General features: G+C 40.4%; 2 protein-coding genes across 11 annotated transcripts in view; both read right to left on the bottom strand.

Annotated features, from left to right (window-relative positions):
- Window positions 1–12,673, bottom strand: part of LOC134594591 (nucleoside hydrolase-like) — a 22,185-nt gene extending 9,512 nt beyond the window's left edge. For 2 of the 3 annotated variants that reach the window (XM_063444653.1, XM_063444651.1), the window contains exon 1: window positions 12,583–12,673. The gene's annotated coding sequence lies outside the window, so the exon portion shown is untranslated. Of the gene's footprint in view, window positions 1–976; window positions 1,154–12,582 lie in introns of those variants that run through there. The other variant, XM_063444652.1, reaches the window with a different exon arrangement.
- Window positions 12,674–29,638: 16,965 nt separating this feature from the next.
- INPP4A (inositol polyphosphate-4-phosphatase type I A) lies at window positions 29,639–128,633 on the bottom strand. 8 transcript variants are annotated; one of them, XM_063459003.1, is made up of 26 exons: window positions 128,528–128,633; window positions 100,764–100,834; window positions 89,178–89,340; window positions 88,055–88,099; window positions 86,618–86,736; window positions 85,071–85,187; window positions 84,083–84,162; window positions 82,379–82,490; window positions 81,299–81,389; window positions 79,846–79,993; window positions 79,175–79,305; window positions 77,546–77,650; window positions 72,439–72,547; window positions 69,562–69,579; window positions 68,797–68,980; window positions 68,161–68,379; window positions 66,950–67,208; window positions 63,457–63,489; window positions 61,461–61,633; window positions 60,392–60,515; window positions 59,801–59,927; window positions 58,470–58,610; window positions 56,239–56,336; window positions 47,107–47,219; window positions 46,590–46,744; window positions 29,639–32,002 (listed from the first exon to the last, which is right to left on the bottom strand). In XM_063459003.1, exons 3-26 carry the CDS (start codon window positions 89,269–89,271, stop codon window positions 31,870–31,872), a joined length of 2,928 nt encoding a protein of 975 aa, XP_063315073.1. In that variant the 5' UTR covers window positions 89,272–89,340; window positions 100,764–100,834; window positions 128,528–128,633; the 3' UTR covers window positions 29,639–31,869. The 8 variants fall into 8 exon arrangements, with proteins under 8 accessions (XP_063315073.1, XP_063315121.1, XP_063315103.1 ...); XM_063458985.1 differs by lacking the exon at window positions 29,639–32,002 and adding an exon at window positions 43,272–43,963; XM_063459014.1 differs by lacking the exon at window positions 29,639–32,002 and adding an exon at window positions 43,272–43,963 and having other exon boundaries at window positions 67,070–67,208.
- Between the last annotated feature and the right edge of the window lie 666 nt (window positions 128,634–129,299).

Raw genomic sequence — 129,299 nt, 5'->3', positions numbered from 1 at the left:
ACACTCAGACCTCGTGAGAGGACCCTGCGGAGCTGCGGGATAGAGCTCCGCCAGTCCTCTCCTCCCTCCCACACTCCTCAGCCGGCGGCCGCCTGTAACTGCCTCTGGGCCGGTGAGGGAGATCTTTGATCTCCCCACCGGCCCATGGAGGCACACAGCGGGGCCGGCGCTCGGATAGTGCCGGCCCTGCAGGGGCCGGCCGGGGAGATCCTGTAATCTCCCCTGCCGGCCTCGGCCCCACGGCCATCACGGCCCACCGGGCTTTTGCCCGGTATGCCCGATGGCCAGTCCGGGCCTGCTCATGACAAATGGTGGACCACAATTAACTGAAAGGAGGGGCAGGGTCTGACCACCAAGTCGATCAGACGTGTCTTAACTGAGTTTTGAGAAAAACATTGCGAATTCGTCATTTAATATGTTTATTTCTCACATCTATTACCTTACACGAGTTGCTGAGACCTTGTACAGCTCTGCTACTTTTTAAAATTAAGTTTGGTGATTCTAACCCATGGCGGACCTGTGGCCTAATTGACAAGGTGTGGAGAAGGCAGCCAATCCCTTTGCACTGGATTCTCTGATCCGCAGTACCTCCAACCCCCCAGCTGGTGAAGGTTATCCTGGCACTTGCCTCTCGTACCATCATGCTACAGGAGTGATGCATTTGTGCAATGGCAGACGTCAGCTATTCACTTGGCACTAGAGACCAAGCATCTCCCACTCTGGCCAAACTGGCCCAATTGTTTGCTGACTTTTGGTCCAAGCTCCAACGGCAACAGCATCCCCCAGTGACCAACAAATCCAGTGTTACACCTTGTCTGTGAACCAGACACCAGAGACCCCTCTCATGCTTCCTTGGAGCCTGTCTATGTAAGGTTGAGTGTTTCTACATCTCCACGGGGGTTAAGACATCACTGAAACATGGCATGACCCGGCCCCCAGCCACACAAAAACCTGTGGCGATTTAAACATGTCTTACCGGCGATCTTCAGGAGATCCTATGGCTGCCGTCCACGATCCCAAAGAGAGGTGCCTACTGCCTAAATGATGGATGGAGTTCCTCCAGTACAGCTGATGACCCTGCTATCCTGGAAGCACCCTGATCGTCCCACAAGCACCTCCCCGTTTAAACTGCTGGCTCTCTGGCTGCTGGACTTACCAATTATGTCTCGCATAGCAAGGGTTGATAAGGACTCTGAACTCAGGCCTGTCTACATAGTAATTAATGTTCAGCCATTGGTTATTATTTAATTTTTCTTGTCAGTCATTCTTTTATTGAGGCAATGATTAATACGGTACAGAAAAAAAGAAAGGAGTTATAGTAAATGATCATATTTCAAGAATACAGATGGTCACAATAATCTCATGTGTGCCATCCTCCTTTAAAAAATTAATAATAAATAATAAATAAATAAACTGGCTTTACAAACATGTCTATGCAGAAAATGACATTATACTGTGAGATATATTAGATAGACCAGACATGTGGGAGAGTAGATTAGTGAGCATATTCAGATGCTTTATTATAAGGGAACATACTCAAGACATGCATAAAACAGGCTATTCATAAATCTACAGCTGTCATAGAGAAGACTACGAAAAAGGCTCATGCATTTAGATGCAAACAGAGGTAAGAGTACTGGCTCCTAAAACGTATAGCAGATGAGAACTAATAGCTATATTACCATGAACAGGGCCGGACTGGGAATTTAAAGCAGCACTGGGAAAAAAAAAAAAAAAAGTATGCCAGCCCCATAAGTTCTTGTGCCACGTAATGTGTATGTGTACACTGGCATACATAGAGCGGTCGCAGGGGTTGCAGCTGTGACCAGGCCCGTCACTCCAGGTGGCCCGGCCGCCCTGCAGAACCCTGCGACCAGATGCCCGCCATCATTATTTGCGGCCCCAACCTGCTTGGCAAACCGCTGCGGCTGTATTTTAAGGTGCCCATCGGGTGGCCCATGCTGTCAGGGCCACCCGATGGGTATGGATTTTCAGGGGGCACGGTCAGCATCGTTTCTAGATCATCACACGCTGGGAGGAAGTGACTCCCCGTCACTCATCCCAGCTATCACCGAGAGCCCGCGCGGGAGGAAGTAGAGGGAGTCAGAGTAGAAACTCTGACTCCCATCAACCTGAGCCACCACTGGATCCCAGGGAAAGTCACCCTCCTGCACTTAAAAAGGTAGGAAACAGGAGGGTGACTTAAATATTATGTGTGTGTTGTTATGTGTTATGTGTGTCGATAGACTGTGCCCAGAGGTGGCTCTCTAATTAGGCGGTTTAGGCGGCCGCCTAAGGCCTCGCGCTAGAAGGGGCCTCGCGGCCGCCTAAACCGTGTAATTAGAGAGCCGCTGCAGGGCTTTCTTTCCCAGTAAAAGCATAAATATTATTAAATACTTTAATGCCGGCCGCATCAAGATTGCCGCGGCGCCGGCGCTATTACTAGATGAAACCCTCTCACATGGGTTTCCCCGTGCAGGAGTGAGTCCCCTCCCCTCCTCCTGCACACTTCCTGGTAATCGGCCAATCCGTGATGCCGATGACGTCACGACGCGACGACGTCACAACGTAACCCCTCCATGCCTTCCCCCGCCTGCGGTACCAAGAAGAAGAGAGAAGAGTAGCTGCTGCTGAAGAAAAGAGAGCAGAGGAGAAGAGAGAAAACAGAGATAACGGAAGGACTCAGGAGAGCAGAGGAGAAGAGAGAAAAAGGTAAGGAGAGCAAAGGAAAATAAATTAAAGGGGAAGGGAAGGAGAGCAAAGGAAAATAAATTGAAGGGGAAGGGAAGGAGAAAAAAGGAAAATAAATTAAAGGGGAAGAGAAGGAGAGCAAAGGAAAATAAATTTAAAGGGGAAGGGAAAGAGCACATGGGAAATAAATTGAAGGGAAAGAGAGCAGAGGAAAATAAATTAAAGGGGAAGGGAAGGAGAGCAAAGTAAAATAAAGAAAAGGGAAGGAGAGCAGAAGAGAGAAAAAAAGCAGGAGAGCTGTACCCCCCCCCCCCATCTTTCCACAGAATAATGGTGGTATATCATGACAATATTACTTAACAATATTAAATATTATTAATAATATAATAATTATATTATTTGCTATAATTATAATATATTATCATAATTATTATATTCATTATTATAATTAAAGGAAAACTCCAGTGAAAGGAAAACAATCAGTTTTCCTGGCACTGGAGGTACCCTCTCCCTCCCACCCCCCAATACCCGGTTACTGAAGGGGTGAAAACCCCTTCAGTCACTTACCTGAGGCAGTGACGATGTCCCTCGTCGCTGTCTCCTCCTCCGCGCGCTCCTCCTACTGTCTCCATCGGCCGGTGGGCGAGACTGATCCCGCCCACCGGCAGAGGAGACCTAATGCGCATGCGCGGCAATGCCACGCATGCGCATTAGTGCTCCCCATAGGAAAGCATAGATTTTCAATGCTTTCCTATCAGGAAATGAGCGACGCTGAAGGTCCTCACACAGCGTGAGGACGTCCAGCAACGCTCTAGCACAGATAATCTGTGCTATAATCCAGGAAGTGCCCTCTAGTGGCTGTCTAGTAGACAGCCACTAGAGGTGGAGTTAACCCTGCAAGGTAATTATTGCAGTTTATAAAAAACTGCAATAATTACACTTGCAGGGTTAAGAGTAGTGGGAGTTGGCACCCAGACCACTCCAATGGGCAGAAGTGGTCTGGGTGCCTGGAGTGTTCCTCTAATAATATATTAATTGTTAATATGTTAATATTAACAATAATATTATGATAATATGTAATATGTTATAATTACAGTATAGTATTATAGTATAGTATTGACTCCTTGGCTGACATAAAAATTAAAGATCTCAGCCAATCCGATGCTTTCCTATGGGAAAGCATTGTGATTGACTGAGACCATCAGTTTAGATTATGTTAGCCAATTGGGCGGATCCGGCGCTGGCGGACTTGTGCAGCTCTAGAAATTAGGTACGTTTTTACTACATTGAGGGGGGTGGAGGCTAAATAGTTAAACACGATAGGGTCAGGAATACACATTTGTGCTCCTGATACTGTAGTGTTCTTTTAATACACTGTTGACAACTTTATTTCAGTTTTAGGAGACATCAACAAGAATAACTAAGTAGTCAGACACAAACCTTTTATTTATACCCAATGTTTGTGTATTGATATTTTGTAGAATAATTTAATAACAAAAATAAGTTTGTGAATAGTGAGATTATGAGGTTTATTAATGTTTGCCTTAAAATATGCAATTTATACAGTTTAATATCGGCTGCTTATTTTTAGCGCGCGTGGCGCTTTGATTTTCGCCTAAGGCCTCAATAAGTCTAGAGCCGCCTCTGACTGTGCCAACAAACAGTGAAGAGACACCACAATTCTATGTTTTATAGAACATAGTCCTCTGAAATTAGCCGATGCCCCTCTTAGAGACTCAGAGTGCAGGCCTGTGATAGAAGTCAGGGAGCATCCTCAGTTACACTCCAATACTCTGCTCTACACTCCTGTGGCACACACCACTATCACTGCCAACCGCTGGTGAAGTCAAGCCAGAAATTGCTCCCAAGCATGCACCGTGAAATCAGTTTTCTTTATATGTGGAGGCCTGGCCGCGTGGATATGCCCAGCCTCCTACAGGGCTTAGTTGCAACACCTCTGGGATTTCCGCAGTGTTGGCTCGAGACAAGGTGCGGAAATGCAGTGAAGATTTCTCCTCACTGGTCTCTGCCTTCTGCCTCTCCTGCAGGTGGTTTCAGAATGCACCACACACTTGATTAAAGTGGGCCAAGAAACTGCAAGGAGATTGCACGTGTTCGCGTTGCCACCAGGAGCCATCGGCCGCCATGCTAAGTGCGTGGCTGGGGTTCAGATGCCCAAGTATCAGGGCCCTGGCGTGTAGAGCCAAGCACTAATCAGTGCTGTAGAGGACCAAAATGACCCACAACTGTCCACAGGAGAGTGGGGAGGAGCAGGTAAAAGGTGGGAGATCAGCATCGTCTCTCACCCAGGAGCATACAGCAGGAAGACTCGGGGCTCGCGGAGCACCCGTAAAAATAAGGAAAGGTGTTTAAAAAGTTCCACAGCTCAATCATAGTTGATTATATTTCCTACCTGTTCTGTGTTAAATGTATATGTGTATTTAACTCCTCCCCGACCTCGGACGTATAAGGTACGTCCGACAAAAAACGGTCCTTAAGGACCGCTGACGTACCTGACATGTCCGCGGGGAATTAGAGCACTGGAGGGGTCGAGCCACTCAGTGAAGAAATAAATACATGAAAATGTTTTAATTTTTTTAAAATTAACCCCTGGCCGTCCCCCTGCTGGTGAAAAAAAAATAGAAAAAAATAAAAATAAAAGTTAATAAAAAAAAAAATAATATATATATATATTTATACACACACACACACACACACACATCTTAAATCTTATATATGTCGTACCAAGTATTTTTTTATTAATATAAAAATACACAGAGTACAATTATATATTTATATAACTATATACACCTTATATTGTAAAAAAAAAATTTAAAGATAAAAAAAATTATATGTAATTTTATTCTAACTGTATTTTGATATTAATATATATTGATATAAAAAAAACCACTTAGAATGAAATTATATATATACATTTATGTATATTTATGCATATTCAGGTGAGTGCAGCCAGGCTCCCCTTGTTTTATAAATATATATATATATATATATATATATATATATATATATATACACACACATATATATATATATATATACACATATATATATATACATATATATATATATATATATATATATATATATATATATATATACATACATACATACATACACACACACACACACATACATTATTATACATACAAATAATACGAAATATACATGTCCATATACATAATTACATAAATAATTTCATAAATATACACGTAGACTTTAAATTCTGCGTGTATATTTATTTAATATTACATAATTAAGTGATATTATTAATTACAATTTGCGGAAACCTGCCTGATAACCCAGGCAGAAAGTGCAGAGAATTTAATTTGCAAGCACTATATTTAACCCTCTAACTTTCCAAGACACCCTAAAACCTGTACACGGGGTGGGGGGGGGACTGTTTTACTCGGTAGACTAATGTTCAGTCTTTTTTGTAGCCACTTAGTCACAAACACTGGCCAAAGTTCCCAGTCAGAGTCCTGACCTCAACCTGATTGAGATGCTGTGGCATGACCTCAAGAAAGCTATTCACACCAGACATCCCAAGAATATTGCTGAACTGAAACAGTTCTGTAAAGAGGAATGGTCAAGAATTACTCCTGACCGTTGTGCACGTCTGATCTGCAACTACAGGAAACGTTTGGTTGAAGTTATTGCTGCCAAAGGAGGTTCAACCAGTTATTAAATCCAAGGGTTCACATACTTTTTCCACCTGCACGGTGAATGTTTACATGGTGTGTTCAATAAAAACATGGCAACATTTCATTCTTTGTGCGTTATTAGTTTAACCCCTTAAGACCGCAGCCAAATGTACAAGTTGTGATCCAAAAAAACGTAAACAAAACCTGGCATTTGCGCTATATGTCTGTCCAACCATAATTCACCTCTTTCATATTAAATGCACCCCCCATTATTATATATCATTTTATTCAGGGGAAACGGGGCTTTCGTTTAACATCAAATATTTAGGTATGGAACATAATTTAATATGAAAAAAATATTAAAAAAATGGGAGAAAATAAGAATTTTTAAAAATTTTTTAGTTCTACGTGACATTCTAACTGTGAATGTCATAATACTGTTTGCTTTTACTGCAATACAATACACATATTTGTATTCAGCGATGTCTCGCGTGTAAAACAGTACCCCCTATGTACAGGTTTTATGGTGTTTTGGGAAGTTACAGGGTCAAATATAGCGTGTTACATATTTCAGTTTTTTTACATTGAAATTCGCCAGATTGGTTACGTTGCCTTTGAGACCATATGGTAGCCCAGAAATAAGAATTACCCCCATGATGGCATACCATTTGCAAAAGTATACAACCTAAGGTATTGCAAATTGAGTATGTCCAGTCTTTTTTAGTAGCCACTTGGTCACAAACACTGGCCAAAGTTAGTGTTAATATTTGAAAATGCAAAAAACTAATTTGAACGCAAATTTTGGCCAGTGTTTGTGACTAAGTGGCTACTAAAAAAACTGAACATACCCTATTTGCAATACCCTGGGTTGTCTACTATTGCAAATGGTATGCCATCATGGGGATAATTTTCATTCCTGGGCTACCATACGGTCTCAAAGGCAACCTGGCGAATTTTAATGTGAAAAAACTGAAACGCAAACCTTATATTTGACTCTGTAACTTTTGAAAACACCATAAAACCTGTACATGAGGGGTACTGTTATACTCAGGAGACTTCGCTGAACACAAATATTAGTGTTTCAAAACAGTAAAACGTATCACAACAATTATATCGTCAGTGTAAGTGCCATTTGTGTGTGAAAAATGCAAAAAATGTCACTGTCACTGACGATATCGTCGTTGTAATATATTTTACTGTTTTGAAACACTAATATTTGTGTTCAGCGAAGTCTTCCGAGTAAAACAGTACCCCCCATGTACAGGTTTCATGGTGTCTTGGAAAGTTACAGAGTTAAATATAGTGCTAGACAATGTAATTCCCTGAACTTTTGGCCTGGGTTGGCAGGCAGGTCCTGCAAATTGTAATTAATAAAATGACCTAATTATGTAAAATTATTACATAAATATATGCGTAGAATTATTATATATATATATGTGTGTATATATATATATGTATATAATTTTTTTAAATTATTTTTATTTATATATAGGTATATACATAGTGATATATACGTATATACTTATGTATATAGATATATATATTTTTTCGTTCTACATGTATTTTGATATCAATATATATATATATATATTAATTTTAAAATACAGTTAGAACGAAATTACGCATTTTTATAGATTTTTTATCTATTTTTTTTTCATTATTTTTTTATTATTTTTTTATTTATTTTTTTAACGTATTTATATATTTATTTATTTTTATTATATATAAATATATATATAATGAAAATTATATATATATTTAATCAATATCATTGTACGTGTATTTTGATATTAATATATATATATATAATTATGTATATATTAATATTAAAATACACGTAGACAGTGTATGCATATTTATGTGTATGTGTGTATATGTGTGTATATATATACTTAGATCATATATATAATAAATATATATATGATCTAAGTATATATAATTTATTTTTACACTGTTTTAACATTTTTTATTTTTTTTTCAGACAGCAGGGGGAGTACCTGTCATTACAGGCACTCCCCCTGCTGGCAATGCCTTGGACGGCTATGCCGTCCATGTGATCGCGGGGTCCTCGCAAGGACCTCGCGATCACATGGCCCTGGGCGGCTGAAGAGGACGCAGGGGGACTCCCTGGGCTCCCAGGTAAGTCCCCCATACCGCGATCGCCGGCGTGGGATCGCCGGCGTGGGATCGCCGGCGACCGGGTAAGTACATAAGATCGCAGGACGTACTATGCCGTCCTGCGGCTTTTAGAGCCACCAAAATAAGGACGGCATAGTACGTCCTGCGGTCTTAAGGGGTTAAGCAGACTGTGATTGTCTATTGTTGTGACTTAGATGATGATCAGATCACATTTTATGACCAATTTGTGCAGAAATCCATATAATTCCAAAGGGTTCACATACTTTTTCTTGCAACTCTATATCACAGAATTAAAGGCTCAAATTCAGCCGCTTGCTCCAGGTGGATGCAACTACTCTGCTTGGCGGTCAAGCTCCGCCCCCCCCCCTTTACTTTTTCTTTTTAACCTTATGCAGTAGCCTATAGTAACAACACAATGTGTGTGGTCCCAGGACATACTTGAAAACTAGAGAAATCTCAATGTATCCTTCCTGGTAAAAATATTTTATAAATAAATAAATAATATCTACAATGCTTTGTTTTATATAAATATATTATACTAAAAATAATGCAGTCATTTAGACATGCATAATGACTGCTTGTTGATATTATATAATGCTATGCCTTGAAAAGCCTTTGTTCTTCTGTGATATCTAAAATGCACTATAAAAACAAAAAAAATTTAAGAAAATAAATAAAATAACTGAAAGAAATATTACCACAAACTTTAAAAGAATTTGGAGAAAAATGGATCCAAAATATGCCTCTACCTATACCACATGAGACACCTTGTTGGGGTATATATTAACCCCTTCCCGACCGCGGACGGAAAATTTCCATCAACCCTGTCCTTCAGTTAAGGACAATTGACGGAAAATTTCCGTCATTTACTAAAGTTAACCCCAAATCGCCGCAATTGCGGGGTTAACAGTGCTCCGGTCTGCCTCTGTATTAGAGGCAGACCGGGAGCACCCGATCTCGCTGCCCCAGCACCGTTGCTCGCTCTGACAGCATGTCAGAGCGAGCACATGTGTTCAATGTACTTACCTTCCCGCCTCCCTGCACTTCTGGGTTCTGTGTGAAGTGCAGGGAGACGGATCAGTGCTGCTGATCTTCTCGCTGTGTGTTTAAAAAAAAATAATAAAAATTAAATTAACCCCTTCCCTGCCAATTAATCACGGACTACAGTGATCAATTGGCAGGGTATACATTTTAATGTCATCTGATTTTTTGAATTATTTTTTTTTTAAACCTCAGGGGTTAAATTTATTTTATTAATTTATTTAAATATTTAAAAATGATATATTTAGCTAGCTGGGATGGGTGGAAGTTAGTGGGGAATTGGGCGTTAGGCTAACTAGGGGTTAACGTTAAAAAAAGGTTTAAAATAAGCTTTAAAAAGGTAAAACAATTTGTTTTAAATGTTTTAGTAACGTTTAAGTAAAAAAAAAAAATAATACCACCCCCCTTTACCCAGTCTAAATGAAAATTAACCCCTTCCCTGCCAGTTGATCACTGCCTACAATTATCAAAATACAGATCACAGTATTATACTGTGATCTAATTTTTTTTTTAAACCCCTGAGGATTAACTTTTATTTTTTTTTTTAACCCTCAGGGGTTCAATTTATTTAAATCATTAATTAAAATATTGTATAATTAAATATTTTGCTAGCTGGGGTGGGTGGGAGTTATGGGAAAATGGGGAATTTACGGTTAGTGCTGCTTACTGCTAGTTAGGGGTTAACGGTAAAAGAAAAGTTTAGAAAAAAAAATTAAATGTGTAAAAAAAGTTAAGAAAGTGTAATACAAAGTAAAAAAATACATTAAAAAAATGCTCATTACCACTACACTTGGTACAAGCTAGCGGAAAAATAGTACATACTGGGGTATTGCTGTACTCAGCCGACATAGCTGAGTAACATATGAAGTAGTTAGTATACAGTCGTAGTACACATAAGGTTTGCAAAATATACTGCGCAAACTCACTTTGTGTGTCAAAAAGGCAGAAAAAATGCTTATTACCACTACACTTGGTACAAGCTAGCGGAAAAATTATCCAATGCCAAGGTTCAAAATTTGCCTTTTGAATTGCCCTGGGATGTGTTCTTTAAGAAGTGGTATGCCTTTATAGTGTAGTTGTAATATGTAGCCTGCTCAAGTTCTCCAAAGTGGGACACGGACGCATCAAAAACCTCCATGAAAATTCACACTTAAAAACCTTAACTTGTTACGTCTCTTTTACAGCAGTGTAACTTCACAAAATAATGTCTAGGTCATACATTGGGCGTATTGTTTTACTCAGAAGACTTAGCTGAGCATAATTTGGGGGGTTTGAACTTAGTGGCACATATGAAATATACAAAATGCCCAGCAAAAATGTAATCCGTATGTAAAAAATGCCCAAAATTATTTTTTACCACATACTTTGGCATATATTGGTGAAAAAATGGGGGCATGTTAAGGCACAATATGCACGATATGAGATACCCTGGAGTGTCTACTTTTACAAATGGTAGGCCTTTGTGGGGTTTTTTTGAACAGTCAAACTGCTATAATACCCCAAATTGAAGCATAGGCCCATTACATCCACCTCTCAAAATTCTACTGTAAATGTTGAAACTGACAGGTCTCCTATATGACACTGTAGCTTCACAAAATAGTGCCAAAGACATACAATGGGGGTAACGTTGTACTCAGCAGAAGTAACTGAACACAAAATAATACTTTGTACAGGAATAGCACACACCAACTTTACAAAATACACATGAGAAGTTTCTTTGTTATAAGTTTGTGTGCCAAAAAAACCCAAAAACTAAATTTTACTCCAATATTTAGAAGAGATTGGCGGTGAAATGGCTACGTAGAAAGTGTCAAAACAACCTTAGGTAAATAACCTGTGGTGTCTACTTTATATAAATATATACTTTTATGTGGCAATTTTGTTTTCTTTTATGGCTATTAAGCTTACAAGACAAACATACTAAATTCTAAAATCGCTCCATATTAAAAGTTTATTTTACTCCTTGTGCTTTGTGACCTGTAACTACCAAAAAAAACCTGAAAATCCCAGACACATTATATATTCTGTAAATCAGAACAACTAAATGAATTTATTTTTAATTACTTTCCTTATCCTGCACTAATTGTGGACACATTATTATTGCAAAAACTGTCCAAAAACACAAAATTTCTATTTTTTTGTGTGCATTTTTCTGTATTTTTTAAATAATAAATAAGCATTTATATATATATATATATATATATATATATATATATATATATATATATATATATATATTAAATTAAAGCCCTTTCTGTCCTCTAAAAAACAGTATAGAATATGTGTTGTTTCAATAAATGAGAGAGATGCAAATTGAAGTTGAACGCATACAGCAAGAAAATGCAAAAATTGCTTGTCATTAAGCGTAAGACAAGCTTCTGAAGCTGTGTCCTTAAGGGGTTAATGGAGTGATTTTAATTTGTGAGGTACTGTAATGTCTAAAAATGAAACATAGGTCAAGCAGATCAATCAAGCAACATTTGAAATCCAAAAACTTAGATGGTCAGTTTTTTAAATGTCCCCGTAACTTCATAAAACACTGGTAAAAGTATATGAGGTGTGCTCAGTTGATGTAGCTAAACACAGCTGTTGGCTTAGTACAGTAACACCGTTTACAAAATAATAAGATACAACTTGATCAAAAAAAGTTTTCAACAAAAAACAAACTATGAACAATGTATAGCTATGAAACCTTCACATCCTAAACGAAACGTTCCCTCCATAACCAGACACTTACACAAGAGTTAAAGCGCTGTGGAATAAGCTGGTGCTATTATAAATACCACTAATAATAATGAGCTAATTCATAACATGTACTATGGCTAGCTAGCTAAGAAGTAATATTAAATATGGAATGTGCTGCTGGTAATAGTCATTCATTACATTCCACTCCAGGAAATGAAAACATGCTGACACGTAGCACTGGTATTTCTACGCAGCAGTACTGCAACCCACCACTAGATGGCAGTACTACATGTAGAGCAACGCAGGCAATGCGGTCTGGAAAGGTAATAGAGCTATTACTGGAGGGATCGATGGAAACCGTTACCTGAGGTAGATGATACGTTTTCTCACGAGCTCTCGTTCCAGGCTCCGCCCACCGCAGATATAGCTCCCGAACTGTCCGCTCTCTGTATAAAGCAGGCAGGCAGGTGGGCGGGCTCTGTGTAGGGAAGCAAGCCCCGCCCCCCGCTGACAGGAAGCCCCTCCCACTATAGATAACGGAGCACTTTTCAGTGGATCACGTGAGCCCAGAGCTGAGCTTTCTTCCGGGCTGAGTGCGAGGGTTCACGGCTAGTTATTAACCTAACAGGATCCGGGTATTAATGTGCTCTAATACGGAAGTAGGTAGAAAGTATGGCATCAGCAGGAGTACTAATACTGGGATAGCAGACACCATGTTTACTAATCACACAGTATTGGGGACTGTGCCTCTCAGAGCCATGAGAGAAACTGTCAATATCACATGATGGCGACTGTCCATATCACATGATAGCGACTATCCATATCACATGATAGCAACTGTCAATATCACATGATGGCGACTGTCCATATCCCATGATGGCGACTATCCATATCACATGATGGCGACTGACCATATCCCATGATGGCGACTGACCATATCCCATGATGGCGACTGACCATATCACATGATGGCGACTGTCCATGAGAGCGACTGTCCATAGTACATGATGGCGACTGTCTATTATAGCAACTGTCCATATCACATGATAGCGACTGTCCATATCACATAATGGCGACTGTCCATATCACATGATAGCAACCATAGGCGTGCGCAGCCTATTGCATTAGGGTGTGCACCCTAAAGCACAAGCATACGCCGCGTATATATATGTATGTATGTATATATATGTGTATATATACATATACACATATATATACACACACACACACACACACACACACTGCTGTGTGTGTGTGTGCTGTTAGTGTGATGTGTGTGTGAGGGTGCTGGTAGTGTACTATGTGGGTGAGGGTGTTTGTGTGTGCGCGCTTGTGAGGGTGCTGTTAATGTACTGTGTGTGAGGGTGCTGTTTGTGTGTGTGCACTTGTGAGGGTGCTGTTAATGTACTGTGTGTGAGGGTACTGGTAGTGTGCTGTGTGTGTTTGTGAGGGTACTGTTTGTGTGCTGTGTGTTAGGGTGCTGTTTGTGTAATGTGTGTAAGGGTGCTGTGTGTTTTTGTAAGGGTGCTGTATGTGTGGGTGCTGTATGTGTGTAGGTGCTGTGTATGTAAGTGCTGTGTATGTCTGTGGGTGCTGTATGTCTGTAGGTGCTGTATGTCTGTGGGTGCTGTGTATGTCTGTGCTGTGTATGTCTGTGGGTGCTGTATGTGTGTTGGTGCTGTGTATGGGTGATGTGTATGTGTGTAGGTGCTGTGTATGTGTGGGTGCTGTATATGTGTAGGTGCTGTGTATGTGTGGGTGCTGTATATGTGTAGGTGCTGTGTATGTCTGTGGGTGCTGTATGTGTGTAAGTGCTGTATGTCTGTGGGTGCTGTGTATGTCTGTGGGTGCTGTGTATGTCTGTGGGTGCTGTATGTGTGTATGTGCTGTGTATGTCTGTGGGTGCTGTATGTCTGTTGGTGCTGTGTATGGGTGATGTGTATGTGTGTAGGTGCTGTGTATGTGTGGGTGCTGTATATGTGTAGGTGCTGTGTATGTCTGTGGGTGCTGTATGTGTGTGGGTACTGTATGTGTGTGGGTGCTGTGTATGTGTGTGGGTGCTGTATGTGTGTGCTGTATGTGTGTAGGTGCTGTGTATGTGTGTATGTGCTGTGTATGTGTGTATGTGTGTATGTATGTGGGTGCTGTATGTGTGTGGGTGATTGTGGGGGGTGGAGGTGGGGGTACATTACTCAATATCCCCCCTCCCTTCTTACTTTATGTGGGGAGGGGGGATTCTTGTTCCTTGTCCCTGGTGGTCCAGTGGAGGTGGGGGCAGATCAGTTAATATCCCCCCTCCCTTGTTACCTTATGCCTGGGAGGGGGGGGATCCTTGTTCTGCCATCCTTCCCTGGTGGTCCAGTGGTGAGTGAACTCTAGCCTGCGGGGCTAGAGTTCACTCTCGCGAGATCTGAGCGTTGCCGCGGCAACGCTGAGATCTCGCGAGAGGAACCCGGCGGAGCTGCTGGCAAGAGCTCCGCCGGTCCTCTCCTGCCTCCCTCACTGCCTGTGGGTCGGTGGGGAGGGAGGCTGAGAGCAGAGCCGGCGTTTGGATAGCGCCGGCTCTGCATGAGCCGACAGGGGGGATCCTGAGATCTCCCCTGCCGGTCTCAATACATAGGCGTGCCGCGGGGATTAGGGTGTGCCCAGGCACACCCGGCACACCCCGGGCGCACGCCTATGATAGCAACTGTCCATATCACATGACAGCTACTGTCCATATCGCATGATGGCGACTGTCCATGATAGCGACTGTCCATATCACATAATGGCGACTGTCCATGATAGCGACTGTCCATATCACATGATAGCAACTGTCCATATCACATGATGGCGACTGTCCATATCACATGATGGCGACTGTCAGGGCCGGCGCCACCTGTAAGGCGTCCTAGGCAGTCGCCTAGGGCGCACCTTAGCAGGGGGCGCCGGAACCCTGTGTCCGGAGTCCCCACTGTGGCTCCTCATGCTGCGCCGCCTGAGCGCTTTGGCTAGCCTCAGGCGGCGCAGCACTGCTGTATGGAGGGCGGGCCGGGTTTGCGTGACCGGCAGGAGGGAGGCGCAGATCGCTCCTTCCTGCCGGTCTCTCAATGTAGCGTGGCCGGGCGGCGCGGAACGCGGGACAGGAACCTCTGTTTCCTGTACCCAGCCGCCGGCGGAATGACAGGAAGTGCTCACTCAGTGTGCACTTCCCTTCAGTCCGCCGGCGGCCGGGTACAGGAAACAGAAGTTCCTGTCCCGCGTTCCGCGCCGCCTGGCCACGCTACATAGGATCATTGGGGGGGGGGGGGGGGGGGCAAGAACCATTAGGGGAGGGTAGGGGGGGGAGCAAGGACCATTAGGGGAGGGGGGGAGAGCAAGGACCATTAGGGGAGGGGTGGGGAAGCAAGGACCATTAGGGGAGGGGGGGAGAGCAAGGACCATTAGGGGAGGAGGGGAGAGCAAGGACCATTAGGGGAGGGGGGGGAGCAAGGACAATTAGGGGAGGGGAGGAGAGCAAGGACCATTAGGGGAGGGGGGAGAGCAAGGACCATTAGGGGAGGAGAGGGGGCAGAGTAAGGACCATTAGGGGAGGAGAGGGGGGGGGGAATAAGGACCATTAGGGGGGGCAAGTACCATTAGGGGAGGGGAGGTGAGGTAAGGACCACTAGGGGAGGGGGAGAGTGAGAGTAAGGACCACTAGGGGAGGGGGGGGAGTAAGGACCACTATGGGAGGGGGTAAGGACCACTAGGGGAGGGGGTAAGGACCACAAGGGGAGGGGGGGGAGTAAGGACCACTGGGGGAGGTGGGGGGGAGTAAGGACCACTAAGGGGTTTGGGAGAGGGAGGACCACTGAGGGGGGGGAAGGACCACCAAAGGGGGTAAGGAGGGAGGACCACTAAGGAGAGGGGAGGAGGGTAAGGACCACTAAGAGGGGGTGGGGTGGGGGAAGAGGGTAATGACCACTGGGGGGAGGGGGGAGATTACCACTAAGGGGTTTGGGGGAGGGAGGGGAAGGTTTACTAAGGGGTTTGGGGGAGGGAGGACCACTAAGGGGAGGGATGGAGGACCACTAAGGGGGAGAGGGGGGAGTGAGAAGACCACCAAGGGGGGACTGCAGAGGGACAGGGGGCCAAGGGAGAGCACTAAGGGACAGAAGGGGAGAACACGGAGGGACAGGAGGGAAGGGGACATCAATAATTGACAGGAGGGGAGAGCATTATGAAAATGTTTTCAAAAAAATAAAGAGCTGCTCCCCTCTCAGTCCCTATCCTACCCCTCAAACACTACACACACACACACAGAAACATACAATGCATTCCTACTCACACAGACACACCCGAAACACACAATGCATCCCTTATGTTCACACACACTCATTCTCTTACACATAGAAACAAAATGCATCTCTTACACAATCAATGCACCCCTTACATACACACACTGCATTCAATTACATACACAGAAACACATCTTGCACCCCTTACACACACACACACACACAGAGAAACATGTGCTTGCTTACAAATCTCTACACAATGCTGCTCTGACCTACTTATCCTCACTAATACACAAATATGTCCCATCTAGGCCCCTACGTTCTGCCGGAGACCTACATCTAACCTCTGTTCATAGAAACATAGAATGTGACGGCAGATAAGAACCATTCGGCCCATCTAGTCTGCCCAATTACGTACTCCTACCTCTGATGCTCACCTTAAAGACTTCTCTAGGGCTGCCCCATTCCTATGGAACGCCCTTCCCCTCTCTGTTAGACTTTCACCAAGTATCCACTCCTTCAAGAAATCTTTGAAAACTTACTTCTTTAGGAAAGCATATCAATTAAACTGTGAACAGCTTTCCCTCCTCGCACCCTGATTCCTCTCCTGAAACTGTCATCAAGATAGAACAATAAGCCCCCAATGAACACTATCCTAGCAGCCAGGGCCGGTGCTTGGATTTTTAGGTACATAGGCGAAGATGCATTTTTCTCTCCCTCCCCCCCCCCCCCAAAAAAACATCTTCACCTATGTGCCTCTTAACCAGCCCCTCTCCCTTCCCCGACCTTTAGTGGTCCCTTCCCTGTCCCTTAGTGTTCTTCTCCCCTCTTTTCCCTGTCTCTTGGTGTTTCTCTCCCATTCCCTCCCTGTCCCTTGGTGCACCCCTCAGCCCTTTAGTGATCACACTCTCCTTCCTGGTGTGCCTCCTACCTCTATTGTTGCATTGCCAAGCGGAGCAGATCCCCTAAAGGAGCTTCAGTTATCTGTACCCGGCCGGACTGACAAGGAGTGCTCTCTCTGTGAGCACCTCCTGTCAGTCTGGCCAGGTACAGGAAACAGAAGCTCCTGTACCGCGCTCCGCTCCGCTACACTCTGTACACACTGACAGTCACACACTCAATGACAAACACACAGAGGTCACTGACAGACACAGACTCATTGATCTGACACACACTCATTCATTGACAATGACAGACCCACACTGATAGTCACACACAGACTCAATGACAAACATACTCTGACTGATTTGACAGACACACACTCATACACTGACAAACACACTCATCATACACTGACAGACACACTCATACACTCACATGCACACACACTCATACACACACACACACACACACACACACAGTCACTCACACACACACACACTTGCTGTCACTCAGACACACACACTGTCACTCACAGACACGCTCAGTCAATCAGACACACACACACACACTCTGTCACTCACAGACACACACACTGTCACTCACAGACACACATCACATACATTCACTAATTATTTTATAAAGACACATTTTCCACCCAGCCTCCCTACCTGGAGAGCTGGTGTGGATGATGGATCGGTCCCTGGGGCTGCTGGGCGGCGTGAGGCAGTGCTGTGATCAGACGCGGCGATGGAGCTCTAATCTCCACGCTCTGCTCCCTCGTGGGCTGTCTACTGATGCCGCTGGACCCGGAATCTGACATCATATTCCAGCTGCCGCGGCATCAGCAGACAGCACGTGAGGGAGCAGAGCAGAGAGGTTAGAGCTCCCTCGCCGCGTCTGATCACAGCACTGCCGCGCCGGGGGTCGAGATGGTGGCCGGGCAGGAGGGAGCGCTTCCCTCCTGCTGGTCACTGAAATATTGCGCCCCCAGAGCCCGTGCGCCCTAAGGCGGCCGCATGTGCCGCCTTATGGACGCGCCGGCCCTGCTAGCAGCCTACTTTTCTACCATTACCTTTTGTGTCACTATACCCCACTCCCTCTAGCATGTAAGCTTACTGAGCAGGGCCCTCAACCCCTCTGTTCTTGTGCATCCAACTTGTCCGGATACAAATACGTGTTAGTCCACCCATTGTACAGCGCTACGGAACTTGTTGGGCTTTATAAATAATAATATGAAAAACAACGCGGTTTTGTGTTCCACAAATGTATCTACAAAAACACATCACACAAATTCAGCTTACCAACCCACACCTCTTATTCTTTGCAATGACTGGCCAGACTTTTATTATTTTATCTTTTATTGCCAAATAAAAAGCTGTTTTAAGTTTACCCACCTTTTGGAATCCTGGTTGGTTCATGGCCCACAGTGGTAACTACCAAATTAAGAATTGGTAACTACCTTGGGGAGGGACCCTTGGAGTGCTTTAAATTTTACAAATCGATCAGTTTGTGCTTTTTTTTTTTATCGAATTGTATTGCACAATTATTTGTTTATTTACTTCTTTTTAGATAATACCAACAGTATCCCAGTTGTGTTTTGTATATTCCCATTCTGACAATGTAGTGCTCTCCCAAGTAACATACCTGGAAGGTATTGTCTTAATGTGCCACGTTGCAGCTCACCATTTATACACAGTGCTTGGGTTCTCTGCGTGTGATGAGATAGCAGTGGATATTAAGTCACTTCCCTATCCCTGCCTTTCGTCCACCACTGCTCTGGTGTACTGAGGCTCCAGGTGCTTTGCACCCCAGTTTGTGCACCTCTTGGCATTAATGTCTTGGCCTGGCACTGTCAAGCAAATTATCATTTGGGCATTTTATCAAGAATATTCTGTGCGAAGACAATGCAGGTCACCCCAGACTGCCAGCTGTTTCCCCAATATCATAATCCAGACTGCCTGCTGTTTGTCCAATGCCATAGGTTTACCGTCAGTGTCTTTCCACTAATGACATTTGAACTGTGATACTAAATACAGAAGATATGTGTAAATGATATTAACCCCTTTGTGACGTTTTTCTAAGATTCCATGGGTTTGTGATTGAGGACACTTTTGCTATGTGCTTATTCAACCCATAGGCCATTGCCAGAGCATATTTCATTAGAGCGTGCCCCTGCAAAATATTTCCCTTTGTGTTATATTTAAATTTCATATAAAGTGAATAATTATTACAGACCTCCATAATCAGTACAGCCCGCATTAATGGTTATAGTACCAAGAGTGCCTTGGAGTTGCATCCAGAGTAAGGAAGGGTTGACAACTTACCTGCGTCCCGCCTCTCCTGGTCCTGGAGCTTCCGTCAGCTCCACTGAGCTATATTCTACTCTGTGGGGCCAGCTTATTGGTTGACAGGTACCTGCTCTCTGCCAATGAGCGCAGTCCTACACAACGGTCTAACTTGGTGAAAAAAAAACCTTGTGACAGCAGGGGAGGTGCCAGCAAGTGGCTCTCGCGATAGTTATTAGAAAAGAAGAGTAGAGGAAGTGTGCTGGGCCCCCTCTGCGGTAACAGGGAGCCGGGGGCCCCACCATGCCACCGGACCACCAGGGAATGGAATCTCCCCCCTCCCTGGACACCGGCAAGAAGCAGGGAGGGGGGAATAACATTTAATTACTTTAATATAAAATAAATGTGAAAATGCCCCTTCCTCCCCCCTCAGATTGCACATTTACACACTCTGCATACACTAACACAACACAACACACACACACTGCATACACTAACACAACCCATACACTAACACAACACACAATTTGCATACACTACCCAGACACATACTCTGCATACACTACCCTGACACACACTCTGTATACACTATACTAACACACTCTCTGCATTCACTACACACTAACACACTCACTGCATTCACTACACATTAACACACACTCTGCATTCACTACCCACTAACACACTCACTGCATCCACTACACTGACACACACTATGCATTGGCTACACATTAACACACTCTCTGCATTCACTACACATTTACACACACGCAGCATTCACTGAACATTTACACACACTCTGCATTCACTACACACTAACACACACACACTACATTCATTACACACTAACACACACACACACACACACTACATGCATTACACTGACACACTCTGCATTCACTACACACTAACACACACTCTGCATTCACTATACTGACACACACTCTGCATTTACTATACTGACACACACTCTGCATTTACTATACTGACACACACTCTGCATTTACTATACTGACACACACTCTGCATTCACTACACTAACATACACTCTGCATTAACTGTACACACAGCGTCCACTACACAAACATCCTGTATTCACAGTACACACACTACATCCACCACAAATTGAAACACTCTGCATTCACTATACACAGACACTGCGTCTAATACACACACTACATCCACTACAGACACTGCATCCACTAAACACATTTCATCTAGTACACACAAACACTACACCCACTACACAAACACACACTACATCACTGTATACACACACTACATCCACTACTCAACACACTCTGCGTTCACTATACACACTGCATCTGCTACACAAACACTGCATTCACTTCACAAACAGTATCTAATACACACAAACACTACATCCATTACACACATTCTAATTCACTTCCACTATACACACCACATTCAGTCCTGCATCATTGTCATCAGACTAGGTAGGGCGTGGGTGGGCCCAGGGGGGAGGAAGGCCCAGACCTTGTGCTTTGTCAGGGGCCCCAAAATTTCTGATGGCGGCCCTGCTGGTAGGGCACCAAGGGACACCTGGCACTATAACCACTACAACAGGCTGTGGTAATTTGGGTGCTTGGAGTGTTCCTTTATAAAGCAGTGTGTAGAAGAAGTAGAAGTAAGGTGGCTGTATGTGGCTTACTGCATATGTGTTTATATGTGTGTGGGGTAACTGTGTGCTTCTTCCTGCCCTTCCACACAGGACTGGCCATAAACATTTAGGTACCCTGTGTGTAAAATGTACACAGTGCCCACTCCCTGTTTCCTGCTAATGTTTAGTACCAGTGTGTTTGTAGTGTCAGTGTGTGTGAGTTCTGAGTAATATGTCTTAGTAGCACAATTGTGTTTGTACATGTTTAAAAGTAGGTGAGTATGTCAGTCTCTATACGTGTTGTGATAAAGCGAAGGCAGAGAGGCCATTTAACCCCAGGTGTAGTATGTGTAGTTTGTGTTGTGAGCAACACAAAGCTATGTTTAGTTATGGGCCCCTGGGGTGGAGCATTTGGAGAGAAGGGTGGGCCAATGCTCCACTCCACAGTTTTGTGGTTTTCTTGGGAGACCTAGATCCAGGCCAGGTTTTTTTGGACTGTCTCCAACCCACTGCTCAACTGCAGATAATCAGCTGTAGCAGTGGGAATAAACCCTTCCCTGCTAGGCAGGTAAAGGGGGATTGCTGGCTTCCTCCCAGGAAGCAGGTAGGAGAGAGGCTGTTCTCTCCAGTGAGAGAGTCAAGGAGACTGGGCACTGGGAGTGCAGAAAGGAAAGCAGTCAAGGCTGGCAGTTTGGTCTCTCCATTAACTACCTGACACTTCCCCCACATCATCATCCATTACACGGTCTCATAATCCCTTTTTCATCACACTGTACTTTCCTCCCAACCAGAGTGACCCATTACCATTTACTTACTATTTTTTGTGCAGTTTGTGCTGGACAGAAGGGATAGGTATTAATCTTCCTGTGCCCTCCCTCGCAGAGCTCCTCAGTGGCAGGGTGACATTCTCTGTGTGGGAGTAGAAATACAGACCATAACTCCACCTCCCATGTTACACGCTGCTTCTGCTCCAGGAAATTCCTGCAAGGAGTGGGCAGTCAGAACTCAACACACCAGGTTTGTTTACCACTGTGCACTTACAGTCCTAGACTCTAGCAGAAGGCAAGATACTGCAGGGAGCACTCAGCTGGGCCTGCATCTCCGAGATGAGAGTAGCCTCATCGCACCTCCCAATCCCCCTTAGTCAAAGGGGTCAAATACTTATTTCACTCATTGACATGCAAATCAATTTATAACTTTTTTGACATGCATTTTTCTGGATTTTTATGTTTTTTTATTCTCTCTCATTGTTAAAATACACCTACCATTAAAATTATAGACTGATTATTTCTTTGTCAGTTCAAAATCAGCAGGGGATCAAAGTATCGCAAGTATTTGTTTTACCTCACTCTAGTAAATATCCGCCTCACTAGCAGCTCATGGGGCACTGCCGCGTCCAGCCCAGCCATTTTTTTTAGCAAAACCATAAGTTTGTTTGTTCAGCCATTTGTATAGTAACGCAAATTCAGCCTATTTCAAATCGTACATAGCATGCCTCATTCTGCAGGCTGTATTTGGCAGCGATGCCTCATTCTGCTTACTGTATTTGGCGCACACTAGGCCATATCGACTTTTATCAGATGCATTTTAGTTACCGTATATACTCGAGTATAAGCCGAGTTTTTCAGCACATTTTTTGTGCTGAAAAAACCCAACTCGGCTTATACTCGAGTCAATTGTCTGTATTATGGCAATTTGCATTGCCATAATACAGACTGGGGCTGTGGGGGCTGCAGAGAGATGTTACTTACCTTTCCTGCAGCTCCTGTCAGCTCTCTCCTCCTCCGCCGGTCCGTTCAGCTCTTCTGTCAGCTCACAGTGTAAATCTCGCGAGAGCCGCGGCTCTCGCGAGATTTACACTGGGAGCTGACCGAGGTGCTGAACGGACCGGCGGAGGAGGAGAGAGCTGACAGGAGCTGCAGGAAAGGTAAGTAACATCTCTCTGCAGCCCCCACAGCCCCCTCCTACACAGTGCCCATCCACTGGACCACCAGGGAAGGAGAGCCCCCCTCCCTGGCCAGCTAGCAAGCAGGGAGGGAGGGGGGACGAAAAAATGTGTATATATATTAATAATAATAAAAAAAATAAAAAAATAAAATCAAAATAATAATAACAATTATAATAAAATAAAAAAATAATAATAAAAAAACGTAATAAAACAAAACAAAAAAAAAATAATAATTAAAAAATAAAAATGCCCACCCCCCCACCAAGGCTCTGCATCACACTCTGCATTACACACACATGCACACACTGCATTCATACACACACACTGCATTCATACACACACACACACTGCATTCATACACACACTGCATTCTCATACACACACACTGCACTCATACACACTGCACTCATACACACACACAGCATTCATACACACACACTGCACTCATACACACACACTGCACTCATACACAGCATTCTCATACACACACACAGCATTCTCATACACACAGCATTCATACACACACAGCATTCATACACACACAGCACTCATACACACACTGCACTCATACACACACTGCACTCACACACACTGCACTCATACACACACTGCACTCATACACACACTGCACTCATACACACACTGCACTCATACACACACTGCACTCATACACACACTGCACTCATACACACACTGCACTCATACACAGCATTCTCATACACACACTGCACTCATACACAGCATTCTCATACACACACTGCACTCATACACAGCATTCTCATACACACACACTGCACACATACACACAGCATTCTCATACACACACACTGCACACATACACACAGCATTCTCATACACACACACTGCACACATACACACAGCATTCTCATACACACACACTGCACACATACACACAGCATTCTCATACACACACACTGCACACATACACACAGCATTCTCATACACACACACTGCACACATACACACAGCATTCTCATACACACACACTGCACACATACACACAGCATTCTCATACACACACACTGCACACATACACACAGCATTCTCATACACACACACTGCACACATACACACAGCATTCTCATACACACACACTGCACACATACACACAGCATTCTCATACACACACACAGCACACATACACACAGCATTCTCATACACACACACACAGCATTCTCATACACACACACTGCATTCATATACACACACTACATTCATATACACACTGCACTCATATACACACTGTAAATAAATATTCAATTAATATAATTTTTTAAGGATCTAATTTTATTTAGAAATTTACCAGCAGCTGCTGCATTTCCCACCCTAGTCTTATACTCGAGTCAATAAGTTTTCCCAGTTTTTTGGGGTAAAATTAGGGGCCTCGGCTTATATTCGGGTCGGCTTATACTCGAGTATATACGGTAGTTACTCTGCAATTTAATGTTTCACTCTACATTTTAGTTTCCTTTGTCTGTACTGGGTATTCATGCACTTTTTGAGCCTTCATTGTTTAGTAGTTATGTTGCTAGGTCTTGCAACTGACTGTCTAAATTTATGTCAGGCGCAAGCTTGGGCCTATACATGTGGTAAAGGAAATAAAATATAAACTTGTATGTAGATTCTCTGTACACATAAATGTAAAATTCCTTATATTCTCTAAAGGGAAATATCTTCTAAATGTCTTAAATCTTCTTACTAAATGACCTCAAATTCATAAAACTGTATCATATGCATTTCAGAAAGTCATCCGACATTTTAATGTTTGTCTAACCTCTGTGTATTCAGGTACTCATTGGGTCAACATGGTTTGGGAATTCGCTGTTTAGTAGATATGCCCCAAAGGACAGCTTGCATGCATTTAATTATGTAATTTTCATTGGGGTATAATCTAAAACAACTAGCTAAACCTGCAGTTCTCTTGTTTGCTACTTTTGCATTCCCTGCCTTTCTACCACCACCCAGACTTTCAATTACTGCCTCAATCCAGCATGGCATGGAAGCTATCAACCTGTGGCACTGCTAAGGTGTTATGGAAGACCAGGATGCTTCAATAGCGGCCTTCAGCTCTTCTGCATTGTTCGGTCTCATGTCTCATCTTTCTCTTGGCAATGCCCCATAGATTCTCTATGGGGTCCAGGTCAGGCAAGTTTGCTGGCCAATCAAGCACAGTAATCCCACGGTCATTGAACCAGGCTATGGTGCTTTTGGCAGTGTGGGCAGGTGCCAAGTCCTGCTGGAAAATGAAGTCAGCAACCCCATAAAGCTCGTCTGCGGAAGGAAGCATGAAGTGCTCCAAAATCTCCTGGTAGATGGTTGCATTGACCCTGGACTTAATGAAGCACAGTGGACCAACACCAGCAGATGACATGGCTCCCCAAATCAACACAGACTGTGGAAACTTCACACTGGACTTCAAGCATCTTGCAGTGTGTGCCTCTCCATTCTTCCTCCAGACTCTGGGTCCTTGGTTTCCAAATGAGATGCAAAAGTTGCTCTCATCAGAAAAGAGGACTTTGGACCACTGAGCAACAAACCAGGTCTGTTTTTCTTTAGCCAGGTAAGACGCATCTGACGTTGTTTGTTGTTCAGAAGCGGCTTGACAAGAGGAATACGACATCTGAAGCCCATGTCCAGGATCCATCTGTGTGTGTGGTGGCTCTTGATGCACTGACTCCAGCCTCAGTCCACTCCTTGTGAGAGTCCCCAACACTTTTGCCCCAACCTCATTTGCCGGGGCCCTCCAGAAGAGGATCGCGGCGGAAGTGAGTACTGCGGACCTCCAGGGGCTCAAAGCTGTTACGGCGTTCTATGTGGCTTCAAAGCCCACTTAATGCGGGACGGCATAGAACGCCGTAACGGCGTTAACGGGTTAATGCTATGAATTTATGGTTGATGTCATATGCTGGTATTTTCATATTCATGCCACCTGGTTTAGTCTAAGTTGCTCGTGTTACCTTCAATTATTTGCAAGGTATGTATTGGTTGTCACTTACATGTTTACAACAATTTCATTAGCCGTGGTTGAGCTCACGTGTCTGGCAGATTCCTTCTCCCTCAAAATGTTATGTGCATTTAAAAGACAGCATGATGTTACATTAACTAATTCTTTTCATATTTGAAACTTGCATGATTTGTTTTTTTTTTTAAATAGCCTCTTCATCATCATGCTTAGAGGGTCCCTCTAATAAACAAAATAGTTGATATTTCCAGCATTATTCCTTACAGTTCTGGACTTGGGACACCATGACGATTTCTGGGTCCTGTCCTGTGTTATTTTTGGTCTCCTGGTGACACTAGGAACAGCCTCCAGCAAGTGTATCATTAGCAGCGCTTGCTCTGTGCTGGACTTTAGCAGTTGGTCCAGCCTGGGAGTCAGTCTGGCAACCATTCACTTCCTGGCCTGCTCACTCCAGTCCCAGATTAGCTCCTGACAAAGTTAGGAAATATGACATATCCTTAAACAGTACATTTCTTTTCCAAAATGTTTCCAAAGAAGAAATACAACTGATCGGTTTATTTTAGCACAGGTTAGAGTGCAAAAAATAATAAGAATAATAGTCTTGAGGCAAAGAAATAGAGATACAGGTTATAGAGCATCTGTCAGTTATTTATTTCATCCAAGAAGACTAGCACATTTACAGCATTACATGGGACATTTAAAAGGTAGACTACAAAAACAGCAACCATATCTTGAATACTGGCCAAAATAAATAAACAGTGTACAGTGCTTGGCAAGTAGAAATGCATCAACAAAAAGTGGGTTTATTATACAATATCTTTACAAACGCAAACATGACAAATGACTGCATAATAATAGATCAGAGAAATTATATATTATACCACTGACTTAATGTACAATTTAAAAAATGGGCAACCTCCATTTACAGTAATGAAGGCTGAAAGGGTTTGAAGAGATACCACTATGTTTTTTACTGTCTCAGTACAACCATTAAGCTGCTCTACAGCTGGAAACATTAACAGTTCTAACAACGTGTATTATAGTAGATTTTTCATATTTTATTTTATATCCTCCTCTTCTCCTAATTTTGTGTTGCGTTTCCTGCTGTGTTACCGGATTGATGGCTAATGTCAGGAGAACTTGTTAACCAATACATACTCTGTGCAAATAAAATGTTGACACAACAACTATATCGAATAGAATAAAATATATTCTTTCTAGCATATACTTCCATATTTTTAGATACAAAAAAAAATAATTGAATTAAAATGGTACAAAGCTTATGTTTCAAAGAAATTAAGTGTAATGTTATATCATAAGTATAAAGACCATCTCCACTCAACTCCCAAAATTAAATAAACTATCAGTAACATGCAACAATTGTCTGGGTGGGGAAATGGACTAATGTTGGGAATTATATTTTTTTTCAGCTCTAACTTTATTTTTATTGGCCAGCACTTTAACAAATAAAAGCAATTAACGGACAGGCCCCCGTAAAATAATTTGAAACTATAGTATATGTTCTCTAGCTAATCTGTATTTAATTTATTAAAAACACGCTACAGTCAGTTTCCACCAATGACTTATATGCACAGGTAAAATTAATGCAATACACGTTTTGCTATCTTTACGACATGCCTATTCTTATATGGTGGGAAAAAAGTTTTCTTGGCTTGATCAAAACTACAAAAGTGTTGTGATATTTGAATCTTGAAAAGAACATGAAAGGCAACAATATGCTCTCTTCACCTACTGGGTTTATGGCTGGTTCCAGAGGTGTACATACAGGGGTTGCAGCTGCGACCAGGCCCGTCACTACAGGGGGCCCGCCGCCATGTGTTGCGGCCCTGGCCCGCGCAGTAAAACTGCTAGGGCTGCACGTGAAAGGGCCCATTGGGTGGTCGATGCTGTTAGGGCCACCCAATAGCTATGGATTTCCAGGGGACACGGATCAGTTTTCACACCGGGTTTATGCCACTGGTTGGTTCTAACTAACTACTATTGAAAAGCAGGCTAGACTTTTAAAAGTGATGTTAAAAGCAAAGCATGAAAAAAAAAAAAAGTGCATTAGAGTAAATGTTACCCAGGCTATTGGCACTATAGTGATTAAGGATCTATCTAAACAAAACTGGAAACTTAACTATATTAACAGAAGGCATGTTTGCCAAGATGAGACATTTTGTCAGAAAATGTCTCTTACTTGACTTTTCAAATGCAATGCATGTCAAAACGCTGATTAATTCACATGCAAGTTGCAGAGGAAGTTGCGGTTCTTATATTGCAGGACTAAGTTTCCTGGTTAGGTTTTGACCAATGTTCGTTGTAGGAATGATTAATTTATGCATTAAACATTGCCACCAGAGCACAATACATCGTAAAGCGTCTAAACAATTTTTGAGCACCCTGCCACAAAGCTTAGGTCTAGAAAAGCTTATAAAACAGGTTGATATCTATTTACAGTGCTTGTACTAATTATAGATTGGATTATTTAGAAATGGGTTTCCATGCATATTTAATGAATAATAACCATTTTAGGCTTTCAAATAAAATGTTGACACAACAACTATATCGAATAGAATAAAATATATTCTTTCTAGCATATACTTCCATATTTTTAGATACAAAAAAAAATAATTGAATTAAAATGGTACAAAGCTTATGTTTCAAAGAAATTAAGTGTAATGTTATATCATAAGTATAAAGACCATCTCCACTCAACTCCCAAAATTAAATAAACTATCAGTAACATGCAACAATTGTCTGGGTGGGGAAATGGACTAATGTTGGGAATTATATTTTTTTTCAGCTCTAACTTTATTTTTATTGGCCAGCACTTTAACAAATAAAAGCAATTAACGGACAGGCCCCCGTAAAATAATTTGAAACTATAGTATATGTTCTCTAGCTAATCTGTATTTAATTTATTAAAAACACGCTACAGTCAGTTTCCACCAATGACTTATATGCACAGGTAAAATTAATGCAATACACGTTTTGCTATCTTTACGACATGCCTATTCTTATATGGTGGGAAAAAAGTTTTCTTGGCTTGATCAAAACTACAAAAGTGTTGTGATATTTGAATCTTGAAAAGAACATGAAAGGCAACAATATGCTCTCTTCACCTACTGGGTTTATGGCTGGTTCCAGAGGTGTACATACAGGGGTTGCAGCTGCGACCAGGCCCGTCACTACAGGGGGCCCGCCGCCATGTGTTGCGGCCCTGGCCCGCGCAGTAAAACTGCTAGGGCTGCACGTGAAAGGGCCCATTGGGTGGTCGATGCTGTTAGGGCCACCCAATAGCTATGGATTTCCAGGGGACACGGATCAGTTTTCACACCGGGTTTATGCCACTGGTTGGTTCTAACTAACTACTATTGAAAAGCAGGCTAGACTTTTAAAAGTGATGTTAAAAGCAAAGCATGAAAAAAAAAAAAAGTGCATTAGAGTAAATGTTACCCAGGCTATTGGCACTATAGTGATTAAGGATCTATCTAAACAAAACTGGAAACTTAACTATATTAACAGAAGGCATGTTTGCCAAGATGAGACATTTTGTCAGAAAATGTCTCTTACTTGACTTTTCAAATGCAATGCATGTCAAAACGCTGATTAATTCACATGCAAGTTGCAGAGGAAGTTGCGGTTCTTATATTGCAGGACTAAGTTTCCTGGTTAGGTTTTGACCAATGTTCGTTGTAGGAATGATTAATTTATGCATTAAACATTGCCACCAGAGCACAATACATCGTAAAGCGTCTAAACAATTTTTGAGCACCCTGCCACAAAGCTTAGGTCTAGAAAAGCTTATAAAACAGGTTGATATCTATTTACAGTGCTTGTACTAATTATAGATTGGATTATTTAGAAATGGGTTTCCATGCATATTTAATGAATAATAACCATTTTAGGCTTTCAAATATATTTTTTTCCAACACATTCAAGTTGACAATTGATACTATATCCAAGCAGAGAATGACTAATACATTGTCTTTATGGCAAGTGCTCTTCGTGTTAATGTGTTTCGCTACGCTTACAAAAGCATATCAAATTGTTTAATCTCTACCTTACTTGGCAATGCCTCCCTCCACGCTGGCATACTGTGTTTGTCCTAGCAGACACATTATTAATAATTTTTTAAGCTCTCAAATTAAAGGATATTTGGGGGTGCATATACTTTAACTTGGATAAAAACCTTTTGCATCTCTGAGCAAATTCGGAAAGGTAAAAATATAGTTAAGAATAAGAAGCAGAGCCGCTAAAAGACAACAATGGAGAATAAACAAAAACATGCTAAACCCTGAAGTTAAAGGGACACTACAGTTCCCTCCCCTCCCCCCCCCCCCCCAATTACAAGAAGAGCATATTTCAATAGAAACTGGCACTTTTATAAATTAATCTTGTAACCCCACCCTGGCTTTTAAGCAGACAACAGGTCCTGTTACTTCGTGGTTTGGTTAGCTCAGTAGAGCTAAATTCAAGAGGCAGCAATTGCGCAGAGCACATGCCTTGGTAAGTCTGATTGGACAGCCGCAGAAAGTCTGGGCAGGGGGCGGTGGGGGGGAAGGAAGGTGTATATCTTACTTTTTTTTTTTAAATTATTTGAGCGGCAGTAGGGTGTCACTCTAATTCGATAATGAGTGCTGGCAATAAATTCTGCTCTCCCACCTTTTGAATAAGCACTCATATCCTAGAGATCTCAAGTGAAACTAATGTTTTAATTTTACTCTTGACTCAATGACTGAAGTAAAAGTTTTGATCAGGCTTTCACATGACAGGCGTTCACTCAAAACATAATCAGCGTTAACCCAAGCCAATAGGTAGCAGCTAAGAGTCTTACAGCTACTGTAAGAGTCACCTGATTTTACATGAAATTAATCAATACTGGGGACCTGGCAGATTTCCTCTCTTCAATCTATTATAGATGAAGATAAAAGTGCACAGTGGGTATCAGTGACTGACAAGAGTTTGTATCACTAGAAATGTATAAAAACCTTTTTATATCCTTTAGAGCAATTTCCTGCTGGCCAATAATAAACCAAAGTTGTCTATATTGTAAGAAAATATCACAATACACAACAGGTAGAGAGAAGCAGAGATTGACATAAAATATTAACCTTCCTCTTACCATTAAACACATTAAAAATGCAGACTTGACTTTTCTTTAAAACATTTTTCTATTTTCAGAACAAAATCTAAACAGATGAAAATACAAAAAAAAAACACACAAAACTTTCTTGTTTTTAATATTACAAAGTGCAGCCTCTATTTGACATGCTGTGAATCAATAAGGTCTCCACTGGAGAAGATTTCAGCATTGAGTAAAATACATATTTGGTGCAAATCCTTTGAGCAGTAACCTCAGAAACTACATAAAGACAAATAACAGTAGATCAAATAAGCCATTTTGTTCCATCATATCATGGACTTGGCTGGTAATTTTGCAATCAATAATAACTCACATGTTGACTTTTTAATCCGTAATTATTCCTAAAAAAGGGGGAAAAAGTTCCAAAACGACCATGTTCTTACTCATGCACAGTTTGTGTATGATGTTGTGTTTGTAAATTCTTACAAAACAAAAAAAAATAAATTAAGCCCAACACATTGGAACTAATGGGAAATTACAAATGGCGGCAGAAAGGCTAAAAAAAAAAAAAAAGATCGTGAATCCTAGGTCTCCACTTTTCCATAGGTTCCTTCAGGAGGCCTGTAATGTTTTGGAAATGCCTTCAGCTGCAGGCTGTTAAAAGCATACTTCCGACATCCTACGTTCTTCATTGTGTTTTCTCGCCGACAGCCCTCACTGTTGGGAAAAAGAAAAACAAAAAAAAAAGGCAAAAAACATAAAAGGTAACAGCTGTACAAAGACTGAATGAAAAGTAAAATTAAAAACAAACAAATGGTAGTGAGTGGGTGGAAAGCATATATTAAAATTAGGAGGTTATACGAGCAGGATAACAAACACACAACTCATTGGGTAAGCAGTTTGACATTATATGCAGCAGTGTTTCTGGTGGAATAAAAATATAGTAGTGAGTGTATATTCAGGTTCTACATGTAAAGCATGAAAAGGGTAAGCAGCTTTATTACTTTGTAATAGACAAACAAAAAGGATAAGGAGGAAAAATCCGATGAAGCAAAAGTAAAGTATATATATAAGAAGCGCACAAGAATAGAAACTTAATTAAATGGCAGAAAAGATATGCCTTAACTCATGCAGCTGGGCTGTATGAGGTTTGTAATGAAGATACTTACTGTCAGAGCCGCTGCCACATACTCAAAGAATTGTAAAGAATCAATTATAAAATATATGCAAACTATATTGCACTCAAACACACACAAGGTCATTTATAAAGCCCTGAATTTTAGGATGAAATAGAGGTAATAAAGATCAAGAAAAACAAAAATCTGTGAAAATTCACTAAAACTTATCTGCAGTTTGCAAACAATCCAAATAGGAATTGCCCGAGAATTAACACCTTCATAAAGTTCCAAAAATTAAGTGAGTAGTTCAAAAATAAATCAAATACTATTCGGTAATAAATGAATTATTCAGTACAGCCAATGAGAAAACAATGTGGGATGCCCTGGGAGGGTGGATTCAGTGGAATACCCACCCATGGATGGTTGTGGTGGCTATTTATATGCCCAACAAATGATATTACCTTGCTCTTCGAAAAGAGATGTAATCTATGTGTACTACAGGTACATGTAGAATATTTACAAGAAGAAACAAAGTAAACTGCGCCCAAGGTGTATGTACAGAATATTATGGTGACCACATCATGATATATCCTTAGAGACGGGGATTGTTCTGTCCATGCGCAACACAGCAGAGCTCCAAGTTAGCTCAATAAAATGTGAGTGGAAGTGACACAAGATTATCTACAACATATACATTATATATACTGTATTGCACTATTATTTTGTCTCTTATTTTTCTTGAGGTCCATTTTGTATAACCCCTTGAAGACCTATGTACGTATAAAATTCTGTACATACACCTTGGATGCGGTTTACTCTGTTTCTTCTTGTATTTTATCCACCCTCAAGGTCTGGGAAATCTTGGATTTGTTTGCTGCCTGTTTTTTCTCTTCTGTTAAATACTATAGTGAGTGCCTATCATCTTTTGTACTACATGTAGATTATTACAGATACAGAAGATATTTGTGTTTTAATTACTAGCTGCAGCAGATAATTTCAAAATACCTATATTAATGGGGAAAAGAGGATAACTTGATGATTTGACAGTACTGGATTTAGCAAGTTAATAATTAGGGAAATAGTTGTGGGAGATATCCCAATTCCCAGAAATATTGTACTTAGATGTACAGGGAAATTAAGGCTTTTTCCTTAAACGTTTTGGTGTATTTCAGCCAGGGGGGCTGACTGTCCCCTGGCTCTGTTATATTGGTCTGGAATGAGGTGGGCAGCTGTATTATTATTTTTTTATTATTATTATTCCTATGGCACTTTAAAGATACAATTTCGTTTGTAGGAGGTCCTTCCTTTTTATTTTAATACAAAATAATGCATTAAAACGGGCAAGCAAAATAGTTAAATACAGATAGAAGTCACTTTTACTCATTGCAAATATCCAGGATTTGCAACTTCTGCAGTAACAAGAAAGTTGAGGCCTCTTAGTCAATCCTGGTCATCCACAAGGTTTCAGAGTGACTGTGCATATCCAGGAGCATTGCTAGGTTTCAGAAAGCCTGGGCTTTAGCGCAAAGGAAAACCTTTATTGCACACATAGCGATTCCAAAAATAGATATATTATTTTAGCTTGGTTATTTATATCATTTTAAATGCGTTATGCTGGCACAAAATTTCCACTTTCCACTAGCAAAGATAAATTCCATGTGCTATGGACCCTCCAGGCTTGCAGTGACAAGTAACTTCCAAAGCCGGGCTGGTAGCCTAGTACTTTCTATTTTATATAGATAATGCAAGGCTTAAAAATTCAAGCACTTGTGAAATCTAAACCCAGGGTGTTTCTTTATGTTCCTAAATGTAAAAACAGCAAAAGCCAAAACAGAAGGGAGAATTGGACAGCGTGCTTCCTTAAAAAAAACAAAAAAAACGTATACAATGAGCACATAGTGTTACAATGCTTAGGTTTCCTTTAGAGGCGACTTTTTTTGTGTGAATAGCACCACATCATGGGGTAAGCATGGCTGCTTTCAGCTGCAAGTCAGCTCCATTTTGTAGCAAGAGCAGAACTCAAAAATTCAAGTCCTACACTACTAGCCAGGCCTTAAAAGTTACTTGCCAAGTCTGGTACACTCACCAGTGGTAAAATATCGCGCACCACTGGCCGGTGGAAATGTGGAACCCTGGCAAGTAGCCTGTAGTTAAAAATAAGGAAACAGAGGGATGGGGTGTAGGGGAAAACCCAACACCTCAAACTCTGATGGAGGTTACTAAGAGGTATATAGGGGGCATTACCCCAGGAATAAATGTAGAACAAGAAAAAAGAATGAGCTAGAGAACCACCATACATACAAGTACGAGGTGGAAGGCTGCTCATTCAGTGGTATATACCCCTTCAGTGAATGTACTTTCATAGAGAGGGGGAGGGGAAAAAAATAATAAATTGTAAATAAAAACAGAACCAAAAACCATAAATAAAAAATGAACAAAGACAGGGGGGAGAGAGGACGTGGGTATGTGTACCTTTAATAGAACAAAAAATACATAAATAGTAAAAAAATTAATTAATTGATTAATTAAAGTTGGCCCTATACCTTGCCAGGGTGGAAAAGAGTATCCCTTGCAAAAAAGTACAAACTGGCTAGAACCAACACAGTTGAAAAGTATTAGAGACCAAAAATCGGTCACGAGAAGTTATAAATAGCCAATGAAGTGTTGGTCTTAGCAAGTAGATAAAAAATAAAAATAATACTACCAGAAATCAGGTCTTGGCAAATAAGTCCTGCCAGAGATCTGGTATAAGGGCTGGGGGGTATATTGGATAGAACTAGGCATATAAAGTGAGCCTTAGTAGTAGTGGTGTCCCTGGAGAGAACAGAGAGTTTACTAGTGCAGGCTATCAGGTAGATGTATGCAGAGTGGACAGAAGATCCAGCTGGTAAATATCATCATGGGGGAGTATACATGAAAAGTGAAATTAGTTGCCAAAAAGAACCTCCAAACAAAGTCCTGTCTGCAGACTAGGTAGCCCTGTATTTAACTGACTGTCTCCCATATACACAGGGTGACCAAATTAGCTACCTGCTGCTTCAAGGCAGCCTCAAGATTATCCCTAATTCTTAACCCCCACACTGCCCAATAGGACCCTCAACGGAGTTACATCAAACACAAAAATAAATAAATAGAAAAAAGAGGGATAAAGAAAAATAAAGAAAAATACATCAAAGAGAATGCAACTGCATTCTGTAATGCTCGACGCGCGTTTCGGCGAATATGAACGCCTTTATCAAGAGCTACAGCGAGTCTGCCTACCTGGCCGTGTTAAAAGCGAAAGATCGACCTGCCTCTGTCAGCCCGTCCACCAATCCCCAGGCACCAGCCCGCCCCCTTGACACATCAGTCCAGTGTCCAAACCGGATCGAGAGGGAGGGGAAGAGAGGAGGAGAGGGGAGGGAGTGAAGGAACACGCCGGCCCACGTGGGTAGCGGGCGTGTGATTCGCTTAACCTTATCGTTAAGCCAGCCCCCAAATTAACATAATTTACGCGATTTACAGTGCTAGAGCGGGGGGCACAGAGAGGACGTGGAGGAAGTATATGGCTACCAGAGTTGCATAGCTTATATCGTGATCGCACGAAAATGTAAAATAATAGTGGTGCAATGTTACCAACTACAGTGTAGTCTGGTATATTCCCCCAGGCCTCCTGCAGTATGGGTCAAACACAGTGTCCCTTGTAGATAAAAGGGACAGTGATCATTACAGATCGATATGGAGTATAACTATATAGTCTGAGACTATCACACTTAGACTCTGTAATCAGATTACTCAACTTCGCTGAAAGTATGAGTAGATAAAGCTTGAGATGCTTAGTATTTGTAAGGTTCAGTGAGGAATATAAGCTGAATATACATTGAATAGCAGGCAAGGTGTTAGATCAATTTCACAATAGAAAGTAAAATACGCGGAAAAGGGTCCACTGATTTAGGAAGACTGCTCACATCAACAAACATAAATAGGTCAAAAATAATAATAAAAAAATAATAAATAATAATAAATAATAAAAGAATGAATATAAAATAGTGAAAAAAGGGGAGAATAACTAAAAGCTAATAATGAATAGTAAATAATGTAGCCCTCCACCAAGTGTATAAGTACAAAATAGCATCATATTAATAGTGAATCCCAAAAGCGCAGCAAGGCTACTCTATTATACAGGACCAGAGCGCATTCAAAAGGAAGCAGATATATCCGATTCCTAGAAACAAAAAAGGTCTACGGAGTGTATCCGTATTTAATTTGGATTTAAATGAAAGGGGAGAAGGAGAAACCTTCATTCAAGCCTCTGGGGTGTAAGGTGTTGAGTCTGTATATCCATCTGCATTCCCTCTGGCGCAGGATTCACCCCGTCTGGACCCCGTCAAAATCACCCCGTCTGGATTCGCGTTTAACCAGCTCGAGACCGCAAAAGCGTATGTTCTTAGATGAACCATCATGGTGTTCTTTAAGATGCCTAGAAATGGGCGTCTCAACACGATTCTTGGTGCATCTCCCAGGTTCTTTAATGCGTTCTTTAAAAGGCCTGAATGTCTTCCCCACGTACATCAGTTTACAACTGCACGTGAGGAGATAGACCAGACCTGTTGAATTACAGTTAAAGAAATGTGCAATCTGAAAAGATTGTTTTTCTTCGCTGTCCATAATTTTTTTGGAGTCTCTTAAAATGAATTTACATGCTACGCACCTTCCGCATTGGAAGGTACCTACTGGTATTTGGCGTACCAACCAGTTGGTCTGGGATTTCTGTTTGCAGGAAAAGTGACTAGGGGACAACAGGTCACGGAGGTTCTTGCCCCTCCTGGCCGTGATGGTAGCACATGGGTTCAGTATTTCTTTCAAATGTGAGTCCCTAAGAAGTATAGGCCAGAATTTCTGGAGTGACTCTTATTACATTCCACCGGTATCAAATGTGCCAATCATCATGATGATTTTATTCGTGCCAGGGTTGGCATCTGGTGAGTCCGACAGAAGGTCTGCCCTATCTGTCAACAGAGCCCTTTTATAGGCTCTTTTGAGGCATTTATTTGGGTAGCCTTTGTCTTTAAATTGTTGACGTAGGACCTTGGCCTTAGTCTGGAAGTCACTCAGGTCTGAGCAATTCCGTCGGAGCCTAAGATATTGGCCCGTTGGAATGCCCTTCTTAAGGGGCCTTGGATGGTGACTGTCCCACTTTAGAAGTGAATTTGATGCGGATGGTTTTCTAAATAGGGTTGTTTTAATAGAACCATCTCCGCAGATGGAAATAGACAAATCCAAGAAATTTAAGGCAGAGCCCCCAAATTCTGAGGTAAATCTCAAGTTGTCCTCATTAACATTGAGGAGGTTGACAAACTGATTGAATTCATCCAAATCTCCTTGCCAGATAATTAGGACATCATCAATGTACCTATACCATGAAGTGATTTTGGTCATGAATGGTGCCAATGTGCTGGTAGTGTTGATTTGTTCTTCCCACCATCCCAGGTGGAGGTTGGCGTAAGAAGGGGCACAGGCCGTGCCCATCGCCGTACCTCTCACCTGGTGGTAGAACTTCTTGTTGAACAAGAAGAAATTGTGTGTTAAGATGAACTTTAGGAGATTAATGGTAAATTCAGTATGTGTCTGGTGTTCTGTGCCTCTTTGAGTTAGGAAGTGTCTAATGTGTTCAAGACCCCTTTGGTGTGGAATAGAAGAATATAGCGCCTCAACATCGAGGCTGCATAATTTCGATGTTGGTGGAATTTTTAAATTAGACAGAAGGTGCAAGGCCTGCTTTGTATCCCTAATATAGGACGGGAGACATTCCACAAAGGGTCTAAGGATGCGATCGATATACAGACTCCCATTTTGGGTTAAATTATCGATCCCCGAGACTATCGGGCAGCCTGGAGGGTTCTTGGAACTTTTATGGACTTTAGGGAGGCAGTAGAAGGTTGCTATCCTGGGGCAAGGGTTGAGGATAAAACGGTATTCCTCATCGGATAGCAACCCCCCCACTGCGTCCCTCGTCCAAAATCTCTTTGTAGCTGTTGAGAAAGGAGTTTGTGGGATCTGTCTGCAGGACCATATATGTGTCCCTATTACCAAGGACATCCTGTACCATTCTCACGTAGTCTGATTTGTCCATCAGTACCACATTCCCCCCCTTATCTGCTTGTTTAATGACAATGTCGTCATTCTCTCTAAGGGCTTTTAGGGCCTTCTGTTCTTGGCGGGAGAGGTTTTCATTAGGGGAGAAAGTAAGGTTTGTTGTTTCTATATGGTCAATCTCATACTTCACTGCTTCTAGGCACAAATCAATGTTCCTGAAGGACGAGAGGTTGGGGGTGAAGCGACTTTTGGGCTTTAATTCTGTGTATCTTGGAGGTTTTAGAGTATCGTTGTCATCTAAAAGGGCCACAAGGTTGTTCAGGCATTCTATATCTCCAACTGAAAGGCCAAGTGATCTTGCCCTTTTCTCCTTATTTAGTGTGTGGAATTTGTGTAATGCTAATTTCCTCACAAACAAATGTAGGTCTTTGACCCAGGTGAATTTGTCAAAGGGAGGTGTAGGGACGAATGATAGACCCTTTTCCAGGACCCTACAGTGCGATTTCTCAAGATGAAAAGATGAGAGGTTAATAACCTGTAAATTCGGGGTGCATGTAGGGTCGAGGATGGGTTCAATCGCTAGTATCGTCTCCTTCTTCCTCTTTCCCCCCGTCTCCCATCCCTCACTCCCCGGTTTCTCGATTGGTAACGAGTCCGGTAGTTTGGATACTCCTCCTGATGTCCCAATTCTAAAAAACCAACCCCCTTTTTTAAGATGCTACGTGGGTTGGTAATGTCACTAGGGGTTGCAACTGTAGTTTGTGGGATTAAGGCTGCTGGATTAGAATCTGTGTCAGAGGAATCATACTCTGAGGTTAAATTATTCTCAGAGTTTTGTCTATAGCGTCGGTTAGGGAACTTATAGATGTTACCAGTTTGATAGTCTCTAGAATCCCTCAAGAATTTCTGATGTTTTCTAAATTTGATAGACTCCTGATATCTATCTAGGTTTAGTTTTAATTTGTTCTCAAGGTTGGAGAAAGTGGCTTCATCCTTGAACTGATTTAATTTCTCAATCTCTTCCCCTAGTTTAAGGTTAGTGCTTTCTAGTTTGTTTTTTTCAAAGGAACAAATAATTTCCATAAATTTCTTAGAGCACGTTCCTGCTGCCATTTCCCACTCTTTCATAAATTCAGGGTTATCGGCATATGCTGTCGGTATATTCCGGACCCGTAGGCCCCTGGGGATCATTTCCTTTTTGATGTTTGTTGATGTGAGCAGTCTTCCTAAATCAGTGGACCCTTTTCCGCGTATTTTACTTTCTATTGTGAAATTGATCTAACACCTTGCCTGCTATTCAATGTATATTCAGCTTATATTCCTCACTGAACCTTACAAATACCAAGCATCTCAAGCTTTATCTACTCATACTTTCAGCGAAGTTGAGTAATCTGATTACAGAGTCTAAGTGTGATAGTCTCAGACTATATAGTTATACTCCATATCGATCTGTAATGATCACTGTCCCTTTTATCTACAAGGGACACTGTGTTTGACCCATACTGCAGGAGGCCTGGGGGAATATACCAGACTACACTGTAGTTGGTAACATTGCACCACTATTATTTTACATTTTCGTGCGATCACGATATAAGCTATGCAACTCTGGTAGCCATATACTTCCTCCACGTCCTCTCTGTGCCCCCCGCTCTAGCACTGTAAATCGCGTAAATTATGTTAATTTGGGGGCTGGCTTAACGATAAGGTTAAGCGAATCACACGCCCGCTACCCACGTGGGCCGGCGTGTTCCTTCACTCCCTCCCCTCTCCACCTCTCTTCCCCTCCCTCTCGATCCGGATTGGACACTGGACTGATGTGTCAAGGGGGCGGGCTGGTGCCTGGGGATTGGTGGACGGGCTGACAGAGGCGGGTCGATCTTTCGCTTTTAACACGGCCAGGTAGGCAGACTCGCTGTAGCTCTTGATAAAGGCGTTCATATTCGCCGAAACGCGCGTCGAGCATTACAGAATGCCGATGCATTCTCTTTGATGTATTTTTCTTTATCCCTCTTTTTTCTATTTATTTATTTTTGTGTTTGATGTACCTCCGTTGAGGGTCCTATTGGGCAGTGTGGGGGTTAAGAGTTAGGGATAGCCTTGAGGCTGCCTCGAAGCAGCAGGTAGTTTATTTGGTCACCCGGTGTATATGGGAGACAGTCAGTCAAATACAGGGCTACTTAGTTTGCAGACAGGACTTTGTTTGGAGGTTCTTTTTGGTAACTAATTTCACTTTGTATGTATACTCCCCCTTGTTGAGGGGCACCTTCCCTATATTTACCAGCTGGATCTTCTGTCCACTCTGCATACACTTACCTGATAGCCTGCACTAGTAAACTGCCTGTTCTCTCCAGGGACACCATTACTACTAAGGCTCACTTTATATTCCTATCTTTATTCAATATACCCCCCTGCCCTTAGAGCATTATAGAATGCCGATGCATTCTCTTTGATGTATTTTTCTTTACCCTCCTTTTTTCTATTTATTTATTTTTATTTTTGTGTTTGATGTAACTCCGCTGAGGGTCCTATTGGGCAGTGTGGGGGTTAAGAATTAGGGATAATCTTGAGGCTGCCTTGAAGCAGCAGGTAGCTAATTTGGTCACCCTGTGTATATGGGAGACAGTCAGTTAAATACAGGGCTACCTAGTCTGCAGACAGGACTTTGTTTGGAGGTTCTTTTTGGCAACTAATTTCACTTTTCATGTATACTCCCCCATGATGATATTTACCAGCTGGATCTTCTGTCCACTCTGCATACATCTACCTGATAGCCTGCACTAGTAAACTCTCTGTTCTCTCCAGGGACACCACTACTACTAAGGCTCACTTTATATGCCTAGTTCTATCCAATATACCCCCCAGCCCTTATACCAGATCTCTGGCAGGACTTATTTGCCAAGACCTGATTTCTGGTAGTATTATTTTTATTTTTTATCTACTTGCTAAGACCAACACTTCATTGGCTATTTATAACTTCTCGTGACCGATTTTTGGTCTCTAATACTTTTCAACTGTGTTGGTTCTAGCCAGTTTGTACTTTTTTGCGAAGGGATACTCTTTTCCACCCTGGCCAGGTATAGGGCCAGCTTTAACCCCTTAAGGACCAAACTTCTGGAATAAAAGGGAATCATGACATGTCACACATGTCATGTGTCCTTAAGGGGTTAATTAATCAATTAATTAATTTTTTACTATTTATGTATTTTTTGTTCTATTAAAGGTACACATACCCACGTCCTCTCTCCCCCCTGTCTTTGTTCATTTTTTATTTATGGTTTTTGGTTCTGTTTTTATTTACAATTTATTATTTTTTTCCCCCTCCCCCTCTCTATGAAAGTACATTCACTGAAGGGGTATATACCACTGAATGAGCAGCCTTCCACCTCGTACTTGTATGTATGGTGGTTCTCTAGCTCATTCTTTTTTCTTGTTCTAGCCTGTAGTTAAGATATGATCCTTAAATCACATTAGGCACAAGTTATGGGATGGGATAGGTTTACACCCACTGAAAATATTGGCATAGACAGGATTGATGGACAGGTGTCAGCTATGTTCTAGTTTGTGAATATCTAACAGTAGGTAAGATACACAGACAAGACATGTATCGACGTTTTTGTAATTGTTTTTTTTTTTTTAAACACATTTGTTATGAATATAATTATTTCAAATTAAAATAAGAAGTCAGCTCCAGTGTGGAGTGACCCTTTAACTCTTGACTATCACACTGTTGTGTGTTAATGTGGCATTGTCACTTTTGACTTATTTCAAGATGGAATCTTTTGAAAACTCATATGGAGGAGTGTTTTGGAAAAATTCTGAAATGCCAACATAATATGAACAAGAAAAACATTAAGCTTCAAACAGGGATATTTCATTGCACATAAACGAAAATAAAAACCCTGCAGTATCCTGGGATCTTTCAATGACTCCCATTTTACATGCTCAAGAGTGCAGCAGGAATGCTGTGTCTGGTGGCTTTATTTGCCAGGAGCTGAAGATGGAACTGAGCCAGAAGGTGGAGGGAGAACTTCAGTTTATTCCCCTTACACCAGACACCATATCACCACAGGGTTTTTACAAAACGTTCGAAGATCCCAAAGGTGAGAGTGCGGTTTTAATATTCGGAGCGGCAAAACATCTAAATCATAGAGTGTACTTGCAAAGTAGTTGTAGCTAAATGATCTTTCCTGGTTACATTACTTCTAATTATTTTAAATAGAAAAAAACAACAAGATATTGTTTGGCTGCCAACTGTGGTTAATATACCAGAAATATGTAAGGACTAATCATTATGGTACAGAACAAGGGGATGTACAGAACAAGGACCCTTACAGATCCCAAAAAGCCATAATGCAAAATAAGCATAAATAAAAGGTTGGTAGTTACACAATTATAGACCATAAGATATTTAACTAAAATAATTTGAGTTTATATATGTATATAGTAAAATGTATTATACAATAGCTGGATATCCGGCAGTTCTGTGCAAAAGGCACTTTCTGAAACCCACTACTACTTCACATATCCATGTCAACATCATCGGTCAAGATGTTTAATCATGGATTCTTTGTGAAGGTGCAAGGCTCCGACGACCAGCGCGGACCCCATAACCAGTGATTCAAGCAGGGGCACAACTGGACAGTGGAAGAACTATATCATAGAACTGTGGTTATCATATATTAAAAGGCAAGGAAAAAAAATACACATAAAAATATACGGTAGATTAGAAAAGATTCATGCATTCAAATGTAAAATCAGGTTTTCCTTCATTTTTATAGTTTTAGCTAGTAATATGCTACAGGGGGTGATGATTAAAAATATTTTCTGCTTTAGTTAAAAAAGAAATGTGTGATGTTTTGCAATCTAACACCTATGGCTTAAGGATGAAGGAAAGCAGCATCACAATTAAAAGGTTTTGCTGATACAAAAGATCATGCTAATCATTTCTCAAATTTTCTTAAACATGCCAGATATCGATGGCACAAAGATATAAAAAAGAAAAAAAAGAAAAAAAAACTTTTGTAACATTATTACTGATCTATACAAGAGTAACAGTGCAAATTTCATATACAAAGCAGCATCAAAGACATGAGGTAAGTTGGAGTTAGAAATGACATGTATGTCCAAGACTTAGTCACGGTTCAATCAAACAGGGCTGCCTCAAGGTTTGAACACTAGTTCAACTGGAAATTTAAAGTTGTAAGGCAAATAGAAAGTGCACATGTTCATCACTGCGGTGACATGTTCCTTCCCTAGTAATGAAACAAGCCTCATTGTTCCAGGCATAAGTCTTTTGCTGTGTCTTTATTTGCAACGAAATTTGGCCACAAGATAAGCTATGCTGAGGAACATCCACACTATGAGTAGATTTGGACTAAAAGCTAACAGAGGGATAGAGTAGAGAAGACTAGGGTCTAGCCTAAAGTCTCGGATGGGAACCAAGCCACACAAGTTCTTCTGGGTGACTATTTCTCGTGTTCCAATGCTGTAAAGAGGATACAGTTTTGGGGTAAGAGGACAGCAAAAAGGAATTAAGGTAAAAAATAAATAAAAATAAAGTTAATGGAACAATAAAACAGCAGGAAGAGATGGCAAAACACGAGAATGACAAGAACATTTTTGAAGTCAAAGCACATGTAAAGGTGATTTAAAAAAATAAAATTGCAAATTATTACAGAATAAGAAAAAAAGATAAGAGGAGAGAGAGAGAGAGAGAAAAAAAAAAGAGTAGTGTAAGAAGAAAGTATTGAAATCTACAGAAGAATAAAATAAACAAGAAACCAAAATGAAAAGTTTGATGGTTTTCCCAAGTTGGCTCCTGGGTCTGAGAGCCACCAGTCCATGCTGCCATGCATTAACATGCTATGAAGGTATGACCATCTGCAAAGCAAGCGGAGCGTGAACCACCAATATTGGATTTGACCCTTTCATCAAACAATAAAGATACTGCCAAACTATGCAAAATAGTCTGTAACAAAAGCTTTAAGTTTACTGTGAAAGCTAAAAGGTTAATCTCAATAAGTGATGGTATGAAAACAAAGAGTAAATGTTTCCTGTGTCTACAACCCTTGGTTATATTTTCGTGAAGCTAATGTTATGTGTTTTGGAATGTTCGAAACTGAAGCTGCAAATAAAGCCACTGCAAGCAAAACGTCAACAGACACCCAGTAAATATATATTGCTGGTGGAACTTCAGACCCAACTTTGTAAGCCAAGCAGCACACTTTAAAGACCATACTATATACATTAACACAATACAAAATCAAGGCCCCATGATTTGTAGTGCCGTCTCTAGAAGTGAGCATTTGTGCCAATTATATGCAGAATATACAATATATACCCATATATCAAAGTGGATGTGTTAGAGGTATGTTTTTTGTTTTAACTAGGCACTATTGGTGTATATACAGGTATAGATTTGTAGTTAAAAATAGGGCTTGGAAACCAGTTGATTGATTGTTCTATGATTTGTCATACGACACTAAATAAATTCCAAACTCTGAGGAAGAGGCTGGAATTATTGTGAAAATGTGATCTACAGAAAGAGTTCTGTAGACCTCATTGCACCAGCAGAATACTCCTGTGCTGGTGATGGTGTTACATGCTGCTAGAGGTAGTAAGGCACAGTACATTATACATGCTTTCTGATACATGAAAAAGGTTGTACTCCTATTTAATTATTGTGGTTTATTTCTGATGATCTAATTGGAAAGTGTTTTAGAATCTGCATGCCATGTGTAGGTAAATTTCACCTTGGTTAATACTCCATAGATTAAAATGAGACTGTTGGGTAATTACTTTATAACCAAATGGTAGCATCAAACTAGCACACATTTTCCTCAACTGATTCATTTTTTTTTTTTTAAAGAATCCTGAGTGCAACTATACATTATCTGCCTCACATTTTACACGAACTTCGTATAGACTTTTGGTTTTTAATTGACTACATGAACATTGCTGAATAATAGGAAACAAATATATATAGTATATATATATTTTAAAAGCCTATGCTTTAAACCAGTGTGAATTGTCAATTATAAAAACCCAGGAATGATCAGTGAGGGCAGATTTCTAAATAGTGAATAGATAAATGGGGGACTCTGGTAAATACACACACTAATGTTGAACCATCAAATGACACACAATATACACCAGAGGTGTTGAATTGTTACCCCAGACTAAAAATGCACAATTCCCTGTCATCAAAGAATTGTGCAATTTGTGTTACAACTTTGAGGGGAGAGGCTTGTCAGGCCTGCTTTTAGCCAAAATATCAACATTTTGTAAAGATAGTCCAAAAAGAAGCCCAACTCTACAATCTATTAGAGAAAAAAAAACTACAGCAAGAATGGGTCAAATATGCTTATTATACTGAAAGAGGTTAGGGTGAGTTTAGAGAACATGGATGTAAAGAACGAGCCTAAGAAGCAATGAAGAACTACATAGACAGTGGATCTGAAAGCTGCTTATTAACCTTTGCTTTGTTAAAATATGTAATTAAATATTATCCTCAACACTTACTATATAAGGCTCCTCTTCTTGTAAAGCTTTTTATTCCACAGTAACACTACTGCTGTTTCAGGACACAGAATATGGATGTTGTGATGGTATACAGACATGTGATGACGCGGTTAGGGAACATTCATGTAGCAGGAGTGGCTTGGGATAGCTAGGTGCCTCAACAGGGTAAGAGAATAGAACGAGTGCAATCTGCAGATGCGTTCCCATATTACGGCAAGAAATGCCAGACATGTTTTTCTGACCCACATCAATCTTGTTTTGGCAGCCTGTATAACTCTCATTGGTACTTTTAGGTGACCAATGAGCCGGTTGTATCCAATCATGAACAATAAAATAGGGCCCCCCCATCATCTTTGTTTTCAGTTTAACACCTACTAAAAGACTTCTCATTAGATGGATTTCAAAAATAAATTAAAAAACAAAAACTGATTAATGCCAACTAGAGGAACAAAAGCTATTTCTTCAATTCAGTTATAAATATCAATGAAAAACTGAACATTTGAATACAATTTTCACTGGGAAATAACACATCTGGAGTTCACCTAGTTCTGAATTCAGCCATTATGCGCAGCAAGCAATATTTTCCTTACCTTCGCATACACTCCAGAGCTTGTGTAAACACCTGTGGGGCCATTCCATATTCATGCTGCAGTATCAAGCATTGCTCCAGTGTCACCGACATAGCAGTGCGGTCCTTCGCACTTTTACAACTTGTGAATCGCACACCATTTAGTCGTCTGCATACCTTTATACACAATATAAAAGAAATTAAAAAAAAGTCTTGCAGTAGTTTAGAATGTAACCTATCTCAAAGGGCAACCTAACCATCATAACCAGATATTTCTAATGCAGAAATAGAACTTCCGCATTAGTGATACAGCGAGTGTGAGCCAAGTCTTAGATGCTTTATGTATCACTGCTATTGGTTAAACTGCTTAAAACCCAGAGAAGTCAGCCAGAGGATGGCGTCTGCACCCTAATAACAGCACAGGCAAGCAGTGGTTATGGTACATAACCTGCCCCTTTAATTATTAAGTAATATGGGGCCATTTACTAAAAAGGGAATCTAACTAACCAACATGCATTTTCAGTGGAGTAATAAATTACCTCTGCAGCCTGCCAAAGGATGTCTACGTTTTTGTTTTTCCGAGCATGAACATTTTGTCCTAAGAATCTAAGTAACTCAGGAAGACAAGTCTGGCTGCGAGTCCGAGGCAAACCTGGACAGAAAATAAATTATTAGATAGCATTAGATTTCATCACCAACACATAATACCATCAGATTGCTTGTAGACACTGAGTAGCTTCATCTTATAAGAATAGTAATAATTGCTGGTAAACTTCAATCTAAAAATTTTTTTATTCTTTGTCATAAAGCAAACAGATATTTGTGAACACACATAACACTTAACACAGTAGCTGGACACAAGGCAAGCAGAGCGAGCGATCTACAAAAGATAAAATGGAACACACATGAATCAAATCAGTGCTCACTGAATCAAATAAATCATACATAAAAATAAGTGAAATAAAACTCACACAGCGGAGAGCCGTATCAGGCTCTAAAGAAGAGGCTCCAAGGTGCCTATACAGGCTGCGAGGTAAATGTGGAAGAAATCAATGGTCCAAATATAAATTCAAAATGAAAATGTATTGGACATATATAAGGGACAAAGTAGTTAGCAGTGCCAACAAGGATATAAAATACAAAGAAGTATGGCCTGTATAGGCACCTTGGAGCCTCTCCTATAGCGCCTGATGTGTGATGAGCCTCCACTGTGTGAGTTTTATTTCACTTATTTTTATGTATAGTTTATTTTATTCAGTGAGCACTATCTGTTTTCCATTTATCTTTTGTAGATCGCTCTGCGTGCCTTGTGTTCAGCTAATGTATTAAGTATTATATGTGTGTTCACAAATATTTTTGGGGGTGTATTATTCCTTTTTACTTTCACAATTACTATAGGTGTGCAAAGGGGATACACCTAGCTATACACCCCTCTATTTCTATTTTCTTTATTTGAAGCGCCAACACACTTTACCATATCTTTTTAAATAATCAGATACCTTAGGGAACACCACTTAGGATCTATGCGCCAGTAAAAAACACTCCAGCTGTGTGTGCAGGGCTTAACCCTAGAATATATGAATAGAAGGAAACAAAAAAAAAAATAAGTCACTCAAACCACAACAAAGTGGGTGAGTGAATGCTGGATAGTAGTTAAGTATCTTGTTTAAATAACTGTTAAGTTAACCCACGTGGCACCTGACAACCCCACACTACCTTAGCCAACAACATACGACTCATTACTTGCTCCCAGGACAGACAGCTCGCACAGCTGTAACATAAGACAACGTAATGGAGCAGCACCTCCATGACATAACTCGAACAAATACAACGAACGACCGCAGAAAAGTTCCACCCCGAGCTCACAATAGATCTACACTGACTTGGAGGTAAAATTTGAACACTTAGGTCACCCCGTTATAACCACACAGACCACCACCTTAAAAATGTGCAAATATACTGTATGCCATATCAGATGTTTAACTGTTATTCTTTGACCACATGGAAGTGGCACCTACGATGGTTATGTTATGTGTCACGCAACATGCACCAAAAATAAAGAATTTATAAAAAAAAAAATAACTTAAGTTGAGCTGGACCAGCACTAAATGTACTTATACACACACACACACACACACACACGTGTCTCAAAACTCGAAACGAAGTAAGAAAATGACTTGCTTTATAAGGCTTCCCCATTAAACTGCTTAAACTAATGGTAGCTTTATTAGGTTGCTAGTTTTAGCCCAGGATTTGCCCTGTCCCCAATCTAGATTAACGTAAATATACCAGGGTGAGATTAAATACCTTACTGGTGGGGGTGTCAAAGACCAATAGACAATATCTAAGGAGTAATATACAGTCCTAACAAAGGTTAATTAGAAAGTTTGTAGGACAGCAAGATAAAAACCCTCTCTCCCCGGTAAGCTAGCTAGATAGTAAGTAGAGACAGAATAAAAAAAGTGTGAGAGAATAATTAAATCAGTGAAAACGCTGCATGTCTATATTAAATGAATAGACATCCTAAGTGCATAGGTGATAGGTGCCCATCACCCACTCAGAACATAACGCCCGACGCGCGTTTCGGTGCACTAACGTCTGTACCTTCCTCAGGGATTGCGCTCATATTATTGAGGTGGGCAGGGTATATATTGTTGGGTCACGATCCAGTATATCCAGTCGCTACATAAAAAGATGTAGCACTGCCTAGAAGAGTTGTGCTTCCAATTTAACAAGTGACTTTAAAAGGGTACTTGATGCACTTCCCATGCAACCATTATAAATCTGTATTCTGCCTTATTAATAAAAGCTTGCTGATTCAACTACAACTTCGGAGTCAATTGTTACCTGATACGATTAGGCACAATAGCCCAGGGTGGTAATTTGGGGGTTTATTAAGTAAACCGTTAATTGCGGTGACCTGAAATCCAAATTGCATATCAGATGCCAAAATAGTAGAGGTATTTTAATCTAGTTTTTGAAAAGCCTCTTTGAATGCAGTTCACACACCCCTTGGTCTTCTTATGGATTACCAACAATAGTGGTGTTTGGAGTGTTGGCATAGATTTCCCCTACAATAGGATCTTACTGTGTTATGATAGCAAGGATTCCGATGTTTCTTTACAGCTACCTTTCTACTTAAACATCACAATGAAAAAGAGAATAGAAGAACTATAGAAACTGGACAGGCAAAAAGTACCACACATAAAAAGTGATAATTAATACAATGTAAACTATTTATTTATAACTTATTAAATTGCTTCCAAGAAATAGTCAATACACAGTTTGTCTTCTGTTTATAAGCAACGCATTCTTGAAACATTTTGGAAATTCCCCCAAAAAGTGGTTGCAGAACAATCTGTTCATTATAATTTTTTGTAGCATACACAGCATCTGTAACTCATGAGATTGTACGCTGGGGAAAGATACTGCTAAACTATTAATTCTCAGTGCTTTTATCCTTCATATTAAGACTACATCTATTCTTTGGTGTGTTATGGTTTGAATGAACATTTTTGTGCTGTCTACAGCTGCATCACATGACAATATATAAAAAAGATTTAGATGTAGTACAATACAAAAAAAATATTTGAATGTATACAAACTAAAATTAACAATGCTTACAATCTTCCTAAATTACACTTGATATGAAAATATATGCACAAAAATAAATGACAACTAATATCCTACAATAAATACAACAATGCAATACTGCTGGTGACCTAAAAAGAACAGTTTAAAAAAAAAAAACAGTGCCGGGACATTTGGTTCCATGTAACTGACAGTGTCCAACCCCTTCGTAGGGGAGGTGACAGACAAAAACTGTTACTCCAGAAAGAAACTAATTCTGCCAGCTCTTGACAAAGGCGTTGTCACGCCGAAACGCGCGTCGAGCATTACAGAATGCCGATGCATTCCTGTTTGATTTAATTTTTTTCATTTGTTATTTTTCTCCTTTGTTCGTTCTTTCTTTTTTTGTTTGCTCTGGCTCTAGCACATTTGCAGTTTATCTCATGACTCTTTAAAAACATCTGGGCGAGTGGGGCTTAGTAACGGGGATAACTTTGAGGCTGCCTTGAAGCAGCAGGTAGTGTTTCATAGTCCCCTGGTTTTAAGGGAGACAGTCAGCTATCGTAGGGCTATTTAGGGTGAGGGATGGACATGTCCTTCGGGTCCACTTGACAGCAAGCTACAATTCCATGCTCTGTGGGGCATGCATACACTGTCAGAATTGGCCATTTGTTTCCTCTGTCCGTCTTCTCACATCAGTACCTGTAGCCCTCTTTAGTGACTACTCTGCTCCCCTTCCAAGGGTACCTTACCTACCTTGGTTTATTTATTATCCCCATACACTCTAGCCACTAGCCCTGCTGGCCAGCCTTCGGGCCACCATACGATGTTAAAGTTTGATATACTAGGTGCATAATCATCAGGGACCAGTGTTTCCTACTGATCCTTAAGCACTTACTTACGGCATGAGCTTTGACCAGCGAGCATTACAGAATGCCGATGCACTCCTGTTTGATTTAACTTTATTTTTTCATTTATTATTATTTCTCCTCCGTTTTCTTTCTTTTGTCCTTTGTTCTGGCTCTAGCACATTTGCAGTATACCTCATGTTTCTTTAAGAACACCTGGGCGAGTGGGGCTGAGTAACAGGGATAACCTTGAGGCTGCCTTGAAGCAGCAGGTAGTGTTTCATAGTCCCCTAGGTTCAAGGGAGACAGTTAGTTATCCTAGGGCTATTTAGGGTGAGGGATGGACATATCCTTTGGGTCCATTTGACAACAAGCTACTATTCCATGCTCTGTGGGGCATGCATACACTGTCAGAATTGGCCATTGGTTTCCTCTGCCCGTCCTCTCACACCAGTACCTATAGCCCACTTTAGTGACTACTCTGCTCCCCTTCCAAGGGTACCGTACCTACCTAGGTTTATTCACTATCCCCACACACTCTAGCCCATACCCCTCCTGGCCAGCCCTCTGGCCACTATACGATGTTAAAGTTTGACATACTATGTGCATAATCATTAGGGACCTGTGTTTCCTACTGATCTCTAGGCACCTATACACTGCATGAGCTAGGACCAGTATTTGTGAGTACTTACCTCACCCACGAATTTACCCTACCAGGGAAATTCCACCCTCCTGGCCATAAGTAGAGCCAGTTTTATACCTCATTGTGATTAGTATAAGTTGTCTTATTAAAGGTTGAATACCCACGTCTTCTTCCATAAAAAATAAAAAACATAAAAAGGTTTTTGTTTTAAACTTACGCTTTCCTCTTCCCCACAAATACCATTACCAAAGGGGTATAGATCATTGAACGAGCAATCTCCCACCTTCACATAGCTCTATGTGTGGTGGTTATTTTGCCCATTCTTTCATTTTTCTTCTCCTTGCCTCCGGGGTTAAGCCCCCTATACCCCTTGTAACCACTTCAGAGCTGGGGTAGCTGGTTCCCTCCAGCACCCTATATTCTCTGTCTCCTTTTCTCTAATCTTTATACACACTACACAGTCACTGCATTAACTATACACACTACACAAACACACCCTGCATTAACTATACACAGTCACTGCATTAACTATACACAGTCACTGCATTAACTATACACACTACACAAACACACCCTGCATTCATTATATACACACTACACAAATACAGCTCCCCTGTCTAAACACACTGCATGTGGCATGTATATGTTGTGCATTTACCTTTAGAAATAGTTCAATTTTTTCAAAATGGTAAATGGCAATTTATCGGCTATCGGCCTGAAAGTTCACAGATTATCGGTATCGGTTCTAAAAAAATCAATATCGGTTGATCCCTACCTTAAGCATTTCCTATAGAGGTATTAACACTGTGTGTGTAGGGGTATTAAGGATTAGGGGTAGGGGCATTAATGACATGGGGTAGGGGTACTAAGGGGTAGGGGCATTAAGGGCTATAAATGCCCCCAAGTCCTTCAATTACCTTTAGTGAGATGGGCTTTCCAAGGGTTCTTCAATAGCTTCAGTAGAGTGGCGACCGGTCCAAGATGGCTGCGTCATCTAGGTATTCTATATCTATGTTGCCAGCACAAACAAAGGATCACGTGGTGCGCACTCTGGTCCCAGTGCTTCTGAGGACGAGTGCGCATGCGCATTAGCGTGCACTCAGAATGGCGTCAGAAGAGCGCAACCCGCAGAAATAGGCGGGCGCGCCATAATAGAGGCAATAAAAGCCAACACCGTTTTTAATTTAATCAAGGCCTTTGAAGGGACGGACAAGGTCCCGAGCACGCAGCCCAAACATCCCGATCTACGGCTTCCATGCACAAAATCCAGAGACTCATTTCTACAAGCTCTAATCTGAACAAACACTTCAACATCTATTTGGACATCTACCTGGTTAACCACCACAAAACTTTGCAGAGACTGGACTATATCTACGAGAGGACTTTCCCAACTACAGGGGGTGAGATCTGTCCATTAGGACTTATCTATGGATAAAGATTGTGTTTTGTCACTATATATATATATATATATATATATATATATATATATATATATATATATATATATATATATATATACACACACACACACACACACAGTGTCCATCTCTATTGTAGCAGGACATTTCAAATTGAGTCATTATATACCAGATGAAGCACACTAATTAGGGATATTTTATTCTACTGTTTTTATATCACCAGCAGTATTGCATTGTTGTATCTTAGTTGTGATTTACTTTTGTGGACGTATTATCATATTGGGTATGTATTGGATATAGACTGTGAAGTAACTGACTAATATCAATAGGCTGTGTAATAAATGTAAATTTCTTTTGAATTACCTTTTGAGTGCGGTATCATACGTGAATATTGTATATGTTCAAGGTATTCGTATGCGGTCAAATAGAATTTCTGATACAATGCATGTCATTTGTATTGACAAAAAATTATTTTTGGTTTGATGGACAGTATTTTCTTCAAATTTTCGTCGCCATGGGTACCAAATTTGCCCCCAGTTTTGCTAATATGTACGTTTCCCACTGGGAGCAACGACATATACAGCTAGGGAACCATCTAGGGGGCAGTTTGGTCCTATGGCGGCGCTACATAGATGACGTGTTACTTATATGGGAGGGTTCCACTGAAAGTTTAAACCTCTTTTTTGAATATATTAATTCCAATGATTATAATCTTAGATTCACTCATAATATTAGCCAGGTATCTCTAGATTTTCTAGATTTAACTATCTACATAGATCATAACCAACTCAAAACTAAAACATTTTTTAAACCTACCGATTGTAACACAGCTATAGACCTTTCTAGTGCCCACTATCCCCCCTGGCTCTCTAACGTACCTAAAAGCCAACTAGTGCGTTTACGTAGGAACTGTTTGGATGATCGTACATTTTTTCAACAAGCCCAGAAAATTAAGACACGATATTTAGAAAAAGGGTATAATCAAGATCAGATTAATGCAGACATACAGACCATATTAGATACAGATAGATCTCATTTTCTAAAAAGCTCAAAAAATCACTCTAATCAGCAACGAGGCAAATGTAATTTTGATGTTCAAAATAATCAATCTCAATTTGCATTTATTACTCAGTATAATCCACAACCTAAAAAAATGCAAACAATTCTAAATAAATATTGGTATATTTTACAAAAAGATAATATACTTAAAGATATAATTCCTAACAAACCTAGGATTATTTATAGACGAGCTGCCAATCTAAAACATAAACTCGCTCCCAGTCTCCTTCCCATAGAGCCTTCCTCTACGCCTGTCTCTTTCCTCAAAACTTTACAGGGTTTTTATTGTTGTGGGCATTGTTCCACGTGCAAACACCAAAAGAGGAAAATTACTAGTTTCGTTGGTACTTATACCAAAAAAACATCAGATTAAAAAACATATTCAATGCTCCACAACTTTCATGATCTATCTACTTCAATGTGGATGTGGGGCCCAATATATAGGCCGCACCACCCGAAAACTCCACATTAGAATTTTGGAACATTTTAACAATATTAAGAAAGGCAAATTAGATCACAGCGTTCCCAAACATTGTAATTCTTGTCCACTTTTTTGTTGGGAATTTTTTTTGGCTTTTGGTATAGATCATATTTTATTGGGTTGCAGAGGAGGGGATAAACTCCAAGAATTAATTCGTAAAGAAGCTTTTTGGATCTATACACTGAAAACATTACAATATGGGCTTAATGCAGAAATAGATCTACAGGGTCTTATTTAAATTAAAATTAATATTTTGGTATATTTGATCTCTTTTTAGGATCCTATATACATTTATTCTCCTATTTCTCTCATTCATCTATATATACATATATTACCATTATACTGTATCTGTATATTGCTGTATTTTCGGCACTGGATTTTTATCTATTTCTTTTTGCTTTTTTGTTTCATATTAGATTATATTGTTACTTCATATAGTAACCTCCATGGTTATTTATCATATATTAATAGTTCATCTATATGCTTATTATTCATGAATACTAACTATTTATTTATTTATAGGTTGGCCATTTACCTATGAGCATTATCTTATGGTCTCCATTTAGTTTTATTTTAGTCGTAATTTTCTTTTAAGCTCGATTCCATACGATATATATTGATTATTTTGCTTTTTTCTGCCCGTGTGGGGACAGATTGCTCTTTGTATGTATTTTTCTTCTGTGTATAGAACTCTTTTTACGTGCGTCATAGCATGTTTGATTCTCAAGTGTTTTGAATCTCACGCTCCTTGGACGCATGCGCAGAAGACCGGATGTTCGTCATAGGAGGTGTGTCATTGCGTTCCAGTTGGAACACACGCCGCCGGTGAGCGGAATCAAGAAGAATTACCATGGGTATAAGAAGCTCTCTCATGTATGCATCTACACATATCCCTGAAGAAGTCCCTGTTATATTATTCGGACGAAACGCGCTGGATAACGGACTCTTTGTTGTTTCTGTATTATACTTTTTATTGTTTCTATGCTTGTTACATCTATACAAGTTGGAATCCGTTTTTTACTCATCAAGCTGAGTTCCACTTGGAGTGGAGATATGCCTACTACACTTCTTTGTCTGTAAGTGCAATCAATAAATACATTTTGTTACTTTTTTACGTATTTCACTATGTATGGCTCTTTTTATCCATTTCTTTGAGGATATTAACACATTTGAATCTACTATCAAGTTTCCTATTATCATACATACCCCAGGGGGGTGAGAAGCCTGATTTTCACTTTTGTTTGTGAGTTCAATACTAACTCCATTTTCTCACTATATATTCCAAACAGTATTATGCTATGATTTGTATTTTCTTATCATCCTAGATTTCTCAATATTCTTATACAGAATATTACCACTCTGGTTACTTTGTCCAGGTTGTATTTAATATTGTACGCTAATTGAAGGTGTTTTCCACTTTTTTGTCACATTGTATTACTTGGTGTTAGTGAGGTACACCTGGGATCCTTTCAATTTAGCTTACGTTTATTCATGGTTAGTGTGTATACGATCTCTTTTTCACTAGGTCAAATATCAGCTTTGAATTCACAAATAAACTATGAATTTAGACTACCATGTCAACATGTCACAGGTTGTAAACAAATATACAATTAAACACGAAAAAACAATGAATATTTTTGTAACAGACTCACAGTCCTCTGGCAAAACTTCTTTGAACTGCTCATAATAAGAATTTAACCGCACCAAGCTCTCAATGTTTATGATTTCCTGCAAGGATGTATCTCCAAACCTGTAAGGAGGCAAATATGTAGATATAATGTAGCTAACATTTACAGCTAGTGATTCATTGTATGGGTAAACCAATGAGCAGCCAAACCATATCCAAGCTTCCACCCAGGCCTATTTGTAAGGTCACTTAACAGGTTTGATGCTCCAGAATAATTTTTTCCACACGTGCGTCCACTTGGACGTACCTGTGACACCACGCTAAACCTATATATTCCTAGAATGTTTTTTATTGATTTTTTTTTTTTTTAAATGTTGCAGCATCAAGTTTGAGAGAATGAACATGCTTATTCGAGCACACGTTGATGATGCTAGGGCCTGTTCCTATTCAAACCCTTACCTACTTGGCACAAATGCGATTTTGTGCTTTTGTACACCAAGCTATTTTGCTGCATTATATTTTCGCTTGTTTTTGATTTGGTTAGTCCTTAACCCCGATTAATGCACTGTGGATCCATGACCTGACTACATGATATGAGAAGGAGTCAAAGTTACATTTTGGCTCTCCTTAGACCCAATACTTCCGAATTCCTTCTCAGTGACAACCCTGGCCCCCTCTACGGTCTGGTAATACACCTATCTATTATTACTACCTTGCCTATGGTAGGTTGCACATACATATATCTACTCAAAAGAATACCATATAATTCAGCATTGGACTTGCAAAAATGTGTTTCTGTATAGTATGCAGATTATATTTACAAACCAAACACTTTGAAAGGAATACTGCAGAGTTCTATTGAGAAACTGAATGATTTAAAATAGAGCTTGGCTTTTAAATGCATTTTCTAGAAGTTGCAACAGTTAAAAGAGAAAGGTCAATTCTCTGGAAGTTACACCATTGACTAAAACAATGAAAATCGCCAATCACTCTTATCAACCTATTTCATGTGACATTCATTTTATTTATATTAAAGGACCACTATAGGCACCTAGACCACTTCAGCTCAATTAAGTGGTCTGGGTGCCAGGTCCCTCTAGTTTTAACCCTGCAGCTAAAAACATAGCAGTTATGCTATGTTTCACTGAGGGTTAATCCAGCCTCTAGTGGCTGTCTCACTGACAGCCACTAGAGGCTGCTTCCTCGATTCTCACTGTGAAAATCCCAGTAAGAAGACGCTGGAAGTCCATAGGAAAGCATTGAGTAATGCTTTCATATGGGCTGCTTGAATGCGCGCGCGGCTCTTGCCGCGCATGTGCATCTGGATCTGATGTCGGCAGGGGGTGGAGCGTTCCCGAGCACAGAGGAAGCTCGGCGCTGAAGAAAGGTAAGTGGCTGAAGGGGTTTTAACCAATTCAGCCCAGCAGGAGGGGGCCCTGAGGGTGGGGGGGAGAACTAATGACACTATAGTGCCAGGAAAATTAGTGTGTTTTCCTGGCACTATGGTGCTCCTTTATAGCTTTGGAAAATTAAATTACAATCCAGTTCAATCCTGGCATTGTCGGTCAACACATTGCAACTGAGGAGAATTAGAGACACAGTCTAATTTCTTCCCCTCTTGGTATAATTTCTCCATGTTGCAAAGGAGAGAGCTTATAATAACGACTTGTTAGTTTATTTTTCACACCTCCCAAACATGTATTTGTTAAATATATAGAGCAGTGGTTCCCAAACTCCTTAGGTTCAATGCACCCTTACTATTTCAATTATTTTCCAAGGCACCCCAAGTCAAAACAATTTTCTAGGTTGAATATATTTACAGCACTCCGGCATATACTGGGCCCCTAATCTTGGGTGTGGCATTGGTGGATTTTTTTAAGAAACAATCCAGGCACAATAACCACTACATTACGTTGTAGTTGTTATGGTGACAGTAGTGCCATTCAAGGTAAGTAATCAAACTGTTTAAGAACAGTTTGACAACTTACCTGGGGTCTGCCAGGATAGGGCCTGTAGAGAGAGAGAGAGAGAGAGAGAGAGAGAGAGTGTGTGAGTGTGAGTGTGAGTGTGATGCAGTGTGTGTACATGGGTGCATTTTGTTTGCGAAGGACGTAGCTTGTGTGTATATGTAGGTGGGGCAGTTAGTGCATGAGGGGTACAGTGTGTGTGGTACCCTGGCTTGGAGTATCCCTTTATACAATATTACGAATACATAGACGTGCCATCTGCAGTCTTCTTTAAACAAAAGGTACATACTTTTCTGCCAGTGTCTGCTGTTCATTAATTCCAACGTTGAAAAGGACGGGCTGGACTCTTAGCAGCATTCCACTCTGAATCTCACGAGGAAGGGCATCAAACAAGGCACTCGGCAACGGGATGCGAACGTTAAATCCATCACTTAAAAATAGCAAAATGTAAATGTTTAAGTGTCACAATGTTTGTAGAATTGATTCCACAACAATATGTATCTGTGCATTTCTTGATAAAGGAGTTTTTAAAGGTGAATGTTGATGGTAGGAAGTGATTTTTAAAATCAGTAACTGACTGCAACAAGGGGAAGAAGGTTACACCAAGTATGATTATTTCACTAGCAGAACTACACAGTATGCCAGTAGAACCTTTCTTCGCCAATTAGGCAAAGTCAAAGACTAATGGGTAATTATACAAAAAATAGGAAGGTGAAGTGTTATTTTTTTTATTTTCCAAAGTGGGTTATATACACACTAAACCATGCATTGTTAACCATGGAATTTCAAAAGACAGCTCTGTTTCTAGTAAAGCTATAATATGCAATTTTTGAGTGAATTCACAACAATACAAGGTTTAGTGAATAGCATTGAAGGTGACCTCAAGTGACTAGGACCTTGCATTGTTGGTTCCCTTTTCTAGCATATCATAATATGCTTTTAAAATGCATGTCCTCGAGATTTGCACCTTTGTGGAGACTTTCTGTTCACCAAGAAGGGTATAGCCACACTAGTTGTCTGAAACAAAAAGCTCAGAGTCTATTATAGTATGTTGAAGGGACACTATAGTCACCAAAATAACTTTAGCTTAATTAAGCCATTTTGGTGTATAGATCATATCCCTGCATTCTTCACTGCTCAATTCTCTGCCATTTAGGAGTTAAAGCACTTTGTTTATGCAACCCTAGTCACACCTCCCTGCATGTAACCTGCACAGCCTTCCTATACACGACCTGTAAAGAGTGATTTAATATTTATATTCTATTTTCTTTATTTCAAATTATTTTGACTTATAATTTATTATCTTCTTCTCTGTTAATAGCTTGCTAGATCCTGCAGGGGCCTGCTGTATGTCATTAACATTCAATTTACAGAGCAGGAGATAACTTTTAAAGTAATTACATCTGATTAAAGTAAAACAAATGTATTTACATGCAGGCTGTGTCAGTCACAGAGATGTGGCTAAGGCTGCATAAACAGAAACAAAAGTTATTTAATTCCTATGTGGTAGAGAATTGAGCAGTGAAATTTTAGAGGCATGATGTATACCCCAAAACCGCTTCATTAAGCTAAAGTTGTTTTGGGGACTATAGCATCCCTTTATTAAAATACATTCCTTACCGGTTTCCAGTGATAACTGGTAGCATATCTGTTGAGGTGCTGGATGTAGCCTGAGTTACTTTGAATGTCACATTCCTTAGGTCCAGGATCCCTAAATTCATATCCTCCAGCATGGCCAGCTCCTCTCCTTAAACATAAACAGACTGCATTAGTATCACACCATACAGAAAAAGAAGTCCTCCGATCAGAATTTACAGGATTTAAAAAAACAAACAAACCAGGAATAAGAACAAAAAGAGCAATGCTCTCTCATTTATATAGCCTCTAATGTTTAGTAATGGAAAGTTCAAAACAGTCAGGAAGTGCAAAAAATTGGGAAATTACATCTTGCACAATACATTCAGATGTTTGTAAAGTTCTGTATAAGAAGATGCAGCGCTTCTAGTCTAAACTACATCCCTGGCGCCAGCAAAGAACTCTCTGAAAATCCTCCTTTTTGTCTGGTGTTTTCACCAAAATATTATCCCCCCCCCCTCCCTCCCCCAGTAAAAACAAAGGACAATGACAAAAAAATTTGGCCACTGTAGATGACAAGAACAATTCAGATTAGTAATAGTACGGATTAGTAACTTGTAAAAAAATATATCTCACCATACGTGCTGAGGAGACTTTCAAACTGTGCCAGGAGACCAATCGTATACAGCTGTCGCAAAAATCCATCATCATGCAGACAATTCCTCAGCTTGATAATGAAGCCACATATGAGGGCAGTTAACTGAGGAGAGCAAGGACATTGAAACATCAAACTATTGAAAATTAGCCTTAATACTCTAGAACAGTTACATCAAACTCTGCCCCTAATGTTGCTGAACTACATTTCCCACGATTCCCTGGCAATCTATTGCAATCAAAGAATCCTAGGAGTTGTAGGTCTTCATCCGGGAATGCACAGTGTGAGATCCCTACTCTATAAGGATAAATACTGGAAAGCTTGAAGTAGAACAATGTCACACACAGATTTGAAACATATTAATAGCAAGGGCAAATTAGCTTTGATACGACAATTTAAAAAAAAAAAAAAAAAACTTTTTTTGAAAAAGTTCATAAGGTTAGAGAATATTAAAGGCATGCATCAGGCCTATGAGCTGGTCAGTATGGATATAACAAAGTTTACAATTATCTAGAAAGCAGAGGTACAGTAGAAAATTCTTCATCAGTCTCACTCACAGCTTTATTCAATAGCACACACGCATTAACATAGCTTAAACAGACTAAACAAGCATATCAAATTAACGGTCTTAAGAGTGTATCTTTTAAAGTGCAATATGATAACGTGTGGACAATATCACTACTGTCCTGGCAGAACCATAGGGGGAAGTTGTTAAAATTATCAGATTCCTTTGTGAATATAGCCTCCCCAAAAACGATTTTATTGGAAATAAAACTGAAAGAATAGCAGGTGGCACATGTTTTTCAACCACTTGTCCTACAGCACAGCCAATCCCTCTCATATTCAGCTACTATCAGTGCTGGCTTTTGCCGTGTGTAAGCTATGCGTGAAGATTTTTTGCACACGCTTAAGGCTGACCTTGGCTCCTATCATAAGTAGCTGGCAAGTCAGAGTTTAAATTTTATGCCCACAGTTACCAAGTAAAATAGTGCAATAAATAGTATCAACAAGTCCTGGCCATTATCACTCCATGCATTGCTTTCTACATACTGTTTGACAGAAGACCACATCTCTGCGGTACTGAAGGCTCAAGCACATGGCAATGGTGGGTGCACTATCTTGCATTAACAAGAACACCATTGCCTTCTTAGCTTTGTCACTCATCATGGCCACACAGTCTGTAAGGGTGCTCAGCAGTGGGTACAGGGCTTCGCTCCATTCACCTGGAATAGAGGAAAAGATGCCTTCAATAATCTCCCTCCAACTTCAGGACAATATAATGTCAACACAAGAGTTGTTACAATCATTAAAAATAAGCAAGGCATCCACTACATGCACACAAACACCCTGTTCATTTTACAGCTATAGAAACCATGTTTAATATAGGCCACCAGGAAACAATTTTATAGGATTTTTTTTCTGCTTTTCTGGATAAAAGTGTTTTGTCTGTGACGAAAAATATAAACTAAAAGCAAAACGTGCAGATCTCGGTTTATGATGTTTCGATATTAAACTACCTTGCATTGGTAATTTATTAACCAATAATTCACGGGGAACGCTTACACTGAAATATATATTATATTATATTAATATTAAATATACACACATATATGATACAGGTTGGTACCTGGTACACTGTGGTTTTATGTTGCGTGGAGTCATTTTGTTATAAGCCTGTGTAGTACAATGTGTCTAAGGTAGTCATAGCTTGTCAATCAATTCTTTAGTTTTATCACGTAATGCTAAAACTTAAATTTGATATTTGCAACAATGACACTGATAACTTACCTTTCTCTATTATGGATTTCTGATTTGTACGGTTTAATTTTTTAAATTTTTTTTAAATCACATGCATAATTACTCCTTTTACTTGTTTCTACCTTGATATAATAATATAATCTCTTTAGAATCAAGATTTTATTTTTTGTTGAACCAGATTTTGGTTGGTTTTAACATAGTATTACCACCCTAAATCTGTTAATGTGTTACCATGTTAATGAACACCTCAATTCACAGCACAGACTGTCAGGATTACATACATATACACAATATAAGATACTTTTGGAAGGATTCCTGAGTGCAATGCTTTACATATTGGGGCCTATATGAAATAATAAGTGGAGTTAAACTCCCAGTGTAGAAGCTGTTTGCATCTGCCCTCACTAATTCAACCCCCTTTCCTGTTGATGTTCTGATAGTGGAACTGATAGACTGTTTCCTGTAGCTCCTGTCTCCGCATATCAGCATCTCAAGCATACCAGTCTTCACAAAATAAAATAAAAAGCATGCTATATTAAAATACTTATTATGGAAGTGTGTATTATGGGAAAACAAGTACATCTCAGAATTCTAGAGACCTACATATGGTTTGATTTGTCCAAGATTGGCAGGAGCTACACTCCTAGGATATACTTGCTGTCATGGTGTAGAAAAGTTGACCGCATATAAACCAGAAAGAAGGGAAGAGGACAACGTTCGGGGAGAGGACTACGCGGAGAGGAAACGCGGAGAGGTTGGTCGGGGAGAGGACAACGCGGAGAGGTCGGTCGGGGAGAGGACAACGCGGAGAGGTCGGTCGGGGAGAGGTCGGTCGGGGAGAGGACCGCACAGAGAAGTGGTTCGGGGAGAGGACAACGCGGAGAGGTCGGTCGGGGAGAGGACAACGCGGAGAGGTCGGTCGGGGAGAGGACCATGCGGAGAGGTCGGTCGGGGAGAGGACCGCACAGAGAAGTGGTTCGGGGAGAGGACAACGCGGAGAGGTGGTTCGGGGAGAGGACAACGCAGAAAGGTGGTTCGGGGAGAGGACAACGTGGAGAGGTGGCTTGGGGAGAGAAACAAGAAAGTGGGCACAAGAACAGGAGAAAAGGAGGGAAGGGGCAAAACACTGATTTGCTCTAGTTCCTTATATTACAACAATTTATATAAATAATTTAAAAACACAGTATTGTGTACAACATTATCAGCTGCAAAATGATAAAGAGCAAGCTCATTAAAAGTGTGTCCTGTATGCCGTGGAAGAGAAGCCATGAACAGTTAAAGCACATACCTGGGCTGATCTCTTCAGCTGCCGAGTTGGAATCTGCACAGAAATGGAGGTGCAACATGCATGATTAAGCAAAACAAAGTAATTATAATAAAATAAATAAAATAAAAATCAGAGAGCAAATTAAATATAAGCTTCAGACAACGCAGACAGAAATCAGCATAAAGCTTGTGATAGGAAAATCAATTAATAGATAAATAGCAAGGGAAAAATTAAAGTGGCCTGCATTAGTAGGAGATCAGCGTAGGGCTTTAATTAGAGCTTTAGTCGCATGCAGACAATTTATTGGTATTGACACGTGGCCCGTATATTAGGACATTTAAAAAAAGTACACAAATTAAAAGCCGTGTTTTAGTAAATACGTTTAAAAAAAAATGCACTGATCAGAGCACAATTGTTTAGAAGCAAAAACAAAAAGGTGTCTGTACCATTATACACACACACACACACACACACTATATACATAATAAACATGGCACGGTTACTTAACTTTATTTTCATAAATCTTTTTAAAATAGTATTCTCAACAGGGTAATGCTATTTTTAGCCAAGTAAATTACCACTTGAAGATGTGACAGCGTTCTAGTGTGGAGGCGGTTACCTTGGAAATTCATTAACATTTCCAAACTCTTGGGGAATGTTACAGATTATAAAAAATACGTAAATATTACAAAAAAATAAAAAAGCTATCAGAAACTATGATTTGCAGAGCATAACCAGAAAAAGGAATAAATCCGAAAGTACCATGTGCCAACCATTCGCATGATTAGCTAGAAACATTGTATGGATTGTTAAATAAATAAAAACTGGTTCAAAATTAACACCACAACATAAAGACAGATTTTGGAGTGCTATAAGATTGTGCATAAACAATTTCTGATGGCAGAGCCACTTTAAATATGGATTGAAATTGGGGACAGGGGTGAAGAAAAGGACAGGGATACACTTTTAAAAATGTAATTGTCACTTTCCAGAGTTTTTAATATTAAGTTTACTTATCCCTATATGTCACAAATCTGTGTTTGTGAGCTCTTCCTAAATCTTAGCAAAATAAATAAACAAAGATTGAGTGCCCATCCATCTCAAATGCACAACAGGCAAACCTAGGGTCATCCTGCCTTTAGTAGACTTATGGTGGGACCTCGATTTTCTATGATCCACAGCCATGGCACCTATCCATCAGCAAGGCAAATACCAACTTGTTTAGTAGTGCTGCTATAGGTGAGGAAAAATAGAATCAAATGTAAATCAACACTGCTGTTTTTAAAAAGTTAACTCATGACATTTTTTTCCCCAAAGATATGCAAACAAGTCTGATTCTTAAAGTTCCACTTAAAGGAACACTCCAAGGTAAAAGATAAATACATTTAATTTTTAACCTTTTGATTTCATGTTCATTCAACTCAGGACCTCCAACTTTAAAAATGTAAATGCAAGAATTCAAAAAACTAATTTAATTTTTTTTTTCATGCACCATAATATGAATAACAGTATCTCAATGCAGATTTTATGGTGCCTGGAGGCCCCTCATATAGGTGTACCTTTATGTGCTATACCATTTTTGAATGTTTGAGCACTTAAGATGTGTCCCTTGCACAGGTCTCTCTTCTGCTTGGGGTATTGCAGGAGTATTAGCACAAGCAATGAGGTGACTGCAGTGTCAGCCAACTCTCTAAGGTAAGGACTGGCTGCGCATTGCAAGTAATAGATAGAAATGTGTCTATATTTTCTCGAGATGGGCAATAAATCCCGTGCTTCACTAGGAGAGTTTGTGTCACTCTGCTGTGCTGTATGCCATTATGGTAAAGAGGTTTTGGTGCTTAGAGTGTCTCTTTAAGTAAACTATGGATTTGAGGTTTTAAACATTGAACTGACGGAAAGTGGCACATGCACAATACATCACAAATGTCACAAAAACACAACATGGCAAGCACTCAAAAGCGACTAGAACATACGCAACTTAAAGAGTCCCATGTTAGGAAGCAATGGGAAGCTTAGTAAAACACTGAGAAATTCACATTGTGTTGCAACCACAATATCAGAAATCTCCATGTATTGGTACCCAATGCATGTTTGGTTATTCTACTGAACAGATAGTAAAGTCAGCACTTTATTAAACCAGGAGAGGCAGCGTTCTTACTAAACCTTGTAGATTAATAAATCAATTAAATGGCAAGGTATGGAGGCTTAGGAGCAAACTGACTTTTAGAAACAGGGGGGAAAAAACATAGGTACAACACAGAAGAAATCAGGGCAAATATTTCCTGTTATTAATTATATCATCTTTTGCTTGGATGTAGAGGAGTCTCAGAAATTTCATATAGGTAAATTGAACCAAGAAGCTTCATGCCACGAAGATGCACATACAAAGGTTTGTATGCTAGTTTATACTAGAGCACACCCACTGATATCTGATTTGTCAGATTAGTTTTTACCCTATCGTCCCTCTTTTCCAGGAGCTCCGTATTGTGTATAACAGAGCTCCACAGCCATAATACTCAAAGCAATGGGTCTTCAAACTACAAGAAATGTGTTTAGACACCAGTATGTGTAAATTAGATACATTGTTCTTGTGCTAAATTAATTTTTTGTTGAATAAAGCTTTAAGTCACCAAAAAATTCTCAGAACAACCCCATCCTTGGTAACATCCCTACACCTAAAACGGTATGTGATAAAATGGTGAGTTGTAGTATAACCCACACTTTTAACACATCACTGTACAAAAGTCACTTTGAAGTTAGAAAGGTCAAATCACAATAAAAAAGTATTTTGCCCATTCTGCTCTCCAAATTTCACTGAGTTTGTGAAAACCTAGCCATCATACAAATTCTCTTTCAGTGAACATACATTTTAGTGGGCACATCATAGTAATGCTGTAACATGAATTAATTAATTAAAACTGCATTCTGTCTCACTGTGTGACTACGGATATGGAATGTACTATGGTACCAACATGAACAAGAACAAAAAAATTCCAGCAAGAAACTCAATCTTAACATGATGCATACTAGAGATACACTTAATATAGTGGTTTTGTTGCCGTTCCATTTATCTGGATATGTAAAACATTTCTGAGAATCAGCCAGGTTCACATGTTGCTTAAAAACATCCTTCTAGTGAAAGTCATACAAAGGTGCTTCCTTTCTAAGATCTTAGAATTTGGAAGGTTTTCACATTCTGTGTCACCGTGTTTACAGAGAAGCATTAGATTGTTAAAAACTCATGACTTGATCCAAGAAGGAGTGGCTGCAGGGAGGAATCTGTCCAGGTACTGGATGTTCGAGTGCTCCTTTAAAATGACACTTTGCTGCTTGTATGTATGTATGTATGTATGTATGTATGTATATATACACACACACATACGTTACAGCATTACTATAAAGTTCCCACCAAAAATACATATTTGTTTGTAATTATCTAAAAATATAACCTAAACATTTCTGACATTGTGGCAAAAGCAAACACAAAGAGAAGAAATGTCACAACCATACGCACTTGTGAAATGGGGAGGATGGCATGCAGGAGATGATGCTGATGTAGGTGATGGTGGAGGTGATGTGGCCTCATCATTGGAGACCTCTGGGTTTATCCAGTATGCTCGCCTTCTCTGATTACCTTTCTTGCTAGTGCAGCTTATTTCACAATGGAAGACATCTTCACAGCTATCACTATGCAAGCGCTCCTTCTGAAGGAGCTTGTCCACCCGCTGGATAATACATTCCAGGCTCTTTTCAACATTCGACCAAACTTTATCCTGTAAATAGGAGCATCATATTATATATACGGTTTTAAATACATGCAAACCACATTATTAGACTATCACCTAATCCCTCCTATCTTTTACTTATCACTGTTATTGATCTTTTTTTTAATGTGTGTATATTATATAATTACATGTTCAAAAAGAGATATGATTCAGACTTGAGAAAGGGAGGTTCTCCCGAAAGCTTGTCATTAAATTTAATCTGGTTAGTCCAAAAAAAAAGTATTACAAGATATGAATTTTATCTGATTTTTTACATATAATTTATACAAAAAAACAAACAAACCACAAAAAAAACCTAATATTTAGCACATAAGAAAAGAAACTAGATAAAGTGGTCTAAAATAATTAATCAATTCAACAGTTTATTAGAATTTTCCCCTTTTGAAAAGCTGTGGTATTTATGCTAAAGGATGCACTGCATTACATGTTTAAATATATTACTACTTTCAAGTAACTGAATTGATTTTATTTTAAATAATAAAAATATACGAGTGGCATAAACAAATTTATATGATTTTGAGGAGTCTGCTCGAACATTTTTTTGGTTTGATTTTTGTGTTATTTGAAAACAGTAGATTTGTGCTTTTGACACATTAACATGCAATGTCAACTTTAATATTTGAATATAATTAACTTTCCTCTTTTTTTTTTTATATTTAGAAAATAGCAGCAGCTTGCATATAGAATAAGAGGCATATATATGCATTGGACCAAAAAAGACTGAAAGGTAAGCAAAATGTGAACAATTTATAAAGGTGGGTGATTTGGAAAGAAAACCATTCTATGCAGATAGAGCCAGGCATCACCACCTAACTGACACTAGAAGAATAAGCAAACTCAGAGTAGATGGAACTTTTTTTTGTTTGTTTCTTTTCTAACACGTAGTGGCCAGAGTCCAACTAATGTCAATGTCTTGACCACAGCTACTGATGTAACATACCCATTCCTCCTCGTGCCAGTCCACTTGCAGAGACGATCTGCTGTTCCTTCCTGTCCACCGAGCCACAAGGGTATCCTGATCATTCCTTAGCATAACCTGATCTGCCTCACCAGATGTAGGAGACGCTTTGGAAGCTATGTAGTCTGGTCGGGCTGCATTAAGTCCATGTATAGCATTAGATAAAAGTCTGCAGTCGCACACGGTGACAAGCTGCCTTGTCTGCAAGGATTAAAAGTAAAACAATAACTATCAAAAGGTAACATTAAAAATCCACAATTACAAAAGCAAGTCATCGGCATTATAGAGTGTATGGGTTTTCACCATCATGGGGCGTTTGCACATAACACACAGTTACAATATTCAATTGTATTTTAATACAAATTAAAATAAATGTTAGTTATTTTTAACATTTGATTTAAACATACCCTTTAAAATGTGCAAAGAAAAAGTTAAAATAGAGAAAAAACAATATAACTTTTCTTAGTTGCAATAGTTTTTATCCCAATTACTACAAAACACAAAGATCTACTGCAACTAATACACAACTCATTAACAAACACATACAAAGATGTGTCAGTAATGTGGTCCACTAGGAACAGGTCCTTGAACATTACAAGAAAACAAATCTCAATTTACCTTATCTGCCAAAATGGTAAGTGTTCTTTCCAGACCATTTGCAGATCTGTCCTTAGCGGCCCTGGAAAGTCTCTCTGCATAATAGCTGACCTGTGTCTTCAAAGTATTGATGTGGGCAATAATCTCCTTTGCTCTGGTTATATCAGAGGGTATGTACACAATAGACTGAGAGGATGCATTAGCACTGGAATTAGGAAAAAACAAATACATAAAGAAAGGGAATGATTTTAAGACACACATAATGAAAACATGAAAGAAACGTGATCATGCTTACAAGAATCTATGATACAAAAAAGAAAAAAAAAAAAAATCTGTAAACTGCATTTCCTATATTCAAGTCTCTAAATTAAAAGTTATTCTGCATGTTTTTTTTCTCACCCAATTCAATGACCAGGCTCAAATTAGCCTAACTTCGATGATTAAAAAACTGTAAAGCACAGTTGAGTTTTATAAAATGAGTGTCAAAGGAGAAAAAACTAAAACAAGAGTTAAAGTCCCCTAAATACATAAAGTATTATGCTCATGTCCACATGCATCATGGTGCATGAAGTCATAAAAAACACGGCAGATCTGATTTCTAACTGCAACTGTACAATGATTCATTACTTTGTGAAGTATGCAACATGGTGAGCACAGGTAAAGCACAGCAAATCACAACATGATGAATGTCATAGATCAACAATGTCACAAAAATCAAAGTGAAGCTAAAAGCAAAAATGCACAAAACAAAAATAAAACGGATGCTGCAAAACCGCAAAAACTCACCAACTTTCCTCAAAACTGCTACAAGGAAAAACAAAAACCAATACAAAAAAAAAAACTGTTACATGACATTATTAATAAAGCTTTAAAACGTTTTATGACAATAAATGTTTCTTTTTGCTCCTCAGACTGGGCACTCACTGGGTTACCATATTTTTTCATCAATGCATTTGATCTAGTGTTTACATTAATGACTTACGGGAAATCCTTTAGAAGAGCAGTAATAAGATATAATGGGTTTGTTAACAGGGAGAAAGTGGTTATCCCTCAGAGCAATGTTCAATGTAAGTGTTCATCTTTGTTATATTACCCACTGCCATATTGCCTCTGGATAGAAAATATTACTCAGGGGAACATTACTCTTGACAATAAAAACTCCAAAACAACTTCAGCTCAATGAAGCAATTTTGGTGTATAGATCATCCCCCTGCAGTCTCAAAGCTCAATTCTCTGCCACTGAGGAGTTATTTTGTTTATTGAGCCCTAGCCACAGTTCTCCTGGCTGAGATTCACACAGTATTCTTACATACTTCCTGAAAATAATCTAAAGTTTACAGCTTCCCCTGTCGCAGTGTGTGTAATTTAGGTCTCATCTCTCGCTCTGTTTCTAGGCTGCTAGAGTCTCACCTGCACGATTAAAGTTCAATTAAAGGACCACTCTAGTGCCAGGAAAACATACTCATTTTCCTGGCACTATAGTGCCCTGAGGGTGCCCCCACCCTCAGGGTCCCCCTCCCGCCCGGCTCTTAAAAGGGGAAAAGGGGTAAAAATTACCTTTTTCCAGCGCTGGGCGGGGAGCTCTCCTCCTCCGATCCGCCCCGTCGGCTGAATGCGCACGCGCAGCAAGAGCTGCGCGCGCATTCAGCCGGTCGCATAGGAAAGCATTTACAATGCTTTCCTATGGACGCTTGCGTGCTCTCACTGTGATTTTCACAGTGAGAATCACACAAGCGCCTCAAGCGGCTGTCAATGAGACAGCCACTAGAGGATTTGGGGGAAGGCTTAACCCATAAACATAGCAGATTCTCTGAAACTGCTATGTTTATAAAAAAATAAAATGGGTTAACCCTAGCTGGACCTGGCACCCAGACCACTTCATTAAGCTGAAGTGGTCTGGGTGCCTAGAGTGGTCCTTTAACAGAGCAGAGACAATTATTGCTAAAGTAAACACACTGTGCTGTAAGATCTCTTTTTTTAAATGAGTTACAGCCAGGTGAGGTGTGACTAGGGCTGCATAAACAAAGTGATTTAACTTCTAAATGGCCGAGAACTGAGTAGTAAGACTGCAGGGGCATGATCTATACACCAAAACTGCTTCATTAAGCAAAATGTGTTTTAGTGCTTAGGGTATCCCTTTAAGTAAGTACTCAAAATACTTTTGGGACATTTGTGCATGTGCATTAAAAGTTTAATAACCTCAAGTAATATTTTAATAACCCATAGTGACTCGTTGGTTGTGTCAATTAAAATGTTCTTGAAAATTAAAGGATCACTATAGGGTCAGGAACACAAACATGTATTCCTGACCCTATAGTGTTAACACCATCTATCCCCCTGGGCCCTTCATGCCTCCATAAATATAGAAAAATCTTACTGTATTCAAGCCAAAAGCTGTAACTCTGCATGCTGTTTGCCTAAAAAAAAAACAAGCAGTTTGCCGACATCATCAGAAGTGGTGGCCTGATCCAATCTCAATGCTTCCCCACAGGATTGGCTGAGACTGACAAAGAGGCAGATCAGGGGCAGAGCCAGCATGATTAAACACAGCCCTGGTCAATCAGCATCTCCTCATAGAGATGAAGTGAATTAATGAATCTCTATGAGGAAAGTTCAGTGTCTGCATGCAGAGGGAGGAGATACTGAATGTTTGGATGCATTTTAGGCAGCCATGACCCAGGAAGGATCTCTAACAGTCATCTGAGGAGTGGCCAGTGAAGTTATCACTAGGCTGTAATGTAAACACTGCATTTTCTCTGAAAAGACAGTGTTTACAGAAAAAAGCCTGAAGGTAATGATTCTACACAGAACAAATGCAATTAGCTGTAGTTGTTCTGGTGACTATAGTGTCCCTTTAAACTGGTTTTGTACCAGTCATGTTGGAAAGCAGAAACGGTAAACCCCAGGATTTAAACGATAGTCAGGTTAGTCAATATTCAAGCAGATATGTCAGCTAAGATATATTTAAAAATCAGTATTTAAGCAGAAAGGTTAGCGTTTAATTTTTTAGGAAATCTACCAAATGAAAAGCCCGGTAGACACTAAATCAATACAATCTACAAAGAAAATCCTGAAAACATACAGGAAACTGAGTATTATATACATTCTAAGTGTAAAACTATAAGGTTAAGTACTATTACATACAAGATGGAGTAACTGTGAACACTCAGGTATTTTTAATTGGGTCTTTGCAAATACCTCCATTGGGACATAGGTCAGAATTAATTTGCATGATTGGTCCTTAGCATGAAATGTATTCTTTCACTAAAGAGCAGTTGACTTTTGAACCACTTGAATGTAGAGAATAAGGAACATGTTTAGTGTCACCTCTTGCACTCAAGTGAAAAGAACTTTAAGGTAATTAATTTTTGACCAACAGTTCCTAATAATGCAGTGATGGGACATGGTAGAGAAAGTATATCTAACAGAAATATTGGGTGAAAGATCTAAAGCTTGAGTAATACTCATGGAAACCAACAGAATACAGCTGGTTCCATAACAATTTCTCCACTTTCATAACTTTTCTCTACTTTTTTTTGTTAGAAATCTCTCACATTTTGTTCTAATGCACATGAAGTCTATTCCAGGTTTACAGCAGACAGAATTATGGGTATTTTACAAAGCTTGAATGCTCTGCAAACGTGAATGATGAAGAGTCCTTACTGTTTTTTTGCTTCTTCAAACTTGTGCAGATGCTTTCGTAGTCCCCCAGACTTGAACCCTTGACAATGTGCTGCTGGGGCCCCTATTGTCACAATATCATAGTTTTGGTCTATAAATCAAAGAGAGAATATAACTTAGATTACATAAACACAATCTATCATTTTTTTTTTTGCTGTGCATGGTGATACAAACACTCCTGTCATGCCACAACAGCAGATGACAAGAACTTCAAAATACACAGCTTACATGTGGTGTGGTATTTAGAAAGAACGTGCACAATTTTTTTAAATGAATTTTTTTAGTCATAGTCAACAGGCTAATAAACATGCTAAGAAAATATATCTAATTTGGCTTGTAAGAGAATACATCAAAACAGCAGGTATCCCTATTGTACTTGTGGAATTACTCAGTGAATCGTGTCCTTGCTCCTTTCATATTGCACCAGTGTTTCCTCTGTTAGCACAGGACAGGGCTATGTAGCTGCAATTGTGTCTGTGCCCTGCACTTTTAGCCGATGGCTTGGGGGTTTTCATATGACCGCTATAGGTTATACCATTGCCTTGCTAGGAGGCCCTCGATAGTAGATGTCAGTTTCCTACCTGAATTATTTGGAGACATTTTCTTCTCATCTCTTTTTTACAGTTCATGGGATTCTTTCTCAATCCCCAATACCCTCTTACTGTTTAACTGCCTTGCTTTATATACAGGTGCTCCTCGCTTAACGACCGAGTTCCGTTCCTACGACTCTGTCATTAAGCGAAGCCACTTATTCGCCAAATTTCTCATTAGCAGAAAAGATGCGAGGTACAGCTTTGTACAGTAAAGCTGTACCTCGCATCTTTGCCGCAAATGAAAACCCACGAATGAGCCTTGACGAACAGTACAGTACATGCACTAAATGTACTGGGATCCCTCTGAACGTGGCGAAATTCGCCAAGATGAATTTTGACATGATTTCATTTGCCAGTTTCTCTTTCGTGGCAAAGATGCGAGGTACAGCTTTACAGTGCAGAGCTGTACCTTGCATCTTTGCCGTGAATGAGAAACCGACTAATGTAAATACAGCAAAATTCAACTTGGCAAATTTCGCCATGTTAAGAGGGATCCCAGTACATTTAGTACCTGTACTGTTCGTCAAGGCTCATTCGCGGGTTTTCATTTGCGGCAAAGACGCGAGGTACAGCTTTACAGTACAAAGCTGTACCTCGCATCTTTTCCGTGAACGATCTACCGAATTAGAGTCACGCGTTGTAACTCCGTGCGGTCGCTCAGCGAGTAGGTTGTGAAGGGAGTAGCATCTGTATATTAATTTTGGTGGGATTTGCCTCTCCTTTGTGGTGCCAGGTGGGGAGTCGCTTGGGGCACATTAGTGACCACACAGACTGCACATTACTAACAAAACAGTAAGACTGGATGTTTGATTTGCCTTTTTCCTTATTTTGTTTTCCCAAGTTCTATTTCGTATGAAAAAGTGAATGTCCAATATATCATATACACTATCAACATTATTGTTGTAATTTACCTGTTTTTCCTGATTAAAAAAAAAAAAAAAAAAAAAAAAAAACATGCATGTCATACAAATTCTATCATGCATTCATTATAAAAATTGTATAATGGGGGAAAAAATAAAAATCAAGACCGGCGGAGTCTAACCACTGAAGCGATCGGACGCATGGCCGCAGAGCTCCGGGACAAAAACTAAAAAACAATCGAAAAACAACCGAGAAAAGGGGTTACGCCACCTCAGACATTCACCGGAGGGACCACTTACCTCATCTGAACCACATGGGCCGTAAGACTAAAAAACAAAAGCCCGACAAACCCCGGCCGGGCATGAGCATCGGAGATCTCTGGAAGCAGGCCCTGAACGCACCAGGCCCCAACATGGCATCTCTGCACGGCGGCTGTTCGGACTTCGACGACGAAATGTCGGATGAAACGGAGGGGGAGTACCTACCGGTACCACAGAGGCAATCGCCGGCACGACAGGTACCCCCACCGCCTACAGCAACTTCCACGCCGGTCACGATGGAGGCAATTAGCAAGCTAATGGCGGACCACCACCAGAAAATCTCAACAGAGGTGGCCGCAATTCGTGGCGACCTACGCGGATTGTCCAGCAGACTGGGAGCAGTGGAAAGTACTTCCAACACCCAGGCGGCCCAAATCAAAGAGCTGCAACGAGCGGTCCAGGAGCTTAAGCAACAGAGTCTCCTCGCGGAACGCAAGCTCAACGCCCAGGAAGATAAACGGCGCCAGAACAACTTGAAAGTCAGGGGAGTAGCGGTAGACATTACGGAAGCTGAACTTCCACATTTCACCAGGTGGCTCCTAACGACACTTTTGACCCCCAAAATGGCCAAAGCGACCCAACTAACGGGCATATTTCGCTTGCAGAAACCAGCAAAGGCACCAGCTTCAGCCACCGGAGACTTGGTGATTCAGTTCATGAACCGCAGAGATAAAGCCGCGGTACTAGCAGCCTCCAGAGGCCAGCCAACCTATCATTTCGAGGGGATGGAACTCTCCTTTTATGCAGACCTCTCTGGTGGAACGCTAGCATGGAGGCGGTCGCTGAAACCGTTCACCACCTTACTGCGCACACATCAACTGCAGTACCGATGGGGCCCAGCCAACACACTGCTTATTGCCAAAGGGGACATAACACATGTCATACACGACCTACAAGAAGCTGCAGCAGCATTAAGAGGCCTGGACCTCCCCTCGGACTCCTTGGAACAAGAGGCACCTCCTTCCTCTCGAGGCCTGGACCCCGTACATGCAGCGGAATTCCAACCCAGACAGAGAGCCACTGGGGCCTATGCAGCGGCCACATCTTGAATTCTTTACCGCATTGGACTCGCCAACGCCGGACTTGGGCGGAACTGCCCGCCACGCTGCCCGTTTTATATGATACTCCAGACCAGGTCCGGAACGAACTCTGTCTAAAAAGACATACCTGGCCTCCGACTTCTTCCTCCGGCCAAAGGCGCACTGAACTTCCACCCCAGCACAGCCCTGGCTAACGTAATTGGGTGTGCGGCTGCCCGCTCCTCGCACTCGCAGCCTATACGTTCTTTAGGACTTATTCAGAGGTTCAATACTGTTGTTTTTAACGTTATAGATTTCATTTATATTTGGCTAACCACTGGTAAACTATTTGTCATTGCATGTAAGTAGTTCTATCCCGGCTTACCCTAGCGACACTAGACCACCACGGTACTCCGTGATATGCAAACAATGCACACAAACGGTTCACACGACTACCGCAGGCATACATCAAGAGACAACGGTCTCTACACACATTATATACAAACTCCAGATTCATCAATTCAGCGCAATCGAAACATGTCATTATTTTATGCAGACTCCCAGCACACTCACTATAAGTAACCACTATGTGCACACGATCAATACGAATCACACATGCAACGACCTTAAGTGACAGGTAAAAGCAAGGGTTTCAATACAAACACTAGCCAACCGTTATAGACAAATACTGGGTACATATGGCCTGGGCAACCTCTATAGGTATATACCTTATGCAACCACACTATGCACCAGTTATAGACAATTATACTCAGCATACATTTTATGCAATTGTTTTCCGTATCTGGTATATGCAGCAGTTATATACAGTCGTTTATTGCCAACGTTATGTGCAATTCCTCCTCAGAAATGTTGCTTGAAATTGTGATAAGCGCACGGTCTCTGTAAATGTTATGTAAATGTTATGTAAATGTTAATGATCCGTAGACAGGCCTGCCCGAACAACGGGTAACCTGACACCCAATCCTTACACACCAAAAGGTACAGCTAGGTAAAGTTACATGAGCCACCACACAGCATATAAACACGCGACCACCAGGTAACTCATTTGGCACGTAACCCAGCAAATAGACTTACCAACACGAGTGCAGCCACTCTAGCATGGTATCACACAACCTGACTCTTAATTTCTCCATCCGCACTTATTGTCACTAACGCCCTTACAAAAGCAGACACTAACGTACCCGTACCCAGAATAAACCATACACGCCCTGGAAGTCAGCAGCGTGCTCAGCTTATGACACTACATGAATATTGAGTCCGGAAAACAGCGTAGATAAGCATTACTGGTTTTATATATATGTGTTACTCACATTCATTTACACAGGAAAAGAAAGCGAATACGACTCGGAGATTTTTCCCTTCCTTGTCACACACACTTGCTAGTAGCATTCACTTTGTTATAACCACGCTGGAGGAACGGCTAGCAAATGGATGTTAGGCCAATTATGTCATATCAATGCTCCTATGTACCAACTACATCGTTAAATGCTCAACGCATTCAGACTACTGCACTGACAAACTGCATGTTTTTATTACCTTGATGTGTTTAAGCTTTCTGCGAAAAGCTAGTTCTATGTTTATAAAAGAAAAAAGTGCAATACATCTTGACAAAACTTGTATCCAACATTGCACGTCTAAAAATAAAGAATTTAAAAAAAAAAAAAATCAAGACCCAAGAAGGAGCCAAAAATTTCAATTTGACCACTAGCCATTTGTGAATAGAAACTCAGTCCAGTGTGCAATGGAAATCTCTTTTTTTTTACTTGCAAATGTATCTATGTATTCTGCTAGCAAAATCTCTAGCAAATGTATAGCTAAAATGTTTTTTCCATTTACATTTTTCTCACTTCCATAGTGGTAAAGACGAAGCATGTCAAGCATATTTTCTGTGTGCTGTGCCATTGTGGATGTACCAATATACCATAATCTTATACAGAGATGTTGAGTGCAACCTGCTCTTTAATTTTTCTGTGTTAGGCTCATACTACAGTGTGCATTCTAAAATCACCCCTAGGATTATCCTCGGTTTCATTTCCTGTGTTAGTTCAGATTCCTTTTGCACAAGGAAGTGGTTTTATCATTATTATTTTTTTACTGAAGTTAAAATACTACTCCCTGGAGAGGGGGGAGGGGGGTTTAAAAGTACACACTTTAAAATGGTTTAATTGCATCATGTTATTTTTTCCCCCTGCATTACACTTAAATGGTTAGACCTTGCAATAAGACCGGTTACAAAATCAGCATGTTCTGTGTAGTATAAAAAAAAAGTATGTACCGGATGCAGATTCATCTTGAACTCGCATTCTCTGGATGTGCAAATTGGTAGGAACAAACTCTAATTTTTTGTCTGACTTTAAGCTACTTGCTTTAAAAGATACGCCTAGAAAGAGATAAACAGAACAGAATTCACATTTAAATGTTCAGTACAAAAATGGCTCTCTACAGAATGAAACACAAAAACATGCTTTCAGAGTCACAAGAATCTCTAAAAGTTAAAAGATCAAGAACTATACAAGTGTTAAAAAACTTAAAACTCTTGGGAAATTCTTGGGAGGCATGAGATATTCTCTTGTTAAAATTGCAATTGTGAATGAACAACTGAAATTGCAAGACTTTCTCTTTGCAATAGGAAACAAGGAAGTAAAAAATAAATTCTGAAATCTGTTACAAAGGGCTTACAGTTTCTTTAAAAATTGTAAGCCATGCTTTAAAAGTTACATGCAATGCAAGACTGGAAAGTTCATGTTACAATCACCAGGGGTGAATTTCTACTCACCGGGGCTAAATGTTCACTTGCCATGTGCAATTTGAATTTTTGAGCCCTATGTTACATATACACATACTGCTTACTAATCTGCTGTATATACTGGCACTTGCAATGTAAAAACATGTGTATGTGGCCATAATTATCATATAGAATATTACGGTTTCCCTTTACAATTGTACTATACAGGGGTACGCAATGTGGTCATTTTTTATTTTGGAACATAATCCCTAAAGAGCAAATTGCTATGAAAGCATGAATCATTATTAGTTCTTAAAATAATCTTATAACATTTCCACAGTTTGCAAGATACTTCGTTCCCAATGCTCCCCTGACCAGTAAACGAAGGCGCCATGGAAATGTGGGTAAGTGACTAGCATGTCCTGAATGGTCCACAAGTATTTGGTTGGGCATTTTAGATGTGTCCTTTGGTTTACCAGGATGGCAGGACACATATATTGCAAATTGAGGTTATGAGCATTATCATGATATTTCTTATGATGGATAGTCAAGTAAATAAATTGGATTCTTGAAAAAATATCACTGTAATTTCTGGGAACATTGGCAGAGGAGTGGCATAAGTGAATGAGAGGCATAAAAACCTTGGGAAGGCAGAAAATGGGACTGGTCCTAAAAGTTCACAAATGTGGGAGGTAAAATGCAATACCCTCTCATAATTAATAAATCAATCTTCCCATCAGAGTGTTGCTATTATATCACCACAATTAAATACAGTGACTTACAGCTACATGTATGAAAAGGAATTTTTTTTTTTTAAATTTTTTTTTTTTTTTTTAACAGTGCTGGGTATGCAGTTGTACCATTCCAAGATGGTAAGACAAGTGAGAATCTTATGAGATTAGTGGCATTACCATGTTGCTGTAACACAGCATGGAGAAAAAAAAAATCTGAACAATCGAGATATACACTTCATTCTAATACGGCATCAGTAAGTCATTATGATTTTTAATAGCTTTTACGGGACCATAGGAAGAATCATCACTAAAGACAGATCAGGCAAAGCTACTGTAATGGGGACAAAAACAAAACATACAAAAAAAAATACAAAATAACCAATTTAATGCTCAACTAATCAATGTAACTCTTGCTTTATCAATATAGTATTGACTATAGGCAGACCTTTGTATTGATGAAGGTTTGTCAAATTATCTTGGTACGTCAGAATAATAGTTTGATATTGAGTCACTATCTGTCTTCGAAGATTCTCCCAGCACGGAGACAGTTCCCCCAACTCCTCCAGCTCACAAACCCTGGAGGAACAATAAAAGACAAACCTTCTTTTTATTTCATCCACAAATATGGCAAAGAAATACACACTTCAGCATTTCAAATATAAAAAAACCCACAAACTTATGAAGCCATTAAATTCAGGAAGTTCTCCTGCACAGTTTGATACACAATTCTCATGAACTGTCTGACATTTCATAAAGATTTCATTTGATGTAAAAACTCGGACGGGTAAAGCAACTTTTCTCAGTAAACCGGAATTACAGTAAACCCTAAAACTAAAAAAAAAAATAAGGGGATATTTGCAGGGTGTAAACATAGCACACATAAAGCAACAATGGGTCTGAAAAATGATCTGCATCAACGATCACGCCTATGGCTTTTTGTAATACTTCATTACTCCACAGTAAGTTCTATTTTTTATATTAGGGGAAATTTGCCAATGAGATAGCTCTGCTCAGTCTGGAAATAATGCTAGTTTATAAGTGGCACTATAAGCAGAGTGCCCGCTTACTGCACTGTAGGTACATTAAGTTTAACATATGTCTATGGTAATCACTAACCTGGCGGCATCTTCTTCGAGTAAGAGTTTCACAAACTGTCTGGGGATGTGCAAAGACAGGACACTTTCAGCCATTTGCTCTAAAATCCGCAGGTGGTTGCCATCTGTGGTTGGCAAACGATACATGCGACAGATTGCACCACCAAACACTAGATAAAGAGAAATAAAGAAATAATGTAGTTAAAACAAAATATAATAAAATAAATAAATCTTGATAACCCCCCAAAATATATAAAAGGTGGTTGAAAATGAATTTCAATGCACTGCACATTTATTTCTTACTTAAAAGGAATGTTCAGGCAACAGCAAAACATAAGTATACTTTTTAAGTTTGGCTCTCCTTTTCATGCTATGCATTCAAATCCTTTTAATTTCATAACATTCCAGTTTTCTGCACCATAACCTTGTCCCCAAAGCTACATTCCCTCTTTTCACAAATGCGACTATCTATGGATGTGCAGCGTTTCAGCATTTCAAGCACATATCACATGAGCACTGCAAATCAATAACCCTTTAACTTGTGGTGCCCAGAGTGTTCCTTTAAAGACAGCGGACAGCATGAATCAAAGTTAAGCTAGGGAAGCAATTAAACAAGGTATTAACATATGAATGCATATTGAAATAATGAACGGAGACTATAATACATGCAGAGCCAATACTATAAATAACAGAATATAATAAAATACATAAAAACAGATTGCCATTATTCTCGTTCAGAATAATTTGCACTGAAGCATAGCACTCATTTAGAAAATACTGCAGCCACGACAGTGTAAAATCTCAATCAGTTTGCATATCATTTATATCAAACCGGCTTCTATATCTGGTAGTGCAGAGTTCTAAACTCTAGAAATAAGGTCAGTGAAACTATGGCTCACTCAGTATATGTGTATATAAAACAAAAAAACTGCCTGTAAACAGCAGTACAGCCTATTGTGACCAGTGCCCGGGGGAGCTGCAAAAACAGGAGTTCCAATCCAGATTTAATTTCCTGCTTCTCTTGCTATCAGTACTATTGTTGCAAAACTAACAGCATTGCTATTGATATGACATTGGTATGCCTGCTCCCTACCTAGGTACAATGACTGACTGCCTGTATGTGAAAGTCCTTCAAGCTGAAGATAAGGAACATAGTCCTGAAGATGCAAAGAAGGCACGTGAATGGTTTGTTTGTTGTTTTTTTAAGTTGTTCTCTTGACAACAAATGTGAGCTTATGTATACACTGAGTTAGCAGGAATAGTCTCCTGTATATCTGCCCGTGCTATTTTCAGATTACAGAATAAAAAGTGTGTTTCATATCCTGTAAAAATTGTTCATTACAGTTCACAGCCTCAGGGACCTTGTTTAACTAGGATGAAAGCCAATACGTTAGTTGCACACTCTTTGTAAAAATTCAAGGTACAACTTCAAATACCTACTTTCTTCAAAACACTAGCATCTTAACAAAATGTACCTGATCTTAGCAGTGTGTCTTTGCGCAGGGATGCATACTTTGACCGAAGTCCTAATGATTCTGTTAAACTTTCATCCACTGGGATCACAGTCTAAAAACGGGAAAGGAGAGGAAAATTAAACTACAGGTTTTTAAACATCAGATTAAAATGCATTGCATCTACGCATGCAAACATTTGTGTGCAATAAGAATGGTGAACGTATTGCAAATGATTAATAGTACATTGAAAAATGTAAACATCACTTCAATGGATCCAACCATTTGAAAGAATAAATGGGTAAATACAGGGAATTTGTATCATATCAATATTCTACATGGGCTATTAATTTGACCATACAACACAATGAATAAAAATCCACACAACTAATAAATCTAGACCCTCCAGAAAACCAGACCTGAATCGCACAGAAATAAAATATTCAAGCTGACAATACGTCCAAACTTCAAAGGTTCAGTATTCTTTACATACACTGTATTGAAGTATGAATGACCCTTTTAGGAAAGCCATTAAAATACTGCCTTTCTACTCCGCTTTTATTATTCAACATATTTCCCAGATCCCTTCCACTCTCACAAAACAACATCACAGTTCCTGCACTCTGTTCAGGAAAATAAAGGAATATACAAGGATTACACAATTTAAGAAAAAAAAAAAAAAAAAAAAAAGGGGGACAAATGTCACACATACGTATATTGTCAGGTTGCCTATGCACGGCAGTTTGTGTATAGCTGGTGTATAACTTCTGGAATGTCCATGAAACAACTACTTTTGAAAGCAATTTTCCTTTCTCAAGAGTTTTCAAGGTCTCTTTGAGAACATGCTATCTTCTACACAGCATCCTTCTTATGTATGGTTAGACCCCTTTTTGGAAGAGGCCTCCACATTTATTTATGCATATATTTTTTAAATTTTCACATATTGTTTTGTGCAAGTTTGTTACAACACAGGCGATTATCCAATGGTGCAAGAAAAATGTACTATGTTTTGAAATGGCTGTTGCAAGAAGCTGCATTTCTGACTAATAAAGGATTAAAAGGCACAGATGAAAAATACATAAAACCATAGAGGACGATACTCACTCTCCCATTAACCATATCGGGTGATCTGGTGACAAGGGTGCGCTGATCTGTCTTATCTTCCATTTGCCAACCTTTTACTGCAATTTTTCCTACGCACACTTGCTCAGCAGACCTGCAGGAAAAAACAATGATCTAATTCTACTGCCCAAATGTTATTGATATCTCCCATTCTCCTAGTTTATTCCTACCTCCCCCTAACATGACTATACTGAACTTTAGCCTAATGTAATTTCTACCTTTTTCAGGACTGAGGTGAAAGGAATGGAATCAACATGGTCCAGGTGACATATCCCCATTACTTACCTGCAGTAATCCGATAATGGGCTGCTTGCTACCAGACAGGGCACACAGTGGTTGTCTAGTAGTTGGATATTATCCAGTCTACTTAGATCATGCTACAATTCTGCAATACACTATTATTATTCAGTAGCAACAGCTCTGAAAGGGAGCACTTTCTCCTTTCCAAGCTAATTATGTGTTCTTGGAAAGTTTAACCTAAAATAAGTTCAAGCAGTTCTGTAAATTTCTCTTACTTAGATGACATCATTATGAGTGAATCTACTTTTAGCAACCCATTTATTTTCCATCGGCATCACAACAGATTATGCAGATAATCACAACTTGTTCATAAACTTTGCCCTATGTCTTGGCACTACTCCGTGATTTATGCCAATTAAATGTGTGTGAATTAAAGAAGGGGGCAGAATTGGCAAAAACACAGGATTTAAGATGCAAGCTAGAGGTTTCTGAAGCCTACGGAGGATTCTGTACTATGCAGAAGATGGAGTACATCACACACCGTCTTCAAACCTCTTACTTTGCCAGCTACACGATAGCAAAATCACACAATTTACATGATACAACTCAGGAAATGTATTGCATTCATTACGGACTTCATTCAGAGCACATTAAGCCCAATCAATCACAGCTGTTTACAAATGAATGACAAGGCAGAAAGAAATGGTAGGAGTAAGTTTGGCTTGACACTATAGGGTAAGGGAGAATGAAGGTAGTGTTAAGTTGGACTTTGGGTTTAGAATGAAATTCCTTTCACTGAGCATGAAAGAAGTTTTAGGTCCAGCAGGAGAAGGCAACTTCTTGATCACATATTGAGGAGACATAAATTCCCACGTTTTTTTCTGTATGACTTGTAGAAACTAAGGACCTGTAGGTGTTTTGTAGGTGTTCCCCCTTTTTGTTACTTTTTGTTGTGTGCCGATTAAACCTCCTACACATATGGAGTGCTTACAGTGGCGTTATTTCTATTTTTTGTTTTTAACTTGTAGGTAAGTCAGAGGTCACAAAGCAGAACAGATTTATGTTTCTTTTTCATCAGGAAGATACTATTTAAACCTCCTGACAGCCAGGCAGTAGGAGCCTGGTTACAGTGTGTAACTCAACCAGCCACAGAAGGCATGAGGTTACAGCCTGTGTTGTGGTTGGATGGCCACATGTCCAGGATTTATGTAAGGACAATCTATGACCATTTGACAATAACAGTTATAGATCGGCTTTACATTAAATCGATTGGCAAAAAAAATGTATCTGTGAATTCTATGTACAAGCCTTCAAATTCCTAACTTTTCATTACAGTTCTCTAATGTCGCAATTACTTCACCATCACAAGACTCTTATATTTTGAGATTGGCAAGAACTGTATTCTGTATATATAGAAACATTAACCATAGTGTAGAAAATACCTACCATAGTGATGGCTGCAAACTGTGGTTCTTGTCCTGTATTAGGTCCTTTACTGTAAACTTTGCAGACCCCAGCAAATACATCTGCATGAAAGATAACATGGGGGGAAATTATTATCTTAAACTGATCATGACCAATAATATGTGAAGACACAATAATAAGGGATTTTCCTAATCCTGGAGGACATACAATGATACTGTCAATACTAAAACCAATGTATCATGCAGTGATTTCAGTGTATAGATCTTGCCCCATTTGATTGGCAATATTTAATCATAGCAACTAGCAGATAATGCAGCACATGAATTAAAGGGATCCTATAGTGCCAGGAAAACAAAGCCATTTTCCTGGCACTTTAGGTTTAAAAAGTGCCCTCCTCCCTCGCACCCCCTCCCGCGTGGCTGAAGGAGATAAAACCCCTTCAGCCACTTAAATGAATCCAGTGTCAATGTCCCTCTGCACTGGGTCAGGCTCCGCCCACGCTCCTTCCTACACTATTCAATGCTTTCCTATTGGGTAATCTGACGCTCAAGGTCCTCATGCAGAGCGAAAGCAAAGAGCCCAGGTGCGAGATTTTTCCTCCAAAATGTCCCTACTTGCCACTGCCAAATACCCAACTCCATAGTCACAAGATATGCCAGTATTTACGCGTGTGTGTGTGTATATATATATATATCCCTATTTTTAATAATATTATGTAATATAAACTATACAAAATGGCAAAGCATATATATATTATTGTATCATCATGACATCTTGGGAATAGATCTAGAATATACATCTATATATATTATCTATTGAGAGATACACACGTCGTTATGCAAGTGTTTTTTGTTTTATTTTGTTTAAAGTTATTTAAAGAGGCAGATTATATTTCAAAATCTCAGAATGGATACTAATGTTATCCTTGCAGTTCTGCCCAAGATTAGTTATAGTTTAATTCTGAGAGGCAGCTGCTTCTACTTAAATTAATTTAATGTAATCAACTTACAGTTCCCTGAGATCGATCTTTGACATCATACACCGAAAGCTTGATCTGCGTCATCTGATTAATGAGGGAGTCTTGGAAGAAGGCAATGCTGCTAAGAAACGTTGGGTTACTGGTTCCCTAAAAGACAAAAACAGAAAAATAGTTATACCTGGTAATTTTAAACCAAATGACTAAACATTCATTTATATGTTATGCAATCTAATCACATAAGAAAAAACAAGCACTTGAGCTCTACTTGTACCTTGGAAAATGATGGCCCATGTTAAATTCTGCCATGGTGACAGTTTTTTTTTTTTTTTTTTTTTTTAGGACAATTGTTGGACTGGTTGTGCAGAATTCCTTGCATAGCTTTTACACATAACAGCATAACAATGCCAAGTATGTATTCCAGCACATGATTCTTTTGTAGATTGGTGAACTTGTGTCTTGGGACCTGTGTCACTTTTAAAAGGTATTTGCATGGTTTTGTTTTGAGGTGAAAAGTTGTAATAAAGCTCACAGGGTTATTTAATGAAGTGAGACTTGCCAGCAATTTAAAGACTATTTCAAAACTTTGGCCAAAAATTGACAAATTAGAAAAAAAAAAGAAAAGAAAGTCTCCAAGTCAGTTTTGAATTCACTTTTGCTATTTTGGCCTTTCATTTTGAATTCACTTTAACCCCTTAAGGACCAAACTTCTGGAATAAAAGGGAATCATGACATGTCACACATGTCATGTGTCCTTAAGGGGTTAAAGTACCTGCAATTCTCACTCAGTGAATAACTCTGGTTTGATGGTTTGTGGGGGTCTTAGGAAGTAAATAGGTTTGGCCTGGTTTATGCTATTTTTAAATTCCATAAAAAAAAAAAAATTAAAAAAAAAATTTCCACAATCCAAATTTTAAACTTTATTTTACCAGATCGCTAAGTTCTAAAGACAATCACTTAAAACATTTATAAAACTGACTACTACTAAAAATAAGTTTTAGGGGTGAAAAAGATAAATCTAGTTTTTATGTAGCTGGTGTTAAAAAGCAAAATTAGTTTATTTAATAAAAACATATCTGCTTCAAATAGACATTTCAATGGGATATGATGATCAGCTGTGTAGCTACCAGACCTGATGTAAACACTCCGTTAAAGTGTAAGCTTAATGACTCCAGTAGACAGACACGAACAATAAAATATCCCTTTAAAATCCATGTATTCTTATATAAATAAATTTTATAATATATACATATACACACTTACAGATTTTGTTATATATATATTGCGCATTAGCCTACCAAAGAAACCAACATCATAGTGAACTATGCCAACAGCAATAAAGAAAAAAAGAAAACATTTATTGAAATAGAACGTTTTTCTTCTGAGCAAACAAAAAGGTTTGCATTTCTTGTATTTCTTTAGCTGTATTTTGGATCTGCTGTTTATAGCCATCTATTAACAGAAAGTTAGGTTAATAAATGTCATTAAAGAAAATGAATTAGTTCCAGTTCTTAATAAGGGCTTAACACTTGTGCCTTGTGTTTTTAGTGAACATCTTCAGTGGTTTACAGCATACCCACCTCTATAATTTCTGTCTGTGCATGCTTTGTCCAGAAAGCCTGCGGTGGAGTTGTGACACTAATTGCAACAAAACTATTTGGCCTTCGATCCAGCGATGGTGTAGTAAGTTCACTACATGCTTTTAGGGAAGACAAATTAAAAGGAAACCGTTATACATCAGCCTTGGTAAATAGGTTTGTAGCACAAGCTAATGCAGGCGCGTCTTTACCTTTAAAAAATAAATAAATATGTATGAAAGGAGCAGCAGGAAGTAAAACTAAATAGATTCATCCATGGCAAAAACATTCAGACATCCAAATTTGCATGTACTCCATCAATCTTGTCTTATAAAGACTCCTTCTGTAATGGTATGCTGCCTGTAGTCCTATGGTTTAAAAAAATATATTTTTTAATCTTAACTAGTTTAATAAAAACACTTTTTTATTAAACTAGTTAGGACCGGCTTGATAAAACCCAAGGGTCCTCTTGGTATCTTGACAGTGCACCCTCCTTGGCCACTTTGCTAATATGGAGTCAATACTACCATATTATCAATCTCAAATTTGTTTTGGATGAGTGTACCTTTGACCCAGGGAACATGTAGGCAGCTTCTCTTACTTCTCATTAACATACAGCTTGGTAGCTGGACCTCAACTGAAGCAAGGACAGACACCTCAATCAACATGGATACAGGAAAAATAGCCTTGGTTCAAGTTTCACTTTACGGCAGATGTGTTTCATGTCATCTCTGATGAAGTGTCAGTATAGACATAAAAAGAGTCCGTGATAATCTATGCATGTCCCAGCTGTAATGTGAAAGTTTAACAAAATCTATTTTCCTTTATCCATGTGGATGGAGGCTTTTTTTCCCTTTCTTCAGAAAGGATTCAGTGATCACCAAACAATGTATGCCATTTAATAAACCCCTTCTGTTTTACTACAATTATCTTCATTTATTCACCTTCATGGCATACACTGTCAAGCAAGACTACATGCCCACACTTACTCTCTTCTACATTAACATATGCAACAGACATCACTCCGTATTTTGCATGTTCACACATTCATTAAATATAAACACTATGACCTTTAGTATAACGCACACATTCAGGTATGCACAACATACTTTAACTCAATGTGCATGTTCATACTTACATATGCACACATTTAGTTGCATCACACACACACACACACAAACATAAAATATACAAACTTTGAGCCATTAAAACAGTCAATTTACATCTAAGAATAGATTGATCTTGTAGCACAGGTTTAATGGGTACTAGGAGTGGAAACAACAAATACAATTAACTAGGAGACAATTTTTATGGTCAAAAGAAGGGAAGATCAGAGTGGATAATGGTATCAGGCTAGCTCCATAAAAGCAACAGACAACAAATTACACAACAATTAATAAAAGCAAAATAGTAATGGAGGAAAGATAGGATGCTTTTTACCTAAACTAAACTCTAATATCGGCTCATCGGGGTCCTGGAAGTTTCCTGTGGACATGAGAAAATACATTTAGAAAATTGCATTCGTCCTTTAAAGACCATACTGCCAAATTGAATAACAGTAATAATGAAGTGCTCATCGCCCTTGTAAGGAAGAAAGGTTGAGTGGACAAATCAGTATTCACATCTAGGACTTAAACATAGATTTGTACAGCATCCACATATGTCCACTGAACTTACTGGGGTTTAAATAGTACTGACCAGTTCCTAACCATTATATTTTCTTACTATTTCCATACCCTTCTATATTTAAAAGGGAAACTATAGTTACCAGAACAACTACAGCTTAATTTAGTTGTTCTAGTGAGTCTAGCCAGTCCCTGCAGGCTTTTTGCATTAAACATTTTCAGAGAAAATGCAGTGTTTACATTACATCCTAGGGATACCTACACTGGCCACTCCTCATATGGCTACTAGAGGTGCTTTCTGGGGCAGTGTCTCCACCCTCTGCATGGAGACACTGAACTTTTCTTACAGAGATGCATTGATTCAATCCAATGTTTTTCTATGGGAAATCATGGTGATTGGCTCAGATCACCCCTTCTGATGATGTCAGCCAAGGAGCTAGATCAAAGGCAGAGCCAGCACCAGCCGACTTGAATAAAGGTACGATTGTACTATATTTAGGGGGCCACATGGAGGGCTAGATAGTGATTTTAACACTATAGGGTCAGGAATACATGTTTGTGTTCCTTACCCTATAAGTGTTCCTTTAAATTTTCTGTCATTACATTTGTCATTTTAGTGTGCACATTGGGTTTGCCACTAATTCTATCCAGATGTCACACAATTCCAATTATCCCTCTAAAAATCAGATCTAACCTTCCATAGAGAGAATATCTGCAGACTGTGATCTACATCCCCCAAATTATCAGCCAAACCACTGCAGTGCAAAAAGGTAGATAATACTGCAATAGAGCATTGAAAGGGGAGTCAGTATGTGGGTTTAATATATACACATTTTCTTGTGGTATAATAGTTTTGATTAGAGCATAGCTTGTTTTGGCTGAATTAGAAATTTGTAATTCACAGATTCCATTTATATAATTCTTAAATAACCCCTTACCTGTCAGCGACAACCCCAACATATCAGAGGTGACATCGATGGTGGAGTGAGGCCTGACTCCATGGCGTGGACTGCTATGCTCCCTTGCTGTCATTTTCTCATGGGTGAGGTGTTGTCACGCTTTTGGTCCGTCCAGAGTTTTATTCCTTGGAATAAGAATAACCTGGAGAAGAAAAATAAATTAATCTATTTTACTATCCACAATAGAGGAAAACGGTAGCTGAAGAAAGTGAAGACCCTGAAGGAAAATAAATTGCCTTACAACAGGTAATGGTAAGATACAAGGCTAAAAAAGTCCCCTTGGTAGGACTTTCTTTCATGAACAAATCATTTACCGGTAGTTGGTTCTAAGCAAATATAGCTACCTACAGTTTATGCCAACATGGGGAGATCAAAAAGAAAATATAATCTGCAATTAGACTACTATTACAACTCCAAATTGCAGTCTAAGCAGACAAGAGCATAGTTTACATCCAGATCAACTGCGTATTCTTTGAAGATTTCTTTATTTTTAAAGATGTAATTTGAAAATGAATATACGCCACTGATATAATGAAAATGTGTCAGCAACTCATTCGATAATGAAAGTCAAGTTTGAGCCCATAGTGCCTTTTTAAACCACCTCTGCTAATTTGAAGATGAAATCGTTTCAAATAATTTGCAATGGGACAGCCATTATATTTCAGCTGATAACCATTAATGCAAGCAATTCAAAGAGTAACATTTGTTGTCCCTTGCCATCTCTTACTGCAGAATAATTTAATGAAATACAACCCACATACAGATGCTGCATATGAACTAGGATTACTAGTTGATTTTTCTACCGAAGAGAAATAGGCCTTTAATGCACGAGAAAGTCAGGTAGAGATTGAGCTCAATAACATAACATTAATTCAGCAAACAAATACAATAAAATGTGTACATTGTAAGATGTAAATGTAGACATTATTTACAATAATTTATAGGAAATAAATGATGGAACTGGGAAATCTAAAATAAAGAACTGCTAAATAGATAAAGGAAACAGTATAATTTAAGTGTGTATCTGGAAAACAGTGTAAACATAACGCATTATCCAGGGAAGGCCTTCTCTTTAAGGCTATACAAATAGCAAGGGACAGTCCTTACATCTTTGAGGAAACGTTCGAAAGGACTGGATGTGTTCATTTTGGATAGTCTTTAGCATTATGCAGTGATACAATATCCCCCTACTTAGACAATAAAGAGCAATGGGGAAGGAGGTGGTGTACCCTTTCTGTATCACTAAACAAGAATTTAATTTAAAAAAATATTTTATTGCTTATACGCCCCGACTTGTGTGTGCAACTATGATGCCTATTGCGGAAAGGCAAGACAGAAATACAGAAGGTGGTGAGCTTAGGGAGCGTGAGATGGTAATGGATTCAGATTTCAGAAAGCCAAAATGCATTTTCCTTAATTGGCTTCAACACCATTTTGAAAGCCATCTCCAGGAAAAAAAATCTGCCCCTACTGTGCAGTAAGTAAGGGTGTCTGCTTGATTCTAGTGTTTCTATCTCGGCCTGCACCGAGTCAGAAGCGGTGTTACTATAAACGCAACAAATGAGAGTAACGGTTAACCAGCATGTGAATGAATGTCTCACTGATTTCTAGCAGATAATTTACTCCTATATCTATTTGTTTCTAAAATAGGGACTGTCCCTCCGAAGTAGGGACACTTAAAAACGTATGTTATTATTACTGGCAATTATGAAGCGCTATATTACTAGTTTTGTTCCATTGCTCATAGTCTGTACACATCTCAGTGTAATAGAATACATGCTTTATGCTCTATATTTACACACAGATATTTGAAAAGAAATGTTCGCTTTTTTGTGTTCGATAACCTCATAATGTCAATTCATAATTTACAAAGTTAATATAGACAGCTGCCACAATAAATATAACTAAAAAAAAATACACATAAATACAAGTTCTTGCAGGGACTCTCCTAAACCCTGACACCAGCTTTTTTTTTTTTTTTTTTAATTCTGAGGCCAAGGTTGCAAAATGGGAGGAGAAGGAGGAATAGGTGTAAATTTGAAGGGCCCTGCAGCAAGCATAGGGGAACAGAAGAAAGAACCTGTGGCCGCATCAATGCAAGGGTCCACTAGTAAATACTGTGCACTTTTACAAGAGTAAAGCATGTCTTCTGGACAGCCACTAGAGGCGCATCTTCGACGCTGGAGGCATATTATGCCTCCATCACGCAGAGCGTCCATAGGAAAGCATTGAGAAATGCTTTCCTATGGACACTTTGAATGCACACGCGGCACTTGCCGCGCATGCGCATTCGGCTCCGCTGACGTCGGCGGGGGAGGAGAGGTCACCAGCGCCGAGGAAGCCCAGCGCTGGAATAAGGTAAGCTGCTGAAGGGGTTTTAGCCCCTTCAGCACCACGGGAGTGGGACCCTGAGGGGGGGGGGGGGGCACCCTTAGGGCACTAGAAAGCGCTTTCTTTTCCTGACACTATAGTGATCCTTTAATTAACTTCTTTCAGATCAAAAATGTAAGACTAGCATAACCCCATGTACAACATTGTACAACATTAAAGAAATATAGTAGTACAGTGTTCACAACCTTGACACATATTCTAACACACTATTTATAGGCTAATTTTCAAGTCAGTTTAAACATCTGCACAGTGCTTCTAAAAAAGCTAGGGAAGTGTGTTAACACTCTATAGTTGCAGGCCGAAATACATTTTAGAAGGCAGAAATTGTTTTAAAGTTCCTGTACTCTATGGACAGAGATGCAGCAAGGTCTTGAGGGACCCAGAGGCAAATTTCGGACCTACCAAACCGTGGCCCCACGCCTGCCAGACTGCAGGTTTCATGCCAAGGGATTTTTTTTTTAATAAAAAGGTAAACGAATAATAGTTTTGGTATAAAATTCCAAGGCAAGCTAAATATTCTTATAGCATATCATTTGGTCTTGTCTGCCCAAAGGAAATTGTTCCAGGCGTCTTGTTGTTTGTTCAGTTGCAACTTTGCAAACCTAAGCCGTGCTGCCATGTTCTTTTTAGGCTTTCTCCTGGCAAAACTTCCAAACAAACCATACTTGTTCAGTCTTTTTCTAACTGTACGGTCATAAACTTTAACATGCTAACGGAGACCTATATTGTATGAGATGTTTTTTTGTGAGCATTGCCGCTCTTGGGGTGGATTTGCAGGGACTGTATTGAAGGTTTTCCACTTCTGAATAATCTTTCTCACTGTAGAATGATGAACTTTAAGTTGTTTGGAAATGGACTTCTAACCCTTCCCAGTTTGAAGGGCAGCAACAATTGCTTCACTAACATAATTGCGGATGTCTTTCCTCCTTGGCATTGTGTTAACACACACCTGAATGCTCCAGACAAGCAATCTGCAAAAACTTTGACTTTTATAGAGGTGGTCACACTTGCTGGTGATCAATTAATCAAGGGCATTTGATTACCAGCACATGTCTGCTACTTAGCCTCTTAATTTCTATGGATGCAGTAAGGGTGTACTTCATTTTTCACACATGGCTTCTCCATGTTGGCATTATTTTTGCTAAATAAATAATGACACGGTGTAAGGTCGTGTGTTGTTCAACTGAGGTTGTATTTATCTCATTTTGAGACCTACTAAGGAACAAATTGACGTATGTCCTGATATGTAAAAACCTTAGAATTCAAAGAGGGTGTATTTTCTTTTTTTTTCATGACTATATATGGAAATAAAAAAAAAAAAAAATAGGGCAGTCTACACATCTGATAGTATCATCGAGAACTTGTTTAGCATAACAAGTTCTTCGAGTGCAGACAGTATACTATTAACCAACACTCCATTTACAAGATGGCACAACAAATAAATATATGCTGCACTACATAATTGCATGAGCATCTGCCTCCCAGAGTTTCCGAGATGCATGTGCTAATGGTGCGGTAGCTGCTCTCTCATAATGGCAAGGCACCAGGTTAGTTAGCCCTGTGGTGACCCATCAGACTCCCACCCCCCACGCTACACAGCTGTGCACAGATGGCGAGATCATCTGTGCTATTAATTCCAACAATGCATAACGTAGACTTTTCTTCCGGACAGTCTAGGGGGCCCTAAGCCGTAACATCCATGTGCCACCCTTCTCAACGAAGTGGTTGTTACATTCTCAGGCTGCACCTGAAACTCCTGCCTGAACTGTAACTCTCAGTCTCAAGCAGCACTGGGACACGTACATGCCAGTGCTCCCTAGGGATGCGCCAAAATTTTCGGCCGGAAATGGCTCAAATCTGCCGGAAGTCAGGCATAGTGACTTGTCAGGTCCTCGACTCCCGACATTGGGAGTGGGCCCGGCGGCTTGCCCTGTGTGCCGCCAGGTGCGAGGGAGACAGCTAGTACAGTCTGCAGCTCTGCCAGGTGTGAGTTGTCTGTGACATGACCGTGCACCGCCTCTGCGCTACTGTGTACCCGGAAATCACAAAGTGACGTGTGAGCAGTGGGAAATCCTGTGGCAACATAGTCACACCCCGAGCGGAAAGTAACAGCCTGGCGGCCGGACAGCTCATAAATTAACTTATATTCTGCCCGTATCTGCCAATCTGCCCAGACTGCTGATGAAGTGCTTTGTCCTAGTATCCAGTCCACTCCTGCATTTCTAAAACTGCTGAGTGCTGACAGATTTCAAAATGACCAGATCCTTGGGAGTTGGGACCTATTTTTTTGCTGGGCAGCTCTTCAAAATGCAGGACTGTTTGAGCAAATTCGGAACTGCTGCCACCTTTGTTTGCCACTTCCTGGGGGTTTATTATTATTAATCAGTATTCTCCTTCAATCCCCCATCAGCTGGCCAGACAGTGTGCTTCTCACCGTGTGCACTGATGTATATACCATCAGTGACATATGGTATCTGTCATGTTGTAGTTGTACGCAGATTAACAGGCATTAAATGGGCCGAATGGTTCTTATCTGCCGTCACATTCTATGTTTCTATGTTTCTAAATAAATTTAATAGAAACTCATAATTTAATGCAATCTAAGTGAACTGGAATATAAATAGCAAAAATAAATCATTAGATAAAGGGAAAAAAAAATAAAAAAAACTATTTTAAAAGCATTTGGGGAAAAAAGTAATTTTCGGTTTCGGACCAGAATTTTCATTTCGGTGCATCCCTAGTGCTGCCCTTAGGAAATTTGTCCTGGCGCTTGGGATTTGTGAGCCTGTTCAGCCCCCGAGGTGACGGGCTGCCTGAGAGCAGAGGCAAGCAGTCGGATCACGGAGGGCTGAGGCAGGCTGCTGACTGAGGGAGGCGGCCGCCAGCTCATTCAGAGGTAAGGGAGGGAGGATGGCTCATGAGGGAGAGGGGCGACCGGCTCATGGAGAACTGTGAGAGGGAGGTAGGCGGCTAACAGAGGGAGTGGGGCTGCCGGCTCATTTATTGCTGAGGGAGGGAGGGGGGCGGCCAGCCCATGGAGAGCTGAGTAGGGAGATGACAGAAGCCCCACTGGACCCCCGGGAAAGCCTATCCACTCCGGCTCTCCAGAAGTAAGGAGGCTGGGTGTATTTAAATAAAGTAATTACTTGTGAGTGAGTTTGTCTGTACGTCTGAGTGAGTGAGTGAGTGTCTTCCCTCCAATCACATGGGAAAGGGTGTTTTTACGCACCTTTTTTCCCCACGCCGATGACGGTGCATGGCTGAGATCAATCTTGACGATCTCAGCCAATCCAATGCTTCCCAATAGGAAAGCATTGAAAGACTATTGCGCATGCACGGCAAAATGCCACTGCGCTAAATTAACTGCTCATAGAGGTGCATTGAATCAATGCATCTCTATAGGGAACATTAACGTACACCCTGTTCCAAATTATTATGCAAATTATACTTAAGTGTCACAAAGATTAAATATTTTTTTTTCAATTTAACTCATGGATGGCATTGTGTCTCAGGGCTCTTTTGATCACTGAAAACAATCTCTGACACCTGTGATAATTAGATTGCCAGGTAAACCCGATTTAAGGAAAAACTACTAAAGGAGGGTGTTCCACATTATTAAGCAGAGCACCATTGTCATGCAATATGGGGAAGAAAAAGGATCTCTCTGCCGAAAAGAGTGAAATAGTTCAATGCCTTGGACGAGGTATGAAAACATTAGATATTTTACGAAAACTTAAGCGTGATCATCGCACTATTAAGAGATTTGTGGTTGATTCAGAGCACAGACGGGTTTGTGCAGATAAAGGCACATTGAGGAAGATTTCTGCCAGATCCATGCATCGGATCAAGAGAGCAGCTGCTAAAATACCATTACATAGCAGCAAACAGATATTTGAAGCTGCTGGTATCTCTGGAGTCCCACGGACATCAAGGTGTAGAGTCCTCCAGAATCTTGCAACTGTGCATAAACCTTCTATTCGGCCACCACTAATAAATGCTCACAAGCAGAAACGGCTGCATTGGGCAGAAAAATACATGAAGACTAATTTTCAAACTGTCCTGTTCACTGATGAGTGCCGTGCAACCCTGGATGGTCCAGATGGATGAAGTAGTGGATGGTTGGTGGACGGCCAGCAAGGCCAGCAAGGCTGTGACGTCAGCAAGGCGGTGGTGGAGTCATGTTTTGGGCCAGAATCATGGGAAGAGAGCTGGTCGGCCCCTTTAGGGTCCCCGATGGTGTAAAGATGAGCTCTGCAAAGTATGTGGAGTTTCTGACTGACCACTTTCTTCCCTGGTACAGAAGGAAGAACTATGCTTTCCGTAATAAAATCATCTTCATGCATGACAATGCACCATCTCATGCTGCAAAGAATACCTCTGCATCAATGGCTGCTATGGGGATAAAAGGAGAGAAAGTCATGGTGTGGCCTCCATCCTCCCCTGACCTCAATCCTATTGAGAACCTTTGGAGCATCCTCAAGCAAAAGATCTATGAGGGTGGGAGGCAGTTTACATCCAAACAGCAGCTCTGGGAGGCTATTCTGACATCTTGCAAACAAATTCAAGCAGAAACTGTACAAAAACTCACAAGTTCAATGGATGCAAGATTTGTGAAGCTGCTCTCAAATAAGGGGTCCTATGTTAAAATGTAACGTAACCTGTTAAAATGTTTAAAAAGTGAAAATGTTGTTATAAGTTTGATTGAAATAGCTTTTGATTTCAGTAAATATGCTGCAAACACAACAAAGAACAATTTTCAGTTCTTTACAACCTATAAAGTGTTTGGAAACTTACTGTGCGTAATAATTTGGAACAGTGCATTGTAAGTTTTTTATGTTTAAAAAAAATACTGTTATCATTAGGAGGTTTGTTCAATAAAATTTGAATTGCAATAGTTAATAGTTAATAACATGAGAATTATGCTGACTGTTATTTACATCAATTATTTAGGTAAATTAGAAAAATATCATTTGCATAATAATTTGGAACAGGGTGTAGTTGCTGCACATTGTGAAGCACTGACCCAGGAAGCACCGCTAGAGGCGTTATGGGGCAGCAATGTAAACACTGCCTTTGGCTGAAAAGTCAGTGTTTACATTGAAAAGCATTCGGGACAGGTTATAGACTTCTGAACAACTACATTAAGCTGTAGTGGTTCTTGTGACTATAGTGTCCCTTTAAGAATTGTATATATGGTGTGGATTTCTCTGGCTCCTAACTTTTCTAGCAGGCTCCTAGATTCCAAGCAAATTTGTCAATCCCTTGGTTAGCCCCTGCACCATACACCAACATGAAAAATAAACTTTTATATTAAAAAAAAATAGAAACCCCCTATACTAAACAAACACTGAACAGTAATCATTAAATAAAAACTGGACTATATGTTTGCATCTATCTACTGCCCTTTGCTAATAAACATTTCATAAAGATTACATATCTCCCTTGCAGTGCCAAGACTTCTACATTGCTTCTGCCCACTAGCTTTTGAAGCGGTCATTATGACTGCTGACACCTTCCACAATCTCCTCCAAACCCATGCTTCTCATAGAGAGACATTTGGGGAAACACATGCACAGCCAAACACTGAGCTCCTCCAATCAAATGCCACTATGAGCAGCATTTAAATGCAGGACAGAATTGATCTGTTCTGAAGGTTAAAATGAGAGAACCATTGCTCCCTCCCAGACCACGTTATTGAGATTAAGTGGTCTGGGTGACTAATGTCCTTTCCACATTAATCCCTAACCCTAATTCTAACAATGTACCCCTATAAGAGGTTAACAATAACCCTAAGCTAATAACATATCATGTAATATAATAAAATTTCATGTAACATAATAGATATATAGCAGTGGAGCACATAGAAGGTGAAAATAACACCATCTTGGGGCTCTGGAAACCTTTCTAAAATAAACACTTAAAGGAACACTATAGTCACCTAAATTACATTACTTTAGCTAAATAAATCAGTTTTAGTGTATAGATCATTCCCCTGCAATTTCACTGCTCAATTCACTGTCATTTAGGAGTTAAATCACTTTGTTTCTGCTTATGCAGCCCTAGCCACACCTCCCCTGGCTATGATTGACACAGCCTGCATGAAAAAAAAAAAACTGGTTTCACTTTCAAACAGATGTAATTTACCTTAAATAATTGTATCTCAATCTCTAAATTGAACTTTAATCACATACAGGAAGCTCTTGCAGGGTCTAGCAAGCTATTAACATAGCAGGGGATAAGAAAATCTTAAATAAACAGAACTTGCAATAAAGAAAGCCTAAATAGGGCTCTCTTTACAGGAAGTGTTTATGGAAGGCTGTGCAAGTCACATGCAGGGAGGTGTGACTAGGGTTCATAAACAAAGGGATTTAACTTCTAAATGGCAGAGGATTGAGCAGTGAGGCTGCAGGGGCATGTTCTATACACCAAAACTGCTTCATTAAGCTAGAGTTGTTCAGGTGACTATAGTGTCCCTTTAAACCTATGTCTCTGTTTAGGATGTCTCCAAAATCCCTCGCTGACACTATATTCGATTGATACAAAAGTTCAGCATTTTGTATCACAGACAGACATACAGATACAGATACAGAAACACATACTTCCTGCATCAGATATGGCATAGTTTCAGTGGCCAATCACTTGTTCACTCAAAAAGATTTTTTAGTTACACATGGAATATAATTATATTATAATGAATCATTTTTAACAAATTACTTTGAGAGCAATGCTGATTCTGCATAACAATTTCACTTTGCAATAAAGGGAGCAACATAAATAAATGAATAAATAAACTTGGCTACAAGCATCATTTTTCCAGATGCCAAAACAAAATGCATCTAATCGTCCATTCATATTGCATGTTTGCTTTCAAAATTTGATAGACTGCGTCATTGTTTTTCCCTCCTGCACAGTTACCTAAAAAGGAATTACCAGCACAGAAGCTCAAATTTTGTATTCATTCCACTAGAAAAACTAAATACCAACTCATATGATTGTACTAATTAAAGATGATTAGGTTATTAACATTCTCAACTTCCCTGGCTTTGCACCCCTATATTTGACAGGTGCCTCATTCCAGAGCTCTATATAATAGCCTTGCACTGCAAAGAGCCCCAGGAGGAATGATTTGCAGTGTGTGCAAAGAGAGTAAGCGCAGTGATTCGGTTGCTAGGATAGGACCTGCCAAAATTGTGTGTTGTGGTAGGCTTATGCAATGTATGATCATGTACTTTAACCAAATCCCCCACTATATATTGCCTAAGTAAATTCTGAGAGCTTTGCAGGTACATTATTTTTTTTCCCCTTATCTGCACCAAAATATTCTTTATTTACCTGCTGTCACTATTTTTCCTGTTCTATTTCGGTTCGGTCTATCAGACAAACTTTTTTCGCCACTGTCAGAATGTCAGATTTTCTGAGACAAGCAAAGCTGCACAGTCTTTCATTTCATCTCCATCCCCTAGTAATATTAATAATATGTCTTATGTTATGAATGTAACCAGTGGTAAAATCAGAAGAGGAAAAAAAGAGGCAATCAGTAATAGAAATAAAAAGATGCAGAAAGACAATTTAATTATTTTGGTGTATTACTAAATAGGGGAGGGGAGGGGGGGGGGGGGGGAGGAGAATAGTCACCACAGTATAAAGGGTGGAATAGCACAAGACAAAGGTGAATGTTTACAAAACTGGCCACCAACACAAAAGGGAACTTTTATACATAACCCTCTGTGTGAATGCAACATACATCACAGATTACAAATCAATGGGCCTTGGAGAGAGGGAGGGGTGGGTGGGGACAGAGGGCAATGGAAAAGTGAGGGCAAAGTAAGAGAGTCGGCAAAAAGCAATAGAAGGGAGAAGGGAAAAGCAAGGAAGAGGATCTCTAATGGTTTAAATAGAAATCGCAATCACCCCTTTAAAATCAGCTTCTCCCTGATTAATGGGTGATGGTTCACTGAGGAAATAGCAATACAGAAATGTGTAGTTGTAGAAAAAAAAAAATGAAAAAGTAATTAAATTCACTCCCCAAGGTTTCCTTCACTATGCATGGCATGCACATACCCAACACAGGAGAGCAGGAGAGGAAATTGGGTCAGCTGCTCTTGGTTAAGACCACACGGAAATAGAAATTCTGTGAAACGACTGTCAATCCTCGAGGGCATCACAAAATTAAGAATTTCTTTAAACGTGAAATTAAAAGGTATAAGTGTAGAGTAGCTGAACTGAAAACATAGGTAACAATTTTCCCAGTTCAGCAATTTTGCCTTTTAAGGAACACTATAGGGTCAGGAACACAAACATGTATTTCTGACCCTATATAGTGTTAAAACCAACATCTACCCCCCCTAAATATAGTAAAATCTTACATTTATTCCAGTCTGCTGGCGCTGGCTCGGCTTCGTTGGCTGACAGAAGTAGTCAATTCTGATCTCAGACAAGGGGGTGAGTCAGGAGCAGAGCCAATCGCCCCAGGAAGCACCTTTAGTAGTCTGAGGAGTGGCCACTGGAGGTGTCCTTACGCTGTAAACACTGCTTTTTCTCTGAAAAGACAGTGTATACGGAAAAAAGCCAGTAGGGACTGACTACATTCACCAGAAGAAAATGCAATAAGCTTTAGCTGTTCTGGTGACTATGGTGTCCCTTTAAAGTCACTTTACTGAATAACCCTAAATGAGCTTTAAATTTTAGGTCAAAACACTTGAAATAAATACACATTAAGTCCTCTTCCTCTTATATCCAGTCACTGCTGACCAAATAGGGCCAATGCAGTGTGTCAGCCTGCTGTTCTTGTACATCCGTGAGAGATAGTTGGATGCCACTAAGTAACAAAGATGGTGGTCCCAGGTTGCTCTGCAGCTAGGCATTTCTGGAAGACTTTTGAATGCCCTGGCAAGGTCAAAACTGCTGCAAGCAGTTGTATAATCAAATAAAAAGGAATAAATATGTATCTGGGCTATAGTGTTTTGTTATGCCAATACTTTTTTGGCCCACAAAGTCACTGTTTTGCCATATATTAATAATACTCATGCAAGAAACATTTATTTATGTACTCTATCATCTTAAAATAAATTGGTTACAGGTCTAGATACATTTTCATTGCAACGCCGTATGATTGTCATCATTGGTAATAACATTCAGATTACATGAATTCACATTTCTATAAACAATACTTACTTTATTCATCTTCTGTACGATCCATAACGTTGCTACTATTAATCATTCCTTGACGCCACCACGATAGATTACTGAAAATCAAAATGTTAGAGAGCATGTTAAAATGTGTCTTGGAAAAATAAATAGCAACAAAATAGACACAATTCTACAAAAACAGATACCTATTACAGGAGTATATAGAATAAACATAGTCGTGCCTGCTTTACGACCAGTTCTCTAGTGTGTAGATTCGAGGGATTCCGCACGTTAGAGAGCGAATATAGATTTCAGCGATTCCCTGGGCTAGTGAACGTTTGTGAGAATTCTCCTGAACATAGACCTGCTCTCTAGTGCATGCTCGCTAGCACATCATCACTTGCAGACCAATTCGTTTTACGACCGAGTCGTAAGAACTGAGCCCGGTCGGTAAGTGAGGACTGCCTGTACAGACATAATATACAGTGCATGTTAAAAGACTATCTTACAATCCACACTGTAAATGCCCTATTAATGTAGTGGTTTTGGTGCAAAGACTCTGTCCTAACAGTCTGAGCAATACACATTCGAACTGAATTCCAGATGGGGAAAAAAAATTATACGGCTAAGAAGCAACAAACCAATGATGCCAAAGGAATTATTACAGCTAATGGATAGGCATCATTATTTATATCATATGATACAAGTGCTCTTCCCCTGAGCATTTTATTTGATATATTTAGGTTTTCAACAACAATGTGCACTATATATGGGCACAGCAGAAATAAGCAGTGAACTGGAGTACCTGCAGTGTAACCACCTGTCTGGCAAAGCTCCACAGTAACAAAACCTCCCAGTACTGTGCAGCAAGTACCAGAGGTCCACAGCCACAAAACTCATCGGGCAGATAAGTACCACAATGAAGCGATTGATAAAATGTGACGTGTGCATGGGAGTATCATGTCACTTTATGGCCTTAAACCATACAGTAGAAGATTAAACTGCTAAATATGTTAGGCTGAGAAATATAGGAGTTGCAGCTTAAGAGCCATAGATATTTTCATCTTTGCTGATACAAAGTATAATATCTAGTGGAAGTGTCATTCGCCCGGCATCTCTCAGGGTAAATGACACCAACACTGTACATTGATACATTGTCAATCGATTTCATACGTTTATTTTTACACCATTTTTAATTTTGTCCACTTTCTACAAATTATCACATTACTACCTCTACTCTGATGTTTATCAGTGATATTGTCAGTTCATCTATTTTCTAAACCTCAATTCTTATTTTATATTCCTTAAAGGCACAGCACTCAATTTATTTTAAGTTCCTAAATTGCATGTGATTTTAAATGATTCCATTAAGCCATTATCACTAGTCAGCTCCTGGTCTATATGCACTCTCTTTTAGAGTGTTGTCCTTTTATTACTATTTATTGGTTTTTGTGAATCCCTATTTTGTTTTCCAGTGTGAGCGACTTAGTGTTAGTTAGACTCCCTCTCCTCTGTGCATACTTTAGGTATACCAGAATCCTTTATCCCATAGATACTGTAAAGAATCATTTCTGGCAACTATATGACTTTAGATGAAAAGTGCATAGCAGAGGATAAATACATTGGATATCATCAAATACGATTAAGTAAGAGAAGTTTAGTTTGAAATGTACTGTGGTAACCCAAAATGTGTAAATTCAACAACTATCAAAGAATAAGTAGAATCATAACTTTTCAAGAAGTACACTTAGTATAAATTACTCTTTGGGATGCAGTGTAGGAAAAAATGGATAAGACTACCTGGAAACGAACTGATGATATAAACAACCAATATGCAAACACCTAATGACAGGTAGCATAGCCAAACTAGGCTTAAATATTAAGTAATGAAAGTATATCCAAACTACGCAGCCATAGTGAATATATAGCATAGCCAAATGTACTGAACCAAAGCCAAACGTAGGCCGCAGTGACTAATGTGGCCGAATGTACAATGCCCAAGAGGGAAAAAAAAAAAAAAAAAAAAATTGGTGGAGGCTCCCTACTCAAACTGATTCTTCTTCCGTGTAACCCGAGGTCGGGTGCCGTAACCTTGTTTGCCAGCTAAGAAAAAGTAGGAATTTAGGCAGTCAGAAAGGGAATTTTTCAGAAAACGAATAAATGCATTTTGTTTTCTTTTTAACAGCTTTGTTCAAATGCATGTAGAAATAAGTGCATTTTCTAACCTTGATATTCACTTTAAACACAAAATCCTAAGTGGTTTACAAAGGAATAAATACTTTGGAATAGTCGCATTTTTATTTTATTTTTTATGTTACTAAAACAATAATTTAGGTTATAAAAATCTATACAACACGTAGCTTCTGATGATATTTAAATGGCAACACAAAGAGTCTACAAAACTATAGATTGTAAGCTCTTCTGAGCAGGGTCCGCACCAACTTATTTCTGTAACATTTTGTAAGTCTAATTTATTGTAAAATTTCTTCCTTTATAATATTGAAAACGCTGCGGAATAAGTTGGTGCTATATAAATGCCAATAATAATAAAAACCTAATTAAATGACTATAAAGAAAAGGGACACTATAGGCACCCAGGCCACTTCAGCTAACTGAAGTAGTCTGGATGCAGTGTCCTTTTTGCACTTAACGCTGCAATGTAAAACATTGCAGAACCAGAGAATGTTTACACTGCAGCTCTAAGTCTGCCTCCAATGGCTACCTGCCAGACAGCCACAGCTTCCGAATTCATAACAGACTTTTGGCTGACGTCGGTGGGGGAGGAGCGCCAGCCGGGACTAGCCCAGCGCCGAGGGACATCAGCGCTGAATTCAGGTAAGTAGCTGAAGGGGTTTTGACAAGGAGGCAGATCAGGGGCAGAACCAGCATGATTCAAACACAGCCCTGGCCAATCAGCATCTCCTCATAGAGATGAATTGAATCAATAAATCTCTATGAGGAAAGTGTCTGCATGTAGAGGGAGGAGACACTGAATGTTTGGATGCATTTTAGGCAGCCATGACCCAGAAAGGATCTCTAACAGCCATCTGAGGAGTGATTGAGAATGCTTTCCTATGAGACTGGCAGAATGCATGCGCGCGGCTCTTGCCGCGCATGCGCATTCAGCCGATGACGGCAGAAGAAAGAGGAGATTACACAGCGCCGAGGGAGCCCGGCGCTGGAAAAAGGTAAGAATTTAACCCCTTCCTCACCTTAGAGCCCGGCGGGAGGGGGACCCAAGGACCCAAGAGAGCCAGGAAAACGAGTATGTTTTCCTGGCACTATAGTGGTCCTTTAATCTCAGGTCTAGCTTGTTGCTTATCATTATATTATAAAATTGTGCATACGCTATCTATACCCCCAAATGTAATGCATAATGCCATGCCTGAGGATTGCCGTTGGGGTACCTAAAAAAAATGAAAAATAAAATAAAATTTCAAGAGAAATGAAGAGAGTTGGCATTGAACACTTGTTTCCCCATGCAGGATATTGGCTAAAAGCTATGTGAGCAGTGTGAAAATTGTCATGTGTGATCTACTCAATGTGAAACTGCAAGTGACAGCACAAAAAGGCAAAGGCATAAAGTGATAAGAGCTGACTATAACCACTTCTTCATACATTGTAGATATGTATCAATACATACAGATAGATTTATCATGTTCCAAGAAAGTGTGCGCTATATATATTTATGCATCTCACCGCATTGTAAGATGCACATCAAGCTTGATAACCACTACAGTGCTCTGTAAAATGGACACTAATACAGTTCCCTGGCTCGATTCCACTTGGTATTGCTCCTCTTTAGTGTATTCTCAACTTAAATAGATTAGTTGTTTGTTTGTTTTTTTGCCTTATTAGGGCAGAATTCATTGCCTAAGTGTTTTAACTGATGTGCTCAGCCAATTAACTCTGTACAAAGATGGAACTGATATCACTGAAGGGGAAAGGGAATTTATGCTTCATCGATATCAGTGAAGTGGGTCTGGACAGTGGGCAACCAGGGAACCCCAGGTAAGAGTCACACCTTTCAAAAATGGTTTGTCCCATAACTGTGGGATAGCTCCATGGGACTGCTGGCACCATAGCCACTACAGTTGGATTACTATGACGCTTTCTGTAGAGCACATGGCCTAAACGTCTTTGGGTGGAGTTCCAGTATATCAAATTATTTTGACTAGTTTGAAGGGGGAGGCGGGGAAGGCCTGGTCCCTCAGGCGCTGCTCATAAGATACACAAGTTTCACTTACACAATATGACAGAATTTTAGCACTTGGGGTATTCTAGTTCAGTTCTCCAGCCTCTCATTTCTTTCAAATTACCCCTTCCGTAAACACGTGTTTTAGCTTTCTTAAAGCTTACCTTCACATGGACAAACACATTTTATTTTACATTATATGACTGCCAGAAGTCAGGTAGGTAAGTGGGAACATTGAACGGGGATCAGAGAGTGGGTGTCTATGGATAATCGCTTTATTTAGCAGGTATATTATTTAGCACAAGAAGATAGTATGTTCTAGAGGTTATGGTATCCCAATAACAGTAATATTTATATAGTATTATCCAAACATATCTCCTAATGTAATATATGTGCCATAATAAAGAAATTAACACAAAAAAAATAAAATAAAAAAATAAACACTTTGATTTTACTTTATTCCCCAGTTACTATCCACAGCATAGAAAATAAATGTTGAAGAGCATTTGTCACTATGTTTAGAATTTAATAAAGATATATTCACTGGACTTCAAACACAATCCAGAGATACCATAATACAAAGTATGGACTACTTTGTCTGAGGTGGACAATAGTGGGAGCTCTTCTGTTATCTCTTGTCCAATTCCAGCAGCTTTTACAAATGATGGCTGTGGAATTCAGGCTTTGTCTATGGAGGGTTTCGCAGGATCCTCCACAGACTTCAGTGTTGCACTCTTGCACATTCACGAGAATACAGCACTGACATGGCTCCTGGCAACTGAAGCAAAAAAAAGAGCCAAAGAGGACCAACATCATTAAGATAGCAGCCGCCATGAGGGACAGCTGGACATAAGTAAAACTTACCATCAATGTACCTCGAGGCTACTGGGTCTGTCAATTTAGGGGATCTTTGCTTTAAGATCTCACAAGCCCTGGGGAGGTTTCCTTTTTTTTTTTTTTTTTAAATACAGATTGTAAGTGGGGCAAAAATGGTCAAGTATCTCCATGGTGACCAAGCCCTGTCTAACCCTGAGCCCTAGGTGGTTGCCCTCTAGTTAATACAGTTATGTAGCACAACATTCTCAAATTATTATCCTTAAAGGGACACTCCAGGCACCCAGACCACTTCTGCCCATTGGAGTGGTCTGGGTGCCAACTCCCATCATCCTTAACCCTGCAAGAGTAATTATTGCAGTTTTCTAAACTGCAATAACTACCTTGCAGGGTTACGTCCTCCTCTAGTGGCCGTCTATCAGACAGCCACTAGAGGGACTCCCAGCTTCTTAAAACACGAAAAGTGCTTTAAACGACGCTGGACGTCCTCACGTTAAGCATGAGGACCTACAACGTTGCCGGAATCCCCATAGGAACGCATTGAATAATATAGCAAATTGCAAGCTTTATGTGCTCACATCTTGCACTTTATGCAAATGGAATGTATGCTCACAATTGGAGCAATATATTAAAGGGATACTTTAGTGTTCGGCCAGAAAAGCATTGAATCAATGCTTTCCTATGGGGTTTTCACGGACGCTGAATGTCCTTATGCACAGCGTAAGCAAGCAGAAAGCATATCTAAAGGCTGTCTTAGTACTGCAATGTAAACATGCTTAGGGTGCATGGTGGATATGTTTTAGTGAATCGTATCTTTATTTCACATTATAAAAGACGTATTGCTGAGAACTATGCACTTTAACTGCACTAGATTGTATTAAATCACATTTGTAGTTTCATGCACTTATTGGTTTGTGATGTACAGGTTTATATTGCATAGATGATTTAGGTGGGTGTAGGTGGTCAGTGAGTGTGTGTGTGTGTGTGACATGAGCGGGCGGCAAAATGGATCTTTGCCTAGGGTGGAAGAAATCCTTGCAACGGGGCTGTTAAAGTAATTATTGAGTGTATATATTTTTTAGACATTAGATGTATTATGATATTACGTGGACTGCTCTTTGTTTTACTGAGTTACATTCTCTATTTTATTGGATTTGTATTCATCACTAATAAAAAAAAAAAAAATATTTCTAATCAGAGGCCAACTATTTTTCATTGTCTTTGTATGTACACTGTGCAATCATAATAAAGTTGAATCTAATCTAAGATAATTTAACTTCTACATGGGCATTGCTCAACCAAATGAACCAATTGAAAATGAAGTCAGACATATGCCTAGGATTCTAAATTGGCATTACAGTAATTATATAGTGTTGCGGACCGTTTCGCTCACAAGGGGATAAAAACCGTTTAGGCGATAATCCCCTTTCCCATAGACCAGCAGCTACTGCAAGCACCAATCTCCCGAACTGCAAACTGTACAAATCTTCCAACTCCCGAACTGGAAACACACGAACCCTGGAATAGCTGAACAGGAAAAGCATATAATCCGCTTACACTCCTGGCAGTCAGCATACAATCCAATTCCCCCAATAACGAGACGACACTTCGTTTTGAGGGTCAAGAAGAATATGAGGTGCTGGCACACTCAGCCTGGTTTTTATTGCAGTTATTACAAATACAGGTCCGCCCACAGGGAGGTATAAAACAACCACTCACACATCAGTTACATCCCACATATTCCCACCCCTCATCCTGAGAGGAAATTCAATTATACATACAGTTAAAACATACTTTCTACCCAACTTTCATAACTCTAAAACCATACATCACATTCACATAAAAATACATATCCACAATCAATCCATTCAGGGGAACAACATATTAAAAATTGGCATGAATCAGACCAGGGGTTCAAAAGTTAGTAAAGTATCTTTTAAAACCCCTGCCAGCATGGCTTTCCGGCTCAGACCGGTTTTACAGAGCCCTCTCTCCTGGAGAAGTAATCGAATTACCTCCCAGGACAGAGACAGACTCCATTGAGCACATGGGGACACAAAGACAGTAAAACACTTTAAAATACATAAAGTCCCCTGTTACACATAACACACAGACATTTCACATATCCCCAGATAGCTGGGATCTGAGCGCACAAAACTACCGAATAGCGCGCATATCCTATTCACACAGTTCAATTGCCATGGAGCCGAAGTCTTTAACTACACGAATGGGCTCCATGGCATAGCTATCTGGGTTAACACATTCACATAAAGTCTGGTCCATAGTCCAAAGGCAAGAGGCGGGCAAGCAGCCCCCTCCAAGTACACGTGGCAAGGTCGGTTTTGCCACATATAGTAATGTAATATTTACAATATATAGCAAGCTCACTACATATAGATCAAAATTCAGAAGTTCCAGAAAAAAAAATATGTTTTAGTAGACCAGCATTGTTCTGCCCTGTGAATAAGAAATCAATGTTCAGATTTATTGTGTATGAAGAATGATCACTAGAGATCTACAAAATTAGGGCAACCCATTTAATATCCTAATTATATACTGTTTAAAGCTGAAGAACATTAATGGAAAAAAATTCATATGTTTCGCCCTGAAGAATGGCAGGATTTAAGAAGAGTAAATTAAAATGGAATATCCTAACATAACAAGGAGCATCTGGTTACCTTGGTTGTTTCATGATAAAACTATAATTTGAACGGTTACATTTACTGCCATGCAGAGTTTAACATCTGGATCCATGGTGCAAAAGATATTGACATTCTCCTTGTGAGTGAGACATCCGCCACATTTTATAGTCTTTTTTTGTTTTCCTAGGCTACACTTCATTGAAATTCATATAACCATCTGAAAAATTGCTTGGGCACAAACACCAAAACACATTTATGATTTAGCCCGAATTAAAGAATAATATAATAAATAAATAAATTAATTTAAAAAAGCCAGTTTGGACATCCTTTTAATTAGTTGGGACTATGGAATACAATCCTTATTTCTTACATTGAAATGGAGTGCTGGTGTAACCAAGTAGGAGGGCCTGTGGCTTGCAACCATTTTGTTCTCCCACTATCTGGCCTGGGAAATGAGATCTATATTGGAGAGGATAAAACGGCTTCCTCTTGGGGGGCGGAGCCAAGCCAGCAAGCTGACAAGTCGTGCTTTACATGTGCTCCTGCTGTATGGGCCACACACTTGACGACTACTCGGGCTACAGTGCTGGAAACCCCACGTAATACAACTACATGGATGGGGGAAGCCTGTAGGTACCCGTGGATACAAAAATAGACGCCCGGAACAACCGGGATCAGCTGCTGCATTTCGAGGCCTAAAGGAGGCAGCAGAGGGGAGGGATGGCCGCTTTCCCCGTACTGCGCAGTATCCCTGTAATGTGCCAGAAAAATGTCACACTACGTAAATGCATAAATACATAAAAAGACCTTGCTTTCTACTGCAAGCAGAACACAAACAAATTGAGATCAAAGCATATCCAACTTGAAAGGCACTTTACTTCCAATATAATCTGCAGATTCTTCACTTAACCCCTTAAAGATACATGACATGTGGGACATGTCATGATTCCCTTTTATTCCAGAAGTTTGGTCCTTAAGGGGTTAAAGGGTAACTCCAAGCACCATGACCACTTTAGTGATTTGAAGTGGTCAAGATGCCTAGGGTCTGTATGTGCAGCATTTTGCTACCTATATGGAATTGAATTCATCTGTTGCTGGAGATGTAACTCCACCTCCTGCTGTGTCATATGGGCATCATACGCCAGCCGGTCAATGGACACTCGCAGCCAATAAATGGAGACTGGATCGGCTTCCTGTTTTTGCAGCTCAGCAGAAGCGGGTCACCTGGCTAAATAGGAGCAATATATTTATTGATACACATTTCTAATTTTCCTTAATGTGCCAATCATGCTCCAATGCATTGTAGAACATTTACACTTCATTACAGGAAAACTATAGGGTCAGGAACACAAACATGTATTCCTGACCCTATAGTGTTTAACCCATCATTTAGGTGGCTTGTCCCCCCCCCTAGCGCCTTAAAAGCAATTAAAACTCACCTTATTTTCAGCGCCGCGCGTCCTCTGGCGCTAGCTCCGCTCCCGTGGTGACATCAGACTTGCCCATTTTTCCCCAATCCAATGCTTTCCCATTGTCAGTCTCAGCCAATCCTATGGGGAAGCACTGTGATTTGATCAGGCTATCACATGTCAGCAGACTGCTTGTTTTTCTAACAGCATGCAGATTTACAGCTTCTGGCTTGAATACAGTAAAGTTTTTACTTTATTTATGGAGGCATGAGGGGCCCAGGGGGGCTAGATGGTCGTGTTAACACTATAGGGTCAGGAATACATGTAGTTCCACTGGTGACTATAGTCCCTTCAAATGTTCACGATTGACATATGAAAATATTAGCCCCATAAAGACAGAACTGAAAAGTTTACTGGTTTTGTGTGTAATGGGTTACTCTAACCACTATGACTACTTCTGCTTTTAGAAATCGTCATGGTGGTAGGAATCTCTGCGCATATTGAGAATTTTGTAGTTTTGTGCCGGGAGCTATTTGCATTTCCGGCACATGCAATTTAGGCGGCCTAGAACTCTAATGTAAATTCTGTGCACAAATTACATGTCATCAGTGTGCTAAAAACATAATGAGCTTCTCGCTTGTAGGCTATGATCTAGTCTTAAAGGGACACTATAGGCACCCAGACCACTTTAGCTCATTGAAGCTGTCTGGGTACAGGTTCCATGTTCCCCTGAGTACTGCAATGTAAACCATTGCAGTTTTAAAGAAACTGCAATAATTACCTTGCAGGACTAAGACTGGCTCTAGTGGCTGTTAGACAGCCACTAGAGACACATCCTGGATCCCAACTGACTTTTGGTTGCCTAAATGACATCCTCACGTTCTGTATGAGGACATACAGGATCAGAAAAAAACCCTTATAGGAAACCACTGAAACAATGCTTTCCTATTGGGAGGGGCTAATGCGTTACAGTGCTTGCATTGCAAGCACATTATGCTTCCCTGTCAGATGACATAGGAGGCGGGGCGCTGGAATTGGGTGAGGAAACAATGGTGGTTGTTTTTTTTTTAACCCTTTCTGTGCCGGGGGGAGGGGGTGATGGAATCAGAGTTCACATTAGTGTAAGGAATAAAACTTTGTATTCCTTACACTATAGAATCCCTTTAATTTCAGCGCATGACAAAATAATTCCATCAAGTGTTGCTAAGGGATTTCCACACAGGTGAAGCACTGCATAGTGCACAGTGAAAACTATGGTGTTAGGAATACAAAGATGTACATGGTATACGGTATATGAGAAAAAATAAATAAATAAAGTCACCCCTACCTTTAGTATACGACAGGATCCTTCAGCCATATACATGCACCTTGGGTCAGACAGTGTTTTGAAAACTAACAGTAAGCCTCTATAGTCTTCCCTGCTTGTGTGCAAAGAGTGACGTGGTGAAGACCCAGATAGGATGGCTATGTCGTCCTGAACACGTAAGTACAATGGAGATGTGTGGGGTTTTTTTTTTTTGGGGAGGGGGGGGGGGGGAGGGGGGGGAGGGTTAACACAACATCCACTGTACAAGTCACCCAGGAAATGCTTCAATAACATTTACTGGGATGAGGAAATGAGGAACTGTCACTTTCAGACAAGTTGAGGGGGCAGAGTTAAAGGTCTCTTCTCTAAGAACGCAAAAATCTATTTGTTATTTAAAGGGACACTATAGTCACCAGAACCAATTAAGCTTAATGTAGTGGTTCTGGTGTCTATAGCATGTCACGGCGAGCTTTCAAATGTAAATGCTGCCAGTGTTTACATTGCCGCCTAATAACACCTCTATGTGAAGTCACTCAGAGGGAAACTAGAGGTGTTTCCTATTTCAGTGCTGTTTGCTATGCAGTACTTGCGTTCAGAGTCTCCTTGCTTCCCATAGAGATGCATCAGTTCAACGCATCGCTAGGAGAATATGGTGATTAGCGCAGAGCGGTATTTTGCTGCACATGCGCAATATAGAAACATAGAAACATAGAATGTGACGGCAGATAAGAACCAGTCGGCCCATCTAGTCTGCCCAATTTTCTAAATACTTTCATTAGTCCCTGGCCTTATCTTATAGTTAGGATAGCCTTATGCCTATCCCACGCATGCTTAAACTCCTTTACTGTGTTAACCTCTACCACTTCAGCTGGAAGGCTATTCCATGCATCCACTATCCTCTCAGTAAAGTAATACTTCCTGATATTATTTTTAAACCTTTGTCCCTCTAATTTAAGACTATGTCCTCTTGTTGTGGTAGTTTTTCTTCTTTTAAATATAGTCTCCTCCTTTACTGTGTTGATTCCCTTTATGTATTTAAATGTTTCTATCATATCCCCCCTGTCTCGTCTTTCCTCCAAGCTATACATGTTAAGATCCTTTAACCTTTCCTGGTAAGTTTTATCCTGCAATCCATGAACCAGTTTAGTAGCCCTTCTTTGAACTCTAAGGTATCAATATCCTTCTGAAGATAGGGTCTCCAGTACTGTGTGCAATAAATACTCCAAGTGAGGTCTCACCAGTGTTCTGTACAATGGCATGGGCACTTCCCTCTTTCTACTGCTAATACCTCTCCCTATACAATCAAGCATTCTGCTAGCATTTCCTGCTGCTCTATTACATTGTCTGCCTACCTTTAAGTCATCAGAAATAATCACCCCTAAATCCCTTTCCTCACAATGTTTTATATCCTCCCAATATCCTCCCAATGTTTTCCTATGGATTGGCTTAGATCATCAAGATCTTAGCCATGGGGGCGTGGCAACGTAGCCAAGCATTATAGTTTTAGTAATTCAAGTGTTCCTTTAAAAGAGAACTAATCATGCATACATACTTCAAAACAAGAGAAATCTCTATCCTTCCTGGTAAAATATTTTATAAATAAATTAGATTAATACAATACATGACTTACAGCTAGAGGAAGAAGTTTGCATCTACTCTAGTTGACATGGTCAGTTCTATTAAAAGGATTCTTGAAGTACAAAAACAACTTTAAAACTAATAAATCCGGGGGCGTGGTTTTGACTGCCGACCGAGATGGCCGCCTAAACTCAGAGCTCCGCACCCGAGACTCATAATTAAGCACTGTAATCCGCTACAACCACGGCTGGCGAACTGAAAAGCGGCCTCACACACGGCACGAACCGGACCCGTTTAACAGACACGGATGTCCAACCGCAAAACGCCTAAAAAGGGCCAGAAGGAGGCACTTTCTGTCACGGACATGCTGACTACCCACAGGCCCGCAGCACGAGGCTCGCAAGCGAGCTCATCTCCTACGGAGGCGGATGGCCCCGTAGCAGTAGTCGACAACTCCCGAGATGCTTCCAACACCGCTATACTAAAATCGCTGGCAGAAACAAAGGGGTTTTGGGCGGCAGAAATAGCCCGCTCAGCGGCGGAAGTGAAGGCTGAGATCGCCGCCATTGGGGCCCGCACCACTGCAATTGAAAAGCGCATGGCCCAAGTAGCCACTGCCCACAATGGAGCAACGAAACTTACCAACGCCATGAAACACCGGATCGCGGATCTGGAACTCGAACTTGAAGACCTCTTAGACAGGGCAAGGCGCAATAACTTGCGGATCCGAGGCCTGCCTGAAACGGCGGGCGACGCAGATTTGGAAGCCATCTTAGTGGCATGCCTCCGCCAGGGCCTAGCCAACATCCCTGATCATCTTTGGCTCGTTGACAGAGTGCATCGCGCCCTGAGGGTCAAGGGCCCTAGCAACAGCCCACCCAGGGACGTCATAATGAAGTGGCATTACTTCAAAACGAAAGAGTCGATCCTCAAACAGAGCAGACAACAGCCTTACAGGTGGGAAGGCACAGCACTCCAACTTTACAAAGATGTCGCCCCAACCACGTTACAACGCAGGCGGGAATGGAAGCCGATTACCGACTTGCTACGAGAAAAGGGTGTCCGCTTCGCTTGGGGATACCCATTTAAGATCGCCGCGTTCAATGGCCCCAGACCGACGGTCCTACTGCCAACAGCGGACGCAAGGGCATTTCTACGAGACCTCAACATCGAAACTCCTGACGACCTGCAACTGCCCACACGCGGCGCAGACGGCATCGCTCCGCTGCCCGCATCCTGGGAAGAGCTGAGCACTTGTTCCACCTGATCCTGCGGCTGCAGGAGATGGACACCCCAGGGGACTCGAATGCATGCAAGCTAACAAAAACGTTAAAACGTTATATAAGGTTTTCCCAATGTTCAAAGGTTACATGTTATAATTGTTAACGCTAGAATGGCATCATATCTACCTTTTACTGTATATGGGAATGGTGACCAACTTAGCCTAATATAGGAAAGGGCCATGAAGGGGGAGGGGGTTTAGAGGACATACCGCTAAAAGTATTGGCGTACCAACCTGGCGCCTATTAAAATGGGGCACATTTATAGCTAGCACAGCCCATGAGCAAGCAGAGTGGTCACTAGGGGCTTGTCACGGAAAGGATTCGGCTTACAGACTAAGGCAGTCACAGGCTCGGCGGGAGACAAACCTCTGAGGTCCCTAGTTAGCCTATCACCCAGACATCAGCGCTAGCGAGCTGTGTGGGTCCTCATACAAAGTAGTGGCGACTCAGGGCACAGTCCAAGCGCTCTTATTATCACCCAGGCCTCTAGGCTCCCCACAGTGGATAGGACAGTTAAGGAGTATATTAACCATTCAGGCATAACAGCACCCTCAAGGACGACACAAAAAAAAAAAAAAAGAGGGAAAGCACCAGGGGATACTCGGGGACGCCCTGGAGGTTGGGGTGCCATTGACTCTTTGGGCAGCATGGCGAGGGACCGGAGGGGGAAGAGGATAGGAGAGGGTACCGGAGCTGACTTGCACTGTAAATTGATGGCCCATCACCAGGCCCCCCCTGCACAAGCTAATACCCTACCCCCAGACGACAAGGCACACTACATGACAAGGACACTGACGCCCTGATGCCCCCACCCCCAACCGGAGGCCGACGGATAGGACGGAACAGCACTGGTTGTAAAAATATACATATGGGTCTCGCCAGGGTGCTAGGCGGCTGAACCCCCACCCCGCAAGAGGAGAACACCCCACTGGCTCCTGGCAACAAGGGAACCTATCTCCACATGTGGTGGACGTGCCCTAAAGCGAAAAGCTTCTGGAAAAACATTGCCAACCTCTTGGCAGCTGTACTACACAAACCTATTAACACCTGAGCGAGGGACATTCCTTATAGCAAGACCACTGGACGACCTCACACACAAAGAACAAAAATTACTCAACAAAATTAACCTGGCGGCCAGGAGGGCCATGGCACAGACATGGCTGCACACAGATATGCCCCACATGGATAGAGTGATACAGAACATAAAAGAAGCCCATCTTATGGACAAGCTCACGGCGCAGCCCAGAGATACTTACCCGCTATTCATAAAAATCTGGGAGCCATGGGAAGACTACACGAACCGCTGACACTCACAAACACCCCACTAAGGCTCGAGCTATATCTGTCAGAAAACTAACAGTCAAGCACTCTAGCTAACAGCGACAAACCCCCACGGGACGGCTGCGATCCCTCCCTGCCCCCCCGTCCCCATCCCCCACTAGACCTACTATTACCTCTCATTTCAACCCTTTTCTTCTTTAATCCTCAAAATGTTGACCGATCATGCATGCAATAAACGACCCATATAGGGAGCAGAGGACACCTGAAGGGTAATAGAGGTATTACCTGAAAACAGTGTAATTAAACGCTCAACTGCTAAATGCACAAGGAATATAGCAGAGACATAGAGACGACATAAAATACTACTGTATGCACACTGTACAACGCCACGTGAGCTACAAAACATCCTCTATGCACTGCCTCCCTTTTAGTATAAAATGCACAGCATGACTTGATCACTAATGACATGGAAAATGTGGAGAAAGGCATGTACCATATAGCTACTATACGGACACCCGCTCCACTGAGGAGCATGACCACCTCTTGAAACTTGTGTCATCCGAAATGTACCAGGCACTTCTTATGTTTAGTTTTCTCTTTCTTTATGTTTTTATGAACTACAAAACTGTGACATAGTCTAGAATGTACTTGCTGTATAAGTCAAGCAAAATGTTACCATGCCAATTTTGGCTTCTGCGTAAGCCTTACATACATGAGACAAATATGCTATGAACTGTGTCACGGTCTAAATAAAGAATTTAAAAAAAAATAATAATAAATCCGTTTTGGTGTATAGATCATGCTCCTACCGTCTCACTGCTTAATTATCTGCCATTTGGGAGTTAAATCACTTTTTGTTATGCAGCCCTAACCCCACTACCCCTGGCTGTGACTCTCACTGGCAACGTGAAAAAGAAAAGAAAAAAAAATGAATTTCCAAAATCAGATCACAGTAGGTTTATTAGACTTGTGCACAAATAGTGGCATTGAACACATTGAATGCCTGTCAATTTATTTATGCTCGATGTTGGTAGTGAATTGACCAAGGCTTATAAGAACATTTATATAATTGACAAGTGTAAAATGGATCTTGTCCTGTGATGATGCAAACCAACGCTAGACATTCACAATGTTTACCAACTAAAATTAACCGTTTCCTTTTTTGGTAATAAAGCGATTTTCAGCACACTGTGGGCCAGAAGACGGTGCATTGTAAATGTGAAGCCAACACAGAAGGAAGACACAGGTCAACATTCTCTTCAACTATATATTTGTCAATAATTTGGATATTACAGCATACATAGTATATCCAGGTTGAATTATCCACACCTCTCATCTCTAAATGGCATTTTCATTTGAACAGGTATATGTTGAAGGAGCAATTATAAGGCCGTTACTTTTTTACTTTTTTTTTTTTTTTTAATTGTTTTCCATTTTATGTACTCAAAGAGAGAACATGTTTCCAATAACCACAAAGGAAAGTAGAATAAGCCTGAAAGGGAACTAGCATTGCACACTAATGAAAAAGGAAGTTTCTTAAATGACACTTCCGTATTGTATGCTCCTTGGATTAATAATCCTTTTTAAAGAAAAACTAAAAGTACTTAAACTTAGCAGTCACACATCTTTGTACAGCAAATGTTTGTAGCCGGATATCAATTAAGTACCAGAATGATGAGGAAATCCACTTTTCTAATTTTTAAAGGAACACTAGTGTTAGGAATAGAAATGTGCATTCCTGACACTATAGGTGTGAAAACACTGTTTAGGTGTCCATCCTCCCATGTCCTTTGCGGTTGGCCCCGTCGACGCTCCACCCCCTTGGCTGAGATCATTCATTTTGATGATCTCAGCCAATACAATGCTTTCCCATAGCAAAGCATTGGGAGGCCATTGTGCATGCACAGCAAATATTTTTATCCCCAGAGCTGGTGTTTATGAACGCTGTTGTTTAGGTATCAGCTAGAAGCTTTAGGTGCGCATCCTGATGATGTGTCCAACTGTATTACTAGAGGAATGTTCGGGTGGAACTGAATGGGGGCGGTGTTGGATGGATGCAAAAAAAAAAAGAACCCACATATATATCATTTTAAACACAAAAACACAACATATTGGATTTGTGGAGATCATCAAAAAAAATTTATGATCTCAGCCAAGGATGTCGGGTGGGGGGCAGCGGCAACAAGACTGGCGCAGCGTTAAAAAAATAAAATAAAAATGTAAAATCACCTTTTTCCCCATGAGCCAATGGAGACCGGCCACCTAAACAATGATATATATATATTTTACAAAAAAATTGCTCATCAACTTTGCAGGTTTTGAGATGATAGTGTCAAACTGGATATCTGCCCCTTTCACTTTTCAAACAAGAAATCTGTACAAATAGACTAGCTAGACTCATGTTTTACATTTTTAAGTGTTTTAGCAGATCATCAATTCATACAAAGTTTGCAGTATGTGCACCTGTACTAACCCCTGCATTTCTGAAGTACCATATATGTAAACCTTTGCTTGGGTGTAATTAAGTATGGGGACATATTTAAGGGACACTATAGTCACCAGAACAACTACAGCTTACTGTATTTGTTTTGGTGAGTATTAGGGATCGACCGATAGATATTTTTTCTTTTTTTTTTTTAAGAGCCGATACGATAATCTGTGGACTTTCAGGCAGATAGCCGATAACTTACAGATATTCTGTACATTTACCATTTTGAAAAAAATAAACTATTTCCAAAGGTAAATGCACACAATATACATGCCACATGTAGTGGATGCAGTGTGTTTGTGTAGTGTGTGTAGTGGATGTAGTGTGTATATATAGTGAATGCAGTGTGTGTGTAGTGTGTGTATATAATGAATGCAGTGTGTGTATGTATGTAAAATGGGGGGGGGGGGCATATTTTATTTGAATTTTAAAAAATATATATTTAATTTATTTTTTTAGTCCCCCCTCCCTTCTTCTTATGTGGCCGGGGAGGGGGACTGGTGGTCCAGTGGCATGGACTATGCAGAGGGGGCCCAGCAAGCTCTTACTTACCTTCCCAGCAGCTACCCTGTCTAAATCTCGTGGCCTGCTTGCCGCGCAGAGTGTTGCCATGGTAACCCGTGGCAACGCTCTGACGGCCGCGGGACTCGCAAGAGTCAGACAGGGGAGCTGCTGGGAAAGTAAGTAAGAGCTTGCTGCGGGCCCTCCAGGACCGTCGGGCTTGTAATGGACCCGGTATGTATTATTGGCAATATCGGTATCTCTATAGGTCGATACCGATATTGCCAGAAATGCCGAATATCGGTCGATCCCTAGTGAGTAATCATTCCCTTCAGGCTTTCATATATTTTGTTTTACACTTACACTCTCTTCCTTCTTGTTTTACATAGAAAGGGGTAGTATATCTGGCATTTATTGTTTTGCCTTTCAAAATGTCTTACTTCATTTTAAAGCCTGTTGAAAGGATCAAGTCCTTACTTTCTGGAGAGTGGGTGTCATAATTTGCTTACCTGCCCAAAAGCTCATTTGTATAGCACTTCTTAAAGAAGTGCTGACAGAAAATATAGCTTTGTGGCTTCCTCTGATGTTGCTCCCTTGTCTGGACTTTTATGTTTTTGTGTTTTTATTTCTAATTTACATAAATTCTATCCTGAGTTGAGTATATTGTTGACATTTCCGAGGTGCACCAGCTAAATATATTGCAATAACTGCAATAAATTGGTGGTGACAGAGAAAATTAACAAATGTATATACTTGGAATGTGAACATGCACATATAGCATAATATTTCCAAAGCAATATAGAATCTCTGCCTTCTTAAACTGGTATGTTCCCGATGCAAAATCATTCATTCGGTCCACCTCTGAACTCACACACTGACCAATCAATGGCTATGGAATGAAAAATGTGGACCGGTGTCCTTTTTCAGGGATAAAAACAAAAAACAAACAAAACAAAACAAAAAAAAAACACTTGGTTCAGACGAATGGTTCAGGATAATAACACAAATTCACCTTCACTGTGACCTCAATCCTTTCGATTTGCAGTAAATTCAGGTCATTATCTTTGTGCAGTAATAAAAAATAAAAAAATAAATAAAAAAAAAAAACTAGAGAGGTCTCTAGCTAAATCGGTCGGCAATTTATTAACTAGCATAATTAATTTTTTTTTTTTTTTTTTTTTTTTTTAAAGGGCTAATCCCCCCTTTAATTAACTGTTCAGAAAGAGAATTGCAGTCTGCCTAACTAGCAGACATGTTGGAAAATTGATTTTCTTACCATGGTACCAGAAACCTTCCATCATATTAACCACAACAATGCTAAGAAGATGTTCTGTAACATTATTTGTACTTTCTACACTTCTCTGGTGTAAGGATTGTGGTTCTGATGTAGTGATAGGATTTTAGCTTAAAGGACCACTATAGGCACCCAGACCACTTCAGCTTATTGAAGTGGTCTGGGTTCCAGGTCCATCTAGGATGAACCCTTTTTGCTGTAAACATAGCAGTTTCAGAGAAACTGCTATGTTTACCTATGGGTTAATCCAGCCTCTAGTGGTTGTCTCATTGACAGCCGCTAGAGGTGCTTCCGCACTTCTTCACAGGGAGAAGACGCCAGCGTCCAAAGGAAAGCATTGAGAATGCTTTCCTATGAGACTGGCTGTATGCGCAAGCGGCTCTTGCAACGCATGCGCATTCAGCCGATGACTGGGAAAGGAGGCGGAGAGTCCCCACCGCCGAGGGAGCCCAGCGGTGGAGAAAAGGTATGTGTTTAACCCCTTCCTCACCCTAGAGCCTGGCGGGAGGGGGACCCTAAGGGTGGGGGGGACCTAGAGACCCTAAAGTGCCAGGAAAAAGAGTATGTTTTCTTGGCACTATAGTGGTCCTTTAAAGGGACACTAGTCACCAGAACAACTACAGCTTATTGTATTTGTTCTGGTGAGTAGAATCATTCCCTTCAGGCTTTTTGCGGTAAACCCTGTTTTTTTCATGGAAAAGGGCAGTGTTTACATAACAGCCTAGGGGTACCTCCACTGTCCCTTCCTCAGATGGCTGCTAGAGGTGATTTCAGGGGCAGTGCTGCACACTGCAGTACTGACATTGAATGTCTCCACCCTCTGCAAGGAGACACTAAACTTTCCTCATAGAGATGCATTAATTCAATGCATCTCTATGAGGAAATGATGACTGGCCAGGGCTGTGTTTAGCTTATGCTGGCACTGCCTCCAATCTGCCTCCTTGACAAGTTCAGCCAACCCAATGTTTTCATATGTAAAAGCATAGGATTACTGCAAACCTTTTGGGACAGTTTTACTTGTAATACCGCTACCCCCCTATAAATGCTAAACTAATCTAAAACTAACCTGAAATCCAGCGTCACACAAAGCTCCCTGTGTGGATTTCCAGTGAGTTGTCATTTTCCCTACCAGCATTTACCATACTTGGAGAGTTCCTTTAACCACTTTACCGCCAGGCACTTTGTTTAAAAAAAAAAAAATATATATAAAATAATAAAATTATCAGCATAACATATTTTAAACAAGACAGGAATAGCTAGCACCAACACATAAAGCTGCAATTTCATATTTAGATTATCTTTCATTCACACTTGCAAATTAAAATTAACAAATGTAAACCTTTATTGTTTGTAAATATTTTGGGATTATTGCTCGAATGCATTCGGTGCTGGACTAAAATATAAAAATCGGTATTAAAGTATAGGATTTGGAAGATTCACAATGCACATAACATTTGGGACCAGATGCTTTAGACCAGATGCACGGTCGCATATCATCATTCACTTGCTATATGCAAGCTAATTATAACTTTAGGTACTATTTTCAAAGCAAATGGTTAATTACACTGATCTGCCACGACCTTAAAAACACTGATAGATGGCGGAGCCTAACAACCGAGACAAGCAGACGCATGGGCTGAAAGCTCCGCGAGTAAAACAGGGAAAAACGGTGGAAAACCCAGGCTGGGTACCCCCAAATCACCACAAAGACGCCATACACCCCCTCTGAGCGACATGGGGCGAAAAACAAAAAAAATACCCGCCGAGAAACATACCCCGGGACTCACAATAGGCGACATGTGGAGACAGGCCCGAGGGGCAAGCGGGACCGACATGGCGGCGCTTCATGGCGGATGTTCCGATTTTTCGGACGACCTCTCTGGAGAGGAATACCTGCTGTCACCCAAGTCGGGGAGACCGCCACAGCTGCCTAGCTCCGACCCGGACACCGCTCCAGTGACTTTAGCGGCCCTCACGCGGCTACTCGCAGACCACCACAAAGATCTGCACAACGACATCGCTGCATTGAGGGGCGACCTTAAAGGGATCACAACCCGCCTGAATACTCTGGAACACAGAGCAAAAACCACTACCCAAGACATTGGGGAACTCAGACAAACTGTACAGGACATTCAACGGCAACAACAACTCCACGACCACCGCATGGCGGAGCAGGAGGATGCTGGGCGGCGGGATAACATAAAGATAAGAGGGATCTCAGAAGGAATCCCCGAGACTGAACTAGCCCAAGTTGCTGAACGCCTCCTGGCAAATATCTTACCTCCCGAGCGGGCCAACAAGATTACCCCTGCCAACTTATTCAGGATCCCCAAACCGCCAAGGGCGCCGACTGGGGCCACACGAGACGTCATACTTACTTTCCAAACTCGACTAGACAAAACGACAGTCCAGAATGCCTTGAAGGGAAAGACGCCATTCCGATTTGAAGGGATGACATTGACCTTTTTCTCCGACCTCTCGAGAGGCACCCTGGCTTGGAGACGCTCCCTCCAGCCTCTTACCATGCTTCTCCGCCAAAAAGACCTCAAGTACCGATGGCAAGCGACCCACACACTCACCGTACAACAGGGGACGACCGCTTATCAGATCAGGGATCTGAGCGACGCAACGCCGCTTCTACAGGCACTGGGCCTACCACTGGACTCCCTTGCACAGACAGCCCAGGAGAGCGCCACGTCCCCTCACCACCTATGGGATCCGGCGAGATCCGTCCCGTTTGTGCCGACAGGTCACACACCCGAACCCTACGTGGCACTCACCACCTGAAGGGCATACGGAACGGTAAAGTGCTGCCCTATCGGCTGGACGCAGATTATCACAGCATAAACAATACAAACAAATGGACTATGGACACAAATAGGTAGAATAACATACACCAACATCTACCTAAAAGTTCATAGGAGACCCCACAATCCCTGATTGATTGCTGGACATTTTTTCCTATATTACTGCTCTGAAAGAGGTAGCTCTTACCGTATACTGGCATACCGAATAGCACTGGTCCTCTTTGATACAGCAAGGTAAATTGGGAGTTAACTACCCCAAACCAAGGGCTGCCCCACATGTCGTTCCCTAGGGCTAGCTGCACATCTCATAAGAGGCCTACCTATCCTGTATCTCAAGTTAGTTTTATGTTATTGTTTCAGTTCCTGGCCATCTTGCCTAACCACGCTCCCATAACTAGATTTTACCTGGGAATGCACGCAGACATGTCACCTTCAGTTAGCTCACAGGCCCCATCCCCAAATATCACTGGAGCTCTAGCACAGCTGGAGAAGTCCCAGGGTTGCATTTATTATCCTTCGCATATAACACAGAGGAATCCTTTTGCCCACCATATTAATGCCCCACGCTACCTGCCAGACTAATACTACCCTGCAGGGACATATTATAATATATGATGGAGAGGCACGGCAGGTCCCCAGGTAACCCCATGCATGCAATCCCACCTTCACTGACCTTTACCGTCTTGAAAAGCTCAGACGCGCAGAACCCCCATATGGCTTGCACCCTTTACTTTTCCTTTACTGTACAGTTTTTTGTTTTATCATCAGCTTCAAATCTTTGCTCCATGATTAATAATTCTCACCGTTTACCTTATCTGTTATTGCTACAACTTTGCCTCCTTGGGGAGCCATCTTGTTCTTACTTAATAAACAACATGAAAACAGCAAGACGCTAAGTTAGCTACCAAAGTAAACATACAAAAAACCCTTACTCTACTAAGCCTAAAGACGTTGCGACAAATGTGCCCACCCAGGTTGACCAGTAGGAAACGACACTGGGTTTACCTAGCGTGTCTAATGCGTTCCACGCCCGCAGGTAGTTAGGGAACAGCGGGTCAGCCTGTTGCTACATAATCCATACTTAAACAGTTTCTCCACACTAGCGTGATCTACGAATCAGCATTTAATTATATTGTTTATATTATTTATAGTGTGGTTATAAGCGCTGCCTCAGTGGCACTGTTTTCCTAAGGTCTTAATACTCTCACATCATAATTTCATATGCGGGATTCCACACGGTTGAACTAATGTTTTTATTAATTTCAAAATGTGCCTGGATGTAAAGTTGTTAGCTGTAACGAAAACCAAAATTGTGCCTGACAATCTATTGCCACCTCCTCTACTGTAATTTTTTGTTGCTGTACCTCAAAACCACAAATGACCCTAACCTGCTTGCTTTCTCCAGTGTATAGCCCCACGATTCTGTCTCAAAGTTTATAATGTTCCTATGTTAAATATGTACAGGTGTAAGGGCACCCTCCACTACCAGAGAATAAGCAACAGCCTTCCCCTCTCTCAGGAAATGCGATAATGTTTTAACCCATGTCTAACAATATATTAGCAAATACTCATTCCACAAGTATATAAGTTCAGACGTTGAAGTGTATTTCATAACCAAAACAGCGAACTAGACCTACTCTGTGTGCCACTAGCCGACACTCTCTGTTGCCAAACGACTTCCAATATATACATATATAAATGTATGTCTTCTTCATGCTAATTATCTTAGTTACACCTTACTATGATGATACAACGGTTTATTTAAGTGTGTAAATTATACAAAAATGTGCGAAATATCGCGCCACTGTTTAATCTATGTAAATCTTGAGATACGCTGTTGTGGCGTCTGCTGACATGTCTGTAACCTCCCGCACAACAAAAATAAAGAATTAAAAAAAAAAAAAAAAAACACTGATAGATGAAGTGAATAACATTGATTTCATGTGTTGGAAGCAGAAAAAATGGGCAAGGGAAAAGATCTGACTGACTGTGACAAGTGCCAATAGTGATGGCTAGTTGACTGGGTCACAGCATCTCCTAAACTGCCTTTTGAAATGTTCCCAGTTTGCAGTGGTTAGTACCTTCCAAATGTGGTGCAAGAAAGGACAACTGATAAAACCAGCGTTCAGGTCACATGGAACCCAGGGCTTAAAGATGCACGTGGTGGGCAAAGGCTCGTTGTCTGGTACGATCACACAGAAAAGCTACTGTAGCTCAAACTGATGATAAACCTAATGCTGGCCATGTTAGAAAGGTGTCGGAAAACACAGCGCACCACAGTTTGCATATAAGGATACGTAGCCGCAGCCCCTATAACTCACCAAAAGCTTTTTTTTAATGGGGATGTGAGAATCAGAACTGGACCATTGAACAATGGAAGAAGGTTGTCTGGTCTGATAAATCGGGTTTTCTTTTAGGTCAGGTTGGCCGGGTGAGTGTGCATAGTTTACCTGGGGAAGAGGTGGGAGCATGCTGAACTATGTAAAGAAGGAAGGCCAGTGTTCACAGTGTTCTGCTTTTGGCAAACTTCTGCTGGGAAACCTTGGGTCCTCCTATTTATATGAATTATACTTTGACAAATGTCACCTACCTTGAGAATGTTGCAGACCACATACACCCCTTTATGGCAGTGGTGATTTCTGTTGGTAATGGCCTCTTTCAGTAGGATAATACAGCAAGCCACAAAACTAAAATTGTTCAGTAATGGTTCGAGGAATATGACAAAGAGTTCAAGGTGTTGCCTTGGCCTCCAAATTCCCAAGATCTCAATCCAATTGAGCATCTTTGATATGTGCTGGAACAACAAAACTGATCAATGGAGGTCCCACCACACAACTTGCAGGAGCTAAAGGATCTGCTGCTGATGTCTAATGAGCCAGATACCACACAACATATTCAGAGGGCTTGTGGAGTCAATGCCTCAACACATTAGAGCAGTTTTGACAGAACGAGGGGTACCTACACGGTATTAGGCAGGTGGTTTTCATGTTGTTGTGAACAGTGAATGTGGCAGCTGGGCAGCACCTGCCAGACGCAACATAAAAAAAAAAAAAATAGGAAGCCAACGGGGTCAATAAGTCTCTCCCTCCCAGTTTATTTTGTCAAATAGGCCCCCACCCAACCCCCATCTTGGATGGAGACGATGTCACCCCTCTGTGTGGCTGCAAACAGGACCAAATTCAGATTCGTTCTGGACAGGAATTACAAAAAATTGACATTGACAAATTGCACAAACAATGTTCACATTTTGTAGCTAGATTGTTGTGTCCTATTCGGTACAGGGTCATTCTGAGTTTAGAGAATTACAATGAAAATCTAAATAATTCCTCTTTATTAATTAGCTATAAATGGCGTTTAAGATATTTTTGGTAGTTACGATTGTATGTGCCAAAAATCACAAGAACAAGATTTGCCCCTTTACCTTCAGTATGGTGGCCATCATATTTTTGCTAAATAATGTATGCTGGTTTTAGTAGACAGAAAATGTAAGTTCATGAAGAATGCATTTGAATGAAAATTAATTTTCGTTCATTTGAACAGATAGTTGGATCAGAATTTTATTTGGATGAATGAAATTCCACAATCCGCAACGACATCTTGCAGCTCTACGCTATATATCCATCTAGACCTCACTCATTAGTGGTGGTTCTAATATTATTATCACAGGAATTATTAACTAAATTCCTGTGAAATAAAAATAAATTTAGTTTTGCCGTTACTCATTCTGAAGAATTAACAAATACATATTCATCAGAAAATGAATGCCCAAGTCTAGCTTGTAGCCAAGATTGTATCAGAATCGATATTAATGAAGATTAGAGAACTATCATTGCAGAACTATGTTTAATGTGGAAGGACACATAATATTCAGGGTTGCAGTGCTATTTTAAGGAAACTGTCGATTTCAATATTTTTTTATCATCATGTTTAGTTATCCCTACATTTAAAAAAATATTTATTTGTGAAATGTGAAAAAATAAAATAGGATCTGTCACTTTTTAGTACTTTATAAAGATGTAATCTTTATGAAATACTGATTAAGGAACTACTTTGTTTTATGGTAAAGCCCAAAGTTGCCAAAAAGAGGGCTTCTGTCAAATTTTGTCCAATCCCAATAGCAGTCATAAATGACAGCAGTGGAATTCAGGCTTTGTCTATGGGGGATCTTCCGTAGACCTCAGTGTTGTACTCTCATACATGCAAGAGTACAGTACAAATTGCAGCAACCAATAATGACCGTCCAAGCTAAGTAAAACTCACCTCCCAAGCACCCCAGTCACTGGACCAGTCCGTTTCAGGGGTCTTTGCCTGAAAGACCCTCTAAAATGACAGAACCGCTTTAAAATCTAGAAACCTACACATATTTATTCTGCAACTGAGCAATTCCATCTCCTGTCAATCATTGCTATAAACTTGGTTATTTGCCAGTCAGCATCGAATCATACAGATCAGAGAGAAAAAAAATTCTTTCTACTCATTTGAAAGTTTGCCCTGACTTTGTCTTGCCTGATCTGTATTGTCATTTGCTCAATCTTTCATAAAAAAGATACATAAAACAAAAGCAACTCATTTAAAAACAATAAAATATTTATAAGTGATTTTTCAAAGGTGTACATTCCAGATAAGATCATTTATTCTTCCTGTTATAGTCTAATTTAGTGAGTAAACAATGACTGACTAATAAACTTCCAATGAAAGAGTTATAACTTTTGGATAATAGCATTGTTCACACTGCACAGCACGCGTGTGCCATCCATCATTACACAGATATCCAATAATCAGTACAAGAAAACTGTGTGCACACAGTCCTTATGGATGACCTCACTATCTGGTTATATCAAATGCAAAAAAAAAATAGTTCATCTCCAAATCAATTTACGTGAATGTAGAACAATAGAAAATGAAGGCTCTCAGACTTTTACATGATGCGTAACACCAATCTAGTGTAATACTGCTTGAACATTCTATATAGTGACAGAAAATGGTATATGCACCAGCAGATTTATTTACTACGGGAGTGTTTCATTAATGGGTCATAGATAGACAAATCAGTTGCAGGCAGCTGGTCAGATTTTGGAAGATGAGCAATGAAGAATACAATTATTAAGTAATACCAATACTGAAAAAGCAGTCCATCACTCTACAGATCAATATTTATTTACAGACCCTTTATTATGGATAAAAAGTATTTAACAGGCATTTTCCACATCTATTCAATTCAAATACAGCTACTAAACTTAGCTGATGGTATACTTGAGGATACAAACTGCAATCAAAAAAGGATTGGCCTTGTGAAGGCCAGTCAGGGTGTTTGTCACCTGTCACCTAGAGGGTTTAAGATATTGCCACATCATATGCTGCTACAAGAAGTTCAAACTATAATATCTTGTAACTGTGGCCTTTTTATAACCTTGGAAGAAGATGGTCATGTTTAAATATGTATGTGTAGTGTAAAAGAAAAAAAAAAAAAAGGTCAGGTCTCATTCTGGGAGCTGTCCTACAAAACACATGATGAGAATTTGGAACAGTTTGATCAGATGAGCAGGCTATTTTTAAGGCATGTTATGTCATTCCACACAATTACATTAGGTCAAGACACATCAGTCAAAACAAGCAAAAACCACTGCTACAATATCACTAAGTCAGAACACAAGAAATACATGCCAAGTTACAAAACAAAAACAAATCACACACAGTACATTTGAGATTAGCAAAAAAGAAATGAGACCCAGCTGATACTGCAGATACTACTCCCATGAAGCTTTTCCAGCCATGACATGGGAGTTATTCTACAAAAGATGAGAATGCACCTTGTGGCCACTCCTGCATTACATTATGAGACACACACACACAGCGAGCATCATTACTGTCTGAGAGATGGAATGGGGTCAGGAGCTCCATGGCTATAAATGGCATTCCATTCAATGTGTAATGGCAATCTATGGAACTCTCCAGATGATAATAATAATAATAACGAATATTACCTCCCCTGGGGTCATGGCATGTCCCTGCATACTGACTGCCATCGATCCAAGCTCACTGTAAATCCCAATAGGACCCCACATTAGTATAGCAGTGACCGCCAGGCCCACACTCTGCTCCCTGCTCACACTGTGTCAGTACAGCGCTGTATAGCCGGCCAGCCTCCTGCACTGTCTGTCATTACAGCCACCCAGCCCAGCGGTACCTACCTGCCGGCCTCTCTCCCTCACAGCTGTGGCCGGGAGGGGGGGGGGAGTGAGGGTGCCTTGCAGCAGGGAAGGAGCAGCCACTCCTTGCAGGTTGATGATGCGTCTCTCTCTCTCTCTCTACATTAAAGCCCACAGCACAGAGTCCGGTACTGCCCCTTGACGTCACTGACTCCGCCCCCACCCCGGGAGCCGCTCAGTGTCGGAGCTGAACTGCGGCTGCCGGTCACGTGTGCGCGCTGTGTAATGGGGGCGCAGGCAGCGCTGTGCTATGTGGCAGCTGGTACCATGACACCAACTATGGCTGTCTGACCAGGGCTGCACTCATGGAGGCTGACAGCACAGTCTGACACCACAGCAACAGGCCCTGCTGTGTGCACTGCAGAGAGTCTGGCTGCCATGGTGTAAATGGCTCATACTGATAAACAGGTGGCTACCCCATTCTGATACACAGGTGGCTACCCCATACTGATACACAGGTTGCTACCCCATACTGAATTACACAGGTGGCTACCCCATACTGATACACAGGTGGCTACCCCATACTGAATTACACAGGTGGCTACCCCATACTGAATTACATGTAAGTGGCCCATACTGATACACAGGTGGCTACCCCATACTGAATTACACAGGTGGCTACCCCATACTGAATTACATGTAAGTGGCCCATACTGATACACAGGTGGCTACCCCATACTGAATTACACAGGTGGCTACCCCATACTGAATTACATGTAAGTGGCCCATACTGATACACAGGTGGCTACCCCAT

The sequence above is a fragment of the Pelobates fuscus genome, chromosome 1 (genome assembly GCF_036172605.1).
Source record: "Pelobates fuscus isolate aPelFus1 chromosome 1, aPelFus1.pri, whole genome shotgun sequence".
Lineage (NCBI taxonomy): Eukaryota > Metazoa > Chordata > Amphibia > Anura > Pelobatidae > Pelobates > Pelobates fuscus.
The sequence above is the reverse complement of the archived record's forward strand: the minus strand, read 5'-3'. Positions and strand labels throughout refer to the sequence as shown.

Coding starts and splice junctions, on each gene's coding strand:
- INPP4A (XM_063458985.1), bottom strand. CDS start 89,271: ATGACAGCAAGGGAGCATAGCAGTCCACGCCATGGAGTCAGGCCTCAC. Junction 72,548..77,545: donor TCAAGATGAATCTGCATCCG/GTACATACTTTT, acceptor TTTGATTTATAG/ACCAAAACTATGATATTGTG. Junction 68,380..68,796: donor TTACCATTTTGGCAGATAAG/GTAAATTGAGAT, acceptor TAATCCTTGCAG/ACAAGGCAGCTTGTCACCGT.